The sequence below is a fragment of the Harpegnathos saltator genome, unplaced genomic scaffold, assembly GCF_003227715.2.
Source record: "Harpegnathos saltator strain DR-91 unplaced genomic scaffold, Hsal_v8.6 scaffold121, whole genome shotgun sequence".
NCBI lineage: Eukaryota > Metazoa > Arthropoda > Insecta > Hymenoptera > Formicidae > Harpegnathos > Harpegnathos saltator.
Window position 1 is genome coordinate 270,370 of NW_020229897.1, and position 139,871 is coordinate 410,240.

Here is a 139,871-nt window from a genome sequence, read left to right on the forward strand (position 1 = left end):
GGGGAAAATTGTCCTTCTTTCTAGCCAAAATTTTCACGTCCTGCCTGGGACGTTTTGTCTGTTCCTCCTTACCGTATTCCCAAAGGGGATTTTTTTTTGCTTGTCAGATGTGTCATTAAGCTTTTAAGTAAGTAAGTACTTTTGTCAATAGTATATATATATATATGTAAAATATATATGCGAAATGTATAATATAATATATGCAGTCAATTGAAAATTGACGTTCGGAAAGACGACAGATTTACAAATTTCGTTAAAAAAAAAAATAAAAATCGGTTGCCAATGTCGAGGAAAAATCATGGAATATCGATTAATTGAGTAAAAATGAAATCATCTGAAAACATCGATTAATTGAAAAAAAAAACTATCAGTTCTTTCGATTAATCGATGAAAATCGCTCGTCCCTAGCACAGACACGCTGTCGGTAATCTCTCATGGGCCCGACACGGGCGCGCGAGCGGTCCAGCGAAAGGCCCGCGAAAATGAACGTTTTGTACAGCGTAGCGCAGCACGGCGCGTAAGCACGCAAATGTTGCTCGGTTGACGTACGACGGTGGATAATGAAAACTCGACGGAGAAAATTGCTGACGGCGCGCGCGCGCGCGCGCGTTATCTCCCCGGGCAGTCCGCGCGGCGTGTAGAAATAAATGGTCTCGCTGCGCCGCGCGCAGTTAACTGCTTTACTTCGGACGAACTTCGATCGCGCGTAGCGGCCGGGGTAGGCGATGATGATGCCGGCCGGAGTCATTGCTATAAAGGACGCGTCTCGGCGTCGCATCGAATTGAATTGGTAGAATATAACCGGCCCGATACGCTCCGCCGGGCTTTTCGAGGGAATACGCTCGATGACGAGGGCGACGCGAGTTTACGAGCTGATGCTAGACAATGACCCGGAGGAGTTGCGAGAGACCGCAATGAAACTTTCCAGTTCCCAAGTGGAGCGCAAGAGATATAAATCTGACCGAGAGAAGCAGTCGGACGACGACGACGGCGGCGGCGGCGGTGGCGGCGGCGGCGGCGGCGGCGGCGGCGGCGGTTCGTATACGTGAACAATGCCAAACTGAATTAGGAGAGATCAGAAGAGAGCGCGTGGTGGACGCAAGAACGAGGACGAGGGCCGCGTAACAAGAAACTGGTCCGCGTGCGAAACCATTACGGTAACGACGGTCACGCTATATCCCGGAGTCGGAAACATTGACTTCGCCTCTCCCCTGGCCAAAATACCCTCGTAAGAACAATATTTGCTCCCGGGGGTGTATCACCATATCATTATTGTTTCACTTACCGCCGTCAAGTCGGCCGACTTGTCGCGGCGAATCGCGCTCGGGCAATCTCGTCGAGTGGGAGCAAAAGTTACAAAGGTGCTCGTTATCGCACTTATAAATTCACCCCCGCGCACCCTGCGCGGCGAGCACGAGCGCACGAATTTCCGCGCGAGATGTATCTCTCTCGGGACGGTAAATACGACAACGATTCAAGAGAAAAACATACGTAAAGTCAGCTTAAACGGCGAACCACGTCGCATAACCGCTAATCTTAATGATTCCAAGTACTATTATACCTTAGCGGTGACAATAGCGCGATGGTAATAACGCTAACGACCAATGAAACCGGTACATGGTTTTATCCGGCAGCGAGCTCCGAGAATATTATCACAATTAAGGCTTATCTATTCAATGCATTCGCCGGCTACGTTCGCGAGCGTGGACCAGTAGGGAGAAGGAAAAAGAGAGACAGAGAGACAGAGAGAGAGAGAGAGAGAGAGAGAGAGGGGAGGGGTGGACAAAGAGAGCAGAGAGAAAGAGAGAGAGAGAGAGAGAGAGAGAGAGAGAGCAGCTCGAGCGAGTTATTACGTCGCGAAAACACGAGCTTGTGACGTAATATTCGTAGCGATGTCCGCGCGACTTGCACAGCGAGTGGCCATTTGCGAGCGAAAGCGTCCACGTGCGGACAAAGCGCGGGCTGCACACGCGGGAAAAATGTGTATAATACGATATATCCTGATCGTGGATTATATACAGGCGGAGGTGAAAGAGAGATACACACACACACACACAGAGAGAGAAAGAGGGGCTTATTATGTTGGAGCAGGGTGTGGGGGTCTCTCCTCCGACGGATAAGAGCTTTTAATTGAAGCCACCCCGCCTCGAGAGCAACCTTTAAGGTCTTGTTATAACCAGGTATATAGACAATCGAGCTATTCTTGATGCCTAAATTGTTTACACTGCGGCCCGCCCCCTCCCCTGCTATCGAATGATTGCTCATAGGTGCTCAGCGTGTGTATGCGCGCGCGCGCGCGCGCGGTTTCTCTTAAGTACCGCTCACACGTGTAAGTGCTTTAATAAAAAGGACGATCTGTGAGCGCAGGGAACGCGCGGCGAGATCGGCTGCGCATTACCGGTCCCGTGCGGAGGTCTCGTCGACCTCCTCAGGGACGAAAGTTGACGAAAACCAACGAGAAAATGATGAACGGACACAAATATATGACAAGTCCTGTCAGTCGCGCGGCGGCACGTGCCATTTTCCCGTGGAGATTTCCTCGTGAATATTCGTTCGCGACGATTCGTTTGAATTGAAGCAGAAGAATCGTACGTCGTCTCGGAAACGTGCGAGTATGTGTCTCGGTATCCTTGAAAAGATCAACCGGCAACGGCCGAAGGACACACATTCGACGATGACGATCGGCGGCTTTACATGTACCGGCCATAAAGGCGCGTGTGGACGTATGAGAGATAATCTCGTAACTTCTCGGTGGTGCGTCGTGGCCTAAAGGTTACCTCGCCTGTAAAACGCCGTTATTTCTCGGCCGGAGCTCCACCTCGGCGAGAGCTCCACGTCCGCCAATCGCACGTATTATCGTTATTCGAGAGCTTATATACGCGTCGGCCCGCGTTACACGAAGATGAGAGGAGACGCAATAGTCGGCACGTTAAACGCGTTAACGATCCGCGCGCGTGATCGACGGAGTGGCACGCAGCGGCCGGGATAACTGTCGCTTCCGTTCCGCGGGTCGAGAAGCCGTAATCCGCTTGATTTATAGCGCTGCTCGCCGATGATGAATTGAACGATGACGGGCCATAAGTGACGATGACGATCATGTCTCGGGGTTGTCGTCGCTCGTCAGAGTCGTCGCGATGCCGCATGCCACGGACTTGCGATCGCGCGATCGGGGTCAATCGCTATTTTCGACTCGCGGGGAATACCGGTCGCGAGTGAGAGCAAACGTTGAAGCGGCTCGTTACCGTGAATTTGTGAATTTGCCCACCGCGAGCGAGCTCGAGCGTGCGAATTTCAGACGCAGCTCTGTTTACGGCGTTTAGACGATAGCCGCGAAATGACGATGGCAGCAATCGCAATGGCAGGCTCGTGTATAATGATGAAGAGCGAGGCATGCGCGAACGGTGAATCTTTAAACGGTCCTTACGTCCACCTTAAGCAACACCGAATAATTCTTCATTCGCTATCTCGAGGCATGACGTTGCCATGAGCGCGTTCGTCTCGTCACACCATGACGTGCTCAATGGCGGAGCGAAACGTCCGTTTCGCGACGTTTGACGCGACTCGATGTAGACTTTGCTCGGAGATCCCGCCGAGGTTCGTCCGCGGTCACTGATCGGCCATCGTCGTTTCCGCCAAATGCCGTCATTTCCGCCGCTCGGCACGCAGCTCGCTTGATTCGCCCGTCGTATTGTCATACGTTGGACGAGAGAAAACGAGGGAGAGAGAGAGAGAGAGAGAGAGAGAGAGAGAGAGAGAACGCGTGCATAAATGCCGTGGCGCTTCATGCATTATTCATGCGAGCCGATCGATGTTTCGCGGAGCCGTGAAATCGAAAAATTGTCGCGACGCCGATAGGCACGATAAATCGATAAGTACGTATACATCACGTCGGGCATCGCGCACGGTTATACGGAACTTGTCGCTTCCGCTGTACATTTTCGGCCCGTCACGTGTATTCTTCCACGCGTGAGTCTCAAGCGGACGATTATTTTTTTTCTCTTTGTATCTTCAACGCGGACCCGACGAGAGGCCGCATATTTGAAGACACGCATTCGTCGATCTCGGTGATCGAACGAACGGGAGATGCATATTTCTCTTTCTCTCTCTCTCTCTCTCTCTCTCTCTCTCTCTCTCTCTCTCTCTCTCTCTCTCTCTCTCTCTTCCACCCTCCACGTTCTCACCCTCTGCGACCTATTTTTCCGGCGCCCTAACGGAGTTATGACGAACTGACGATGACGTCACTGGCGCACTGACGTCACGACAGCACTTCCTTACGTGACCATTCAGTGTGACCCCATTTTCTCTCTCTCCCTTCGAATTTCGCCCTCGCTGATTCGCCTCCCTCCTGTGCTCCGTGTAAAGCTTAATGGCCGCTCGCTGCCCCATTCATGTGAATATTCTCTCGCCCTCCCCCGTCGCGAGACTCTGCTCTATTTCATAAAATGGTTTGTTATGCGGTCGTCTAAATGTGACGTGCTCGATAACGGCCTCGATATGCGCCGTGGTTTCTTCGGCAATAAAAACTCTACTGGTAATACGCTCGCGTTCTCTCTCTCTCTCTCTCTCTCTTTCGCACGCATACACACACACACACACACACACTCCATCCTCCCATCTCCTCTGCTGTATCGCTCGCGCTCATGTAAGAAGATTGTAACCATAAAAAGATTTCGCGTTTATCAGTATATCTGATCCGCGGAAACTGATCTCACCACAATGTTGCCCATTGTGGGAAAGAAGTAACGCGCGTTCACTTGGCGTTTATCGAAAATATGTGTCATGCTGTTTTATCCTTCATTTTTAGCACGGGTCCTTTGGACGATTCGATAAAGCGCGATTTATCGCGACGCGTGATGATTCCATGAAACGCAGAGCGGAGAACAATGAATCGCGATGATCCGACTTCAAAAAAATCCCGTGCGCGCCGCTCCAAACGTACGTGCGTGCGCAAATTACAGCCAGGCCGAATCGGATATCCCGAATTAAATGCCCGTAACACGCTCCTGGTTAAATCGCGATGCGAAGGTAGGAATTGCCCGGTTAGTTGGCTGGTTGTTTAGCTGCTTTGTCAGTTAGTTAGCAACACCGTAGGCCGGGAAGATGATTTTAGTTTGAGAATGCCGATAATTACACACGTTCGAACACGCTCGCTATAACTGCGAGAGATTGAAGGACAAAATAGGATTACGGCCAACAGACGCGCGCGCGCGCACGTGTTAACGGCTCAGTAGTAAATCCAGATATTCCGCCGACGTAGGAAAATTCCGCGCTCGATGGAGACCGAGCAAAAATTGGTTTCGCGTCTCTACCGCCCCGATAAAGAAATATTGCTTGGAATCCCGCAAAAGGAAGACAGCGGCCGCGCAAGAGAACAATTATCGAGCTGGTAATTGGAACTTTAAAATCGCCTTGATAACCCGAAATGATAATTCACGGATATTCACCGGGAGGGAAGATTCATACGTGCCAAAGATTATGGCACGATCACGATCAATTGTTATGCAAAATACTTGATTTATACGATTTTTTCTCGCGCCTTCCTGACGTAGGATCGATCGTCCGATAATCTTGTCTATTAATAATTTCGCTACGATGCGCGTGAGCGCGCGCGCGCGCGCGCGTATGCAGACCCGTTCGATAAGATTTATCGGATTAAGTGGGAAGCCATTCGGTTTAACGAGTTGTTGAGTAAAGAGATGGCTCAATAAGTAAGTAGATTCCAGCGCACGCGCGCGCGAGCACGTATCGTTGTAGTCGCGAGCACAGGGCTGTTTTACTTTGATTATTTGCCGCGCAGTGTAAATCGCGTTCAAATCGACCGCCAAGAGAGAAGATCCAAGTCCTCTCGAAGTTGCTTGACTCTACTTATAAAACTTGGCTCAAAGTAAGGTCAAAGAATTTCCATTCAATTTACCCCACAATACCGCGAGCGCTGAAATGATCGTGCAAATTAGAACGGAAGAGTGACTTGTCTCACGGGACGCAAGACGTTTTTAATAATAACTACAGCTTAATAATAACGTCAATCACAAAAGGACAAGGCGAGGAGAAGAGCAAAAATACGTTTTGCATTTAACGGATCGTAGGCCCGCCGCCCATCGTGTCGTCGTAACACGAACATGGGAATTACCATGGGACGCGGGACACGAGATCCGCGAATTTGACGATTAACTCGTCGTGATACTCGATCACGTACAAAATTCGTTTTTATCATCGGCGCAACACGAACCGCGCCCTTTGCAACCACCATTCTCCGCTCGCGACTTTATCGCTCATAGCGTAAGTTTAACGGAGCAAAAAAAAAAGGTAAAAGGCGACGCCCTGCGTCCTTGGCTAGGAGTATCGATAAATGTCACAGTAGCTCTCAAACCTACTCAAATAAAACTCGAAACTGGGTTAGCTTCTTGCAGCTTTCAACCTCGATGAGACTGCTCATTTAGTTTGACTCTAATTAAAAACTTGCGATAACATCGCGGAATAATATACACTTGGAAACGTAATGTGCGCTTATTAAGCCGATTGGTATCTTCAAGTTAGCGAGAGTTGTTGTTTCGCTCGACAATACAATTTCTTTTTATAGACATCAGATACGTAAATCATCTCATAATTATACAATTCCTCCTTATTAATGTTGCGCATTCTCACTCCCTCTGTTAATACTTTCTTTTTTAAAGTCGTTATTAAACGTCGCAGCGCTTCAACATCAATTTCCGAATGACGGAATGTCCGTCCGACACGTCTTCATTTATTTATCGACAAATTATCTTTTTTTTTCTTTTTGTTTTACGATAAACAAATGTTGACGCGCCGAGCTTCTCGCAGATCGTACATCCGACTCTTGTGTACTCAATTTCCCGCGGATCACCCCTCGAATCCCCAGGCCGAGTTTCGTCGAAATCCTCAAGTTTGACGCCGGCAATACCCAACTATTCGACTGTCGTTAGCATCGCTCGTTCCGGGCAACAGCAGCGTCAATTTGACTGTCAATTAATAACGGTCAACGACGCGAACAAATCGCGCGGTGATACGAAACGTCGTCGCACGTGACCATTAATCGCGCGGAAAACTGTTGATTAAATCGAACATGCTGCGGCATAAGCCACGAAGCCGCTCCTACCGCATCTCATCGAGCTCACTCGGCTATTCGCCATCCCGGACGGATCCTACAAGATGAAGCACAAATTCCGCCGCCAAATGAATTTTCCCGGCGAAGTGGGGGCGAGAGCGGACGCTTGTTCGCGGTTGATAGACCTAATATCTATGCAGATTCGGCCGAGCGAACGCGCATTGCATGTCTGAAAAGTTGAGCGACTTTTTGCCACTTTCAGGTTAGGTGAACTTTCCTATCGCATTGTGCGCCACACGAGCGTGTCGCGTCGCCGCGATGCCTCTCGTTGTCTCTAATTGTTCTCGTTTAGACACCGAACGTCGTCCGGCTTTTAATTGGTTCGTGCTTTAGAGAGTGAGAGAGAGAGAGAGAGAGAGAGAGAGAGAGAGAGAGACGAAATAAAATTAACCGCACGCAAACCATCACTTCTTTATCTCGATGCATTTTACGTTGCGATAATTTCACGCTTCTGTCTGTCTGTATTGTATATATTTATCTACAGTGTCGTTTTGACAGGCACTATGCTTCATGCATATTCCACCCAGCTGATCTTCTATGTCACGACGAATATATTTATAAAAACAAATGTTCCAAGCGCTCCTGTGTATGTACTTCCCGGGCGACGACGAACATGACGACTCGCGATTTTGCATACTTCACACAATTTTAATGATTTCGAGTTAGCGCGTGTCGAGCGCGTCGCGTCCGTCAGTTATGTCTATTTAATTACAATTGATTTTATAGACGGTGGCACACACTAGCTGCGCGAGGATAATTGAATTGCATTCCGTCCGATAAATATGGTCCACATATCGGGAAGCTCCTCCTCCTCCTCCTCCTCCTCCTCCCCCCCTTCCCTCACCCTCCCTCCCTCCCTCCCTCTCTCTCTCTCTCTCTCTCTCTCTCTCTCTCTCTCTCTCTCTATCTCTTCTTTAATGAAATTGGACGTTGTCTAAACTCAATTCTTTAATATTGTCTCCTTCGCGAGACGTACACACACACACACACACACATACATACTTATATAGATGTAGGTAGCGCATTCTCGAAAGGAGCACTCGATTACGTGAGATCCATTCTACATTGCGCGTAGTTTATTTAACGGTTTCATCTCGCCGTGGTAGCTTCGATCACAGTTGCTGGAAGCGAGTCTTTCGCTTCTCTCCTTGCGATCGCCCGTGTAGTTCTTGCGTCTCACCAGGAGCAAAAGAAACGGAGAAGAAAGAGGGGGGAAGAGAAAAAGAGAACGTGTCTTTATATGGCGCTAATGCTAATGTTAACCTGAGAGCTTCGGATAATTTTTTCAAAGAGATTTTGCTGGAGAGACACGGCCTAAGTACGCGCAATCTCAACGAAAGGAATTCCGTGAATAGCAATCAGCGGAGCACGGTTAATTGCATTAAAGACTATCGATTCGTCTGCGCCATCGACAGAGAGGCAGAAAGGGACGGAAGGAGAAAGAGAGACGGAGGAGAGGAGAGCAAGCACGATTCGATGTAGGCGTCGCGTCGCATGCGATCGTAATTAGTCAATTTGCGAAATGCGCGTCTTCTGCGGCGGACTCTTTATTCCTCTGCCGACGATACGACGACACTGACACGTTTCGCCGGGCTTTAATTTTCGTTTGAATGAGATTCATTCGCGATCGCGGAGCCGAAAGCGGCCGGGCTGGACAGCTCCGAACGTATATGCCCGATTAATTAACAGCGGCTTTCCTTTTGTGATGCCAGCGGCGAGATTATTTCCCATTATCACGACCGTTGACTGTGAAACGATGGGAAAGCGTGACAAGGGAACTCGGTCAGCGATCCGTTTAACGTTTTAATCTGCCAAATATTGCTAATAATCCTACATATCTCATGTTCGCGCGCTGAGCCTATAATAAAGATTTAATAAAGACGCGATCAAACGTACGTCGAATTTTGCACCCCGTCAATTGCAGATCTTCTCTACGACACACAGACAATATTTCAGAGAGGAAGTAACGAAGCATTAAACCCTTTGCGCTCGGAATGCCAGCACAGCTGACATGAACATTTATTCCGGCAACTCGGAACGCCAGCTGTGCTGGCATGAAAAACACTTAAAGATAAAGAGCAATAAAACAATAAAAAGCGGCGACAACGATAAACACACTTCAAAAACTATAAGATGTGACATTTTATCTATAAATTTATGTACAAATGATAAATTTTAATGTTTCCTCAGCCTAAGAAGTAATCGTGAATTTTTCACGACAAATTATATTTGTAATTATCGAATTGGTAGAAGGAAATGTGGAAATATTTCTCGAATGCAAAGGGTTAAGAAAGATTTCACGCCGCGTTTGCGTGCCGATATCAGCTGATTTCGTTGATAATATTCCGTTCAAACGATAACGCGTCTGATTCTGATCCGACGATTGTCCGAGGATCGCTTCTTCTCCTCGGAGCGACTCAATTAATCGCGTGTCTTTCTTACCGTTCGCCGTTTCAGGACATCGATTACGAGGGCTTCCGCAAGTTTCTCAACTCGTATCTGGAGATCGACACGCCCGATGACCTGTGCCGGCACCTCTTCCTCTCGTTCGTCAGGAAGTCCTCGCGCGGGGTGGACAGCAAGGCTTTCAAGGTGCGTATCGCCATTTCCAGCTGATACAAAAGTCTCGCGGGCCGCCTGTAGCGTCTATTAGCGCGGCGATAAGCAGTTGATAAAGCAGGCGATAAATTGAGGCCGCGGGGAGGCGGGCGGGCGGGTGTTATGATTCGCCGGCGCGAAGCGAGGCGCGCGCGGAGAAAAGAGGTGCGGTTTTTCGGGCGGCTTCAAAAGCCGACGAAGAATGAAAGATATACCCGAGCAGAACATCGTCCCACGGTATGAAACCCCGGCTTCCAAATTTCAAATAGAGCCCGGATAACTTTATCGGATCCGGCACGTAATAAGGAAATGAAACGCACTGCTGCATAACAGCACCTGATAAAATTGAGCCTGAAATCGAGAAACCTGATCAGAAATATCCATCAGGACCAAATCAGGCATCCAAATAATGACGTCATCGCTGGTCAGGGTACAATCCGGAAAATATTGCAAGACAATTGCCACATTCCGACCGGATAAGGACCACTCGTGATGCCTTCTTATGGTTTGCCTAGTCATGCCGTATCAGGCATAAAAAATTGCCGTATTTGATTTAGGATTGCTCGAGGATGAGGCAAACGAGCGCGCGCGGCCGGCGAGAGATTAACGGCCGCGCTATTATTCGCATTTGTTCGTTTCCCAGGAGATGGCCGCGCTCTCCTCGACAACCGCCTGCGCCGCAATTACATCGCACACGACTTCCAGCAGTAACGTTAATAGCACCGGCGGCGCCGCCGCCGCCGCCGCCGCCGAGAGCTACAGCGGTGGTGGGTCCTCGTTGGCCGACAAAATTCACGGGATTACGGAAAAATTGCAAGCGCTCAGCCACCACAGATCGGAGAGCGAAGCCTCCAGGACGCGAGCAGGTAAAAGGAAGGGGATGAGGGAGGGAAGGGGGAAAAAGAGAAACGTATGTCGCCGATGCGACCGCGCGAGATATAAATCGATCGACCAACGGTATTTCATTGATGCCCCTCATTAAAGCACGCTTCATTCAACTTCTCGCGTTCTCGCGCATCTCAGGCTGTGTTTTTCCGCGATGGGCGAATAAAGAGATCCTCCCGCGCGAGATCGATTAAAACGGGTCGGAGCAGGTGCGAAGGGAAAATGACAATTCCGATCGCTCGTCGCGCGTGTTTTTTTTTCTCGTCTTTCTCTCCACCCCCCCCTCTCTCTCTCTTTCACTCTCTTTCTCTCTTTCTTTCTTCTTTTTGCCCTGTATCACACATCGACGAATACCATTGTCTGCTGTGGAAATGGCGGACGGGTAACAATCGATCCAATCCGAAGGAACTGCAGCTTTGAATGAAGACGTAAGCGCCGACAGCGCGGGGGTTCGTTAAAAGTACGTTTGTCTCGACTGTAAATATCGACTGGGCGATGTTTCAGAGTGGCGATTCGCACGTTACGTAAATCACGCGCCACCCCGCACCCGCTCGGCCAGGTGGAAACCTCGGGAAATTTCGCACGAGCGATCGTGCGCACGCTGCTGCCTTCGTTGCGCGAACGAGGCTATCTCGCTGGGAGGAAAATTACTTTCGCGATTTAGTCCCGATCGGAAACATAGCAGCAACGTAGCGTAGGGGTGGCGGGGAGGGGGGGGGGAATCTAGGGCAAGCACCAACCCTCGTGCAAACGGTTATATCCCTCGGAAGACACCGCGTGGTCTTCTTGGGCGCATTAAATACGCACGAACCGCGAGGGTGATGAATATTTAACCGGGGTGTGAATCTTTCATCGCGTAAACACGCCGATGCATCTCGACGACGCGTGCACAGAGTGTTTGGTTTCGGCCGGCCAGCCGCTCGTGCGCGGCTGGAACTCGCTCAAGCGCAAGTAGGAAAATCCTCTGCGATCTTGCAAACTACCGCGGAGCAATTATCGGGGATATTAATCGAAAGGGCATTGTGGTCAATCACAGTGCGATGCGCGATGCGCGGGGCGAGCGCTCTTTAGGCGCAGTTTCATCGGGCATGTATCCGAATATATCGACAATCTATCGGCAACGGCGAGAATTATGCGTAATATTGGACAATGGAGGCATGCGCGCTGCAGCCTCGCAGCATTGTCAACAGATTCAGAGGAGCCTCGGACCTCGAGAACCTCTCGAGGCCTAAAGAGCTCGTCCCGTCGCACTCAGGCAGTTCGCCAATTTTCTCTCGTTAACAACTCTGTAATTACCGTTGTAGTTTTACAGAATGCTAGAGGATTTTCCTACTCGGTTTAACGAGTTTTACCTGCACACGACATGCTGGCCGGACACCTAAATCCAGACACCCTGTGTAGACGTAAGATCAACTCTTTCTCTCTCTCTCTCTCTCTCTTCCCCCCCTCTCTCCCCCTATCTATCAATCTTTATCTCTATCTCTCTTTCGCTCGCTCGCTCGCTCGCTCGCTCATTCTCTTTCTCGCGCGGACACGTATACACGATCGATCGATCATGCTGTTTGTTTTTCTTGTGTTTCACGCAACGTCACGTGGACGATTCAGGAAGCGTGCATCCGATGTTAACAGTCACCCACACGTCGTACAGCTACCACGACGTGATGGAGAAGAAGAGCACAGACACCAGCCCGAGCCACAGTCAAATGTCGCGAAATTCATCCAGGAAGTCGAACAATTCTCTCCTCGTCAATAACGGGAAATTGGAAGGTAGGTAGCCACGGGCGATTGTCGAGTCCTCCAATACAGACCGCGATACGATCGAACGACAGCGCGCTGGCGGGCAGTTACTCGCGATTGTTCGAATTCGCGCGCGGCAAGTTACTACGGCGCGCGTCTCTCCGCGCGGAAATCCTCCCGGCCATCTTTTACCACCGGCGGCGGTAACCAGCCGAGAATTCTTCCCCTTTCGCTGCGCGGCCTCATCTTCCACGTCCATTAACCCGGAAATTATTCCTTTGCTCGCAAGACCAAGACCAAGTTCTCTCTGCCTTCTTAACGAATTCTCGCTCGCCTCCTCGACAGAAAGTACCACGTCCGTCCGTACCGCTCGCGCGTTTTTCACCTCGCAGACGTTCGAGACTCTTCTTTTGCACGCGCACGAGTTCCTCAGATAGACGGGAGGAAGCGAGATCGAGAGGCGGATGAGATAGAGAGAGAGATAGAGATAGAGAGAGAGAGAGAGAGAGAGAGAGAGAGAGAGAGAGAGAGAGAGAGAGAGAGAGAGAGACCGCGCGTTAAAAATTTCTCAAGAGCGAGAGCTTCCCGTGTGAACATCGAGCCGGTTCGGCGGGATCTCGCTCGAGGGAGATTTTTCCTGCCGGTGTAGGTGGAGGCCACGTATCCGTGAAATTCGGTGCACGGTGCTGCGGAATTCATTTTTGCCAGGCGCGGGGGAGGGGGTGGGAGAAAGGAGAAGGGAGATCGCGCATTACGGCGGCATGACAAAAGGTCCATTTCAGTCACCATCGATCTTACGCGTTGTCGCGCGTTGCTCTCAAACAAAGCTTGAGGTCGTAAACGCCGGCCGTGAATTACGCGGCTCACAGGGACACGACGTCCTTTTCAGAAGCGCGCTCGCTCCGCCATATCGGCGACGGTGGCAGTGACAGTCTCTCGTCGTGATCGAGGAAAAATACGATCGCGCGATATACGTCGACGTGGAACATAAAGCGTTCCGCGCACCTTTGTGCAAGTCGCATTTCACGATGCAATCTTGTCTTTCTCCCCCCCCCCTCGCCCCTCTCTCTTTCTCTCTTTGCTTCATTACGCGTTTCCGCTAAATCCCCTCGTGACGTTTCGTCTAGGACGTTCTCCTTCTCCCGATGCTTACATCCTTAACTCAACGCTCCCTCCTTAACAGCGAATGACTTTATTCACGAGGAAGACGCGATAAGTGTTTTTACGAGCGTTTACGACATCGACGTAGAAGAGACAACGGAGTCGTGCGACACAATTCAGTCGGTGAAATCCCTGAAAAGCCAGTCTCTAGGCAGCCTCAGCGACGACGACGACGACGACGACGACGATGACGACAACGATTGCGCGTCCGTCAATTTTCCGCCGCGTGACGTGTAGGAGTCTCCGATCGATTCGAATTACTCGCGCGAGACATCAACACGCGGTGTTTATGTCTGCTCCAAATGAAGACGCGCGCCGGCAAGTGATAGAAATAATATGCTTACGCTATGGATTTAAAGGAAATGTTTATTCACGTCTGCGGCGGCGGCGGGCGATCGATCGCGCATATAAACCTCGCGGCTTGCCCGCGGCGACGCGCGTACAGGAAATAGATATCGCTATTTGAAATTTCGGTCCTGCATGACAGACGACGACTCCTTCCCCCGCGCTGTCGCCGCGCAGCAGGCAGACGGAGTTGATGATCGTGAAATGTCATGGCGCGCGACGTGGGGCGTACGCGCGCGTACACGACCGAGAAACAAGCCGAGATCCCGGCTATTTCCGGGTCTGTTTGAAGAACCGAGTCCGATCTTATCGTCTCGCCCCGCGCGTAGCACGTGCGCGCTTCCGCGTCGAACACGTCGCCGGAGGTGATGAAAAGGCCGGCGTCGAGTGCGCGCGTTCGCTTCTTGGTACATGTGAGCTACGCAAAAGGGGAAAAATGATAGGAAAACATCAAATATGATCCGAGAATAGCAAGTTCCGACGAATCAGAGACTTCCAATTGCGCTCGAGCATCCTCGAGACCTCCCTTCCCGCCTCCCCCGCGCGCCCCGCTCCGGCTTTTCAGGGAGAGACTCTTGCCTCTTATAAGTCGGCTAGCTACGGCAAACGGATAGTCACGTCTGAGCGTTCACTGCGCGAATCGGGAGGATTGTAGAGCAGTGTCAGAACTACGAGCAGCAAACGCGAGAGAAAATGTCCCTGGTGAAAAGTTGCTTCGCCGGTGGCGCAGGGGAATGTTCGATCCGCCTGAGTAACGGTCGAGCAGTCCGTATCGCCTGTGCTAGATCCCAAAATCGTAAGCTCGTCTCTGTTTTAATTGAGCGCTACTTTCCATCTGAACTCGTCGAACCACCTCTCTTCTCGTTTTGCCAGTTATGTTTCTGCGCTTTCGCACGATCGCTAAATGTGCCGTTCGTCGTGCTCGCCTCCGGTAGAAACAGCGCGCGAACGCTGAAGCTTAACCCTTCTTTCACTGTTAGTGGCAAGTATACTTCCCACCTTTCCTTGATTCAATTTTGCGCTGTTGATCACATAATTTTGAAGAACCATCGGATATAATCGGAGATTTGAGTTTTCCAGATAACTGAACTAGCTGTTCAACATACTCCAATAGGTTTTTATACCCAATTATTCATTTGTGATTATTTATAACAAATCAAAGTTGAAAGAAATGCTTTTTTTAGGGAAAAATCGATTCCTCGGAGAGGTATTGAATGTAGAGGTCTGAAATTTTCACCAAATATTTTTCTAATGTTGTACAAAAACATATTTTTTTCAATATCTTTTTGCAGATTAGATTTCTTTTTATAAACAAATATTTCTACAAAAACGACCGAAATTTCAGCTCTATTTTCCTAGTTTTATCATTCTGTATCTTCATCTTATCCGTACTACCAATATTATTTTACTCAAAAGATTCGTAATCAGCGATTCGAAAAATCCATCCGTCATATCATCAATAATAATCGGAATTTTTATCAATTTCTTACATTATGGTCGTCATATTGAATCCGCCGTTTTGAATTTTGCGAATCTCACTTCAGCATCGCAATCAGCGACCCGAAAAACGTAGGACCACCAAATATTTTAATAATTTTCTCAAGGGAAGTTAATTCAGCAGTGAAAGGGTTAACGTGATAGATCGAACGGACGTAACGTCATTTAGCGTTTCTTCAGTTAATGAACCATATATTTATCGATCGAGAATAGCGCGTAGAGACAGAGAAAGAGGGAAAGAGAGAAAGAGAGGAAGAATGGAGGGAGAGACCAAGTACAAGCTTCGAATTATTCGCGCGAGCGCATACACGCGCATCGTACGCGTAAACGGCCGCCACCGAAATAGCTGTATCTCCGGTATCATCTGGTAGAAATGACGTCACGAGCAAGCGAGGGAATGATAGCAGCTTCCCGACGGAGGTTCCACCACGGTGCTCTCAGTGCCTCTCGAGTCGCACGGGGAGCAACAAGTGCCTTTTACTAAGCTAAATCATTAATCGTACTTCGACGTCTGTCTGTCGCGATGACCGTCGTTGTATCACGTCGCGATTCCGCTTAAAGGAGGCATTCCGCGGAGGCACAAAGAGAGAGCATTAGGCCGCCCGATTCGGTGAAACGCGAACGCTCGCGACCTCCCGCTCTCCTGACATGATGTTTGTAGAGAACAAAGCGGCCCTTTTGTCGAACGTATCGGGAGTGATGCTGAAGGAAGGTGAGATAACCGTAAAATTTCACGAGCCTCGACAAGCTGCCGCGTAAGATCGTGCTGCAGCCGCGCCGTAATAACTCGGCCCGTTGAGTATACCGGTGGAAAGATTTTGAATAGAGTACACACACACACACACACACACACACACGCTTGCACGTACTGGTTTTTAGGTACACACACGGGGGACGCGTTAAGTGAATAGAACGTTAATGGAGAGAGAAGTAATTTTTCATCGTCGTGACTACTCGTCCACTACTCGTGATCGACTCGTGAAAAAGTCTGCGGGAAATGCGGGAAAAAGCAAGCAAAATTTTTCGCGAGTATAACGATTAGCCTGGATATCAGCCTTCGACGAATCATTCGAACAACCAGTTTTGGTGGCCTGATTGTGTGACGAGATAGGATCCATTGTGACTGAACTCGTAGCAGAAATTCACGCCCGCGATCCCTTTTTGAACCACATTATTACACGGTAAACACCTGCCGCACGAAATCAACTAAATCGCATAATCAACGTTACCACTCGTAAATGATAATTAGTTCAATTTACTGAACTCGCTCGTCCCTCGTAATTGTCGGGGACTTTCGTTAACAGGAAATAAAGCCAAATGGCAACTGTACATACACTGTACGAATTGTGTGATTATCCTCAATAAACGTCGATAAAATTATTTGTCCGTACTAATACTAAGAGGAAAGGAATATATGAGCGAATGCGAGAGCTTCGCGCTTGCAGCTTTTGCAAAATATCACGGGGACATAGGGATCAGACGGGAATATTTGTCCGAGAAATTATACATGGAAGAAGAGAGAGAGAGAGAGAGAGAGAGAGAGAGAGAGAGAGGGAGAGAGAGAAAGAGAGATAATAATCCGGTGGATTTACTCGCAGTTTCGACATATGTTGTACGTCACGAAGATTAATCACAATATTCACAGTCGATCAGCATGTCATGTTTCCTCGTCGCCGAATGATTTATATTTTTTTCGCGCGTTCGGGCGCCGTTACCGACGCTCTTTCGCGGCCCTCGTTCGGAACAAATTGGATTGGCCGAGCGTGAAAAAATGCACGGTCTCGCATGGACAAAGCGCGCGTGGCCGCGTTAGTTTAGCGGGACGCGAGTCGTCTCGTGCGGAATTTTATTTTTAACTTGTCGTGCAAAATCAGTTCTCTGATCGCGGAGACGCGCCGCACCGGCCAGAAATAAGAACGGGGAAGTCAAATCGTCGCGATTAAACGACGATTATTCCGATGGGATGTTCGAGCCGAGGTAAGTTCGAATCGAGCCGAAAACCCGCGGATACGATATTTTTGCACAAACAAGATTACGTTAAATCGGGAGTCCCCCCGGTCGTTAGTGAATTATATTCCCGCGGCAAAATTAAAACGGAGCCCGAAACTCGTAATTTCCGTAAATTCGAAATTACGTGCTGCGAACACGCAAGACGCGTGCACTTTGTGTATTAATTGGCATGTTTATCGTTACGAATAAGCGCGAGGATTGCTTTCCCCCTGTGTTTCCACCTGTTTTTCCGATAGAAAGCTCAAGCCATGCGAGATAAGTTCTCGTTTTCCGGACAATCGCAATTTCACCTGAAACGTCCACGCGACAGCGCGCATTCGGCCGCGAGAACAAATGTTACCGACGGCAATCCGATCGATGCAGTGTCGCGTTGATCCGCAAGTAAAAAAGTACGCGGTTTGAATATAAATAGGCGGTCCAAAAATATCAGCCAAGCGTCGTCGACCTGTCTGGAGCCCGCCGTCGTTGCTAACAATTTATATTGTCATAACTCGGATTCTCCGTCGACTATACACACACATACACACACATGTATATATATGTATATATTATATATATATATATATATATATATGTATGTATGTATATATATATGTCCTTAATCGCGCCGCTTCGGTAAAAAAAGCAACAGGTTCTTCAGGCTTTTCGGGCGCAATTACAGAAATCTGCGCGCGGACATTCATTAAGAAATGTGTCCCGATCGTCGCCGAAATCGCCGCGGATTTTCGTTCACTTTGTGGATATCGTCGAGTCTGGTGATTTTCATTTTGCCCGTGGCGCTTTCTCGTACGAAAATACCGCGAATTTCTCGAGAAATACAACGTCAAAGAGGTCCCGGCTGAAGTCGCATCTTCGTCCGAATCGAACGCGAGAAAGCGACACAACGCGCCACGATATACGATTCGCTACGAGCGACTCACGATAATACTCTTACACGAATGGAAAGCTTCGTATTCCCAAAGCTCGGCGAACATAGGTAGATCGGAATAAACGCACGTATCGGAGATACTTGAGTCTCCGAGTCCCCGAGTAGCGAATAATTGCGCTGATTTGCGCTGATTTGCGCGTCGCGTATACGAAAAAAAGATGTTCGTTTGTGTGACTGATAGAGCGGGTGAGAACCAGAGGAAAACTCGGGCGAGACGAGTAATAACATCTCCTGATCTCCTTCAAAAATGTCCATCACATAATCCGATGGTTATCGCGGCTGATAACACTCGTCCGAATATTCGGCTACGTTGAAACTCGAATGAGATTACTGAGAACGAGAATGATTGAGAATAGAAACCTTCTACTAGGAATCTGTCCGTCCCCACGACCGAACTTTCATCTGGTTCTCAGATAACGGGAAGATCAATTAGACGAGCCGAGCCGAGTTTCTTTGCCCACGCAGACACGGTAAGTGTAACTTGTCCACTGTGACATCTTATCTAATTGAAAATGGCTTTCTGTTTGCAGAGATGAGACACCTCGTCAGAAAGCAGAGCACGATAGATGTCCACTCCGTTAAAGTCAGCCTGAAAGATATCGTCTGTTACTTGTCCCTACTGGAGGCCGGCAGACCGGAAGACAAACTCGAATGTACGTATTTGCCGCGAGGCCGGCAACGAGCACCTTGAAATTTGCGAAGACAATTTTCGTCTTGAACCGTTCGTTCACTGACGAGCCGACGATTCGACGGAGATTCGCGCTGGTCCCGACAGACCGACCGACGATGTAACGGTTGCGCGATTCTGTTTCTTGCTGAACAATCAGGAGCACGTCCGTGTATAAATCACGGCGGCGAAATCCCGTGCCGCGTTTCACGAAGAACTTCGCTCGGGCGGTATTTCACGCGTACGTTAAATACGTAGCGAAAAATTATTTCGCGAAGTATGCGGTATCGTTGCGAAATCTCTACCCCTCTCCTTCTCTCTCTCTCTCTCTCTCTCTCTCCTCTCGAAACTTGCGGCGGCGCGTAACTTCCTCGCAAAAATTGCGCACCTGCTCTCTCACGCGGAATTTATCAAACTTTGAAAGTAATAAGCGTCGAAAGAGAGCAGCGCGAGAATTCTTTCGTAAAAATCAAGAGAGAAAAAGATATTTTCTCTTCACTTTTGGAAACATCCTTTTTTCTTCCCCTCTCCCTGACGTGTGGAACATTTCCGAGCGATGTACTTACCGCTCCTCCTTACTTACCGAACCCACTTCGCCCCTCGAAATCGGCCGTCGCGAGACGCGCGAGAAACGAAAGGAGGATGGCAGACGCGCGGAATTTATGAGCGAACTCGCGTGTCGGCCGGCAGTCATTCTCGATTTTCTGCCACAGTTGTTACAAGTTCATCGTGCCAGGACTTGCAACGCGACTGCAACTTGTTGCGCAAGCGGTTTCGACTCGCGTTGACTCGATAATCGTCTCTTTTTTCAGTCATGTTCCGGCTATACGACACGGATGGGAACGGCGTCCTTGATACAAACGTGAGTCAAACATGAGCGTTATCAGTCCGCGCGGATAATCGCGCGGTGCGTCGCGTGCATGCAGCACGATAACAATTCGAAACGTCTGTCTCCTATCGACTGGCAAAATTCTTGATTGCTTCATATCGCAAGCAACACGGGTTAGCTGGTGAGACCGCGTTAGAGAATTGACGTCTTCACGTGGTATTAAGATAATTGTGAATGACACACGCGCAAGTGAAGCGCGACGAAGGTATCGTCGTCCGCTAAAGCATGAAATGATACTGACTACTCTAATTTGGATCGACGACGGGCTACCTTTTCCTCGGTGGAAAAAAATAGTACAAAAATAGTAGCTTTGTCCCCCCTCCCCCCTAATGCCCCCGAACAGTGAGAATGATATAGAATAGCTTCATTCGATGGTGGACAAGACGAATACTTATTCTATGTTGTTGACCGCGCTCGGAATAACCACGTCAATTGACATGCACCCTCTGCGATTCGTTACAACGCGAATTACGCGGACCGAGTGCAATTTCCGCTTCTGTAATAGCGACGCGTATCATTGACCTCCCGGCGGATTGAGAGAAGCCAGAAAGCTGTGTGGACGAGTTGGCTAGGATATCGCCACATACACGTGTATGTACATATGTGTACGCGTTAATAATTCATTCTAAGTGCGAACGTTCCTTTACCGCATTGAAAGTACATTTTAATACGTTTTATACGATAAACTTTTCCAAAATATAACTCTCACGCGCAAACGGCTAATGTTGCAATGTAAAAGTTCTTTAGTTTCTTTGAACGATGCCCCGAGTAAAAGAAAATCATATTCCATGTTAACCTTAACAATTACCATCGAACTTGCAGGACGAATGAAGAATATCGAGACGTAATATTATTGTACAGGTTATCCTCTTACCTTGATGCTACAAAATATTACTAATCGTCGTTTTTCCCATGTTGAGAAATCTCGAAGAAATACTCCGGGATTTCTAAGAATTATTTAATATTCGATTATTTTCGTATTTTACCTGCACTTTGTTCTTAATTTCAGTCAGCAATATTATTATTTTTATATGACTCCGTTGCAAATATATAAATGAATTAATAAAGATTAATGGGTAAATAAGTAAAGAGAAAGAGCTCTTTTTCTTTGGGCGTTTCGATGAGATTTGAAGCTCTTGAGAGAGCTAATTAAAAAGTTGTAAAGAAAAGGATGACAAAGTTATGTGGCCAATAATGCCGTTTGACAGTTTTAAGAGATTTAAATTTTGATTTCGTACAATAACAAGTTTAAACAGAAATGAAAAGAAAGCAGATATGAAAAAGATCGAGCTCGCGGCCTGCAGCATTATAGACGTAAAAGTCAATACTTGTGAGATTTACATTCATTCTAAGGTCGGTGCTTAAGGTTATAAATTATTCACGATTTTTGATTGACAACCTTGACAAAATTAATTAAAAATTCATATCCATCTTCGATTCAATATAATTTTTGTCGTATGAAACAAATACAGGTTAACACATTAAATGCTACGCTGATTTTGGCCGACTTTTCGCTCAGGCGGCACGTGAACATACAAAGTATAAACAAGAGATAACGAGATGCAGGATGGGAAAATTCCGGCTCGCTGGGTCGACTAACGAACCGTCAGTTAGACAGTAGCCATAGTAAAGTTACGTTTTATAAAGCATATCTATCTATCGATTATTTTGAAAAGCCCGATTTGTTGCCCGTAAAACTAATTCGAAAGCATTTGGTCGAAAAGTGGCGAAAAATTTAATGAAGAAAGTTATAACTTTTTGTAATGCTTGCAAAAGAAAACCGTATCTTTGTTTAAACTATTTTAATAAAACCCATTAATGAATGATAAGATATTATTTTCTAAATTTGATGCCGTTATATAAACTGAGCAAGGCCCTTAAGATCAAACATTTCCTACCTCATAAATAATTTGACACATCTTGAAAATATGATGTACCTCCGCGCCTCGATGTCCCGTGTCTCGCGTGTCCTCTGTCCTGGCTTCCCGATCGAACATCCTGGCTCCCTGCTGATCCATCGTGGCACTCTGGACACTCACACATCCTGACACACTGACACTCGCGTAACTACGACGATTCGATCGAAGAAATGTATTAAGCAACACGATGCCGACATTCAATGATCCAGTCATAGGTAAACGCGCGCTGCGCGCGCGTACCAAAACAATGGACAAAAAAGGCTACGTCATCCCCGCCGATCACTTGCTGTGTATGCGAACGGTCGAGCGATCACAACAATCAACACTCTCCAAATATTTTAGACTTCAGAGATCTTTCGAAGTACCATATATCACGTACCCCAGTCAGCATATGTACACGTGTATGTGTATAGGTGATAAAATAGATTTCGTCGTCTCTTAAAAGATTTAATTAGGCCGGCATCGTGTTAATTAACACGCGTTTGTCCGATTGAATCCTCGTACCTACGCAAATGTCAATGTCACAAATCAGTATCCTAAATGTCACGACGGAGCAATGGGGAACAGGAAGCTGAATTGGGAAGCTGACGGAAGGGACGTAGGATGTCGAGAAGCGGACGACGATACATCATATATTTCCAGATGTGTCGAAACATTTATCATACAGAAACTTTCCGATTTGACATAGATTTGACAAACTTACCTGTAACAGAGAGAGAGAGAGAGAGACACCCAAGGAAAATTTTAGACCATTCGTATTAAAAAATAGCTTCATAAATCTTTATAAGAAATAAGCTTCATGTAAAAATAAAAAATAGCTTTATGTATAAATTAAAAAATAGCTTCACAAATCTGTGATTATTCGTCGCAGTTATATCTGCGATTATTTCGTACAAAGAATATTGGCCACGACAGTTGAACGGAAGTCCGTGAATACGAATTTGTAATTAATTTTGCTCTTCAAAGGAAATATTCCACGCCAATAAAAGAAAAAAAAATAATGGGAGAATTGCGAATAAAGGTTTATGATTTTACTCACCCATTAATCCTATCATTCAGTCCTATGAACTATTTAATATTTATAATTTTTATATATGTATTTGTAGTTAAATAATTTATATAATTAATATAAATTATTTCTTATTGAAATTAAGAACAGAAACGCACCTTGTTACTGATTCCTTCAATATTGAATGTTAAATATTATTCAATACTATGTAATAATTTTGATATAAGTATTTCTTTAAGACCCGACATGAAAGAAAAACAACGATAAGTAAATATTTGTAGCATCGAAGTAGAACAGTAGTTAGTACAATGTAATAACATTACATTTCGAAATCCTCTCTTCAGTGGTCTTTCAAGCTCGGTGAGATCCGCAGAGTTAATACAGAACCACCATTTCGGTTCATCATAACATATCAAAATAAATAAATAAATATACGGGATATATATTTTCAGTTATGAACCGATGGATTAATTTAGTGAATATAATTGAAATATGTTTTCGGTCAAATAACTGATGGTTATTACGGAGCCGTCTGGCTTTCAGTCAGGATCTCGTCCGAGATATTTACGAAATGTTCTCGAAATTTGTTCCACACGCGCGTGAATACCGTAATGCAATTTCGAGGACAAGCAAAGCGAGCGTGTGAAATCACTCGCAATATCGAGTGCTTAGGTGCCCGACACATCCGTTAATTCGCGTCACACGGGCGCAACGGTTTAGACATACACGTGCATATTCATGCTTATAAGGCGACGTTTCGCGCGTCGACGTGAAATCACGAGCGAGGAGGACGCCGGGAAAACACGCGGCATCGACACATAATGAGTTCCGCGTTGAATAAATCATTAATATCGTTACGTACGAATTCGCGCTGCTTGCCGATAAATATTCACGATCGCGCGGGAAAAAATTCAGGAAAAAGCGGACGCAAATAGAAGCGCGCGGATGGGCGGGCGAAACCGTGTCGCTGTTTTCATCCGACCCGCTCGGCGATGGTAAAACGTGGCGAATGAGGCCGAGAGGGATATGCGTTTTTAATGAAATATATATTAGAGCAGTATGTGCGGTCGGGTCTCGGGACAATATTTCAATATATCGCTCCCCATTCGACTCGGAGTTTAACGGGCGATGTATCACACACATTAACATAAGCGCGTCATCGAATGATACCGCGCTATCAATGTGCATAACGGCCCTCTATCTTTGTTACTAATGTCATTATCGCGTGTATCCAGGAGATGGACTGCATCGTGAATCAGATGATGAATGTCGCGGAGTATCTCGGCTGGGACGTTACGGAATTGAAGCCGGTAGGTGGGCACCGTTAAGCATCGCTTCCCGCGCACACACTCGCGAGAAGTCTTAATTAATCCCTCGCGTTGGGCTGTTTCATCAACGCTCACACCGCGGAACGGATTTATTTAAGCTGATGCTCGGAGAGAGTATCACCAAGGCGAGAGTATCACCTGGTCTCAATACGGCTTGATCGTCTTCTTCTGTCGATGCAGCTTGGCGAACGCGCAGCCGAGGGCCTGATGAAAATAACTTCTGGGAATTGATCAAACGCGAATCCTTTCATTGGACTGTCGGCTGCATCGCGCGCGAGCTGTATCAAGGAAGAACCTCCGAACTGCCGCAGTGGAACCAAGTGTACTTTACATTACGTTACGTGCCTGAAACGTTTTGGCTTCGGAAAACAGGACGTTTGGGAGACGCGATTCCGTCGCGAGGGATTACAGATTACGGACTCTTCCGGCTTTTCCGTCTGCGATACGACGCAGATAGATTTGCACGATTCGCCGCTACGAGATGCTGCGAGAGGAATTCACGGCTAATTCCTCGCGCGACCGCGCCAAGTGGTCGGCCATGATCCGGCAGGTGCGATTTGATTTCAGATCCTGCAGGACATGATGCTGGAGATCGATTACGACGCGGACGGTACGGTCTCGTTGGAGGAGTGGAAGAGAGGCGGCCTCACGACAATCCCCCTGTTGGTTCTTTTGGGTCTGGATTCCCACGTGAAGGAGGATGGCAACCATCTGTGGAGGTTGAAGCACTTCAGTAAACCCGCGTACTGCAACCTCTGTCTGAACATGTTGGTCGGCCTCGGCAAGAAAGGGCTTTGTTGCGTTTGTGAGTAAGAAATCCTCGATATTCCCATCTGCGTGTCGCGACCCTTAAAGCAGCCCTTAAAGTTAAATCGAGTCGCGGCCGCGCGTGTTATGCGATTACGAGAAAACGATCGAGTGAAATTGAAACGCGGAAACGAGCGTTCTCTCGTTCGGGCGTGTTTATCCGAGAAATCGAGCGAAAAGAGAGATGCGCGTGATTAGCGTCGGTGAAATCTATCCTTTCCTTTCTCTAATCAGTTTGCAAGTACACGGTGCACGAGAGGTGCGTGCAGAGAGCGCCGCCCTCCTGCATAGCGACTTACGTGAAGAGCAAGAAAACGTCCCAGACGATGGTTCATCACTGGGTCGAAGGTAATTGCCACGGGAAATGTTCCAAGTGCAGAAAGACGATCAAGAGTTACAACGGCATCACCGGCCTGCATTGCAGATGGTGCCAGATCACCGTGAGTAATCCACTTTGCTCCACGAAAGCGGAAGGCAGCGTGACTCTCGTTCTGTCTCGATCTCGCTCAGTTTGCTCGGTACACTCGTTAAAACGACGTCTATTTAATATAAAGCGCCGAGTGTATTTGTACAGAGGGACATACAATATGCAATTCGAGAGAGTGTACAATTGGAAAACTCGTCGATCAAACGACCGTCCCACGACGCGAGGCGCGTCCTTTAATCGTCGGACGTTTGTCCGACGGAGCGTGAATGCGAAATCAGCGATACATCTCGTCGACCGTCGTCGGCAAACAACGCAGACGGAAATATTGCAATTTGTGCTAATTGCGCGTGAAGTCGAAACACCGAGTTTACGTTTGGAAAAAAAGGAGGAACAGGAATCGCGCCGAGTTAAAACAGCGCGTGCGCACACAATCACGCGAACCTTCCTCACTCAGACGATAATTTGAGGCGCACTCGCAACAGTCGGTGAGCATTTTTCATGGGAATGTTGCAGCTACATAATAGATGCGTGTCGCAAGTACGAGCGGAATGTACACTCGGCGAGCATGCGCTTCATATCCTTCCACCTACGGCGATTTGCCCCGTTGTTCTGGACAGACAGAGATCGTTCTCAAAGGACAAACGAGGTAGCAAGTACGGCCAGGACTCCTCGTCCGTTAGTTCCGTACGTACGACGCGGTGATTTGCGTTAATCATTCCTCCCATCATGAAAAATGTCCCGTCTCACAGATAAACGCATGATAACTGTATATAGAAAAAAAGGCTTGTGCATCAGGTTTACGCATCTTTTACCCTTGAATTGTAAGCTCCGTTATAAAATTGCGAATTGACCTTTGACGCAATTCAACGGAGTTTACAATTCGTCGAATATGTATGTGTGAAGACCATTTCGAGAGAGAGAGAGAGAGAGAGAGAGAGAGAGAGAGAGAGAGAGAGAGAGAGAGAGAGAGAGAGAAAAAGAGAGACAGAGTAATTGTCCCGGAAATTGTCTTGTGGTTGTCTTGAGAGGGCAACGATGCCTGCATTCAGTGTCGGGACAGTAACGAATCATCGCGCGTGTGCGCAACGTAATGGATAAATGTCGAATTTAACAGAGTGGTTACCTGCCGTGTGGCAGCTCGTCAAGTCCGCAACCAGCGATGTCCTTCCAAATCACACCGCCGTCCGGCACGATGCCGCTCTTGGTATTCATAAATCCGAAGTCGGGCGGCCGACAAGGCGAGCGGATGTTGCGAAAATTTCAATATATCCTGAACCCCCGGCAGGTTCATAATCTAGCGATCGGCGGACCCATGCAGGGCCTGCAGATGTTCAAGGACGTGGAGAACTTCAAGGTGATTTGTTGCGGTGGCGACGGCACGGTCGGCTGGGTCTTGGAAACCATGGGTGTGTATCGCGTTGAAAGCTCGAGCGGAGCTCACGACAATCGCGATCAAGATCGTTTCATTGACTTTGTCGTGAGGCGAGCCGGGAAAAGTCAAACAGGGATCGTGATAACATGTGCAACGACGGCGCTCGACGGTGCTTTGCGATCGATTAGCGACATCATCGCGTGAAATTCGCGTCCATTAAATATACAGGGTGGCTAATTTAAATTTTACTTGTTGATCTTTGGAAATTTCAAAAACATCAAATTAACAAAAGTTAGGGCATTATATAAGAGACATGTAACAAGAGACCAAATAAAATAAAAATGTCTATAATATCATACTTTTTTTTTCGACGAATAATTAGCGAAATATCGTAAGCTGGATATTGAAAAAGTTATTAAGTTTTCTTTAAATATCTCAAAAAATATCAGACAAATAGAAATATATTTCAGAAAGAAGTTGTTCAAATTAATTGGTAGAAAAAGATGATGTAATAAAAAATTGGGGTTTCCATTTAAGAAAAGTGATGATCAGTGAACAAGAAAGTGATGCCATTTGTAAACAAAATGATATTGCTATCTTGTGTCCTCCTTCAAACTGAACAACTTTTGTCTGAAACGCTTTTCCGTACCTTCTATATTTCTCGAGATATTTAGATGGATAAATTAAAATGAGCCACCCTGTATATACGTGGGATATTAATCGGAAACTGAACTGCAAATCGTAAATTCTGCCTGAATTCTGATGGACCTGTGTCGATTAGTCGATCACATGTATTATGAACTCCTAGTTTTGAAATTGGCCCGCTGGGAATTAATGACGATTTCATATTTGATAACACGCTGCTAAAAATTGCGCAACTGTTTAATCTAGATCGTGTGCAATTCGAGCACCAACCTGCCGTAGGCGTTATTCCTCTCGGTACAGGCAACGACCTTGCCAGGTGCTTACGTTGGGGAGGTGGCTACGAAGGGGAAGCGGTGCACAAGGTTCTTAAGGTAAGGCAAACTATATGCTTAGCCTGATGATAAACAATTATTCTTGTTTCTGTATGTGTTTGTGAAATCTTGAACAGATGTTACGCTATTTACTGCGATTTATACATCGTTCATATTGATTACGTATAGAAACATAAATTTACACTACAAATATAAATCTTATTATACAGGATATTGTACCAGAAAGATGGATACCCCGGATTAACCTGAAGGGATGATAGGTTCTTGAAAAAGAAATGTTAAATACAAAAGTTTTATGGCTTGAAAATGAGCATCTAATAGTTGTGAAATAGTTTTCAATACTATACTCTTTGAGATCAAATAGAATAAAAAAGTCTAGTATCAGTCTTTTTCTCCCGACAAATAGACAAATATCGGGATATCGTAAGTTAAATATTGAAAAAGTTATCAGATTTTCCTTAAAAATCTTAAAAAAATATTAGGCAAATAAAAAAATGTTGTAGACAAAAGTTGTTCAAATTAATTGGTAGAAAAAGAAGATATAATAAAAATAGGGATTTCTATTTACGATTTTGAAATTGATTTTGTTTTGACCTCTAAATTTGATGCTTAGATCAAGTTCAAGTTCACCACTAGATGCCCATTTCTAACCCATAAACTTTTGTATTTAACACTTTTTTTCAAAAACGTCATCTTTTTAGATTAATCCGGGACATCTATCTTTCTGGTATACCCTGTATATATAGTATATTATATATATTATATATAATGATTTATATTATATACTTATATAAGAAAATATATGTTTTTTCTTCTATGCGTTTTCACGCATGTGTGCACCAACTGCTAGAAAAGTTCGCTATGTGAAGCCCAAATTATCAACTTATTTGTGTAACTTGCAGAAAATAGAGAAGGCAACGCCGGTAATGATGGATCGTTGGCAAATAGAGGTTCTAGATCAAAAGGACGAGAAGAAACCAAATCAAGACAGTATACCGTACAATATCATTAATAATTACTTCTCGGTGGGCGTGGACGCCGCCATTTGCGTGAAGTTTCACATGGAAAGGGAGAAGAATCCCGAGAAGTTCAACAGCAGAATGAAAAATAAGCTGTGGTATTTCGAGTACGCCACCACAGAGCAATTCGCCGCGAGTTGTAAAAATCTTCACGAGGATCTCGAGATAATCGTGAGTAGCCAGCGGCTTGAAGAGTTCTCTCTTTCACGTTAGCTGATAGTTTCAGTAATATTCAGATATCGGATATATAGACGATGTCGAGCGCGAGTCGAGAATCAATCAGCCAGATACGCTCGAGCCCCGGACCTGAATACGTGCATTTGGATCCGCGTTCAAACAATGGGATTCCTCACGTTACATACATTTGTCCAATTACAGTGCGACGGTACGCCTTTGGACCTGGCGCACGGGCCATCTCTGCAAGGGGTCGCATTATTAAACATTCCTTTCACTCATGGGGGCTCGAACCTCTGGGGTGAACATCACACACGTTATCGTCTCGGTAAACGAAAAAAGCGACCTGACAAGGAACTTAGTACGAGTAGCTTCAATTCCGTGGACCTCACAGCCGCTATTCAGGGTGAGTGATCGCAGGTATACATACACATTTCTACCCGAACTGCCGCGCTCCCTTCCTCTCTCTCTTTCTCTGACAATATTGTGGGGACTCACCCTACCGTAGACATCGGCGACAATCTCATAGAAGTAATCGGCTTGGAGAACTGCTTACACATGGGTCAAGTGAAGACCGGCCTTCGGCATTCCGGCAGGAGGCTCGCCCAATGCAGCAGCATCACCATAATCACGAGTAAACGATTCCCCATGCAGATCGACGGGGAACCTTGGATGCAAGGCCCTTGCACGGTGAGCTGGAAAATGAAACAGTAAACTCTGTTTTACTGAGTCGATGATACGTGCGGGACGTAATGTGATACAGAATTATCTTCGACAAGAATATTTCACACCCCGCACACTAAAGTACAGAGAAAACATAAAGAACATATCTCTCACGGTTGGTTTTAAAGTTCGTTTGAAAGACTACGCAAACACACACTGTGTTACTAATGTGTGATAATATTAAAATTCCAGCATTGTAAATTTATTAAAAAAAAAAAAAAATTAAAACTATTTCTCCGACGCAGATTCGCATCACACACAAGAATCAAGTACCAATGCTGATGGCACCACCGCCGGATAAGGGCAAGGGCTTCTTTCGGTTCTTAAAGAGGTAAACTGAAACGGCAGTTTTACGCTTTCACAAGAGGAGGATGGATACTATATTAGGGGTAAAAAAAAAAAAACAAATCAATTCCGCCTATCTCTCTATCCAGTCTTGTCATCGTCCACGTTTGTTCCTTATTATTACGGCGGGAGTGTAATCGGCTCTCCGTCGTACATAGTCGCAGCTTCGATACTCGTCTAAACGCGAAGAGCGAGTGTCAACGCGCGGCTTAGGTATTTTTGTGTACAGTATTTTTCAAAATAAACGGAACTTTGTGTCCTAGCGTTAGGTATACTCCAAAGCGGTAGGCTCTCGGCCGTTTTACGTTAGAGTTTCTCGATCATCTTCCATTTTCGTTTTTACCCTCAGCTGGTGAAGTGAGGACACCGAGCGAGAAGTATATCGGGATCCGTCGTATGATATCGCATGTCGCTTAACTCAACCTGTACGTTACTTTTTCAGCTGCGAGGCGAGATAGAACTCCGTTCGCGAATTCGCACTTGAGGTATCCTGTTTGCAAAGACGTCGTCTTTCCAGTTAAGGGTCAAATCACTTCGCGCAAGCACCGGTCGCACAGCGGGCGCTTCCGTGTGTTTCGACTTTTGAGTCTGCCGCTTCTTACGCGCACAGTGTCGACTAACACATGTATATCCTACACGCGACAAACAGTCACGCTGACACGGCGAATTGTGCGGCGTCGTGCAAACGAGAGAAAGAGAGTGGAGTTGTGACGGCCGACTTCGACTATATCGTTAGTGGATGTGTATGTGTGAATTCTCTTCGAGATCTATCGCCGAACTATTACACTCTTAGCGTAGAAAGGACGAGCGAAGACGGGTGGTGGTCCGGACTGGTCGATATATGTTTGTGTGATAACGTGATATATTCCTAATTCTGGTTCTCCTTTGCACGAGTCCGTCCGTCAATCACGAGTCACATATTTTCCTCTCTTAATTCTAGGTTTTTTGTACCAAAGAGAAAAAGGAAAAAGAGAGAAAAGAAACGGAAGCTTAGTTGTATAAAGCGCGCTTAGATCTATAACACAATCGCGACTTATTTATCTCTTATTTATTCGACGATGTGTATTTATTTATTTATTTATTCTTCTCGTATATTTTGTAAGTCAGAGCAATATATCAGAGGCATATCAGCGAGAGCGAGTGCGATTGCGTGGCGCGTTGTAACATTCAGTTGTTGATACTTGCGAGATCGTGAGTCGTGTAGTATCGCTGAAGAAGCGTCACGGCTTCGTCCCGCGCAATGTATAACCGTCGACATTGAATATGTAATTTGCGTCTTCACGCTGTGTTTATTACATTCGGTGATTGCGATTGTTACTTTCTTTTTTCCTATTTCTTTTTTTTTTTTTAACGTACATTCACACACTTTGAGTACCTGCATTTCGTGTTGACGAACAATCACAGCTAGCTAACTAACTACATATAATTGTGACTCTGTCTCTCCCTCTAACTTTCTTGTGAATCCATCGACATGTTCTTCTCTTGTATTAAACGTATATACAAATGGCTGTATTCTACACACTGCTGTGATGGCCCTACGCTGATTTACATAACGCATGCTTCGGAGGAAACGCTTCCTTTCTTTCTCGGCGATCGTTGGCATTCCCTGACTTAAACTTTATACGTGAACGAAACGTCGATCGTATCCGCATCGTTTCTCAGGATTTTCCGCGAACACTAACACACGATGAAGTAGCCCGCGTAGCCGTTAAGAGAAAACGTATACGTCGTCCATTGTATCGTATTGAATTCTATTTCCGAGCACTCGTTAGACTCACATTTCGTTGATACGCGGTCGATGAATGAACCGAGATATCAATTTCCAATCGAACTATAGTAGAGATGAAAAACTTTATGCTTTTGTATAATTAATATATACGCAGCCGAGGAAAAGTATAATATATTACGAATACAATTTAAAATCCCGCAGGGACCATCTCGAGATATAACGCATCTAACGATAAAGATGAAATCTTAAATTTTTCATATCTCCGTGACACAGACCGATAATCTTTTATCCTTTTGAATCGTCATTTTAGCGACACGTCGCGGCTGCACGTTTCATTGCCGCGCAAAATAGATGGATGAGCGCGACGCGACGCGATAGTTGATTGATTTTAGAGAGAGAAAGAAAAAGAATGAAAAATATTATAAGTGGGATTTAGCATAGTTTACGCGATATTTATGATAATTCAGGATACAACATTACCTCCACCGGATAGACGGTTTAGCTTGTCTTTCTCTCTCTCTCTCTCTCTCTCTCTCTCTCTCTCTCTCTCTCTCTCTCTCTCTCTCTCTCTCTCTCTCTCTCTCTCTCTCTCTCTCCTCTCTCTCTCTCTCTCGCCCTCTCTCTCTCTCTCTCTCTCTCTCTCTCTCTCTCTCTCTTCTCCCACGCACCACCGGTCGCTCATGATCGTCATTGTTTTTGTACTGCAATTGCGCATCAATTTCCGTAACGATTGACGCGGTCGATTAGCTGATAGAGGGATCGAAATACTACGCTTAAAAGATACAACTTGTAATCGATCAAGTCTTGACTCTTAAGTCACTACCTACTAGAGATCGAGTCTAGTTCCGGAAGAACGAGAAACGACGAGACGGTGAGAGATCGCCGCGAGGACACGAGCCCCAGACGGTGGTCTGTCCTCGCGGCACCTCGTCGTCCCTCACGATCTGTGAATATTAAAACGGCACAATAACGACGATATTGTTTTTCTATTGGATTGGCGCAGTGTCTCAGTGTGCTTTGTCATTGTGTAACATTACGATGTGAGAAAGACCCAAAAATTGCTCGTTATGCGGCAGTACGAAGAAACACACGACGCAATCGGTCGGATCGTGGCGAAGGCCTCTCTGGAAGATCGAACGCACGACGAATTATCTATCGCGGCCATTAACAACTACCACGCGTAAGCGCGATGTGCATAAGCGACATCGATTAGCGTCGGTCTCGAGAGAAAAGCTGTGAGCAAACGAGAAAAAAAAAGAGAGTGTCGTGCGCCGGCGATGTTCCAAAGAGGACCTCGTGAATATTTCACCTCAAGAAAACACATAGTTCTTCGTCGTAAGGGAAACACGCGCAATCGCGAAGCATGAATTGGATGTAACGTTGTCGAAGCAAAATTTCATTATAGGATTACTGTGTAACATTACGATGCGAGAAGGACCCGAAAATTACTCGTTATGCGGCGGCAGTACGACACGAAAGTCGATCGAGTGGCGAAGGCTCTCTGGAAGATCGAGTGCACGACGAATTCTCGCGGCTGTTAACAACCACCGCGCGTAAACCACGCGATGTCTCGCATGAGCGAGACGACATCGATTAGCGTCAGTTTCGGGGAGAAAAGCCGAGGAAATGAGAAGAGAGCGTCGTGCGCCGGCGATGTTCCAAAGAGAACCTCGTGAATGTTTCACCTCGAGAGAAAACATAGCTTCTTCGTCGTAATAAGGGAAACACGCGCAGTCGCGAAGCATGAATTGGATGTAACGTTGTCAAAGCAAAATTCTATTATAGGATCCTTATCGACCCCTGTGTACTGTCCTGGAGCGGAATGGAAATAAATGGACTGACCTTGCGCGAGCCGCGTGAATTCGCGGGGAACGAGGTACGCAACAGGTCGTGTATATACACAATGACACGATCGCGTGAATAAATCGCAGAGGGTACACTCAATGGGAATTATTTTACAAAGGAGAACGTTGCGTGCAGAATCGAGATATTGCGAAAATACACCGCTACAAGAGCAGTCTCTCGGGGCCGGTAACGAGTTTCAAAGTATGTTCGCTCTTATAATTTGAAAGAAAAACTTTTTTCAGTGTCTCAATTACCTACATGTTGCACACACTTCTATGCTCTTCTAACTGTTAACTGTTAACAAATGAGAATCGCTGTATGAAACGTACATTTGATTTCGTTGAATGAATTTCTGCCATTTTCTCTCGATCCATCTATTTTTTTTCCTCTCTCGCACAACCGGAAGGAAACAGTAACCGTTTTGCAAAGAAAAAAAATAACCTATCTTCGGTCTTCTTTACCGTTAACCAAAATTACGCGGCAGAGTTATACACAATTTATTACAGTCCGATTTATCTTTTCTCCTCGTTTTCGATGGGTATATGTGATCTGTAACGATGTTCGGCATACGAAACGTACGCGCGTTATAGTCGTTAAGCACTACTTACGAGTATCCGACTTTTAGCTGAATTTACTGCCACCTTTTTTGGGTCTACGTACGTTTGAGCACTACTGCCATTTTCCAAAGGACAGACACGTACGTGAATGAAAAGCCTGTCTATAGTGTAATATAATATAAGAAATAAAGTGTAAATTTATCGCGCACATGTCCTTTCCCCCTTATTAACGTATCTCTCCATGATACATCTTCTCATAAGCTTCAAGCTCGATCGAGCAAGTCTCGGTAGTCGATCGTGTCGCATGTACATACGTACATATCGCGCGAAACGAATGGTTTTCATTCAAGAATCGAGATGTGCAAATTTCAAATTCACGAAAACATTGTACAGTACAGTTTTGATATTTTCAAGATAATAAGGTGATAAAATTACAGCCGATTTCGTATGTATTGCAAGAAAAAAGTGAACAGATATTTCAAATTTCTGCCGCGCATCTTGCTAACCTTTTTAACACGAAACGATCAACCGAGTTGGCCCCACAGACATCTATATTAATAACACAGATGTCTGTGGATGGTCGCTCAATACTCGAAATCGACTGATTTTTCATGATTCTACATGTTACGAACCTAAGTGCAATCCTTCGGCGTGCAAATATAAGTCGAGAAGAAAATCAGCAGGAACTTCGGTAAGAGCAGCTTGCACTTCACGGCGCGACATACAAAACTGTGAACCGTACGCGTGAAAATTATCGACGTATGGTAAAAACGCGCGAGAAATATTTCGCGCGACGTTCCTCGTAACGGCACCGGTGTACTTCCGGTCCCCTTACTGACAAGTGGGTGATGGCCGCCTGACGTATCACCTTCGTTAGGATCCACCGAGCTGCTTTGCGTGTATATTAAACACTCTGACAGCGTGAAGATACCGGTGATGAGAACGCGATTATTCGCCAATTGATCCATTTGTCTTGACGAGTGACACAACGGAAAACGGCGGTCATTTATGCGCGTGAGGTGAGGAAAAAAATTGCAAAGAGCGATCTTGTAATACGCACTGATGCGAGAGCTCATGATCGCGCGTGCCACCGGCTGGGGTTAGGAATCGTCTGGGGCAACCCAGGCACGGTAACGTATGAGATTCCGTAATTTTATCGTGTTGCAGGGACGTTGATAGCAATATGATTAAGACCAGTGAGAATAATTTGAGACACCTCCACTATGAACAGACAGTGTAAGTTTTATCGCAAAATCAAACCGCACTAAAAAGTAACTTTAGGTTACACTAACTGCAATATATTTTTCTATTATAGTACGCTAATCTAAATTGATGCTTTCTTATGTTTTACAAAACTGATGGTATAAAAACTTATCGTCTGTAATAGAAATGTGATCTTTTTATATAAAAATAATAAATATAACATTTTCTTTATATAGGGACTTTGCAGGACAGGAAGATCATAATTCGGTAGAATTATGTAGTACGAATGTGGTCATTGTCCCATCACCAGGTGGTCATGACCATGGTAGTTCAAAAGTAAAGTTAAAAAATATTGTTGATTTTACATGGGAGCATCATCTTTATACCGGTCAGTTGCTGGCTGTTCATGTATCTGGAAAATATTTAGCCTATGGTATTAAAGGTAACCTTCATAACATTGCTTATTATTCGCTGTTTTCCATGTTGTAACTATAACAAAAACATCTCGCTTATATTTTTTTAGTTGGTACTGGTGGTGGACTAGTACGAGTTGTACACAAGGAATTAGAACATAGAGTCCTATTGCGTGGAATGCGTGGTGCTATCCAGGATCTTGCATTTGCTCATGTTTCAAATGTAGTTCTTGCATGTATTGATCATTCAGGATCTCTATTTATATACACGATTGAACCAACACAGTCAGAACTATTATGTAGTTTAGTAATACAAGTTGACGCAGAAGATGTTCCTTCGATTAGCCATCGAGTGATTTGGTGCCCATATATCCCAGAGGATGATGCCTCTGACGGAGACGAAGTATCAAAATTGTTAGTTTTAACTCGTGGTTCTAAAGTCGAGTTGTGGTCAATTGCAACAGTGGCATCAAAATTTAGATCGATAGATGTGAGTACCATGACACAATACATTGTAACCATATTCGCGGAGTTTATGCCCCACAGAATTGTCACAAATATGAAAATCATAAATAATATAGAAACGAGAAACATATGTAGTTCGATATGAACTACATATTTAAGTACCAATTTAAGTACCAATTCCTATATATATATATATATATATCTTTCTTAAATTAGGCAACGAATGCAGCTGCCAAAGACTGTGGAGGTATGATAGAAATTGAACAACACTCAGGTACGATCGTCGAAGCGACATTTAGCCCAGACGGCACTGCACTGGCCACAGCCAGTACAGATGGAGAAGTAAAGTTCTTCCAAGTTTTCCTACATAATAATTCTCACAATGGACAACCGCAACCACGTTGTTTGCATCAGTGGAGGCCTCATGCAGGACGACCTATTTCCTGCTTATTCTTCCTTGACGATCATAAGAACTACCATCCCGAGTGAGTATTCCTCAAGACATTTGTTGACACGCGCGAATTAAATAAATTTATAATTTATTTTCTATGTATATATATACACACATATGTATATGGGTATACACATATTTTTAATTATAAATATATTGAAACACGAAATATCTGCTTCTCAGTGTTCAGTTTTGGAGGTTTGCTGTGACGGGATGTGACAATAATTCGGAATTGAAAGTATGGTCGTGCGAAGTATGGAGTTGCTTGCAAACGATCAAATTTGCTCCAACTCCTACCACTGGAAAATTGCCGGTACTAAAAGCAGGCTTAGACCTTAGTGCTGGATATCTTTTGCTATCGGATATATACAATAAGGTTTTATATATACTAAGTCTTTCAAAAGACAGAGGTGAAGCTTTAGCATGCGTAAGCACAGTGTCGGAGTTTCTCTTGCCGTATCCGATTTTGAGCTTCGGAATTGTCGACGCCGGCCAGTGTAAAATACGGCCGAGCGGTGAGTCGTTGGAGGATCTCTGTCCGATAAGCGACGAAGAGATCGAGGATCAGCTGATCATCCGCATGTATCTAGTCCAACCGAAATCACTGCAAGAATGCCACATTGCGTTTAAACCTGCCGCACAAGTGAGTGGCAACTGCCTTCTCGACACGCTTATACACGATTCGATAGATTATTCCGAAGATCTGCCAGATATGGGGACTACCAATCACAATGGCATTCCCGGTAAGAACTGCGATGAAGAGCGCTCCTTATCCGCGACGATTGAAGCGGCTATCAATCATAACACCGGTGGCTTAAATCTCATGACACCTGACGCGTTCAGTTCACCTTCGAAGAAAGAGAATAATGAATTGGAGTCTAACACCGCGAGTCCAGAACTAGGGAAGGTTTTATCCAGCAGTCCGTCTCTTGCACAAGCAGTACAAGCATTAAACGCATCTGACCCACCGCTTGCGACAAGTGAGATGGAAGAACAAGCTCCTGCTAGTTCAGGTAGTAGTCCATCGAGAGAAGTTAGAGAAATTTTGTCTTGTACCAAACCCGATGAGGAAACCGAGACCGATTGCAAGCCAGAAGCGAAAACGAACGCTGACGAAGATTGGTCTAATATTCCAATGGTTTTACTCAAAGACGTCAGTGTTCACGCGATGCAAGAGGAAGATGCGGAGGAATTTCCTGAGGACGACGAGAATAATGTACAAAGAAAAAAGAAGGACGAGCCGAAGACTACGTCTCTTTCAACCGACAATACCGGCATGTCGTGGCCAGCTCACGACGACATCAATAATCTCGAATTGAAATTGGCACCAATCTTGGAGATAATCCAAAATCAGAATCAAGAATTAAAGGGACTGCGCGCGGAGGTGAGCAGATTACAACAAGAATCGCCGGTGTTCACGCGAGTAGAGTCCACATTGGCGAGGATGGCTCAGCAGCAGAATGCCACCCTAGAGCAGTCTCTGTACAGCCAAATGGCTCATCAACGCGAATTCCTGAATACATTCGAGACAACGATTAAGGATAAGATTGAAACTACCTTGCCATGTGTAGTCAAAGAGGCTGTGGAGCCTTTAAAGCATCAGATACAATTAGACGTGAATTTAATGAACAACCTCCTCAAGAAAGATGTAACTGAATTGATAAACGGTGCACATTTAAAAGATAGCTTAGCTTTGGCAGCTGCTAATGCAGCCAAACCAGCTTTGGATGCCGCTTTTAAAGAAGCATTCGCGACTGTCGTTCTACCTAGTATAGAAAAGACTTGTCAAGCCATGTTCAAACAAATCCAGGATACCTTTGTCATAGGTACTCGTGAATGTAAGTAATTTATGTTGGTTATCATCAGAATTACATTTCATTTTAAGTTAAAGTTAAAACGTACATTCGCTCAATCTGTTGCGCGACATCTTTATAGATCTACAGAGTATCGACAGCATCATCGATAAGCAGTGTCAACGACGCAACGAACAGCTGAGCGAAGCGTTGTCAATGTTAGTGCGCGAAGAATTGCAGACTGAATTGAATCGAAATTTTAGAACAATGCAAGACGGCACTATCCGAGTGATCCGTGAATCCATACGTGAGAATCTCAGTCAACAGCTCACGGATATCTCCAGCGCACGGTGAGCTCCGTAACACAATTTCGACGTTTGACGTATCAGCCGGACGTAAATAAATTTCATGGAATTGTTTTGCAAATTCTGCAGGTCAAGAGCTACAACACCTGCTATACCAGTGGCTGCTATAGCTGATACCCAAGCACGTATAATGGCTCATCTTCAGAAAGGCCAATATAATGCCGCATTTCAGCAGGCTCTAAGCGCAAGTGATTTAGGGTTGGTAGTATTAGTATGCGAGCGAACGGAACCTTCGACAGTGTTCTCGTGTGCAGGAGCTCAGGGTTCCAGGTGCATCTTACAACAACCCGTGATACTCTCGCTCGTTCAACAGTTGTCCGCTGATTTAGGACACCGTACAGAACTAAAGCACAGGTAATTGTTTTCGTTTGATTTGTATCACATGATAGTAGATTATGTATGTAAGAGAGATCCAGTTGTGTTCCATTCGTCACCGTCAACACACGTAATTTAAAGAAAATTTCTTTTTCATACACATATAGATGGCTGGAGGAAGCGATATTGAATTTAGATGTGAACGATCCTGTGACACGAGAGCACATTGGCACTGTGTTAATGACGTTGCAAAATCAATTGAGCACCTTCTTAGCGAGTAATCCAAATCATCGATCGGCACGCCGTATGAAAATGCTGGCTATGGCTGCACGTTCGCTACTAAGTCAACATCCTTGACCGCCACGCTTATGAGCTCGCTCAAATATACGACATAAGATTTTATACGTTCTGTTTAAAGACTACTTTTGTCAAAAAGCAATATTCGTAGAAGTCATGTTAATGAAGTTGACAGTGATTTATATAAAATATGGAACAACTCTGTACTGTAAGGATTCATTGGCACTCGCAGTTGTTTTATCATACATTCAGAGATTTCGTTTGATTTCGTTTATACTCTGTGTACACATATATCTCAATATACGTGATGCAGTAAATTGTCATTCATTGTTTACAGAAGCTTAGATAATTCGATAAAATTTTATTTTAATAACTCTTGTGTAAATCACTCGATTTGATATTCTAGACGCGTATTAAAAGAAAAATATTTTAGGATACATATAATTTTGTCCTCTTGACGATAAATTTGTACTAGCAAATATTCAATACTAACACATAAATTGAAGATATGTTTATTCTGTCATGCATTGTTAAACTCTACACAATAACAGAGTATTGAGCTTATGCATTCAGCGTGCAAATATTAATTTTCATTTTTAAGTTGACAATGAGTTTAACATGTTATGTTCCATTAATTTTTAATTTACATTAAATATTGACTGTGCTTCATGGTGTACTATCATATTTAATAGATCATATAGCAGATTGCTGTTGTAAAAATTTTTAGTTAAATCGTAACCTCAAAGGTCTTGCTTAATAGCCATTTAGGAATACAATTTTTTGACTGAAAAAGATTTTATATTTTTATGACTAACAATTTACGAACTAGAAAAAGTTTACATTGGAATTAATAATACCACATAATGATCATAATAGTTAACCAATAAAACCAAAAATTGTTTTACACGCATGATTTAGTTTGAATATTTGATGTTTGACAAAAAAGTCAACATTGTTTAACAATGATTATCCCATATATGTATACATACGATAATATAGTATTAAACATTATCTGAAAGTCCTTAAACAAAGGCTGTAAATAGTACTGTGCCACCTACATCGAAAAGATTATTTTCCAACGTTTCTATGCTTTCTACATGTGGATGTTCCTAATTCCAGATTTACGTGTTCAAATATATGTTTAGATATTACGCTAATAAGATAGCGTGTATACCCGAAGGATATTGTACATTTTTCTCCGAAAAGGAATTGATAATTTTATTTACTTATTTTTCTCATATATAGTATTATTGTACTTTCAGGATATTTGAACAATAATGATCTTGGATTACCTTAGAATAGAGCTCATTGCCATAACTTGATAAAATCAAACTATAAACTATCTTCATTAAATGAGTAAACATCTCGATCGTTCGTAACAAATGTTTCATCGATATCAGCATTTATAGCAAAATAAACCAATTCATAAACGCCACGGACTATAAATGCATTTCACATCCGACATGAGAAACATGACATTTCAAGAAATGTATGTATCCAGATCTTTAAGATTCATTGTAAAACTTCCGTACATATATGTAGCCAATTATGTTGAAATATTCATTAACATTTTCTGTATGAATAAATGAACAAATAATAGAATATATGTTCTAGTTTAGAGAAGAATAGGCAGATTTAAATAAATACTTTATTCTTCTTAAATCAACAAAAGGTATTGTAATCTATAAACACAAAACAGATTTCATCTTCATTTCCATATTACAACAATTCTGCACCTTATCTATACCTCTTCATTATTTCTTAGTTCTGCCATTAGAGCTTCTTTAATATGTGGTGCTATTTTAATCTTCTTTCTTTTTTTAACTTTATTAGATTTTGTACTGGTTTTATTCAGCACTGTTGGTTTTATCTTTTTCTTCTTCTTCAAACAACTAAGTGGATTCGGTCCTCCTTTTTTCTTCTTTCTTTTTCGTTTATTCTCTTCTTCCACTATTCCTGCTTGCTTTTTTAATGTCTTTATATTTTCCTTCTCCCACATACTCATACCTAAACCTTTCTGCATAGCTTCAGCATATTTATGGCTTGCTTCTGAAGGAGATTCCAGTGTAGGTGCTTTTCCATGTAAATAAATTATAGGAACTCCTGGAATTATTCTCAGTTTATCTTGGAGCTCACGATCTTGTGTGGCAACAATATATCTATGATAAACAAATGCAGTTTGTTACAAACAGCTTCTTAAAAATATTCTCAATATATATGTTTTACATATATAATTGCAACATTTTTAATTATGATCATACTATACCTAGAACCATTATCTTTTCCTATCATAGATTGTAAACATTTCGAGCCACTTGTGGGTTTTTTTTCGTGTTTACATTTATGTACAATATATTGTTTCACTATTTGCATGGCACCATTCACTGATGAAGAGAATGAACCAAGTTTCTCAGTTTCAGAAATAATACATGGTGTCGTTAATAACTTTACTTCAGACTGTAAGTACTTTGCAAGCTGATCCTGTATGTTAAATTTGTTCTGTAAAATAGTAAAACATGAATGTAAAAATATGTAAGAACAACTATAAATAAAGTATAAAAACGAGTAATAAATAATGCTTACTAACCTCTAATGCGGCGAGCGCAAATGTACCATCAATAAGAGCTTGAAAGGGTTGATGAAATTTAAAATTATTGACATAAAATCCAATATTCTTTCGAGCTTTTTTATGTCGCGAAGTTTTCATCTTAAATAAGTTAATTAAATTTGAATCTCTTTAAATATTCTCTTTCAAATTAGAGTCTAACCTCTTTAGAAAGAAAAGCTTCCATTCATTCATTCATTCAATATATGGCTCTGGGGCAGAGTTATTACACTCGTCCTCTTACGCCAATCGCAACGATTTTGGAAATAAAAGAGAAACAGGAACAACGCGTACATACGCAGTCCCCAAGATCAAAAATATGCATAGTTACGGGAACCACATCCAACCGCCGCGAAGGCGAACAAAAGACTTAGGCTGCGTTCCGATATTCACTGCCAGTACTGAAAATACATAGTTTGCGTCACGTATACTATAGATTTTTAGTGCTGACAGTGAATATCGGAACGCAGCCTTAGAAGAAAAGCTTCCATTGGATATCGTTCATCACGGTTCGCTTCGGTATATGGTTTTAGGTAGAAAGGTGTACCCATACGCCATTCTCCAACTGCGTTTAAGGGAGGATTATAAGGGAGGATTAAATGGATTGGTTAGTGGATATAAGGAAGTTAGCTATCTCTTTAAATACGTTTATGTTGTGATTGCTAAAGGCCGCTGCATAGAGATTCCCTGTAGCAGTTGCTCCATCCGTGTAAAACAGTCGGAGCAACAAAGAATCTGATTCTTTAGCGAAGATAGGACATCTGAATAAGATGTGCTCCAGGTCTCTATTGGACCAACCACATTCGCATGTAGCATCATCAATAATGTTTTATCCTTAAAGCCCGTATCAGACTACGGATTGGGATTGAGTATTGGATTGAAATTTAACCAATCAGGAGTAAGTTTACTATACTTGAGATTATTCTCTTTTTCAATTGGTCAAATTTCAATCTAATCTCAATCCCAATCCATAGTCTGATACGGGCTTAAGGTGTAGTCCGGTGGCGATATGATGAGATCTTAACCTGGCTATAAGTGTTAAGACGCTTCTGTTTACTCCTCTTAGATCATCAAACCAAGGACCTTGAAGGATTTCGTGGCAGAATCTTCTGTATCCGCTGCCTTTGTGTGTGAAAGATTCTTCTAGTTCTTCAATAGCTGAGTTAAAGCAGGCATTATGGTGTAGGTGAATAATATCTCCAAGCATAAGTTTACAGTTAGTCCAGGGAAGGAGGTTCGGTACTGAGGGCTCCTAATTTTGCTAAATGATCTGCCCTATCGCTCATCACGTCCGGTATGCAACGGAGATTAAATATAAAAGTGTTAAAAGTGCAAGCAACGCGAACAGATCTTAAGACCACATCCCACTATAGATTGCGATTGAGATTAGACCTGTTCGTTTTGTCTGCATTGCTGAACTGGTGCATTAAGTTAAAGTCAGACAAACGTAGGTTTTCTCACTTCAACTTGTTGCACCAGTTCAACAAAACGAACAGGCCTAATGGCAATAAGTTATACTTGTCTTACTTGAACTTACTGCACTTCAGAAAGTTTAAAAAAGAATCTATTATTTGAAAGAATGTCCTATTTTTTTCTTCATCATTTAGTAATACATAAATATACAGAATATGTAAATCAATCGTAAAAAATTATAGACCAAATAAAAATTGTTACATATCTTCATTGCAGATATCGAGATATATTGTTATTAAAATATTGAAATACGATCGGTAGAGTGATCGTAACAGAGAAAATAAATCGTATAATATAAATAAAAAATTACATTTAACCTGAATCCACTTATATATGTGTATATATATGTATATAAACGTAACACCATTTATTAGTATATATTATTAAAAATAGCATATTAAAATTAGTTTGTATGTATAGCAATTTAGTGTTTTTATATATAATATTTCGTATTATAACTTCAAACGATATTACCAATATTTTTATTCTATGTTTTTCTCATCCGAAATATTTGATGTATTTAAGATTTATGTATAAGAAATTTATTTTTCTTTGACTTGAGTACAATTAGTAAAGTCTTCAGTCTTGAAATGATACATACTGGACTTCAAACCCTGTAAGTAAAATACATATATAATATTCAATCAAAACAATATACATATGTGTGCATAATATACTTACAATTTCCCAAGCATAAAAATGCATTGATGTAAGTTTATCTGAAGGATCCTTCATGTGAACATTTAAACATTGCGATTGATCAATAAAAGGTCCACGAGCAGCCGCCATCTCAAAAATTCTTTTTTGCGGCATTTCCCAGGCAGTTTTATAAAGTAATTTTAAGTCGTCAGGTATGTCATCAATATCCTATGAATATAAGCGAAAATTTTATATAACAGCAACCTACCAATTTTTTAATATTTCTTATTGAGTCACATAACTTCAAAAAATATTTGAATAACAATTATATACTAACTTGTATGGAACCGCCGTTAGAAATTATTTTATTACACATGTCTTCACTCCAAAGACCCTTTTCAATAAGATCTCGTAATAAATGTTTTTTAACATATGGAAATAGTTTAGACGATGCATGCATTGTGCATATGTTACTCGTATATGGCCCAACTGATTCATTGTTTCCTAACATTTGCGCCATGAAAGTATCCGATGTTTGTGCTATTAATAAAGAATTCCGTACTCCGTATTTTGCAATTTTTGCCTTTAAAGTATCCCAATCCCATAAATCTGTCGGTTTTGCATTCCACATTTCATATTGCAAAATCTACAAACAGAAAAAAAAGACTGCACGAACCGCTCACCTAGTTTTAATTAATTAGTATTAGTTACATTTAACAGCCGATGAGAAAATACTTTTAACGACTGCATACTTACGCCTTTACTAACTGGACTTCCCTCATAGGTCGCGTATGGTCCGTCTTCAATAGCCATTTCGCAACTAGCTTCCAAGGCACCATAATAAAACGTTTCAAAAATCTGTACATTGAGTTTTTTAGCTTCTTTACTTTCAAATGGATATCTCATTAAGATAAATGCATCTGCCAAGCCCGATGCACTAATACCTAAAATATTTTAAAAAACGATCTTAAAAATGTTTTATTCGGTAGATAAATTACGTAGGAAATATAAACTTACCGATAGCTCTTTGTCTATAAGCAGAAAATGTTACTTCTTCAAGAGGATACAAATTGACATCTATCATCTTGTCTAAATTGTAAGTAACAATTTTTACTACTTTCTTGAGCTTAGAGAAGTCGTAAGTTTTTGTGGTAGAATTTACAAACATGTCGACGGCAATCGTAGCTAAGTGACACGCAGCAATCTCATCCGAAGCCGAATATTGAATAACTTCAGTGGAAAAACTACCGCAATTAATTGTACCCAGGTTTTGTTGATTTGACTTGAGATTACAATGATCTTTATATACTATGTATGGTGTGCCTGTTTGAATTTGTAATTGAGTTATAAAGACCCATAAATCTCTGGCTTTAACTTGTTTCCGGTAACGGTTTTCCTCCTCATACCTAAATGCCCATTTCTTTTGTAAAAAATCTTATAACTATATAATTTAATTGAAAATAAAAATATATAGGCTATATGCGATTAATTACCGGATATACAAAGCTTCAAATTCATCACCCCAGACATCAATTAATCCAGGACACTCATGTGGACACATCAAACTCCAATCAGCATCATCAAAAACACGTCGCATAAATATATCTGGTGTCCATAATGCATAAAACATATCTTTAGCTCTCAACTGTTCATCACCTGTAACATTTGTTATTGTGAAAGCATATATTTTTTTTCTAAAAATGTGTATAGAGATAACATAGCAAAAAAAAAACCAATGTCTCTCTTGAGCTCCAAAAATTGATATATATCAGAATGCCATGGTTCCAGATACACAGTAATTGGTCCTTCAATGTTTTTTCTGCAAACAGTTGGGATAGATGTGTTGTATGCTCTTAGCATAGGAACCAAACCGTTTGATACACCCCCTGTGCCACGTATAGGAGTGTTCTTTGCACGAATGCAATGTACATTAAAACCAATGTCACCATTATGATGACATAAAACAGCCACTCTTTCTAAGGAATCCAATATTCCATCTATGCTATCTTCAGACATTGTCAATAAAAATGAGCTACAAAAGATATTGCTTATTTAACATTGCATCATTATATTACTTATAACTCTTCTCGATAAAAATGGTTACCTAGCCATTTGCTGTTTAACAGTACATGCACTATTCAGCGTCTGTGCAGCATGTACAATATATTGTTTTGATAAAAGATTGTAAGTCTCAATAGCATTATCAACATCATCATTATGAATGCTGACAGCAACTCGCATCAGCATATGCTGTGGCCTTTCAACCACCTTTCCATTCAATCTTAATAAATGTTTGTTTTCAAGAATTTTAAATGCAGTATAGCTATAATTAAAATCCCTGTCGTATATTATAGCAGAATTTAATCTATCTGCATGTTCTTGAATAATTGTGTAATATTTTTCAGAAATTCTGGGCAAACGTCTATTCATGATGGATAGATTTCCATGGTATAATTGAGTTATTACTTCTGTAAAAAGTAACAAAATATCATAATGAATAAATTATATACTGATAAACAATGCACAATGTTAAGATATCTTACCACTGAACACTTTCTTCGTTTCCTTATGCAGATTGGATATGGCAATTCTACCTGCTAAAATTTCATAGTCCATGTGCTGATTGACCATACTTGCAGCAATATCAGCTGCCAAAGTATCTAATTCGACCGTTGTCATTCCAGAATAAAATTCAGATATGACTCGATGAGTAATGACAGACTGTAAATAATACCAGAATTATAGTAAATATCGCGATGTGTCTATCGTATTAACAAAAACACGAGGTGTCTCGAAGTAAACATAAGTATGATGTAACTTCAGTGTTACTTTGCTGCCTAAATACATATATGAACGCTTACAGGATCCACATAATTCATATCTAAACCGTAACATAATGTTACAATTCTTGATGTTATTTTATCAAAATGAACAGCCTGCACACGTCCATCTATTAACAAAAAACGATGTCGAGATTAAAGGCGGGAAAACAATGTGCGATCTCAGAGTACCCAAGATCCTTTATATCGTAGGATGAGAATGTCATTTTTTTTCAATTACCGCGTTTGATTACATGCATGTTTCTCCGTCGAGTATCTACCAAGTGCTAAATTCTCACAAATACTTCAACTTTTGATCCGTTCTCGCTCAATTCTGCAACAGTTAACCAATGACGAGAACCGGTGACAAGCGAACGATATGACTAAACTTGATTATTATTAGCATTCCAACCGCCAAACGGAAGTATGGAAGACGAATTTATCACGTGCAGCTCATGGCCAATCACGAAATCGTTTTGTACGACATATTTCCGCCACTGTACATTTTATCTTCGCGCGACATTTTAAAAATTCTACGTCAAGAAACGCAATGTAAAGTCTCTTTGGTAAACTTTCTGAAAAGTTACACAAAACTTATACAGTGGATCATCTAGAAAGATAATTTGGCAATAAAAATTGGGCAATTAAGATCAAGAATAGATTAAAAGTTAAGGGCTCAAATTAAATTTATTAAGGCTTGTATTCATGACAGAACTCGATTCAGGAAAAGTTAGATTGTGAGATCATCAAATAAAGACGAAAATATCGAGACAATTTTCCCACAAGCCAAATATCAAATCAAGTTCTAGAGTATTATTCTGGACGTAGAGCGAGTGCCCTATGTTCTTTTCTTTTCCAATTTTAAATTTAACTTCATCTATACAAATTTCATATAAATCTTTTCGTTTGACTTTAAAGTCGGAAAGGCATATTAGCGTTCGTGTGTCCGACATACAGTCCTTATTAGTCGTAGACGCAAACATTCACAATGAATTTGCGCCTTTTACGCACCTCAAGCCGGATTTATATCACGCGATTTCGCGCCGATACCTCTCATGCCCAGCTCACTCCGTGGACACTCGATATTCTCGCTCGGTTACATAGTTCAAGACCGATTCAACGAATCGCCGTCCGTCGCTTTTTCCAGATCATGATCACGCCTATGACATAGAGAAAGAGGGAAATGTTGATTGAGCAAAGTTAGACGGTCAAATCACGACACGGCCGTCGTGCGGCGATCGTGGGAGCTTGGAAAAAAGTCGGCCGGCCGTGTGGGGTATATATCGCGCGCGCGTTTATGTGCGAGCACGACTTGAAGCTGCTGCAGTCGACCGATAGTGGAATGCTCGCCGAGGGGGAGGGGGGTGACACACGTTCGCCGTCGCGGCGAGATCCAGCGAGAGAGCGAGATGCATTGCGCGCTATATATGTATGTCACCGAGGTGGTGTGCTCGCGGATCATCCGTATATGCGGGAGCTCTTAAATATTAATAACGCCGCGGATGCTATCGCGCGCCGAAATGATGCGCGAGTGACGGGCCGGGCAACGGGCTGATCACCGATCGCCGTTCCACCGATGCGTCGTGCATGCCCGGGCGCGGCTAGAATGCGTGCCCGTGCTCGCTACGGATTGTACGAATTGCAAATAAGCAGCGCGGATGGACGCGGCCATGTTTCCTGGTAGCAGAAATCTTATCCATTAATAATTCGCTGAACGTGCGAGCCACGAAGTGGAGCGCGGTGCAGAATGCCGAAATGCGATGTGAAGACAAGATATCTGCCAGCTACGTTCGCGTGGACGGTTCTACTCGGCACTACGACACTCTTCTTCTCCTTCCCGTAAGTCGTCGTCGCGTGTGTGAGCACGTCCGTTGTGTTATCTCTCCGTTGGCGAGCGCTCCTCGGCACCGTTTCCATGCCGTTTCTCCGCCACCGCTGCCGTCGGTTTACACATTTGTTATTCGTTTACGCAGGTGCCAATATTACGTCTCTCGATGGGGCCCGTGGGTACCGGTTTTGCAAGGAGTCATCACCTTCTTCGTGCTGGCGAACTTCACACTGGCTACGTTTATGGACCCGGGTGTTATACCGAGAGGTATGCTAACGGAAAGAATGATGATTAAGTTTTAATGTCGATAGTCGGTTATTCCGTCACAAGTGACAAGATGCAGAGCGGTTTGATTCTTGTTGAAGCACCTCCTGACGAAGATCGAGAAGATGATTTCCGAGCACCGCTATACAAAAATGTTGAGATTAATGGTATCACTGTGCGTATGAAGTGGTGTGTCACCTGCAAGTTCTACCGACCTCCACGTTGCTCACATTGCAGTGTTTGCGATCACTGTATCGAAGTATGTCTTTCCCTTGTCTCCTTGCTTGTTGATGCTAGCTGGAAATAATTGAAACACTGATTTAACGGTTTCATGTTCCTTTTTTCAGACATTCGATCATCACTGCCCATGGGTAAACAACTGTATTGGTAGAAGAAATTACAGATTCTTCTTTTTCTTCCTTCTGTCGCTCAGTACCCATATGATCAGTATATTTGGGCTCTGTCTGAATTTTGTACTGAACCGTAAGGAACACTTGAGTGAAGTAGACACTATTGTTGCGTATCCTTTACACACGATAGATAATTTTTAAGATATAGAGTATTATTGTTGCACAGCGTGATATGAGAATAAAATTTACATTTACTTTAGAAAATCCTTAACTTTAGTATAGATTCGTGCTCATGGGAGTGGTAGTGGTCTTATTCATTCCAATACTTGGACTGACTGGTTTTCATGTGGTCCTTGTTTCCAGAGGACGAACCACTAACGAACAGGTAACAGGCAAATTTAATGGAGGCTACAATCCTTTCTCTCGTGGCTGTCTACACAACTGTTGTTACACTCAATTTGGACCACAGTACCCAAGGTATCTTTTGCAAGAAGCCGTACGACATTAATCCTCTCATACAGAGATCACTTGGTTATAATTTGCTATGTGTGTTGCAGTCTAATTAAGCCTGAAAAATATTCAGGAAATCGACGTGGAGCTTATGCATCAGAGATATCTACTATAGGCAGTGAGAACCAGGTAAAGACCTACATGGATAGCAGCAATGGTGTTAGAAATGCCAGTTCAAATGCTTACAATAAGGTAAGAGCTAGTGCAATTTCGCTTGTCTTCTTTACTTCGTACAGGACAATTTTCATTCAGGGTCTAGCGCTTGAAGTTGAGCTTGTATTATTATTATTATGATTTGTACTGTCTCTCTTACTGTTCATCGGCACAATTAGAGAGGTGAATTTTAATCGCAGCTTACACACATGCTGAGCAATCTTTCCTCCGTCGACACGCAGTTTTTCAAGCATGTACAGCACAGCAAGTAGCATAATGTTATTACTATTGTTACACCAGTAAGTGTGTTTCTTGCAAGTAGTTGTATGCTGTTCTCTTAGCATTGGCTTTTTAATACGTTAACACGTTCTTGACGTTTTACTAGGAAAATTAATACAAACACTCACGTCTTTCTTACGATATCTGTAGAGTCTGAGTTACAGCGACGAGACCTCGTCTATAAGTACCATTCAATCCAGAATCCTAAGAAGTCTTTATTGATACCCAATGTGGTTCACGAACATATCCCACCCATTCCAAATTGATCCTATTTTGCATAGGAAGTATATACGTAATGTATCACAATTATATTACAATGTACATATATACGTATATATATATATTTTTTTTTTTTTTATTTAACGTCTTCATCTCCCCTTCTCCTCAACCGCATTTCGATTCGTCTTTACAGTTGTCTCCCGGACGAGACGGATCGGATACAGACATGGAACCGACGGCGTCTCAGTCCGCAGACTGCGAACCTACGCCACCGTTGCAAAGACACGGCTCCAAAAGCAATTTCTTCCTGCCACCTGTGGAGAACAACGAGTCTCCCAGGCATCCTCCGACGGCGCAGCACCGCCATCCAATACTTTATCCTAGAGGCAGTCCACATCCGAGGCCAAGGTACGTGTGTATCAGTGCCGGTAATTTTCGAGGCACTTGAACGAGGTGCTCTTCCACGATGCTCTCTCATCGCTCACGTCCTGTTTGCAGAGGGATGAATGGATCTCGAAGTCACACGCCGGATCCGTTATCACCGGAAACCAGCGGTTCGCCAGCCACAGCGCCTCAACGTGGCCAGGGCCAAGGTGGTGCCAGTCCGACGATGCAGCAACGCATCAAAGCTATCGGAGTGCCCACTCCGCTTGCCATATCCAGCCCTATACGAAGGTACATCACGCTTGTACATTGTCAAGAGAGAACAGAGTATAGCTCAGTATATCTGGAGAAGTGTCTCACTAATTGTGACTGTATAAACACACATCTACATGTGATACAAAGATATAACGGACACTGACCGAGTGTTTATATCCGGTCGGCTCTTGAAGTAATCGGATATACCGATCCAATTTTAGATGTACTACATACTTTCCACTATACGTATATTATACATATATACACTGAGTTTCCAAACGGTTTGAACGTTTTATTTGAGTGCAATTCGGAACGCGGGCGATGATGCAATGAGAGAGCTAGTTTTTAAAAGATTTGTAAAAATTAAGCTCCCTCATTGAACATTTCTTGCGTCTCGAGTCGCATCCAACGAAAAAGAAAAGGCTCAAACGGCTTCGAGATCGCTTTGAAGTGTATATATCGCGATTTTCACGTTGCACAAAATTATCTCAATGTAGAGAGCAAGAGGGAAGCGCCACACTATAGTAATAGTTACATTGCATCTTTTGAGCACGCTGCCAATACAAAGTGAACGATTACCTCTTACGATTATCCCTTCTTGCTACCCTTCGATATGATGTCAGCCTGTTTTGTCAAGATATATATACATATATATCTCCTGCCTTCCCTTCACTGTTGAACACCTTACTCTTGCTCTTCTGTTTCCTCCTCTTCTGTCATCACTACTATTCTCACCTTCCGAATGACGAAGGAACGTGTCAGGAAAGAAAGGAAAATTGCGCAACGTAGCTTACAATAATATCGTAGAGGATTTAGTCTCTCTGCATGTTACATACTACAAGATATATGGTATATAGATAAGTTTGTGTCCCACTGCAGGGGGTGGTAACTGCAAGGAGCTGCTTTCTACCATCATGTTGCAACCTACTGCAGGTAAACACGAACTTCATCCTACGAGGACATACCGTAGTTTTACGATTATGCTTTCTTGCATATATCTTTGTATATATATATTATAGAAAAAAAAAACATGTGGGTATAAAAAGTATATATTGTTCCGTATACATACAGACTACATACACGCACACACATACAACAGACAGACGCAAACAGCAAACAAGGTATACACAGACCCACACGCGCAGCCACACACGTGTATACACATTTCTTAGGTTCGCTGTTTTTTACGTTTCTTGAATAGATGCTAATTTCTTAACAGGAATGATGCGCTGCTCTCTCTCCTGTATGTCTCGCCAGAGCCGTATTTGTATGGCTACAATGCTCAGCACTCGCATAATTCATCTTGGTTCACTGTACTGTGCATTTGTCGATTATCGAAAGCGCTTTCGACGCTCAGCGCCGCGGCACTAAGACCCGCCGTCTCTGTTACAGATCGAACCCGGGCACACCGACGCAGGTACGTCGGCCGGATTTCATAGGCGTGAACGAGGCGCCGACTTACTACGATATGCAGCAGGCAAACACCGGCGGGATCAGCGTCACCGGCCCGGTAGTTACCGGCTACAGTCCGCAGCGACGTTTCCTGTCGGAGAGCGAGCTCGTGCGACAGGGCACCGACCACCCGTACTCGCGCACCAATAACACAGTCGACAACATACGTGAGCTCGCGGGCTCGCCGCAGCGCGGTGTCTATATGTGGAAGGACAATTCACCCAGCAGCTATCCAGGTCCACCCGCCGCCGGGGGCGGCGGCGGCGTCGTTGGAACAGGAGGAGGTAGTGGAGGAGGAGGAACAGGAGTGGCGGTGAGCAGTGCGCCGCATCAGTCACCCTCCCAACGGCCGCACCCACCCTACGACTATTACCGCTCGAATCCTACCAGCCCGACCCAGCAGCCATACGCGCAGCCGAACGCTCCTAGAGCAGCGTATCACCCTGCCATGAGAGGTGGAGTGCCAGTCTTCCCGCCGCATCAGCCGCACCAGTCACCGCAGGTGAAACGGAAAGCCACGATGGTGACGCCGACCACGCCGACCTCGGGAGACGCGCGACGCCGGCCGATGTCGTTCGTCCGGGCCTTGGAGATGACCGACTCCATGGAGATGGTCTCGGCGCCGAACGATCCGAGATCGCAGCGACCGACGACGCCGACGCCGGACCGGGCGAGTGTGTATGACATGAACTACGAGATATCCGTATAGCCCAGCTTTCCGGTCTCCGCACCATCCTGCGGCTGGACGGAGATTGTACAAGAGCCGCCGATTCTGCGCGTCTCTCGCTCCAACGAGGAAAGAATGTACGCCGTTTACGAGATATCCGTCTGAATTCTTCCGCGAGATCGAGGCAGTCACGGAACTTTGTTACAAGCGCGAGCGCACGAGCATGTTGAAGAAGTCGCACGCGAACGGCTCCGGGATTTCATCGGTCGGTCTCTGCTCGGTCTTTCTCTCTCTCACTCGAGTGCGTCGTGAAAACATCGTTGTTCTCGAGGAGCGTGAGCTCTCGGACTCGAACTCGCAGCGAATGAGACGTACGCACGGTCGCGTGCACCCATGCACGGGCTATCACTGGTGATGAACGTGCGTGCGTGCGTGGTGTGTGTCTGTTTATGTGTGAGCGCGCGCGCGCGCGCATGTATCACATCAATTGACATTATCTACGATGGGTCTGTCTCTCTCTCTCTCTCTCTCTCTTTCTCTCTCTCTCTCTCTCTCTCTCTCTCTCTCTCTCTCTCTGCTTTGTCAGCGAGATTATTCCATCGGTGTAACATCCACTGAACCAAACTGGGCAAGTTGTGAATAATCCGGACGGAAAGAGCGATATGTACGCGCGTTGAGTTGTTTTTTGTCCCTTAATTCTTCCTACGACATGCATTGGAATCGATTCTTCTGTGGTACAGCAGCGAGAGGGAGGAAAATTGTGTCCCGCGCACGCAAGACGCACCAAAATGGCACGCGAGTGCCCTGTCGTATCGGCAATATCATTAATTTAGTCATTGTTAGCGAGAAAGAGAAAAAGAGAAGAGAAAAGAAAACGTAATATATTCCATGTGTGTGCGTATGTGTATGTGTATGTGTGTGCGTGTGCGTGTGCGTGTGTGTGATATGTGCGTATGTATACGTGTGTGCGCGCCATCGTAGCAGCGAAATATGTCCGTTTACGTCGAAAGAATTGCAACGTTCGGTCCGACTGACGATCCGAATTAACGAGTCACGGAGGCGTCAACGAAAGTATATATATCTCCGAGCGCACAGAGGTTGACCCTTATTGGGACTTTCGACCGATAATCGGCCCCTCTCGCTTAACAGAACAATTATATTTTTTAGTACACATTAAGGTCAGTTTAGATTTTTATACAGCGACACCGTGACTCTCATCCTCAGCGTAGTAGAAATGCGACGACGAAATCCTATAGCTCTTCGTCTCTTCCGGTTTTTTTCTTCTTTTTTTTCCTCTTTTCTATTTCTAATCTCCGCTCGCGCGGAACGGGAGGAGCATTAGGAATCCACTTGATTAATCCTCGTTAGCTCTTCGGATATTAGAGGAGTCCGTGTCCATTAAAAGAAAAAAAAGAAGGTAAAAAAGAGGGAGTTACTTAACCAACTTAAGTCATTATCGGGATAGAATAACAAATTCTGTGTAAAATAATCGTGAAATGTGTAGCAAATTTTTAATATACATATTTAACAATATTTATACGTAAATGATAAAAAAAATACAAAACTTTATAATTTGACCTGTTTGTTATAAATGATGATTTTATCGATGTGCCCACTAACACATTTTATTTCCATATATAAAGGGTTCGCGAGGAGAGGGAGGGAGAGGGAGAGGGAGAGAGAGAGAGAGAGAGAGAGAGAGAGAGAGAGAGAGAGAATGAAAGAGAGAAAGTATGAGTGTATAGAAGACAGATAACGAGTGCGAACGAGAGGAATGAACTTTTAAGAGAATGAGAAGTACACAGTCCTAGATTTCAAAACGAAAAAATGTATACAGGGATGAATGTGTCCGTGTGTGCGAACGTAAAATAATAATAAAAAAACACTATTTTGATTTTGTTAAAAGAGAAAAAAATTGTAATATACGCATTGCATAAATCCATTGCTGCATCCATCGCTGCTGTTAAATTTGTAATATATCCCGCTTTTATGAGATTGCATGACGGTTTCTCTGTTGTGTATATGTGCGAGAAGCCGATATAATATCGAACTATATTACATTGACACGGGTTGCAAGCGCGATATCAATTGAATTTTTGCAATAAGCACTTGATGACTCATGCGACAAAGCTTGCCGAGCAATTCGACTTTCGAAAGAAGTGTTTTTACACAACAGCACATTTCACACATATCATTTCGACGTCAGACATCGAATATTTCCAGATTGAAGTTTTTGCAATTTGGCGCAATTGTTGCTAGACTACGAGATTTTATATGCATTTCTTCCGTTATCGATACTCTTTGATAAGCTACTTTTAAGATTCGTTTAACGGGTTCTCTCTGTCTCTCCTATTTTCTCTTTTTATGCGTTTCGTTGCATTTCTGTTTCTCTTATCAAAACGACGAACTGTGCCAAAATAATCGTACTTTTCGGTCGTGTAGCCTTGCTTAATAGCATTTAAACGAGACAACGGTACAACATTACGAATTGACTAAGGTAATAATGTGTAAGATGTGGCGAGTGTTAAGTGTTTATAGTTCAGTGTACTTGTACATAAATATTGCTCGTTACACTTCTCTTATTACTTAAATGTGTACATATATATACCATTCGGTACTTAACGTATCGCTGCAGCAATCTACAGAATAAAAATCATGAAACATAGCACGCTGTATTATGTTGTATCGTGGCAGCATTTTTTTTGTGATGTCTGCTTTTTCTTATGCGTATTCTTTGAGTTTGTTATTTTATTAAAAAAGAAGAGAAGAAAAAAGCGATTATTGAATTGGCCGTGTTCCCAAACTCAATCGTCTAATCATACAAGCATTTTTATTTAAGCATATATTTCCATTAAATAAGAATATTGCCAGACATTCATTTAGTATGAAAATACACGCATATTATCCGGTAATGTTTCGTATTAACAAAACAATCTGATTAATAAAAAATGGCAGATTAGTTGACACATCGAGTTATTAAATTATTAAATTCAAATCATTCAACCACGGATACTTGCTTATCCGTTTTGAGAAACATTATCGGGATACTTACTGTATCACAAAGAATTAAACGTTTATATTTACAAACAGAGATCTGTTTAAAAATCGCTGTTCACTCTATTGCTTTTTTCAAATATATTTTACAGGTCCCAGCATCGCTCCAATATCTTCGCTTGTTTCTTTTTTTGTACGACAATTAATACATATCTTCACTTTCCGGGTTCAGATCTTTAACATTTGGAAGTAACGTTAAGTTTTTTATACGAAACTGTAAATTATTTAATATGTACAAGATAAAGAAGTATATCTCACCGTAATTACGATACAAGACACGATTTTTCACACACTCGTTGAAATATATATTTGGATGTTTGAACGGGATATCGTTGAAACAACCATGTTTAATTTCATAGTATTTGTTACATGCTGCTGAATATTGGCCATTTTGCGATAAGTTCATTATTGCTGATCTTTCTGCTCAATCACGTTAATTAGCGGATAAAATGTCATATGTAAATTGCAATTTGCTTGATACTTACCCAATGCGTTGAAACCGCAATTGACGAGTTCGTCTTCGAGTACGTCGCGTGGCATGTGCTTAAAAGGACATCCGTGATAATCTCTAGGACCAACAGTCGATTCCATGATTTTCGAACACTTGTATGGTTGATAATCCCGCCGAGTACCTTCCCACCCGAAAATGAATCTTATCTGATAGGTGTGTTCTTTTTCAAATGCAGCTTCATCCATTATGTTTATGAATTCACTTTTCCAAAAGGTCATCGCGTCAGACAAAGAAATTCCGATGCCCTTTAGAAATAGACCATACTGTATTCTACCACCGTGAGTAAGATGATGATTTTTCCTCAATGCTTTATGAAGTACCCTCATACAACAAGGATACGAACTTCCTGAAAGCTGCAGCAAATAATCAATTTTTATTGAAGAAAACAATGTTTAATTATGTCACTATCAAAGTTAAAAATTTGAATAACATGCACTTACTTCATCCAATTGATCCAACGAAACATACTGTTGTACATCTTTGTCTTGTATCAATATAGTATTTTCTATATGAATACTATTTTCTAGATGATCAAAGATATTGGAAAACCTTTCATCGTTATATATATTAGCTCTAGCTTCACGTGCACTCTAAAAAATAACAACAGAGAAAATAGTAATAGTCACCAATAAGCTTATAGATATTCATACTAACTTCAAAAGCTGATATCAAAATTTTCCTGAAATATGTTGTAAATACAAATCCCATTTCTTCTTCAGGTACAAAAGCTATACCGTGCATAATGAAAACCTTACGCTTTTTAATTAAATTAATAGCTTGAGAGAAAGGTACTTTGTAAAACTGTACACTGTCTATATCACTAATATGCTGAGAAGACATTTGAAGATATTTTCTGATATTTTCTTTCTCACTTTGACAGATCTGGAAATAACAAGGAATATTTCTTATTCTAGATTCAGAAACTATCAAATTTAAAATACAATATTATGTATTATGTAACAAAACCAACAGGTGTAAAATCAAAATTATAAATTTGCATAAAACATCTGATTCCTTCATTATCTAGTGAGGAAAATCTCCACTTAAATAACCTCGCTTCTTGTTTAAAAAACCAGCGTTTTTTGACTGTATTAAAGGCAACCACAGATCTCAATATAACGTGAGACATATGATCTTTTCTCCTGATATGTATATCCATATCTGTATGTGATTTACATCCTGGACTATTGATCAATCTTGCAAATTCGTCTAGTCCTTGTTTGTATAATTCTTCGACTAAGGCAGCTCTGCGTTTTGACACAGACATTAATAGTTTTTGAAAATGTATACGTTCCACCAAGGTAAGAACTACAACATATAAAAACATTTTAATTATGCTATAACATATAATACAAATATATTATAGGTATTATAGAAAAAAATATATACATAAGTAACTTAATATGCTAAATTAACCTTTGAGCCGTGTTTCGCTTATTTCTTGTAACTCGTCCAACATTATTTCTCCAAACGGTGCATTTTGATACAATTGTAAATCATGAGGATACATATCACTAAGATTTTTTGGCAACTGATGGATAAAAATTTGTTGTTTCATCATAGATGTCATTTCCTTTGAGCAGCAAACTTTAACAAAAATAATAACAGTGGATAAAATATTAAACTAAAGAATTATTAACAATCAAAATGATTATTTTATTTGTCGTTTAAATTTTGATAAACACTGGAAACAATACTACATTCAAACATGGCTATGAAATTACGTTTCTATGTCCAATCACGTAACTGTTAACTAGTTAATCAAATCAATTCCTATTTTCTCTTTTATATCATTTATTAAAGTGAAGAAGTTCTAAAAATTATTATTATTTTATGAAAGTTCGAAGGGCTGTTTATAATGAAAAATTCCAGTTTACCACCAATGAGGTAATGGGACTGTTCTTTATAGCTGCACTGCTGAACTAGTGCAATAAGTTAAAATGAGACAACTATATTTTTTCTCATTCTAACTTATTACACTAGTTCAGCAGTGCAGCTATAAAGAGCAGACCCAATAATAAAGGCTATCAACCACAGATATTTATATTATAGATATCTGTAAACGCAACAACAATAAAAAACTTTCACTGTTGTCAATTTTATTTTCTTTACTGAGCCTCAAAATCCTCAAAAAATGTCGCATACAATATTTCATGTTCAATGTCACTAGATATTACGATTCTTAGCCAATTAAATAGCCCCATTAATGAAATATGGCATACAATATTTTGCACATATTTTTGAGAATTGAGCCCCTGATAATGAACATTGAAATACAGTAGTAGTTGATGGCAATAACATTGACAACCAATACGAATATAGCGAACCAAAATTAAAATTGTCTGATTTATTAATTTGCATCTTATTCAAAAGTATATACATATTTACATATACATAATATCAAATGTAACTTATATTTATATTTCTAACCAATATTTATTTCTTCTTATACACTTGTTAACTTAATATTAACATAACATTAATAACATTAATATCTAGTGTGTATTACATATATTTACTTATTTTCTTTATACAGGGTGTCCCATTTTAATCCGGCCCGCTGAATAAAATTCGAGGATATTTTCCAGAAAAAAATGTCAGACAAATGTTGTTCAATTCTAAGGGGGACCCCTTGATTGGATGCCATCAACAATTTTGACCTCGGGTGAAGGGTTCAAGGTCATTCAAGGTCAACTTTTTTTTCTTAAATGGGAACTCCTATTTTTTCACATCGGCAATCGATTCTACGTAAAAAAATGAAACTTTTGTCTGAAGCATTTTTTTTTATAACGCAAACTAATTTTACTTATTCAGCCTTCAAAATTTAAATTTTCAAACTTTCTGAATTTTTTACTCGAGAATGGTGGGGTTTGGGGGGAAATTGCAGAAGATAAAAAGTTCTTGGAATACTGCAAGGAATTCACTCGAATTTTCGCATAGTTGATCGTGCACTTTTTTCGAGGTACCTCCTGACAGGTAGAACATTGGCGGAAAAAAGTGCACGATCAATTATGCAAAAATTCGAGTGAATTCCTTGCAGCATTCCAAGAACTTTTTGTCCTCTGCAATTTCCTCCCTAACTCCACCATTCTCGAGTAAAAAATTCAGAAAGTTTGAAAATTTCAATTTTGGAGGCTGATTAAGTGAAATTAGTTTGCGTTATAAAAAAAAATGCTTCAGACAAAAGTTTCATTTTTTTTTACGTAGAATCGATTGCCGATGTGAAAAATAGGGGTTCCCATTTAAGAAAAAAAGTTGACCTTGAATGACCTTGAACCCTTCACCCGAGGTCAAAATTGTTGATGGTATCGAATGTCCCCCTTAGAACTGAGCAACGTTTGTCTGACATTTTTTTCTGGAAAATATCTTCGAATTTTATTCAGCCGGCCGGATTAAAATGGGCCTGTATATACATGCATATAGTATATGTATATACATATATATATATAAATTATTTAATTTTGAACTTCTTTAATTGCTTGTGAAAATATATACAACATTAACTTACATTGTTACAAATAATGTCGTAATTAATTTTAAATAAAATTTGTCATCGGATCCTCATAGCGTTTGCGTTTCATTTGATATGCTTCTATCTCTTCGTTCGTTGGTTCCTTCGCCTCGTACATGCTATTATACGGACGTTTCCTCTCGTCCATCTTTAATAATTTGTCCACTTCTTCCGTATTTTCCTCCTCTTTTCTCAACGCTTCCTTTAGTTTGTCTTTCTGTTTTTCATTTTTTTTCTTATTCTTACGACTTTCTTTTCTTCTTTGTTTCTTCAATTTTCGTTTAATCGCTTTGCTTTGTCTCTCTGTCTTATTCTTTGCATCTTCGTCATCAGATGAGGATTCGTTGCTTGAAGAATGTTCCTTGTTCGGAATATCCGATAATCGTCGGGATTCATTATCTTCCGTTTCTTCTGTGTCAGATTTCGCAAATATTTTACTTTGTATGTTACTAGCCGTAGCCTCGACTGATTTCTTCCCGCATTCTCCGGTACAATATGAATTTTTAATAAAGGAATAACAGCACTGATAACCCCATTTTCCATCTTGCCAGTAAGAACCCCATATTGATGTATGGTTATTTGGACAAACATCTTCCTCATATTTAGATCGTATCACCTGTCTATCTTGTCCCTTAACTATTTTACCGTATCTTGAATATTCCACATAATGCTCTGTCTGTGCTAACAATAGCATCTTTGGTAGTGCTTCAAGATGCTCTTCACCTCCATAACATTCAATTATATTGTCGCGTGCTTTGTCTTTCAATTCATCCCGCTTCTTATCATATTCCTGTTTTAATAATTCTAATTTCGTAGGTTCAGCAAGTAAGTGTACATCGACTCCTTTCTCATGTGCATCCCAAGCAAACAATTGTGCATTGGCATGTTGCTGTGTGTCACCAGAAAAGCGTACAAAGTTTTCACCTTTATAATTCACTTCGCGCTCAGTGCCAACATAGGGATTATCTCGCATAGATCTAGTTTTAGGATCGTAATATGCGGAGTTTGGATCCAGATTACGAAGATACTTAGCAGTGTCTTCCCGTATACGTAGGTTTCTCACAGTAATACGCTGCTTCGAGTCTACTTTTGTGCCTGGCATATCCACTTCGTCCACATATTTATCCTCATCCTTGTCTGAATCCTGCTCATCATTTTCTTCTGCATTGAACTTTTCAGCACGCATTTGTCTCTTAGCTTCCTCTACTTTCTGATATTCCTCTACTATAGCTCTATGTTCAGATGGATCATAACCAGCCCACCGATCCCTCTTACCATCATAATCCATTGATAACTCAGGTTGGGTAAATTCATCAGGAGCTATCTTAGAATTTGTGTACTTAGCACCAACTTTACGTGGCCTTTCCATGCATTCTTTCCTTTTATGTGTCATCGCACCACAGTTTTCACAAGCACCTTTACGATACTTGACTGCTGTTCTTGAATCATCTACTCCACGACTGTACCATGCATCAATAGCACTGTACTCTTTCTGTTTCTCAGGCTGTGGCCGCTGATGCTTTAAAGTAGGACCTTGGGCACCAAAATACCATGGTGTTGCACTGATATACTGAGGTATATGCGGATTGATGTCCTTTCCTTCTTCATCAACAGCAGCCGGAGCAGTACCAGCCTTTCTCGCCTCTTCGAGTTCCTTTGCCTTCCGCCAATCTTCTCGACTCTTCTTTCGTGGTTCATCTTCAAACGAGCTTTTGTTCTTCAAGATATTCGATACAGTTACGTTCGCTAATGAATTTGCCATTTCAGTAAGAATTCAAAGCTAGATTTCTTCTTTCTCTTATTCTAAATTGTTCTAAATATTTATTTTATTGAGATCTTTGACTATATAACCACAAATCGCTAGCAGTGATTTTAGCCGCGTGTCAATTGACCTTTTTGGTCTGTTCTTTTCAGCTGCACTACTGAACTGGTGCAATAAGTTAAAGTGAGAAAAAATATATATGTCTCATTCTAACTTATTACACTAGTTCCGCAGTGCAGCTGAAAAGAACAAACCAATTCTTTTCAGCTGCACTGCGGAACTAGTGCAATAAGTTAGAATGGGACAACTATATTTTTACAACTTTAACTTATTGCACCAGTTCAGTAGTGCAGCTAAAAAGAACAGACCAAATATCTTCAGCGCCCCCAGTACCAAACAATGGCGGTAAAGCCAGCGGCACACGGTGCTTGTTTTCGTGCTGGATTGCTTGCTGGATGAAAATACTGCGTTCTGATTGGTGTATTTCCATCCATCTCGGAAATGTATCAATCAGAACGCAGTATTTTCATCCAGCAAGCAACCCAGCACGAAAACAAGCACCGTGTGCCGCTAGCTTTAATTATATCTAGAATACGGACCTCCTCACCAATTTCATCGATGAGATAATAGACCTGTTCGTTTTGTCTGCACTGTTGAACTGGTGCAACAAGTTGAGGTGAATACTTCGAGCTATGTTTCATATTTCGGCCACAATATTCCTAAGAAGATGCTAGTCGACAACGGCTGCATTCAGCAGACTCAACAGTTGGACAACATTACTAGATTTTCCACTGAATCTCGCTCCTGATTGGTAAGTACTTCTAGGTCTATGAAGAATCTAAAAGAATGCTCCAATCACAGACAATAATCACTAAGCACTCTCTGATCACTTTGTTCTACTGAACGCGGCCAACGAAGTTTCTCTAGTACGCTAAGGGCCAGAGCACAGACTTCTGCATAACGTACAATACACAACGCATAAGAGAATCAACAAATCAGAGTTCTTCATTTCTGTCCTGAGGAGGGAAATGAAGAACTCTGATTGGTTAATTCTCTTATGCGTTGTGTACTATGTGTTATGCAGCAATCTGTGCTGCATAACACATAGTACGCTCTGGCCCTAACACTCATATTCATAGTCAGGCCTTATATTTAAGACTTCCTTAAATTTATTTTCAGATGATCTATAGCCAATAAAATAATCCGTACAGCATCTAAAGATGGATATAAGGAAGCCTCAAATATAAGGCCTGACTATGAATACGGGTATTAATCCCGTAAGGCAGAGTTGGAGACGATCTGCACATTCGGGCGAAATTCAAGAGGTGACACAAGAGGTGAACTGAAACGCACTCTCGCGTCATATTATCATTAAAATTTTTACCTCGTTTAATAATCATTTTAAAATATATATGTTTATACGTTATTTATATATATATAAAACATGTAAACATATATATTTTAAAGTGATTATTAAACAAGAAAAAAATTTTAATGATTATATGACGCGAGGGTGCGCTCCAGCTAATTTCGTATACAGCGACGGACCTGAATACATCGCGATTGTCGCCTTGGCCGCTGAGCGCGGAGCGTTGGCAAGGAGACGGTGGGTGTCACCTTTTGAATTTCGCTCGAAATGTGCAGATCGTCTCCAGCTCTGCCGTAAGGCCAACAGTCTTTATAGTATCATATAGTATCATATAGTATCTCGTCGGTGGTATTACCATTCTCAGGTTTCTCTCTGATTATCATTTTGTTTCCAAATCTACAAAATTGTAATTAATGCTTTTCATAGTTTCAGCGTATCTTTGATATTTAAATTTCTTCTGTATGTTAAACATTTATTTGAACATTTTCTCACAAAGTAGAACTTACAGCAATAAAAATGTCAAAGACTGACAGTTTGTACACGTCGCGAATGCGAACACGTCTACAATTCAATGTAACTAATAAGCCAGAAGAAAATGTCGAAATTGACATTTCCGAATTAAACGGTATAATATAATCATCTTTCCTTATTGTAAAACATTTCAAATGTTGCATATTTATTGTTTAAAAAATGTATAATGTATGTTTAAGATTGATTTACGGTATGCCCTGAGAGAAATATAGTTTGACATTGACATATATATAGATGAATGATTTACTTAATATACTTTGTTCCAATATTAATATTCACAATATTTGTTATTGGCTGAATGTTGGAGATTTTATAATATAAGCTTGGAACTTTATAAATAATTTGCGGATTACTTTACAGATCTGCTGAATCAAACATGGAACATTTATGCAGCATCTGCTCTATTTGGTTTCCAACATGATGATGTTTCTTTAAAATTATACTCAAAAAAGTTGCGAGAAGAAATAGCAAGACACCTACCTCATGAAGATTTAACTTATGATGCAAATTTTTTTATCATAGAAAATGGTTCTACATCCAATTATGAAAATTATTCAGCAATTAAGGTTAATTAAAAATAAATATATAAATAATATATGACATTTGAAAAACATTTTAAAAAATACTATTAAATAACTATGTTAGAGATGTAGTATTTTATCAAAGTAAATGATAAAATTTGAAATCATTAAATATATATTTATATGTTTTAGATAGAAGTAGTAGCCAAACAGAATAATCATGAAGAAAAATCCATTTACAAAGGAATATTATTATCTTGGACAACAACACAAATTGAACCTGATATAAATAATACTACAAAGTTGCCTCTTTTACTGTGCCGTGGCACACGTAATTGTATAGATGCTGTACATATTGTTATTAGTCATATGTTTGACTGTTTGGTAATGGCATTACCGATTAGTGAGGATGATCTAAATTGGCTTATTCCAATTATAATTGTATTAGTTGACAAGGATGAGCAACCTATAGTATCTGGTGAAGTTCATATGGAATATACAGTATCAGAATTACCAGTTACAGATACTATTAAAGTCAAATTTGATATTTCAGAGCTGAGGAAAATATTAAAAAAGTATGCATATAATATTGATGTTTAATTATACAAGATTACTTGGAATCTGCAATTTATATTTTATATTGTTTATTAATTTATAGCATTATAAACCAAAATAATATGGCCAATATAATACTTGACCATAAACACATAAAACAATTCTATGAAGTTCTATACGTGCAAATGTTAACAATAGGAGGATTACAATTAGGATCATGTACATTGCATAGAATTAACCTGCCTGGAGTAACAATAATGGAGAACAGAGTGAGTTTATATATATATTTTTTTTTCAAATTTATCAAAATTTCTCTCCTGATTTATATTAAAATTCAAACCATATTTCTTTTATAATACATTTATTATATTTGTCATTATTTATATATGTCAATTTATTTTATTTAAAAATAATTTTATATTTGTTGTTTGAAATATATAATTTTTTGTTTTAGATGAAAATAATGAATGTAGAAATTATGAATCATATATTATTATATCTGTGTGAAAAAGCCTTTGATACATTCCATGCAATACGTATAGACATATAAATATGTTTAATTATTTTGTTACTCCGTGATACACATATATTTATATTTGAAAATTCAACTAATGATGTCATATCAAATGTATTATTTTACAATCCTAACTGAAAATAGAAATATATATATTTTTTATTTTTAGTTAGATTTAGTTAGTTTAGTTACATATATATATAACTTATATATATATATATATAACTTAGTTACTAGTTATATATATATATATAGTTATTATATATACATATATAAGGAAATCAAAATCAATATTCAATGTATAATAGTGTAAAACTTACATAATTTTAACTTACATAAGTTTACATAACATAAAACTTATGTTCTATTATTCCTTGTGCTAGTACATATACATGTATATGTGCAAGCATGAAAAATATAAATCTAATTGCACAGTTTTTTCGTATTTTGGAAAAAATATGAATTGAAGAAAATATGATTGCACGCGTCTATTTCGATCATAATTCTTCACAAGTCTTATTTACCTCTCAAACTATATCAATATTATCATATCAATATAAATTACCTTCATTTAAATTTAATGATAATTTATCAACTAATTTATCGTGAATCGTGTATATATATATATATATATATATATATATATATATATAATATTAAAAAAAATATAAATTCAGAGTAAAAAATGCTAACTTTTTCCTCCATATAATGAATTTGACAAATTAATAATTAAGTCTGATATGGTTATTTTGTTAATTGTTAAAAATATTTTTTTATCTTAAGCCTATTTATCTTTCATAAAAATTTTTATTTAAAAAGTCCTTTCCTATCAGCAATAATTATCGAGATATTATAAAGGGGGTGAAAGTTTGTGGGGCACCCCTTAAACCTGAACCATTGCTGATGAAAAAAATATGGATCTCCTATTTTTGGCTACTCTATAAATATACCAAGTTTCGTCGAAATCGGAGACACATTTCGCGGATGTTCCTTGTTTGTCGGTAACCATGTTAACGATTACTCGCCCACAGCTGTAGCCGAAAATTTCTTATACCGTATATATCCGTATATATCTGTGAAATGAGCTTCGGGCACTTGGCAGCTCATTGCGTTGTTGTAAGTCCTTTGAGACGATAAAACAAAATTTATTGGATAAGTTAAATTTCAAAAATCGAGTTCCACTGGTTTTAAACGGATTGTAAAAGACAGTGGCATAAATATATTGCAAGCAATGAAAGTTATTTTGAAAGCAGTCAAATAGATAAATGAGTAAATGAATACTTTGTGTTTTAATTTGCTCTGAAACTTTCTTGAACAGGATAATATCAGGTGTAGTAAAAAGAAATCCATTATTTTTCCAATAGATGGCTTTAGTTATCTGTATCTCGCGTTGTATAAGTCCGATCGGGTTCCACTAGATGACGTTAGAAAGATGAGATTTCGTACTAAAAAAACTTTTCTGACAGTTTTGTGATTAGTTGACTCTAGGGATGGCCATTGCGAAAAAAAATAATCGTCCCTAGAATTATCGATTAGTACAAACATCGTTTTACATATATCGATGTTTTAAGAAAAATATCGATAATTAATCGATTATTTCACAGTTTCGTTCAAAATTAAGCTAAGACTCCATGCATGCGGTGAGCTGCGGCAAATGCTGCGGTGACCAATCAGGAGGGAGGCGCAAGTCCGGTTGCGGCAAGCTCCGGCATGCGTCTGTCTCCTGATTGGTCACCGCAGCCGTTTGCCGGAGCTCACCGCATGCATGGAGTCTTAGCTTTATGGCTCCTGCACACAGAGCGCGGCAACGCTTGTCGCGCGGTGGAAGTTGGAGCGATCACCAATCAACGTCCTGCTTTCCTCAAGAGCTGGAAGTTTATTACGGAATAGCGGCACGTTGATTGGCTATCGTGCGAATTTCCGCCGCGCGGCAAGCGTTGCCGCGTCCTGTATGCAGAAGCCATAAAGATTACGGCACACGATGTTTATTTCCAGTTACGGACTGTTCGAATGTCAACAGTAATTACGAAATATTTATAATAAACGTCATGCCAATTATAGACTATCAATATCGGCAGTGAGTACTGGAACGCAGCTCCAGTGAGGTTCAGTAATATACTAGAAATGTTACATTCTGATTGGGTTCTATTATGTCACTAGATTAAGAAAATAAGCACCGTGTCGCTGACCTAAAAGATAAAAATAATCAGTAATATTCAGTTTCATACTAGAAATGTACCAATCTGAATGAAATGTTTCTAGTATATCAGTAGATTTAACTGGTTTCATTACAAAATGTATAACTACCTATTTGGAGTGCAGTGAAATGTCATGAGGCTATATTCTGTACCCCGTAACAATAACTGTCGGTGTTGGGTACAGGTTAAAGCTTTGTTCTATGTAGCATGGATCGGAATGACGGATCGGATTTCTCACTAGAATGATCAATAGAATCATTTGTTCAAACTTGCACTTTTTATGGAACAGAACTGGAAATGGGTTACACGACTATTTCCATAAAAAAAGAGGGGATAGCGTTGGGTGCAATGAAAATTCTTAGAGTTAGAATTTGGATGAGCAAATTAAAATTCGCATTACCTAGAGGTTTTCGTTATAACCAATGCTATCCCCTCTCTTTTTAAGGAAATTGTAATTTTCGCAGACCAACGCGACGAGCGACGCAATTCGCGATATGCGACGGACGATATCCACTGAGTGTACAGCTCTTTCGGAATACTAGCACGCTCATTGGATATCGCGCGTCGCACTGGCTGCAAGAGTCATATCGCGAATTGCGTTGCTCGACGCGCATACGAAAATGTATAGTAGACGTGACATGAACTATAGGATTTTCGCATACGTATCCACTCATACACATAGAGAATCGTGCCCCTGGCGGTGAATTTCAGAACGCTGCCTTAATAACATCGAAGCAAAATAACTATCGATGCAGGAATAATCGGTTTTCAAAAACATCGAAAAAAACATCGATTATTTCAAGAAAAAGAATCGATTCTAAAAACATCGATCACATTTTGGCCATCCCTAAGTTGACTCAGTTTTGTTTGAGCGCGCGTCAAAGATGGACACTAGCAAAGAGAAAATACGCTATATTTTACAGTTTTTCTTCGATAAAGGCGAAAACGCAAGCCAGGCGGCTGAAAATGTGAATAATGTTTATGGTCTTGATACTGTAACAGCCAATCACGCGCAATTTTGGTTTCGTCGATTCCGTTCCGGTAATTTCGATGTCAAAGATGCACCACGCACTGGAAGGCCAATTGTCGAAAATATCGATAAAATCATGGACATTGTCGAGTCCGACCGTCATGTAAGCACTGTTTCAATTGCCCAAGAGCTAAAGATTGCACAAAAAACCGTTTGGAATCATTTGAATAAGGCTGGATACAAAAAGAAGCTCGATGTATGGGTGCCACACGAGTTAACGCAAAAAAACCTCATGGACCGAATTTCCATCTGCGAATCGTTGCTGAATCGCAACAAAATCGATCCATTTCTGAAGCGGTTGGTCACTGGTGATGAAAAGTGGATCACTTACGACAACGTCAAGCGAAAACGGTCGAATCACGGTGAGCCGGCGAAAACGGTGGCCAAGCCAGGATTGACAGCCAGGAAGGTTTTGCTGAGTGTTTGGTGGGATTGGCAGGGAATTATCTACTATGAGCTGCTCTCCTACGGCAAAACTCTTAACTCGGAACTGTACTGTCAACAATTGGACCGTCTGAAGGAAGCAATCGCCCAGAAGCGGCCAGCTTTGGCCAATAGGAGAGGAATTGTGTTCCATCAGGACAACGCCAGGCCATACACATCGATAGTGACTCGCCAGAAGCTCCGGGAGCTTGGTTGGGAGGTTCTTATGCATCCACCTTATAGTCCGGACCTGGCACCAAGTGATTACCATCTGTTCCTGTCCATGGTGAACAATTTTGCTGGTGAAAAATTTGCTTCAAGAGAGGCTTGTGAAAATCGACTGTCTCAATTTTTTGCCAATAGGGACGAGGGCTTCTATGAGAGAGGCATAATGAAATTACCTTCAAAATGGCAACAAGTTATCGAACAAAACGGCGCATATTTGACCTAAATCGGATCATTCTAACTATGGTAACTAAAGCCTTCAATTTCATGCAAAAATAATGGATTTCTTTTTACTACACCTGATATATGATCATATTAATTTGATATTTTTTTGCTACACAGATTGTGATGTGATTAAAAATAAAATGTTCTGCAGAATATTTTTAGATAATGTCAAAAGAATTATTATTAAGGACTATAATATACATATGTACAAATTTTATTGGAATATGTCTATTAAGGATATTACATATCATAATAAAGAATTTTGTAATGATGAAATATATTTATTTTTGAAACCATGGATTGATAGAGCAGAGAAATATAAAAAAAGTTTTTCCTATCAATGTAAATATTTAAAATATCTAAATAAAGTTGCAAAGAGATCACAGAGACACTAAAGACATTTTAGAAGTATTTTTCAACAAACAAAACATCAGCATTTAGTAATACATTTGTGTGCAAAAAAGAGCTTATGTTAATATTAAAAACATGCTTAAGTCCATAGCAATTTCTAATTTTATCTTCAAACTGCATATACTTGTATAATATTTCATTTGCTTTTTTTAGCCATTATGATAACATGTCTTCTTATTTTATGTAATTTTATGAGAATTGTATGAAATAATTTATAAAATATATGTACATGCGTAATTATGTTAATAACAATAATTTTCCAAAAAAATTTGATACAGTGGTTATTATTTCATATTTTATACAAAATTTTATACGATGAAACTTATATACAATAAGCTCGTACACTGTAACTTTTATTGTACCTTCAAATAGAATAAAAACTTGATCTTACACATATCAAACACTTCGACCTAATACTTGATTCATTGCATCCATCTCTTTATAAGACATAGGTGTTAACATCAAACCAGGTACCGGCGGAATTAATTCTAAGTCACGTAATTCATTTACTTTTATCTTTAAGTCACTTCTTATCTTATTAATTGTATTACTACATTCTCTCTGATCTGTAATACCAACCATTATTGTAGAACAAAAGATATCAAATATAAATTGTTTATTTATAACATTTATATTATACAAATTTAGAACAAATTACCTTTCTCGAGTAATTCTATAGCAGCCTTAGATGACATTTTCAATAGCAATGGACCCACTGTTATCCATGTCTTATCACACGACTGTTTTTCTAATGCTCTCATTCCAACACGATCATAGTTTCTTTGTTTGTCCAACGCGATTAATTCCTCGCGATCAGTGAGAATCTCACCAGCTTTGTGTTCAACTTGTTCTAAATGTTCCAATAATTTTTGTTGATCATTCGCCATCTGTAATATAATTAAACATTTATATATTATCTTTTATATATATTTTTTTCTCTTGCTATATTCACATACTGAAAGCTTCATAGACGACTACATGTATTTATACATAACAAGTTTTAGATTCTTAATATTTCAGTAAAATAAAAATCAAGTCTTTGTACTTTGATTTATATTTTTATTAACAATTATTTGACACAAGATAATATTAATTACAAAAATTACAAAAAAAAACATTAAAAAATGGATATCAACATAAATTATTTTCTACTGCAGAAAGACAATAATAAAAATAGTAAACTTACAAGCATGAATATATAAGAACAATAACAATTATTTTCATTCCATTGAATCTTTAAATAAACGCCACATTCATATTTATAAAATTATTTATATCTATTTTAAGATAATGCAATACGTAAAGCTCTTTCTTTCCTAGCTTCTCTATGAAGTAGTTTTTCTCTGTCTCTTTTTTTCAGTGGTTTCTGCTTGGATGTTTTAGTGCCGTTAATGGCAGTTGTATCACTTGGCTTAAAATGAGTAACTCTGTATTCACTCTCTGCTGATTGTCCTAGTCCTTTACGATCCATTTTCAAACATGTTTTAATTGGATATTTTATTCCTTTTCCAGAAGGTCCAAGACCAGCTTCTTCATCCCATCCAGTGTTTAAAAGCATTTTGTATCCTTTATTTTGCTTTGATATTCCATACATTGTGTGTTTCAATTTAGGCTTTGTGTTGAAGATATGCAAGGTAGAAGCTTCATGTTTCTGTGGAGTTGTCTCTTGAAAAATTGCTTTACAAATTTCACAATAAAACGCTATATTCTGTTGCGACTGTGCTTTTTTTTCAATGATATTGTGGACATCCCTATCATGATCCTTAGAAGATTCTATAGACATTGGTCTCATTGGTAAAGCATTCGTATTATTTGATCTAGATATATTTGCAGATGATTGATTATTATTGTTCACTGACTCAGACTTTTTCTTAAGTAATGCAACTATGCTTAAATAATTTTTTTTCAAAGCTAACTGGGCTGCAGTGAGACCAGACCTATCTCTAGTTCTTTTGTTAGCCCCAAGATTCAATAAAAATTGCACAATCTCCAAATGACCGCAGTAAGCAGCAGACATTAACGGAGTCCACCCAAAATCATCGCACACATTCACATTTTCTGATGTCATATATTTTTGTAGAAACTTCAAATCTTTCTGCTCTACTGCTTTTAGCAATGTATTGATAGTGACTTTTGCCAAAACATCTTCAGGAACTATCGTTTTCTTTGATTGCGCATTAATAGAAACTGGATTTACACCAGAATTATTTTGATTTCCACCAACCTTTGATTTAAAATACTTTAATCTTGTCGCTGTGGCACTGCTATTGCTATTATTTTGATGAATAATTTCTTCATAGGCAGTTTTAGCTTCATTTCCTTGAAAGGCCAACTGATGAATATGTTTTTCTGGGGATTTATCCTGTGCATTGGAAGACTCCCTGATGAAAGTCTTCCATGGTATATCAATATTATGACGTATATGTATCCACGGTTGTAGAGACATCATTTAAATGTTTCTTGTATGTCACGTTGCTCACGAGAAATTCGTACAGAATTGAAGATATAACTGACTGAATTTGTATAACACTCTGCTCTGCTAGCCTGTATTTGTTTTTTTGTAAGTCACGAATAATGCATATGCATTAATTGTCCCGAAACGCGATATTTAATATTAAAAACGACACACATTCACAAAACAATGTCTTGTACTTTATATTTTCACGATAACAAACTTTATCGCAGAAGGTAGAAACTGTTATCGCAGAAAGTAGAACGGAATTGCTATTTTGAGAGATACGTAGCGAACTTATATCTGATATATACCATCCGCAACGCAGTTTGAAGTCTTATTGTCAACATAATGTGTTGTTAACAAAATTTACCTTGATTATTCCGTCCTTGACGTACAATTATTACAAAACAAAGAATTATTTAATTGTACGTGTTATTATTAACTTCCAACTAGGTAGTTAGGTAGCTAGGTTATATAGGTTACATATGCTGTAGCGTATACCATAAGCTCTTTAATCAGACTTGGCAACTTCTGATCTTCAAATACAAAATTACCATTACTATTACTTGATATATTTCGGCCGTGTTCCAAAATTCACTGCCAGCGCTGGAAAGTTATAGTTTGCGTGACACAAACTATATATTTTCAGTACTGGTATTGTGAATTTTGGAACACGGCCCTCATTGGTTGTCGGATAGAAACTTTCTAGAATTCTATCAAAATTTCTAGCAAAGAGAAGCCTAAGAGTGGCCATTGGACTGAACTGCAAGGGATGCTTTTTCCGATGCGTCCCCTGAGAAAATACATGCAAATTACGTCCGTCCTGTACGTACGTTACTGTCCATCTTCGAAAATGTACCAATCACAACGCAATATTTTCATCCAGCAAGCAATCCAGCACGAAAACAAGCACCGTGTGCCGCTGGCTTAAGATCCATCTATGAATACCAGCCTAACGATGGATAAGAAGGTCTCAAATATAAGGCCTGATTATGAATACGGGTATTAATTTACTATTTTTGGCTGCATTCCGATATTCACTGCCAGCACTGAAATTCTATAGTATATGTGACACAAACTATGTATTTTCAGTACTGTTAGTGAATTTCGGAACGAAAAAAAAAGAGAGTAAAGTAGAAAAAAAGTAATAAAAAAAGTAAAAAGAACAAAGTAAAAAGTATTAAAAAAAGTAGAGTGAACAAGAGCCGCTTTGCCGTTATCATCAGGACAGACGTAATTTGCATGTATTTTCTCAGGGGGCGCGTCGGGAAAAGCGTCCCTTGCAATTCGACCCAATAGCTGCTTTCAGGGGCTTCGCTCTGTCTCTAGTAATAAATGATAAATATCTAACAAGTTTTTTTAGCTGGTAAAACACTCGCACGCAATGACTTATCATACGGTGTAGTGGCAATCATCTTGCTTGATGTCTCGTATATGTGATAAGAAATATTTTGCGTACAGGTTATGTATGGCTATTAGAGGGATGTTTTAAGGCGTAGTTAAACACTATAATCGACTGATCGTTCCTTGAATTCCTTTCATTTTGCCCACAACGAAACGAAAATCAACATTCACGGTATTTCGCTTAATCCCTTTAATTTCGATTCGCTTTTGGCGATGTCAAGTGTGATCCGGATAAACACGAGTCGTGAGATATAACTGATTGATAAGAATGGCTGACGAAGTGGTGGAGACAATACGTCTTAATAACGAGGATGCCGAATGTATAGACGCCGAGATCGACGGCGATGACGAAGAAGAGGGCTCCGATGGGGTCATAGTTCCGGAACTTCAGGGTACATTATCCAAATGGACAAATTACATACATGGCTGGCAAACTAGATTTATTGTACTCAAAGATGGTACTTTGTCTTATTACAAATCTGAGCAGGACAGTGGATTTGGATGCCGAGGCTCAATTAGTCTGTATAAAGCCAATATCAAAGTAAGAAGTCTTATATTTTATAATTTTATTTTACATACACAATGTACGATAGAAAAATACATCATGGTACAAATGTTATAATAATGAATTTATGCTAAATTCTATTTGTCTTATTAGGCGCATGAATTTGATGAGTGCAGATTTGATGTATCTGTAAATGACTGCTTGGTTTGGTATTTAAGAGCAAGAAGTCCAGAGGAAAAACAACGATGGGTAGATGTGTTGAAATCTTATAAGGTAATAATTTAAAAATGACTCATTAAACATTTATATATCAGATAATACAAATTTCTGGGTCTATATTTTCATAAAATCTAATTGCTGTATGTACTAATAGAGAAATACTACTAATAGAGTTAAATTATACATACAATGACAAATTAGTTTTTGTTTTGAATAGTCAGAATCTGGTTATGGAAGTGAGAATAGTCTCAAACGACATGGTAGTGCTATCTCGCTTGTGTCAAATACACAATCGACAGCAAGTGCTGGTAGCTTTACCAAACGTGGTATTAGAGGACTGAAAGAAAAACTAGCTGAGATCGAGACTTTTAGAGATATTCTAATCAAGCAAATTGATACATTGCAAAAGTATTTTGATAATTGTGCAGAGAATGCTAAAAATACTTCCAAGAAAGGTAATATGTTTTTGATTAAGTCTCAGATTTTAATTATGTACTATATAAGCTGTAAATTTACCACTTTCAAATATATAATTAATTATAATTTATTGCATAATTATGCAACTTTTATTATATAACAAATAAATAATATAAGATAGTGAAAGAGCCTTTGGATGTCTTATATTTAATTTTATCACAATAAATTTTAGAAAAGAAAATTGAGACAATGTTCAATCCAGCTGAACAGTCAGTGGATTTTAAAGGGGAAGCAATAACATTTAAAGCCACTAGTGAAGGAGTGTTAGCGACTTTACAGCATTGTGTTGAATTAATGATACAACGAGAGGATGCTTGGCGCCGTAGATGGGAAAAGGAAGTTGAGAAAAAACGAAAATTACAAGAACTTTATAAAACTTTGAAAGATCAAGTTGCTATGCATCATACTGGCTCACCAAGATCCAGGGTTCTTATCCATGGAGGCCCTGACTATGAGGTTAATTCTCTATTTTTACTATATTTTTGTTGTCATGTATGATTTCTATATAAAGTTGCTATTTTATTTTGAGGATTCTGAAATTATATAATGTAATTTCATCTGAACACATAATGCTTGCAATTATTTATAGATAACATGCTGCTAAAAATTAGTAAGAATAAATGTGATAATAAATAGATATAAGCAAAAAGAGAAAAGGAGATATTTAAGAATTTCATAGGAGAAATTTTTTATAATAAAATTGCGAAATTTTTTATACTGATTGATATTCAGATATCCACTTCAACTAAAATTGCCAAATCATTGTATTATATAATACTCTGAAGCACATACTTTATATAACTGTCAATAATTCCTTTTACATATAAATTGATAGTTCTTCGGCATACAGAAGAGAAAAGTAAAAAAAAAATTTATAACGTAATTCAAATGACTATATTTTAGATTGGATATTTATATTTAAATTGTTCTTTTTATAAGCAATTATTTTTTGATAAAATGTTCTCAAGATGTTTTCTGTATTTGTATATATATCACTCAACTAATTATCTATCTTTTATCTAATATAATTTTTAATTAATGATCTGTCATCTTATTATTACACATATTCTAATTTGAAGATTGTGATCATTTTGAATCATTTGTTTAAACTTATGTCATATAAAATATATACATTATGTTTTTTTATAAGTAATTATGCGTTTATATACTTAATAGAGAATTTTAAGTGTATTTCATAACTATAAATTGGGCACCACTTAAAGAATCTTATCTGCTTATGTCATATCTGCTAGTATCTTTAAAATTTTCAAAGATTACAGATCACGCATATATATTCTCTTATATATATATATATATATAATTATTTGTGTAGTCCATAATTTTAATGTCATATATAAAATGGAGTTGGAAATCAAATTTTATAATGTGAGTTATTGTTTATATGCTGATACAAGTAAAACCAGCAAAGTATTAGTCAATGATGTTTAATTTTACATGGAATTTATATACATTTGTATGAAATGATTTACTCATTATGAATATCAAAAGAGGAGCAAGTGTGTACTCTCATTACATATTTATCGACTTCTAATAACACTGAAACTTTATTTTCAAGGAAGGTCCACACAGCGCTCTTTGCGATGAAGAATTTTACGATGCTGTGGAAACGGGTTTGGACAAAATCGAAGAGGAGAATCAATTAAGAGACCGTTTAAAACAAAAATCTGTCTCGATTTTAACTTCACCTACTATAACAGCATCTACGCACAGGCTATGGCCAGAGGTTTATCATATTATTTACATTTTGTAGTTTCCTTATTTCGTAGAAAATTCATAATTAATTTATATTTTTATTTGTATCAAGAGAGAATGTTATTACTTTTTCTTTCTTTTGTGACATTTTTTAACTGGAGGATTAAATGAATACGTAATGTTTGTAATTTAATTCTTAATTATTGACGTTAATTCCATACTTGTATATGACAGTTTATTAATAATTCATATAAATATTTTATATATATGATGAAATTTTTTCTTTCGTCATATTCGCAATTCTTACTATGACGTATTAATTTATAGATAGAAAAGATCACGATGGAACAATTGCATTACGCTCGGCTGGGTGTTGGCGGAGCGGGCGGTTGGCAATTATTTGCCGAAGATGGTGACATGCGGATGTATCGACGAGAGGAAGAAGCTGATGGTTTGGTTGTGGATCCCCTGAAAGCATGCCACGTAGTTAAAGGAGTAACTGGTCACGAAGTATGCGAGATATTTTTTAGTCCTGAGTACAGAAGCGGTTGGGAGGCTACTCTCGAAGATATGACAGTGGTTGAGAACATTTCCAAAGACACACTACTATTTCTGCAAACGCACAAACGCATTTGGCCGGCGAGCCAGAGAGATGCATTGTTTTGGTCGCACATGCGCCGTGTATCGGACGATCAAGATCGCGACGCTCACGATCTGTGGATAGTCTGTAACCACAGTACCGAACATCCTGATTACCCGGTAAGACATGGTTGATACAGAAAGATTCTTGATCATTTCTTAATAATGTATTACGGATTATTAAGTGAATCATTTCAGCCGAACGCAGGTAAATGCGTAAGGGTTTACTTGACGGTTTGTCTGGTATGCCAAACGTGTATCGATCCTCCGAAAGATGAAGAGGAAATAAAAAGGGAGAACATTACGTGTAAAATAACATATTGTTCAGTTGGTGAGTATTGCTTGTGCTCGACATAAAATATTGCCTTGTGAACAAGTTAGATAAAAGACCTGAATTTATTCAAATTTCCCGCTATATATATATATATATAGTGAAAGTGGCACCATTTGTAAACAAAATGATATAATTATTTTATGTCCCCCTTGAAACCATACAACTTTTGTCTGAAACATTTTTTTATTTGTCTAATATTTTTTGAGATATTTAAGGAAAACTTAATTTTTTCAATATTTTACTTACGATATCTCGCGAACTATTTGTCAGAAAAAAATAATACTAATGGTACTTTTTTACTCTATTTGTTTTGAAGAATATATTGTTACAATAGCTCCTTACTTTTGTTAATTTAATGATTTTGAAATTTCCATACATATATATATATATATATATTTATTTATTTATTTACCGACCTTTGGAAATTTCAAATATATATATATATCAATAAATCCGAATAAATATTTGGACATATTTTATTTTGGATTTTAGTGAATCCAGGTGGTTGGGCTCCGGCGTCTGTTCTGCGTGCCGTTTACAAAAGAGAGTATCCAAAGTTCCTTAAGCGTTTCACTAATTTTTGTATTGATCAGTGTAAAAGCAAGCCAATCACATTCTAAATGTGATTAAAATGAAACTTCAATGTTTTCCATCCAGCTCCTTATTCGCTATTTCAAAGTGTCTTCACATGATTATTGTAAAAACAATTTGTATTGTTACATACTGTAGAAGTTATAGAAGGGCTATTACGATGTAAGTGAAACTGTTTTGTATATTACCTTTTTTTTATTTGCTTAAGATAATCGACTTATATAGCTTGCGAATGGGAAGACGAGCTATGTTATATTAAAGGCCATTTAAAGTATATAAATGAGTGTATAGCTATCTTGTACACTTAAAAAGAAAAACATGAACAACTTTTTTCATGACATAACGAGGCACGCGTGGCTACAGCACCGTTACGATTATCTTTTCCTCTTCAAATAACAGTCTGTTATTTGTACAGAATGCTATCGCAAATGAATTGTACAAATCTTTAATAAAAATTGGATACGTATACATTTATTTCTTGTTATATTACACCTAATTAACTGCTGACTTGTATGATACAAATTATGTTACTTTTATACAATATTTATGCAATATAAAGGTCATATGAAAAACATAATAAAGATTGTTGTAAATTTATTGTAAATTATTATTTCTAACTTATCATTTGTTAACCTTCATTTTAATCTTCGTACAATAAGATTTTTTCTTTAATTATACAGACAATTATGAAAGTGTAAAAAGACATTTTCCTTGTGAAATATTTATAATAATTAAATATCTTATTTTTCATATTCAATGGGAACTAAAAAAATTACTCTAAATCGTGTATGTACAGGATACTCTTCTTTCAAAATTACATTCTTAACCCTTTGCGGTCGATGCCGCCACAGTGGCGGCATTCGCAAGTCGTCGTAGAAGTCGGTGCCGCCAGGCTGGCGGCATGATGTCATTCATGATCGCCTGGCGCGCGGCACGGCGAACGAAGCTAGCGATAATGAAAGAAAACTATCCTCCCGATGCTAGATTCAAATGTTTAGATCAACTTACAGATATCAATGTTTATCGATCCCTTCGGAGAGGGGAGATTTCCAGGCAGTCAGTTTCGAATGATCTCTCGAGAAACATTGAGATCAGTAAAGAGCTAGCCACTCTGCACGTCGCACACGTTATTTTATGATCAAAAAGTATTGTATATATCATAAAATTTGTGTTCAACATTTAAGAAATAAACAGTGTAATTCCCAAAAATGGAAGAGTTTAGGAATGATTCTCAAGATAATGAGAGTAGTGATGATGGGTTGGAAGTTGAAGTATTTAATGAAAATATGAACAATTCAATGTATGATTCAGTACCTAACAATGAAAGTGAGAGTAGTGACGATTACATAGTTCCTCCTAAGAGACGGAATGTAATAAGAATTGACAGTGACACGGAGAATAGTGAAGATAATGACGAAGAACATTTAGAACAAATAGAAGACTCAAGTAATAGTGATGGATGGGAGGACGTAACAGAAAAAGACGATTTGCCTTTTAGTTTCACGTTCAAAACTTCTCCGCGAATCATAGGACCACAAATATCTCAGGATATAATAAGACCATTGGACTTTTTCAAATTATATTTCACTGATATATTGATAGATCAAACAGTAAAAACGACTAATGAATATGCACAAATGAAGATACGTGAGAAACAATTGGCCAACAAGCCTATTTGGCATTCGTGGGTGGACGTTACACGTGAAGAATTTATGGCTTTCATCGGTGTAATTCTAAATATGGGAACAATGCGACTTGCAAGCATATCGGAATATTGGACAATTAGGAGCAACAGCAGAATTCCTTTCTATTCGGAGATATTCAGAAGAGACCGATTCCGTCAAATTTTCTGAATGTTACATCTACAAGGCAATGCATCTTCTAATACATCTTTGAGAACCCCGATTGGAAAGGCAAACAATTTTTTGCAATATATCGACTCGAAGTTTGCGGAACATTTTATACCTGGTAAGGATATTTGTGTCGATGAATCAATCGTCAAGTTCAAGGGGAAAATTGCGTTTATAACGTATAATCCAAAAAAACCGACCAAATGGGACATAAGAATTTATGTATTAGCGGATGCGGAAACCGGATATGTATACTCGATTTTGCCCTATTATGGAAGTTTGACAACTGAGGATTTAGAGAAACCAGAACTTCCGGTTAGCTCTCGAATTCCATTGACCCTAGTTAAAAAATTTCTGGACAACATTCCAAATGCTGAGGGCTATCATTTGTATACTGATAGGTGCTTTACAAGTATCCCGCTTGCCAATGAACTTCTAAAAGCAAAAGTCCATCTAATTGGTACAGTAATGCCAAATCGTAAATACTTGCCAGCTGCAATTAAGAAACCGAAATTTTCAACAAAGTCGACTGTGGCTTATAAGAAGAAAAATACATTAGTCCTCGCATGGAAAAGCAAACGAATCGTAATTTTCCTGAGCACCAGCGATGTAGCATCCCTCGAATCGGTTACAACGAGAGCACGCGGTGGTGTCACAATAAATTTATTGAAACTAACTGTGGCTATACATTACACCAAGAAAATGAGAGCAGTTAATCGCGCGGACCAATATGCAGCAACGTATTGTTTCCTTCGAAAATCCTTCAAATGGTGGAGGAAATTATTTTTTTGGGGCATGGAGATGTGCGTCATCAATGCATATATAATGCATAAAATAACAAGACAACAGAACAATGAAAGGCCACTAACATACTTAAATTTTGTGAAATGTTTAGTCGATGAGTTAGTAGGAAATTTCCGGCACCAAACATCATCTAGAGCGCAACCTTCAACGTCATTCGTAGACATTAGATTAAATAATCAGCTTCATATAATTCGTTCAGGAACCAAGAAAGATTGTGCAGTATGTTCCGACAGGAAAACTCCAGGAAAAAGACGAGAAACACGCACCTACTGTGATACCTGTGGTACTCGGAAGCCAGGACTTCATATCGGTGATTGTTTTGCAAAATATCACACTTTGGAAAATTACAGAAATTAAAAATTTATGTTTTTATTTATTATAAGTACTATTAAACACAAGAAATCAGTTTCAACAAATTCTGTGTGTTTTAATATCCATATATTGACTTTAAATCCCGTACGGAAAAGTAACTGCGAAACGCTAAATTTGCTCCGACCTGCTGATACTCCTATCAGCAAAATCTGCCGATCGCAAAGGATTAATATCTACATATTAGCAGAAAAATGTTACATAATTCTTAAATGATGTGAAAATTTTTGTTGTATGAGATACATTTAATCTCAAATAATGCATGTGCGCAACTTAACTTAATCTTTATCGTTTCTCGAGAGAAAAACTATATGAAAACTAAAAAGAACAAAACTATATAATCCTTGATAATATCAAAATATAAATGCATTTTAAGATTTCTTACATATTATATAAAATAAAATTATATATAAGTATATAATATTAATGTATAACTAATAATAACGATAATAATATGAGATAATGATAATGGTTAAAATTAAAAAACCGCGGATCTGTGTGTTTGGGCGTGTAAATATATATATATAATCATCTATGTACATATTTATGAAATATAAAATACAGTTCAAGATGTTTTGCTATACTATATGTACTGTATATGTTGCGATAAACTGCAAAATTAAAAATTTTTCTTAAGATTTTATCTTAAGATTTTCATCTGAAATTTTCTTCTTAAGATTTCATATTGTTTATATTTGGAAAAGACAGTTATGTAAATATTATAACGATCGCACATACATATACGCACGCATGCATAGATACATTATAGATCCGATTACTTAATGTCAATCGTTTCAAATGACAATAAACTAATGACTATTTTTTTACAAGATATTAAGAATTTATATCTTATAACATATAACAAGTATGAAATAATGAATTTAAATAGAAAATTATGTCAATGTTTTTGCAATTCATTGTTGTATTACTATAATAAAAGGATGGTGTTCTATATTGAAGAAGATCGTTTTTACAATCTCAATTATATTTACACTTTTTTGAGAGTTGACTAATACAAATAATGAGGAATGAGTTTTTCTGGATATCGCGTAACAAAAAGTACAAGTTTATCAATATATTGAATATACCTAAGAATTATAAATATACATTAAAGATAATTTCGTATCTGATCAATGTAATATTTCAATCAATAATTTAAAATATACAAAATTTCTCAATTGTGTTAAATTAATATTTAATTATTTTAGAATTGATGTTTTAGTGGAATTACGGTACTCTACTATATAATCCTTGATTTTTAAACTATTTAAATTCTTTAAATTATTGAAATCCTTTACTTGTCAGAGTCAAATTCATATTGTAATTTACGTATAAGCGCAAAAAAAAAAGAAAAATATTACTCTACTATGTATTCTCGACTATATATATAATATTCTTTACCTGTCGTACCTGTCGTATCTGATTATATCATAATTTGTGCATAAACACAAAAAAGAGAAAAAAAAGAAAAATATTTGTTTTAGTATCAAACAGCCAGTAGGTATTTTGACATGTCTTGTTTTTACAATTATACAGTAAATTATCAAACTCTCAAAATCACTTTTATAGATATAAAAACACTTAATTGGTCGTTAAAAAATGTAACTTACGTTACAATGACTTTTTCTCTATGATTCGTAGGAACCTAATTTTTTTAGTACACTAAGACCTTTTTCTTCGTACTCTTCCCTCGTTATCCACACAGAATCTCGGTCCTTCGTTATTTCGGCTAACACGGCACCGCCCATAAAGACCATATCTTTACGTCGAGGTGAGTCTTCAATTTTTATCTTAAATTTCTGTAACATTTTATAAAAAAATATAAATATATATGATACGTTATATGTGTCTACTGAGATTTTTCTACTTATGCATAATATATTCAAATTTTCTTAAATATAATGTGCTTACATTCAATTTAGTGGTATCATTTTTCAATACTCTTTGAAGGTAAAGTTGCTTAATTTCTCGCTCTAGCCTCGATGGAAGTCCTGGATACATTGTACTACCGCCACTCAGAACGATATGCTTATATAGCTCGCTTCTTATATCGATATCAGCTGCTTGAATTGTGCTAAATACCAGTTCGGCTATTCCCTGCGCCTCGACGTTAATCAAATGTGGTTGGAAAAGCGCTTCCGGCGCCGCAAACCTCTCACCACCTACTTTTATTACACGCCCATCAGGAAGCTATTGAAAAAGTATTTACAGTAAATCGTGCATAAATCCTGGATAAGATGTCATAATCACATACGCATAAATATTCTACTTACAGTATAGGATTCCACCAATACAGTAGTCTCAAGTGCCAACTTTTCCTCTGTCTCTATGTTGTAACCGATATAACACAGTTTCTCTTTTAACATCCTAACAGTTTCAAAATCGGCTGAATGATTAAACGCGTAACCACGTAATAATAGCAATTTAATGAGATACATCGTGATATCACGTCCAGCTATATCTAATCGTCTAGTCAAATGCGGTAAAGCGTACTCCTCGAACACGGGACAGATGTGCGTGACACCATCACCAGAGTCCACAACAACGCCGCTGATTAGTCCTTGAGCATATAATGTTAATACTGCTTGAATCGCGATATATGTTCCAGCAAAACCGTACTTTTCAAACATCACCTGGAATTGTTTTGCAAAAACATTTGTACTTTGGTCATATGCAAGTTATTTTATTTTGATTAAATTATTGTTATCGATTGTTGTTAATTGGTATGCGTTACCTCGATCATTTTCTCTCTATTTGTAATAGGATTCATCGGTGGCTCGGTTAAAAGAATTTTACATTCTCTAGGATTAATATTCATCTTTTCCTTGCCGAATGTATAGTCCCACACATGGCACATGTCCTCCCAATTTCTGAATATTAATTATATAATAGTATTAATTATATAACAATTCATTTATCAAATGCATCTTGATACAAATATACATACCTGACAATTCCATTTTGCATGGGATAACTAATTTCTAACATAGAACGAAGTTTACTCGCTTCATCGCCAACCATTAAATCCTACGACAATAATATATGATTATCAAAAATCTGTGCTTATTATGAAAACACATTATGTTGACCATATGAAGGAATATTATTGTTTTACTTGATTATTATATTTGTATATTTCCTAGCACATAATACAGAAATGCTAGGTAATTGGAATAACAATGACTAGCTAAATATTAAAATTAAATATTTAATGAAGTTCTTTTATCACAAGTAATAAAAAATATAGATAATTCTTGGCATATCAAAATCTTTTATACCAAGAATTATGATTGGTAATGTAATTAAATTAATAATTATAATATATATACATATTACTTTTGTGAGTATCAGGTCACAAATATCATGTTTGGGAAATATATATATATATATATTAAATCATAGCTTCCAAGACTATATACCTAAGTATTTTGGAAAAGAGTTTGCTGAATTATATTATAGACACTACTCCCACACCTACAGTCCAAAAAAATGCTTCTTCATCAAATACTGATGTAACAGATGTCAGTATATAGCATCAAAAAATACAATAAACTTACAGGCATGTTAAGCACATCCTACGAGAGCAAATGTAAGCACATAAACACATTAGATAATTATAGGAAGAACATAGTAATGTATGTAAGTACCCATACAAGTACAAATTGCAAATGCATAACAGATATTACATATGTAAGTAGTGACAGTATACACTACTTCATTGAAGCTGATATCATATTGTATTAATAAAAAACTTTCAAAATCTCTCATAGGAGAAATATTACATATGTGACATATCAAGTAGATTTATATTATATAATATATAAAATCATCCACTTAATGATATAAACCTGAGAAATTGTTAATAAACTCGTATAATTAAATACTATAAAAATACTACAAATAATATTCATCTTACATTTTGAATATATATTCCTTTCCGAGATTTGTTAGTAAAAATCATTAATATCTCAAACTGCCTTATTTACATCAGTGGACAAGCGTATAGATTATTATCAATCAGACTTAAGCATCGAGGAAACAGGGGACACACAACATAATACTATATAATGGACTTACACGAACACAATATTCTTGCTGAAAATATAATTGTTCTTATTAATAATCTAAGTACACAATCCTTGCTAAATATATTCAACCAATTCAAGAGACTCAAAGGATTATGTGAACTTAGTTTGTTTTTTATTTTATATTAGAACTGATAATTTAATACTTTTAATAAATATTTATTTTATATGATGATTTAGATTGATATAGTTAAAATTAAAATTTATTTTGCAGTTATAGATATAATTATATCATAGATATTAATCACTATATAATCAATATTAAATTAAAGGAATTTAAACAATATCCAGCGACATTTCAGTAAAATCAAATACCATTGACAATAATATTTACATCGAAACAAAATTATGATTAGTGATCTCGTATCTGACTTTGTGTGAATAAATTCAATTTGAAAACAACAAACATACCTTCACATCGATGTCACCAATTTTATTGACAGCTCTGATTATAGGTCGTCCAACTATAGATGGAAATATATGAGCCGGAAAATTCGCACCAGCGTAACCGCACTTGACGAACTACAATTAAATAACGTGCAATGAACAATCAGATATATTGTTAGTTTAACATATTTGTATTATCGACATGAGAAACGACCTATGAAAACTCTGTATTATTCTTTCTTACCCCCGTGCCATTGTCACAGACGATAATTTTTCTCCCCTTGCTGTCCATCTCGATATTCCTTGAAAAGTTATAGATTTTCAGATTGCTCTCATATCATTAGCTTTATCCAAATGACTAATTCCTACGGATGATGGGGCGTTACCGGTGTGACTTCTAACGTCGGATGTGTCGGACATGTACAATTATCATTGAAGTTACCGTTCTCTATCACAGATAAGAATTCGTACTGAACACGTTGTGCAGTGATACTCGATGCGGATTGAGAAAAAAATCTTAATCGTCGAATGTGAAAACTTACTCGTATACGGCGGACAAGCAAGCGGATTCGAGTAAACTCAAACTGATAGTTGCCACCATTATACAAGAAAAAGTCCTCCCAGTACCTTTGGTCTTACCCACAATATGGGAATCGCGATTTGTTCAGTAACATTTACATTGACAATTCCACGCACTATGACATTAGTGACACCAAATACTACAGAATGATATGCACGAGAAGAAAATCAGGAAACTAATGTGACTGAGAATAGTTGTTTACTTCCGTTCGTTTATCCCTATGTTTATTCTCATAAACATATAACATATGGTTATTCCCTTTCAGTGCAGAAATTGTGACGGTGCAATCTTATTAATTCTCATTAAATCGAAATCTTGTTCACATCGTTGTCAACATCTCACAAACATGCCGATTGCGTATTTGACACGAAAAGAAACGATATCCTGTTCTCATCGTTTACACAAGTATGTAATTAGAAAAGATAAGTTAAATAATGATATAGTTATCTCATATTTTTGATAAATCATCTTTCACTCGTGACCATTTCGAAAAATACTTCTTAAAAAGGAGGAAGATCCAATAAAATAGTCACTTCCATCGAGAATTTAGTGATTGTTCTGTTTCGAAACTTAAAATTTCGCAAATTCTTCTTAAATTACTCGTTTCTTAGAAGTTATCAGTTTATAAACATCAATAACACAAAAAAGATCCTAAATTAATCAAAAGATAAATGAAAGATGGTAAGTTTGGAAATCCTTTATCGATCTAGGTGAGAATTATAATTTTGCGAATCAATTTTAGTGAACACTTGAGTGAGCAGGACAACAAATTAATATACGGAAAATGTAACAATTTTTGGGGACATGGTCATAATTATACGGGTAATTAAAAATATCATTTGGCTTTTGCTAAAAAATTTAATTAGATATTATTTAAGCAATGTGTTTTGATTAGATATTATTTAAGCAATATGTTTTGATAGTATTCTTAATATCAAAGTTCTTGAGAACTCTTAACATCAGATCTTTTGTATTCTTCTTTGGAATTTTTTGAAAACTTTTGTTGAGATATTATTGTATCAATGTTAATTCATTTTTAATTACAGTGGAAATAACTATTCGTGGACCTGTTGATTCAACAACAGGCATGGTTATGAACTTATCAGATTTAAAAGTGTACGTGCAAAAAGTATTGGGTCAAATGGATCATAAAAACTTAGATAAAGATGTGGATTATTTCAAAAGTGTAGTATCGACAACTGAAAATGTTGCTATTTACATATTTACAGAAATGAAAAAACTGATGCCAAAACCCGAATTATTATATGAAATTAAAGTCTGTGAAACTGACAAAAATATCGTATCTTATAGAGGAGAATAATTATCTCCTTTTGCTGAGAATTGAAAATTTAATTTTTTTTAACCGAATTACATAACTGTACAGGTCATTATATAATTGATACTCGTTTAGCATATTTATTATATTTATATGTTATACAATATGCGATTAAGTAATTATAAATATCTTGCGCAAAACCACATGTCAGTACATACAGATTTTAACATTCCAATTTTATTGGAATTTAACATTTTACTAATATAATAGGGAATAATTGTTTACTCAGTATATTGTTCCTTTTCTTTCTTCTATAATTATTATACATGTATTGAGTTGGCAAATAAGTTCGTTCGGTTTTTGTTTCAGTGTAAGTTTCATGCGGATTCGCTTTTCTTTTCTCAGCGCTATCGTGCAAATCGAATACACATTTGAAAGGTTATGTTTCACTGTTTATGTTGTGCTGTGTTTGGTTTGGTTAATGTAAGCGTGTCTCGACTACGAAGTATATTATATGTATAACTGACTTATCGAGTAGAACTATTGTCAGGAAGGAAACTAAATGTAATCGAATTCGTTAAAGAAGAAATAAATGATGGTATATTTAAGACAAAGATCTACAAATAACGACTCGGCGCACGCTATGCAAGAACTCTAAAGTTCGTCAATAACTCGAGAAAAGCTTCGACAGGCAATCGACTATGCTTCGATTGTGTCTCGATAACGACTCTCAGTGAACTCCGCTCGACAGTGAATCTTCTCTCTCTCGCTGCATAGTTGCTAGATGCAATATATTGTGACGCTACAGCGCATGCGTGAGATGTAGAGCTCTACAGCGTGGTCTACAATGGCCGTAAGCAGTAAGAAGAAAGCGTGAACAGTAAGAAATGGACCAACTACAGTTGATTATTTTTGTCATAATCGACTGTGATTGGTTTATTTCTTACCGCTTACGCTTACTTCTTAAGCCAGCGACACACGGTGCTTGTTTTCGTGCTGGATTGCTTGCTGGATGAAAATACTGCGTTCTGATTGGTACATTTCCGAAGATGGATGGAAATGTATCAATCAGAACGCAGTATTTTCATCCAGCACGAAAACAAGCACCGTGTGCCGCTGGTTTTACTGCTTACTGCCATTATAGACCACGCTTACGAAAGCTATGCCAATGATGGCAATAAAGCGCATCGCAGGATCTATGGAGGGGCCTGCGCTATCCGATCAGTTGTCTTCCCGCATAATTTTCCCGCATTTCTTGCGCGAGTGCCTTATCCCAGGTTATGTTGTTCAGTGGATACTAAGTACAATTACGTTACATTAACATTATAATTTCTCACTCGACTATGTAACTGTTACTTGTATTATGTAACTAATACTTGTATTATGTAACAATGACATTGTTAAGTGAAAAATTGTAATGTAGATTGAGAATTACTATCGGACCAATTAAAATAACCACGATTTAGATTATCTAATTTACTCGATTGCAATTCTCAATGCATAGTATAATACGGGCGCTATAATACCTTAAAAGAGATACGATACTGAGACTTTATTCAAACAGCGTGCTGTACGTCATTGTCTCACGCATGCGCTGTAGCGTCGCAATATATTGCATCTAGCAACTATGCGCCCGACCGAGATTAATTCAAGTGACATTGAGGCTGTAATCGATGTAAATCCAACCCAATCGATGCGAGAGATTGCTACGACATTAAATATATCCTACACAAGCGTAAGACAACATATGCGCCAGATGGCATACGTTTCTCGGCATGATGTTTGGATGCCCTATCAACTCAATGAGGCTACCTTGACCAAACGCATATCCATTTGCGAATCGCTACAGAAACGCCTAGAAAACGATCCATTTTTGGAACGAATGGTGACGGGTGACGAAAACTGGTTCGTCTACAATGATGTAACGCGTGAAATAATATGGGGGCACAGCAGCGATTTACCGCTAATACCCTGGAAGGTGGGATTGCATCCGAAGAAAATAATGCTCTTCGTATGGTGGGATTTCAAGGGTATCATCTATCACGAACTGTTACCGTCAGGCAAAACGATTGATTCAACTGTATACTGTTCGCAATTGACGAAATTGAACCAAGCAATCTGCACAAAACGTCCAGAATTGGCACGTCGCAAGGGTGTCGTCTTCCACCACGGCAACGCCAGATCTCATAAGTCATTGACCACTCAGAACAAATTGTTTCAGCTTGGCTGGGATATTTTGCCTCATCCTCCGTATTCACCGGATCTTTCCCCTACCAGTTATCATATATTCCGGCCACTGCGGGACTCTATGGAGGAGAAAACCTTCAATGATGAAGAGGCCATTAAAAACCACGTGGATTGGTTTTTCGCTAATAAGTGCCAGATATTTTACGAAAGCGGCATAACGATGTTGGAGACGAAATGGCAAATGGTCATCGATAAAAATGGCCATTGTATATCTTATTAAAATTTATCTTGTGTATAAAAAAATTGTGTTTCATTCTACTCTAAAAAACCGAACGAACTTATTTGCCAACCCAATATATAGAGATTAAGATGACTAATAAAAGTCTTGAATGTTATCGATTAAGTACATATATATTTTATATATTCCTGTACATAGTCAATACATAAAATATAAAACATGCATTAGTGCACATTACAATTTTCAATAACAATTTACATTACAGCACATTTATAAAAGTTTTTTATAAAAAAGTTAAGAGAGAAAATATGTATCACAATGATTCTATAAATAATTTACTAAGAGTTATTAATACATCTTTATAATCATAAACATTTCCAATTTCATAGTTTCACATTTCATAGTTTTTGTAAGTTTGTCGTTTTATTTGTATATGTTGCTTTTTCAATTTCCATGTACATGTGAATAGGATTAATTATATCGTTTATAATATAAAAAATTGAAATTTTAATTATATATACACATACACACACATCTCTTTTGTAAATTTTAGATTTTCATATTTTCTATTATACCTAGTATCATTAAAAGAAATATTAATTGCCTAGTAGACTATCAAGTGCAAATACTAATTAGATTGCCATAAAAAATAACTAAAATAACTTGGTTATTATAATTTTCATCAAATCTAATAAAAATTTAATAACACATATTTGTTCAGAATTAAAAATTTTTATATTAAACCTTCCATTTAAGTGCTTATTACCATTTAGAGTGTAATTTTCTAAACACGTATCTTTTTTTCAAATTTCTTATAACATGACGTCATATGCATATAATGCTAAAATTGCTCTAAAGTGAACGTAATATTAAAATAAAAATAGAAAGCCCTGAAAATACATTTAAACGAAATTAACATATAACATAATTTCAGCAATTTTTCATATAAAGACTTAATAACTAAATTTTAACTGCAATAAATGCATTATACTCTGATTACAGATTTTAACGATTAGGAGAATACTAACTATATATTTGAATTATTGTCTAATTTAATGTAACTTCGAATAGTCACATACGGTATGCCGAGTTCAAAGTCATCTCTAGGCCAATATCTAAGCATTGGAAACTGCTGCGGCTTTTCCTCCTTTACCGAGAAATAAGCAAACAATACCGCCGCGGTATAACTTGCTATGAAAATAAATAAATGCCACAATGCGTGGAGATATGGAAAATTCAGGTTCAGCCATGTATCACAGAATAAGCGATCATTTAACCAACAAATCACCGCTAGTATCCAAACAGCGCCGCATCGTAATCCCAGTCTGTAGACTCTCATTGAAGTGGTTCTTAAAAAGTTCAATATGCAATTAGTAAATTTAAATTTTTTAAATTAGTAAATTGAATTTTTAAGAAATATCTTTTTCTTCATACCACGTGTATGGTTTATACATAAATATTAGAGCAACTAGTGCATAATAACAAAAAAAGAAATACTAACTAAAAATTTATAGTTAAAAAAAATTATACTCTTTATTCCAAATAGAAATATTTTTGTTTGGACTAAAAATGAGATGTTTATTTATGACTTTAGCAGTTAATATATAAAAATATATTACCTCTTTAATTCTATGATCATAAATCCAAATGCTGGTATACCCAAAGTCATCAGTGCAAAAGCATTTACAGCCGGATGTATTAGTGCCAAGCCAGTGGCAACTAGAGTTGGTAAAGTTGCACATATAGAAAAAAGCTTCCTATTGTTATGAAAAATATTTGGGAAATATCTTCTTGGAAAGAACATGCAGAAACCTGCCATGTATACCCACAAAATAGCTAATTCATCCAATAGTTGACCTGTTGCATATAAAATCAATTATTATCATTCTTATGATAAAATTTCAATAACTAAACAAATTGAGCAAAGTTCTAAGGAACAATAGGTCTATTCTTTTTTGAAGAACTTTAAACTAGTGCACACTAGTGTAATAAATTAGAATGAGAGAAAGTATATCTATTTTACTCCAATTTATTGCACTAGTTCAGGAGTCTTTTGAAAAAAAAAAAACAGACTTAATATATATAATAAAAACCACTATTTCTCGATTATTAATTAATATATTGATAATCATAAATCTTACCTATTAATGATAAAGTAGCATGAAAGTATGCACTGCTAAGTCCTACTATCATCAATAAAAACCAGATTATATGAATTCCTGGATTTACAAAGCGTCCATAATCTCTGAATAGATGCATGAGTACAGGTGGGAGTAACAGGAAAACTATATTACTGAACTGCAATATTTATTAACCATAATTAGTATCAAAAAAATAAAAGATCTGATATCTATAAAACACAATAAAATTTTATATCTTTCATTTATATTTTATATTTCTTTATTTTAAATTTAATTTTAAAAAACATTAAAATTTCAGAATTTCAAAGATATTTGATCTGTTCTTTGTAGCTGCACTGTTGAACTGGTGCAATAAGTTAAAGTGAGACAAATATAGGTTTTCTCATTCTAGCTTATTGCACCAGTTCAGCAGTGCAGTTACAAAGAACAGACCAATTGTTATCTTTCTGTCATTGTTCTGACGATAAAAAAAATCGTACTTAAAAATATATGCAATCTTGTTCAAATTAGATAAGAATAATTTTCAGGAATATGGATAATTTTATGTCAATATCAGCATAAAAATACTCACCTATATTTCAAGTTATATTATTATATACATTATTATATATATAATGTACAAACCGTATTCATAAATTCAGCTATGCTTGGTGAGATGCTGTAATTGCCCTCACACCAATCTACTGGTGAACTGCCAGCCTCAAACGGCTTCCACATGATGTTAAGATGGATTTCTTTTGGATTTCTGTTTTGATATATTTAAGCAGTGATCATCATTCACTTTAAATTTGGTGGAGTCAATGAACACTGCTACTAAAGATAGGAATGCATGCGAATATTAATTATTGAAGAAATATAAATGCCACTTCGTTCTTTTAAATTTAACAATAAATACTGTGTGCAACCAGCGAAATTTTTCAAAAATCGTCGATAAAACAATGACACTTTGTGTTGTCATTCAAATTGAGGAATCTCTATGTTTGATACTTCATTATATACTCCACGATAATCTCGCGATTATAAAAACAAAGAAAGACAATGATACCTGACGAAATGATTATACGATGTTCACGTGGCACACCACCACTGATCTCTGAGCACACATTTAACTCCAACAGCTACTTAAATGACATCGCGACAAATCATGACGTTCCGCTTGTATTATGTATTCGACAGCATACGTCAAAACAAAGCACGACGCATGTGCCATTAACGTCACTGCCATTCTGCGCACGATACAGCGCGTCATTCATATACAGGGTGGGCCGTAATAAAGTGTTACAGCTCAACAGCTCTAAAACGGCCAGATTTTAATGGATTTTGGATTTAATGGATTTTAATGGGTTTTGGATTTGGTCTTCTTGGCGGCTCGAATGTGCCCTTTCACGTGGACTTATTTTCATTTTTCGTAATTATCCCCTTGCGGCGTGGGAGGCACCAACTTCGTTTTTTGAATAGCATATCTCCAAAAAATTTTAACATTAGTGGATTCTAAATTGAAAAAGAAGTCATTTTTGTTCGAAAACATTTTATTCTAAAATCATTAATTTCCGTGTTAGAACCAATTTAAAATATTTCGGGGTACGGAACTCCAAGCGCTCTAAAACGCTTCTAAATTCACTCATCGATTTTCATTAGCCGTTTACTATTTAATGATCGAGTTCGTCTATTACAGATCAAGATAGAGAGTGTAAAGAGTGTTTCGTATAAATTCGGTGGGAATGGCTGGGAATAAAGTATTAAAAAAATCAATTTGTGACTTATTTTAATAAACATCTAAAGCCAGCGGCACACGGTGCTTGTTTTCGTGCTGGATTGCTTGCTGAATGAAAATACTGCGTTCTGATTAGTGCATTTCCATCCATCTTCGGAAATGTACCAATCAGAACGCAGTATTTTCATCCAGCAAGCAATCCAGCACGAAACAAGCACCGCGTGCCGCTGGCTTTAGATGCATATCATGGATTTCAATCATAGATTCGCTGTCCGTCTAGACTCTATCTTATATCACTTGTAGCACGGAACAGAACCTATTCGTATTTACCATGCGGTGAATACGCTAGAGGAGGTTCTCATTTCTGCCGTTGATATTGTGGCTCCGCAATTAATGCGGAGTTCTCGGCAAAAAAAAAAAAATGCGGAGCAAATTCATTGAAAAGATTATGAGGAATTTATAATGGATTTATTTAAGGCAAACAATAACGCATCGAAATACATATAAAATTGTGTAAATATATATAAGTTGTATTTGCAGAAAACGTTTTGTGGAGAACATTCCTTATAAATATGATCTTACAAAGATATTTTTACAAAGATCAAGGAAGATTCATTCGTATGATAAAGTCGAAAGTTTTCAAATTAAAATACAAAAGAATGCTTTATTTTTTGTATCTAACAAAAATTTGTATGTATAATATTCGTTGCCGGTACATCGTATAGGGTAAATATTTGCACGCTAGCATCTGATTAACTAGTACGATCATTTTGCTGGTGATCCTTCGCAAAATATCGTCGATTCGTTTCTCCCGTCTGTTGACTGTGGATATCTGCAAAAATGATTATTATCTGAATATTCTTTTCATCTTTAATCCAACTGTTCATTACAAAGCTGAAAATCTCAGAACGGAAAGTAACGATCAAATCATGATGAGGTTTGTATCATATAATAAATGTGTTAATTACATAATATGGTTTATTCAAAATAGTATGAATTCTTTTATATGTTAACATAGGCAACAGTTAATGTCGAAATTCTTTAGAAAATATCGACGATCATCAATTTACAATATGACAATATCTCGTATTGTAACAATCTAACACAGAATATTCATTTGTCATGTATATCACTTGCTTTCCTCTTCTCTCTCTCTCTCTCTCTCTCTCTCTCTCTCTCTCTCTCTCTCTCTCTCTCTCTCTCTCTCTCTCTCTCTCTCTCTCTCTCTCTTTACATGTAATGTACGTGTATATACACGCAAATACATACGCAAAAAGTAAATTTATCTCAATCTTTTTCAACGGTAATATCAGACATATCTGGAAACGAACATAGACTCAATGTTTTCTCATTCGTTAAATGTAAAAGAGAAATAAAGAAGAGCGGCACGCTCAACGCTTCGACGTTATTCTTTGTCAATAATTTCGGCACCATCTTGTAAACATCGTTGAATAACTTGGGCTCCTTCATGGTGTCCGATTCCGTCTGCTCTACCGCTTCTGCGATATGCGTTTTATCTTCACTATCCGTGGACTTGAGACATTTCCAGATGGACTTTTTTAGTTGCCGCATGTCGATTCTCTTCGCCTTTAAGCAATATGCGATGGATATCTTATTGGCCAATTTCGGTGCCGCGATTAGATTATCACCAGTGAAGCCTTGGGTGGCCAACGCATTATTATCGTCCTCGAATTCGAAGTTACACTCATTCTCATCATTATTATCCCTACCCTCGTCATAATCGCCGTTGTGCACATCGGGACAGTAGTCCGCAGTGTCGTTTGGATTGTTGTAATCATACCTGCCATTGTCAGACACGTCTATGGCATCATCCTTATCGCTGTCTTTCGATTTAATACCCAGATTTTGTAGATACAGTTTACTTGCCAAAGTAATATCGTAGTGAATATCCTCGGGCAATGTCAGTTTCTCGGCATTCCATTCCGTTTTAGCGGTTTTTGCTTGTAGCTTATTGGATTGGCTGAGCGTGAACTTTGATTCTGTCACATCCTTGTTCTCTTCGTATGATAGACTAATTTCTTTTTTTTTCCTCAGCGGTGCTTGCATGCACGCTCCGACAACTTTATCGTCTATGACCGTGTTTACGGGAGGTTTTGAGAAATTGTGAAACTTCCAATGAGCCGGTCCAGCCCAATGCAAGCTTGTACTTGGTAGAACGAATGAATATTCTGATGTGATGATAAACTTGGACGATTCAGCTGTAGTCGCAGCTGGTGTATCCACAAGATTTTCCGTTTGATTTGTTGTAACTTGTCGTTGATGGCATTCATATACAAGCTTGTCGTCTTGCGTTTCAATGTCAAAATAATTGATGAGATCAGGTGGTGAATTCTCATCCTCGTGTTCTACGGTAGCGTCAAGATCGAATTGGAAGCGATTGTCTGTCTGGTCGTCGTTGTGTTCCGTCATTGATGTGTCCGATATTTTTCCGGGCTCATCCTCAACAGACCAGCCAAGAAACTTGAAATTCGAGTACGACGCGCAAATTTCCAGGTTTTGAAAATCTTCGATTGTCGATATGTCGTATTCTGTCGAATTAACTGGACTCTCTGGCTCTACGTCGTCAACGAGCACGTCATTATATAAATGCTGATAAAAGCCAGAGTTCGCATGATTCGGCAGTATCGCTTGGTAAAGCATATCGCTAGTTTGTAGATCGCCCTCACCTATCATCATGGACAATGGTTTTATGATTTCAATGTTACCTCTTAATGCCTCTATGGTGCTGCAGACATTCTGTCTGGATTTTTTCTTTTTCTTTTTCTTTAATACTTCTGGATACGTGTCTGCATTTTCTTGCAGTACTTCCTCTTCTTTTTCCTCATCTTGCACATTTTCAGTTACTTGCTTATCCAATCCGCCAATTATCTTAAGTATTTCTGTGTATACACTGTCCACTCGAAACCCATAAATCTTACTGCTCACGTCTAAAGATGTACTAGCTACTTGCAGATTAGACATATTGTTGTCTTGTTTCTTTATCATATATGTCATAAAGTCAATCATCTCTAAACTAAATGCATTCTTTATACTGATCTTGTTTTCAGCACTCAATTTTATACATTGATTTATGCTTTCGGCCATTTGAGGTACTGGAACATTTGCTAGAAATCCCAGACCCAAGGAATGTCTTCTATTAGATCCAGGTGGTGCAGTTGTAGGTGTGTAAATTTCACGTCGACGTGCAATACGTTCTGCTTCATCATCATTTTCTGAGAGAATATTGGATGGTTGCTTTTGGATACCAGATTTCTTTCGTAACGGTGACGAAGAAACTGGAGATTTGTGCAATGAAGATTCCAGTCTCTTTTGTATATGTATTGATTTATGAGATTCCATTTTATACAACTTAAGATTTTACAATATATGCATATATATGTATATAAATATGTTGTAAATTACACTATAATCTATATTTCTGATCTGAGAACCAATTCTGTTACTTTCCTGAAAGAAATAAAGATATATTGTTTTGACCACTATATGTTAAATAAAATACATACTACTAATATTATCATATATCTACTTACACTACAAATTATTAAGAATATACTATACATTAAATAAACTTTTAAAGGATCTCTTAAAGGATTTTAAATCAATATAATTATTTCTATGCAAATATATGTTTTAAATAAACTATTTAATATTATTTTTAAAGTTATTTAAAACTACTTATTGATTGATTATGATTTCAAAAAGCTACTAGTTTTGTTCTTAGACTGATACTAAAATTTCTCAGTAATTTTTATTAATTTAGCAATAGAAAATCTTATTTTAGTTTTGGAGGCCAACAGAAAGTAAATTATTTAAAATTACTAAAAATATTTTATTTTATAATGTAACATTTGTTTTAAAAGTGGAATATTGATCATTAATAGGTTAGGTTTCATGTATGTATGTGTTATATGCATTCTTAAATAATATTACATTGTACTCACCACACAAAGCAGTGAAATTATTTGCTATTTTCTCCAGATCTGTTCTCATCAAACGAAGTAGTGTATAATATCGTTGCAATTCATTGTAAGTTTTCTGTAGAACTTCTAGGTTTCGTTCGCTATCTTGCGGAGGAAACATTAGGTGTCACGTATCCCACGACAAATATGTATGACAATGTTTGGATAATATTCGGGTGAGAATATGAAGGATTTTTGTTTATACGCTTTATCTAATGTGTACTATTACGTATTAACCTTGTGAATAACAAGGAAACTGATAATAGAAACTTGACACTGGACGCCGTACGTTACACTGTATTTAAATCTTTCGCAACGTTGTGTAACATCTTGTGCGTTTCTAAAGACAGTAAAACGGAATTTACAATAAAAGACGTAAAAGCTGCGTTCCGAAATGCGCCGATAGTAACAGTACTAAAGATGTGTTCCGAAATCGCTTTTAGAAACTTTAGTTTTAGTTATAAGATTGGTATGCCTTAAACCAGAGAGGAACGTGAGAGCGGCCAACACGGTGTTTTTTTGGGCTTTTTTTATTTCGAAAATAAAAAAATATATACCAGGGTGAGATTTCATCCATGACAACATCAACGTGATTTTCTTTGATGTTTTTTTTAAAAGTTCAAATATTTCGTCGACTCGCGGGATATTTATAATCGGAGTCTCGTCGCGTTAATTAACACGTGTTCCTTCGAGCGGATCGAATGCTCACCGACGGCCACTATCAGTGCCACGAGCGAATGTCCGGAGCGGACGGGATGCTGAATTGAGAAGCAGGACGAAGGGAACGAGACGCGGGCAATGATAACATCATGCGTCTCTAGACATATCAAATCGTTTATTATAGAGGAGACTTTGATACAGCAACATGTATTCGAAGATTTAATATTTAATACATACTTTTATTTTTTCTGCTCCTCCCCCCACCCCGCCGCTCTTTTTAGACGTAGGGCCAGAGCATAGCTTCTGCACAACGCATAAGAGAATCAACCAATCAGAGTTCTTCATTTCTATCCTGAGGAGGGAAATGAAGAAAACTAATTGGTTTATTCTCTTATACGTTATGTATTATGCGTTATGCAACAGCCTGTGCTCTTGCCCATAGGGCATAGTCTGGTACAGAAATGGCAACTGTGATTGCAACACGGATATAAACCGCCTGAAAATGGATGTAGCACGGACTTCCACCACATGCAGATTTTACCACCGAGACCTGGGGCTCGATTCCTGACGGCGTGCGAGTAAGATGCATATGCGAAAATGTACAGTTTACGTTACATATAATATAGATTTTCGTATGCGCATCTCATTTGCATGCCGTCAGGAATCGAGCCCCTGAAAGTGGATGTACCGTCGTAGTTCTCAAAATGGATGCAGATGGCGTCCTGTCCCAGTGCGGAAAATCGGTGTCGCAGAAAATGTCGTGTTGGCTGCTCTCAGGTGTCTCTCTGCTTAAACTAATTTAAAAAGGAACTGCATGAGATATAAATCATCGAATTTGGCTGATTTTTTGTAAGTAGATCCAAAATTGAAAAATATTTGATCTTTGTTTTATTATTTGCTCAGACATTCGATAGTTTTGAAGTTATTTAATAATAAAGTTTAGGCAATTAAAGATATGGCGTATTCGAATAGCATTTTAATCCACCCGGGGTCGATTAATGAGGTCCGTTTACGTTACCTGCACTTTTCTAACATTTCTATTCTAACACACTTTTATACCTCACACCTGTTGTACACTGGCTTCTCTTTAGAAAAAATAACTCTCACTGGATATTATTCATCGCAGCCAGTATGCAACGGGCATAGATACAAAAGTGTCAAAAGTGCAAACAACGTAAACAAATTTATGATGTCAAAACTCTACTAGCCACTCTACTATCACAAAGCTTAGGCCGATTGTACACTGGAAAACAAAACAACAGTTTTGTTTCCACGGTTTCCAAGGTTTCAATAGTTTTTTTCTACTGACATTATCTTCTTTTCGGCGAACCCCCGCGTCGCCAGGTCGCCTTTCTAATATCACTATTATACGTATGCATACGAATAAATAACAATTGGCATTATATTACATTGCGTAATTTGTTTTAATTTCGTTCTATAAAATAAATATGTTATATATGATATGTACATAATTTTATTGTTATTTTATTTAATATTTTATATGTGTATGTATGTGTATATATATATATATATATATGATAAAATGTATAAAATAAAAATTATATATATATAATTATATATTATTTTTAAACTTTGAAGCAAAAAGAAAGGAGGAAGAGAGGAAGAGATAGCCTCTTGAGGTTTATAGTTAACATGTATATAGGCTTGAATTGTTCGAACTTATTAATTCCGGTTTTATTTTTCAATTAATTTTGCTTTGAAGACAGTTTCCTCCGAGATAGAAAATATAAAATTTTCCGGAATAAGTCTAATGCTGGATTTTTAGATAAAAATCTATACACACATACATCTACACGTACGCACGCGCGTGCACACACACGTGCACATGTGTGTATTAGCCGTTTATATTTTTATTAATATCTAAAATTATAAAAGATTATCGTATATGTATTTGTCGAATTCGTTTAACGCCTTCCGCATTTCAGAATATTTCGCCAGATCACACGCTTCTTGCAGTGGTAACCATTTAAATGCTTGGTGCTCGTTCGATAATTTCACAGATTTATCAGGATTGAGTAACTCTGCCAGCCAGTAAATTACAATCTTCGGCACTCCATTTACCTGATATGTCATCTCTTGTTTCGCATTATCGAAGATTTTTAGGTCGCTCGGCACAAAACCAGCTTCTTCCGTTGTCTCCCGCATAGCTGTCTCCATGTCGGATTCACCTGAATCGACATGACCTGAACATTGATCGTGCATGATTCAAATGAAAAAAACATTACAAGAAATGGGAAAATGAATAAAAATCTAGCTTTTTCTTTGCTACAATTGTAATTCATGCGTTGACATTCAATAATTAGAAATCTCTTCGTAATATATAACAGGTGTGCCATCTTAGAGTGACGTCCCATGGCACATCATATAGGCTGTGTTCCAAAATTCACTGCTAGCACTGAAACTCTATAGTATATGTAACATAAACTATGTATCTTCCGTACTGGCAGTGAATATCGGAACGGTCTTTCATTTAAAAAACGAAGCATTCACTGAGCGATTAGTGGCTATTGGTCTTATAATCACATAAATATTTAATATTGAATGTGTCATTGAATGTGACATTGCAAGAGGAAATATTAAATATTGGATAAATATTAATATTTTTTGGAATGAAAATGCCTGTACAGTGCAGTACGGTGCAGTTACATTTCTTTCAGGACCTTGTAACGCGCATGCGCGAAATCTGTCTATTAGAAGTCTATGTATTATACTACATCCTCTATCTTCGAAACTACATACTCTATCCTCGAAACTTGGTCTTGCGAGCGGGATCGGATAGGAGCGAAAGCGCGGTTTCCACGCCTCTAATTCATATCCATATATTTCTCTTTACAAATTTGATTTTAGTTATTAATTTTGTAATATCAGGTAAAGAAATTGATAGATTGTTTATTATTTATTATCTTGATAATTGATCTGTTGATCAATTACGGAACGTATCTAAATTAGTTTTTAAGGTTTACCAACCTTGTGAGTAAAAGCAAAGTTACCGAAATCGATCTCGGAGCAAGCCTAATATAGGTGTCTAATTAAACAAACTGTCCAAAAATGTCCAGCTGTCTAACATCATTATTTGGCGCATATGAAATGAAAAATAAAATTTAGTAAAGTACCATTGTTGTCGGAGGTTAGAATTCATTACAAACATACTGACCGTCGATGTGCTCGATCATGGGTTTTGATTTTTACGAACCTTTAGGAGGCGTCCAGTGATGTTCTCCATATGACGTCTGCATCAACAAATATTGTATAGTATTTTGAAATCGACGAAAAATGACAAAACCACAAGCGCGTTTTTGCACCATGGTTGCTTGACAATCGGAATATTGCTTATATCTAACACAATTATAGAACACGTGACAGTTTGTATGCGACCGTCATGAAAGAGGGAGCCAACAACTGCAATATATCGCGCTAATTGCTGGTAATATCGATCCGATGCCAAGGCGCTATTCGCACGTCCATGAAATATAACTATCTAGGGAATTCAAAATTATATTTCAACCATCTACAACGAAAGAGGACTTGTGAATACGGAAAGCTAACGTTAGCGTGACTCCAGAAACATTGTTAGATAAGATATTATCTAACTAACTTAAGTCAGAGTTCGATAAGATTTTATAGAAAGAATTAATAAGTGATAAGAATTGATAAATTTTATAGAAAGAATTAACAAGTGTTTAAATGTGAATGGTTAACAGTTCGAATATTTAATAAAGTAAAGAAAAAAAGAAAAACAAGAAAACTATGAAATCCTTTATTGAATTTATAGTTTTATCACAATAGTTTGAATGTACTCCAAAGTTTAAATGTTTATAACTTTTGATGTAGAAGCATCTTTCAAACATATGTTCCAAATAAAATTTATTTCTTTTTCTCGTAGAGTCCAAATATGTAACATTATAAGAAGTCCCCTTTGAAATTATTATTGAAGTTATTCCCGCTCCCTTCAATGGGACGAAGTTTTGTTTACATAGTTAGAAAGACTTCTCGAATACATGAAACTTTCTCGTAAACAACTTTTTGATACGACAAATATTTTTCGAGTTTTTGGGTTGTCATACTTCGCGTGGGCCACCCTGTATGTTGCACATTAGTGTTTACGATGGCTAGGTATTTGCTAGCCAACTGCTAAGTCACTTGTTATCTTTGTTTGGGTCTTCGTATTCTTATTTGCTACATAATATTTAGATTCTTTTCTTCCTTGTTTTACGCTACATATAACAGCCACTGGACCAACATGTACGAATTTTGAATTTTTCTTATGAATCTTTAATGCTATTGGCTGAAAAATATCTTTTCTATCTTTTGAATGTGCATATATATTATCGATAAAGTCATATTAACGACTTGTCATTTGCAACGACGTTCAGAATAATTTATATTTATTTTTGTCGCTCGTGTAAACGATAAATATCATTAATGTACCAAATTGATAATTATCGATAGGTATATACAGATTAGCATAGAACTCCTGGTTCAAAATGTTTTCAAAATGCGTCGGTACATCGTTTTCGTTATCTAAAATGGCTCACGTTTAACTTTGATACACTTTGATAACACGTTTAACGTTGAACAATGATCATCGCTCATGAACGACAAATATCGTTATAAATTTGTATATCTGTATGGAATAGCTTTTCTCGTTATTTAGTCAACCAACACCGTTAAAGACATTAGGAATTGTCGGTACGCGTGAACAGAATAGAAAAAAAATTTACGAATGTATCTCATGAATTTACGTAATACTATATTCATGTTTCACGAATTCAACTGGCACCTCATATACGCAATTTTTTATCTGTCGATATCGAATATGAGCCATCGCCTTTCCTCGGTCAAACCAGATATAGAACAGAGACAATGTACGACGTGAAGTTAGTTACGTAACAGTACGCGGGTTAACATATATTTTTAAATAAAGAAATTGTCGTTGAGATATGAGTAAACGTAGCGAGAGAGAAATATAACACAAATATAAATGTAAAGCACATACCTATATACTCGCCCGTTCAAGCGATTCTTCCGAAGCTTTCAACGCAATGATCTTCAAGTTCAAGGGAATGTAAGTTTTATTTCGCAACATTGATATCGTACCAGCAATATTTGTAGGATTCAACACAATATTTCGTTTTGTCTCCATCAAATTATTCAGCCGTTTTTGTACTCTTGTAAATTTATAGTTTTACGTTAAACGTGGAAGTGAAACTTACATATTAGAGAGACTACGACTAGATATCTGTCATAACAAATTTGCCTGCTTTATAATTCTAAGAAGCGTATGTGTGATCAAACGCGACGCCGATGGTGGGTTCTTTGTCTTTTGAAAGTGAAATTTCTTCCATACTTATATATTATACGTATATACATATACATATACGATGTATACATGTATATATATATATATATATATATACATGTATATAAACACACATATGTATGTATGTATATACACACACACACACACACACACACACATATATATATGTGTGTGTGTATTTTTATTGGAAACGAAAAATTGTGAAAATTAATCAAATCAAATTGAAAATAAAAGTCGTGTATTTTGCACAAATCGCAATAGTTGTTAAATTATTAATTAAAACATTTGGGCCAATGAGCAGACAGGAAACGGTAGACGGGACTGGACAGAAGTATGATGACAATAGACAAGACAAATGACTTACTTCTGGATACTCGTAGGAAAGATAATCAGCTAATTGCATGAGGCTGGTCAATACACAAAATTCTTTCTTCATCTTCAATGGTAGGATGCATTAACACACCAGCTGTACTCTATAGTTATGCACTAAACACCCTGTCTCACGTAACGTTTGCACTGCACGTAAAATCACTTTTCTCTATTTTGCACACCCGGAAAATCGTTCCGCATAAGTTATTTCTTTTGTTCATTGTCATCGTATTTCTGTCTAGTACGCCTCCCGTGTGCTCATTGGCCCAGACGTTTTAATAACTTAATAACTATTGCAATTTGTGCAAAATGGTACGTGACTTTTCTTTCCAGTTTGGTCTGATTAATCTACACAAGTTTTCGGTTCCAAAAGATTTCTGGACACCTTGTATATAGAGTGTATAAAAAGTACCGGGACTGCGAAATATTTCAAAAACTAAGTATTTTAGGGAAAAATGTTTCAGATAAAAGTTGTTCATATTAATTGGCAGAAAAAGATGATATAATAAAAAATTGAGATTTCCATTTAAGAAAAGTAATGATCAGTGAATATCTCAAAAGTGGCGCCATCTGTGGACGAAATAATATAGTTGTTTTATATTTCCCTTGAAACCATACAACTTTTGTCTGAAATATTTTTTTTCTAAAATGCTTAGTTTCCAAGATATTTCGCTGTCCCGGTACTTTTTATATGTTCTGTGTGTATGCATATATATATATATATACATACATACACATATACACACACACATATATATATATATATATATATATACTGTTAATACACACGCTAATTGACAGTATTGTAGAAAAGAAGAATACATCTATCCGCGTTTTCGTGATCGTAAGAATTTCGTATATATGTATGTGTATGTATGTGTGTGTGTGTGTGTGTGTGTGTGTGTGTGTGTATGTAAATGTGTGCGTATGTGTGTAATGATGTTTGCGATGGACAGAACATGATATATATTATAATAATAATCTCCGCTTTGCTAAAAATCAGTAAAAGAAAGAAGGAAAGAAAGAAAATGAGATCGACAACTCGACGTGTCGACAGACGCGTATGACGTTTGACAGGAATCTGAATCGGGAAACAATGCGTGTTACCATTTTATTATAAACGTTTTGCTACATTTTGGCTAGATACCGATCACCAGAGAACACTTAGCAAAGCTGTATGTATGTATCTATCTACAGAGACTGACATGTATGCGTGTGTATATTTTCTTGTTCACTGTTGTTAAGTATTTTTGTATCTCGTATGTGATGTGTATGTATGTATATGTGTATGTGAGTACATGTATGTGCGTGTTGAGTAGTGCACAGCTGTACGGGCGACACACGCGAGAGAAATGTGTGTTTCACAGCATTTACATACAAAAAAATCACAAAAGCTCCACGACCGACGTCCACGTCGAGCTGGATCTACAATGTCGCCCGTGCGGCTGCGGCTTTCTCTTTTTCTCTTTCTCTCTTCTGTAATTGTCTTGATAAGTCCTCCTCCGACATTAAAATCACGAATATCTCTTTAAAATTTTTATGTCTCCTCCCGTTTAAGCATCTCTCGCGATCATTAATTTATACATTTATTTCATAAAGCAAGCGAGCGTAGGGGTGGGTTTATGTATAGATTACGGTATATAATTATTTCGCCTATACGCCGGGGATATACCATTATTTAACGCTATTTCGGGGGCCTTACGTTAACATTAATAATAGTCGCTATTATGGTGTATAACTCTAGCGTCATTTTGTTACAACGATCATTTCCAAATTACAATCTGCTGCTTCTTTTTACCTTTTTGCTCTTCCGTCTCTTCCTTCTTATTCCGTCTCTTTTTTTCTTTACACGATAGCGATATATCGACGTTCGATATTGTACTCGGTACACTAACTCTGATCTGATGCAGGAACAAATGGAAAAAAGAAACTCTCGATCGTAATATTCTCTCCGGTCTAATTTTCTACAGTGATGATTGGGTTTCTCGTATTCGAGGGGTGTGAATAATGTTGCATTTTAACTCTCGACACTTATCTTGTAAATCAATAACATTATTACTCTATCATTATATTACATTATCTTGCTTATTGGTTCATGGAGTAATCCGACGACACGAAACTGCATGGTGATATACGTAAAGAAGATAAGTCCCGATGCCAGTGCTCTGCGCGTTAGTCATTAGCACTTAGAATCATTTTTTTTTTTTTTCGTCAAGATGTTCGGTACAGACAATTGGCGCTGATACTTAGTTGCTATCAGTCGTTTCACGATTTGCAACACGATGTACGCGGCTCGTACATGGTGTCGTGCGCTGAAGTTACTCTGTAGTTCAGTGTAGCAAGTGTTAGAAATGTGAAAAATCATTGAGTTTATAGTATGTAAATAAATTAGTCATTGCCTATTTAGTAACATACTTCATTAATCTTAGGCAAATATAAAAAGTTTGTTGATACTTGAGTTCCGAAGTGTATTTATGATCTCGGTGTGTGAGGCTTTCTCTTCTGCTCTCCCCTATCTCTCGCTTTATTAATTTAGTACCTTCGTAATATATATTTATATACACACCAAGTCTCTCTAGTTCGCCTCTACGTGTTTACAGCAAAATCCCTAATTTTACGTCATTCGAAACTGCGAATACCTCTGCGAATGAAAGGATTAAGTAGTACAGTATAGCCAATTACAATACTTAAATTTAACGTTATCGTTCATCCTTTGTATAGAAACAACAGATCTCGTTATTACTGAATGTAATTTAGATTAGAATTCCAACTCTCTGCATGAATGAAGTACTTGTGTATATTATTCACATGAAACGCGAGTAATAGTTCGATGGTATCCCTAAATTATATTAATAACTCCTGTTTCTACCTTCATATAGCATCGCGCGTACTATATTACTTGTCTCTCGTCTATGATAGAAATAAAAATATTATATTAACAATAATTATTATGTTTTAGTTAATTAGCTAATGTCTATAGTGCATGTGTATTTTCAAACTTATACTACAGATAAAAAAGAAAAGTAAAGTATTGTAAAAATGTTCGAAAAAAGTAAGCGGCTGCACGTTCGTGCAACATTAAAATAATTCAATTCATTACTTTTAGCTAATATGTCGATGAATGAAGGTAGATGCTTAATCGACCGAACGCTACGTATCCCCCTTTCTCTCTCACTCTCACTTTTATTCGCTCACTCTATCTCTCCTTTTCTCTCTCTCTCTCTCTCTCTCTCTCTCTGTCTTTTTTTCTCGACGGATTTTACGAAATACGTCTGTTTCAGAGACCAAACCTGCCTGTGTTGTAAAGTTGTACATATAAAACGTAAGACCAGAAGAAACGGGTAGTTACAGAGTAAACTCTTGACGTTGTAGATGTACTGTCACATTCCTCTACCTCCCGCAAGATGGTAAAATAGTCGCTTTAGTTTATTATATAAGGAACACTTTTCTCGTGAGAAAGGTGAACGACGTAAGTGATGCTTCATTAGGCACATTTGACACTTCCAATTTGAATTTCATTCCTCCGTGAGCAGCATTTTATGACAGAGCAGCACAACGTGCGCGTGCGTTAAGAACGTGTACGAATGCCTCCCGAAGACATACTGATTCGAATGCAGACAGCTTCAACGTCAAGAATACATAAGACAGATAATACTGTTCGGAGAACGAAGCGGATAGTAGTAATAGTAATAATGGTGTTAGTACAGTAATAATAGTAGTGTAGTAGTAGTAGCAACGGTAGTAATAATAATAGTAGTAATAGTAATAGTAGTAGTAGTAGTAGTAGCAGTAGCAGTAGTGGTAGCGATGGTGATGGTAATGATGATGGTGATGGTAGTGGTGGTGGTGGTGGAAGTAATAGTAGTAGTAATGATAGTGATAATGGCGGCGGTGGTGGTGGTGGTACGGTGATGACGGTGGTGATGGTGATGGTGATGGTGATGATGGTAATGGTGATGATGGTGTTAGTAGTAGTATGTTGTAGTAGTAACAGTAATAGTTGGCGATTGGAGATTTAGACTGTTCGAATATCGGGAGGGCGGGTCAACGATTTAGTGATTTTACTTTCGCTCAGGGATGTACGTTTCTCGACTTATCAACAATGAAAACTTGAAACTAATAAACGTAAATTATTATGTCCAAACCCAACTTCTTCGTACGGTCAATGGGTCAGCTGGTCCGTCTCTCTCTTTCTCTCGTTCTCTCGCTCACACACACGCACACACACTTCAATATTCTTTTGCACTCTTGCGTTCTCTCTCCCTCTCTCTCTCTCTCCTCCCTCCTCCCTCTCTCTTTCTCTCTCTCTCTGGAGGCGTTACGAGGACCCGATCTAGTTCTCCATTTTGGCACTCGGGAGTATTTGAATACGTATTTAGCCATCACGGATCACAGTTTCGGACTTTTCTTAAAGAGTCGTTACAGTAGTACCTCCAACGCAGAGGAGATAATGAAGACGCGTTCTCCCTCTCCCTCTCTCTCTCTCTCTCTCTCTCTCTCCCTCTCTCTCTCTCTCTCTATCCCCCTACTTCCCTCTCTCATTCTCACCTGACGACGACGCTCGTCGACTGGGACGGAGGAATCGTTAAACGAATATCTCTTGGGTGTCAGATTCGGAGTCCGAATCCCAGAAGAAACAAGAGTAAAATTCCTCGGTGACTGCCACTTGGTGGCTGCGCTCACGAGGTCGTTATGGATTGGCGCGGGCGGCTAAGGCGCCTGTGGCCGACAGTCACAGCTTGAGCTCGTTCGCGATCTTGCTGGCGATATTTTTGAAACCAATCGACGTGCCGGAAATACGCTTGAACCGCACTCCGTTCAAGGAAAGCCGCGGCAGCTTGCATACCTCGATCTCCCATTGTACTTGGCTGTCTGTCGCCGCTTCGCCGTGCGCACATAGCAAGAGGAATCGCTCGCGTTGTTCATACTGGCATTTATTGGCATCCAGGACCTGGAAGAGCAACGATACGGTCAAGTGAGCCTCCTGCTCTCCGTATTTGGAGCGTGCGAGTTTCTTAGATCGTCATACACGACATGTTGATTCCGCTCGCATGCATTATTAATAACACTTAACGAAACAATGTTGTATGAGCTTTGCCTTTTTTGTAAACACTTATAAATTTAGCACCGCTCGCGACAGATCGCATTCTTCACGAAGAGCTTCACGAACTGCACTTTTACCGAGAAATCATATTGTATTTTAATGGCATGTACAATTCGGTCTCGATGAGATCGAACAATTGAAATTTACTTTACAAGAAAGCCCCATCGTGTCGGCGATAGTCGGAATCGAACATGTCGTATGCCACAGATCCAATATTCAGATTCTTACACGAGAGTCAATCTTGTGCCTCTAATCCTTACAATTTTGCAAACGTATCACCTTTTTTCGTGTTACGTATATCTGCTAATATAAGTACGCTTTTCTCGATACCTTTCGGATCTCTGACATAATTTCGTTAGGGTCTCGACTACTGGTAGTCTTCATACTCCATGTGAAGCGTAGACTGCGTGGTTTAACCTGTTCGTCGTTAGTGGTAGCTCCGCTGTAACAAAAAGATATCTTAAACCCGTCCAATCACCCCTAAGCGATACCACAGCGGTATAGATTTCTTTTTAACGAAATTATTACAATTACACGCACGTACGCGCGCACGCACGCACGCACAAAACCTCGTATAATATCCTGAATATATTTCTACTTGGCAAATATTATTTGTCTAGCACGAAATAACAAAAATTTGCAAATCTGCGTAACTTTCAATAATGAGTTTCATCCTCGATTGGCACTAAACATGACAAAATAATTAAACTTAAATTTAAATTTACATATGTCTTTATCTCTTTTTATATTTGTCTTTTCTATGCTAAAAGTTGAGACACACACGTGTCCGACACGTTAGCGTGTATCAAGCCAAAAATCCTAAATATATCTCGAATTGTGTGAAATGTAAATTTCGGGAGAAAATATGTGGTATATCGAAAAAGCTTGAAGCTTGCGGTTACACAAAAATGTATCCTCAACTCATTCGAGTGGGGGAGGGGTCTCTGTATGATGTAATGCGCTGTGCTATATTTCTTGCAGGCTGCCTGATAGATAAGTTGGAAAATATAAAATGTAAAAATGAAACTTTCTCAAAACCAAGTCCCATAATCGTAACATACATGCGTGACATGCAGTTCAGTTCACTTGCCATCATAACTTTAATTACAACCTCAATGCTGCATACATATATTTACATTTAGATGTAATAGAGAACACTTAAAGTGAGTTACACGAAATTGTTAAAGTTATGTGTGAACGATGTATCGCAACCCTGGATATCTATATACTGCAGAAGATTCTGAAGAAGATACTGAAAAAGTATGATGATAATAATAATAATAATAATAAAATAATCTATGAGAGAAATGCAGGAAACTTGCAGTCTACATGTAATTCATAAAATATGTAAATAGTACTATATAGTAAATAGTAATATGTAAATAGACTATTCTTTCACAAAACAAATTATAATAACAATGATCAGATCAGTAACATTCTTCTTACGTCAAGATGAATAGCGCAGTATTTCACATTGTTCGTTACGTACGATTATGTGGAACAATTTGTCTCTTTCTAAGAACGATTTTTCCTTCTAAATTGCGATGGCAACTAATGTAATTCTGTAACGGAAGTAATTCTCTGCTTCGTTCATGTAGCTGTTTAGAATGTCAAATACTTTCCAGAGTAATTATCGAGCCACTTTACGGAATGTGCATGCTATGTCACAGGGATTGTTTTAACCATTATAGCAGACGTGCACCAAATAATATTGTACCAAATAATGTTGAGTGTGAGTATGCCTCTTCCCCTCCCCCTGCCACACGTTTTCGTTAAAACAAGAAAAAAAAAACAAGAAAGAGAACAAGAATGATTAAGATTGATCGACGAACAGAAGTTGGATGTACGAGAAAATTAAGGAGATGAGAGCGTGAAATTAGAACACGGATCGTGGTATTATGGTATGCAGCAACGTACCTCACTACTGGGTGCTTGGGGGGTACGGATGGGTCCATGGGGCTGAAATAACAAAACAAAGGCAGTTGCTAACAAACACTAAACATGATAAATTAATTAAATTTTTATATGTATAACAACCATCACCGTTCTGTCACCATTGCACACTGGATTATGGCACAGAGAGAATTACGATGTGACATGAATCTATAAAAAAACTCTTTCAATTTTCGGGATGGGGGAGAGATACAGAGTATTCCCTTGATTTCCCTCGATTGTGTACCAATTTTCGTATGTAAAGTAGAAAAAAAAAAGTAAAAGATATGGAAAACAGAGCATATTGCTGATGAAACTTTATCGTGGACAAACGGAAACGTTTATATGCACGATGGGATCGTAAACCTTATTTCACACAGGAAATTAAGTTTAACGCAAACGGCGATCGCAGTGTGTCTCTCTTCTTATTAAGGATAGAGTGGAGTTTTGGATGCGGCGTGTTAAGAGACAAATAATTTCCATATTACCGTGGTTACGTGAAATAATTCAATTTACACATACACTCCTAACGAGTTACATGCATCATAAACGCAGTGCAACGTGTTGTTCTTGCGTAGGCAAAATATTCCTTTTGTACGAGGATTCAGAAATAAATTGATACAACATATACAAGACAGTTTTGACATATTTATTAATGTGAAATTATTACTATTATTGCTCCTTAAAATTATTAAATAATATTTTTATCCTGTTTACACACACACACACACACACACACACACGCACACACACACACACGCACACACAACACACACACACACAATGTGTGTATGTGTGTGTGTTTGGGTGTGTGTATGTGTTGTGTGTGTGTGTGTGTATGTATCAGCTATTTGCCGCCCTCCAGAACGTAACGTTTAAATTAGAATTTCTAAATTAAATTCTTTAAATAATAGATTGACTATATAATTAACTGAATATCCTAAGGATCCTCTGGATACTTGGACGGGCACGTAGCTGGAGTGCAGCAAAGAGCGCAATCACTTAAAGGCATGTTACATTTATATAATTTGCATACAAATATTATTTTCTTTCATATATCTCATACTCTGATGTATTTAAGATGACGTGGTCTAATCGTTCGATAACTCTTTCTCTTCTCGCGTTTCTCAGTTTCATACACATTAGTTCATTGGGTGGCCTTAGGTGTAACATTGTTAGCTTTACAACTTTCTAATATCACTTATATGCATCGAATATCGATAAATACGATGAATATAAAAGAAAAAGAAAGATAAGTCTTACTAATGATGATTTTAAACAACACATTCGTTGGGAATATATTATATGAAGATGCTAAATATTTATATATCAGAATACATTAATTGTGCTATCTCCTGATGTAAATAAAAAGAGGAAAGTTAATTAGAAACATTGGCAAATATGCAGATTACTGGTGTTGCTCTCGATGATGCCTGTGATCTCTATATGTTATCAAGACCCTGAGACATGAACCTGAGTAATCTTTAAAAGATTTTAAGTGGCGTCACCAGCTTATGAAACAGTTGTTAACGAAACAAGTTTAAATACATATTGACCTAGAATATTATTCGTATAAAAGCCAAAATCACAATGACATAGGATAGGGTATTTAAGTTTTTTCGAGGATGGAGGTGCAAATTGCTGAAGGGAAGGTTCCTTTTAAAGGAGTAAGATAATGTTTCCTTACGTGTACCGCATTGATGATAGAATATATGTACAGACAGTACACTTAGGGAGGGACTCTAAAATCTCTTGAAAATTACTCAAAGCCATGATCTTAACAATATCAAGATCAATATATATCAAGATCAACATCGTTGGATAGTGATGTTATTAATATTTATATATTATATCTTAACAGGTATATTCTCCAAATTTCTTCCGTTAATAACTTTTTAGTGAAAATGAGTGCCGACTAAAATCTTTTACTCACGGAGATTACTCAAGGATATGTATCCTTGATGACACATATGCGGGTTAGAGATATCATAGATGATACCAGTAATCTACATATTTATCAAAACATTTCCTATACATCGTACAACAAAAGTAAATATGCAATTTTTTAATAGCCTTTATACACAAGAGAACGTATAAAAAGATCAGCGATGTTTTATAAAATCAGAGATGAATATATAAAGCCTCTCTGATTCTCTCGCTAAGAGTAAAAAATAACATTTTCAAGGTAGCCCAAGGCCACTTTGTAGGATACGCCATGATTTGTTATATAATAAACGTATAATAATGATAATAATAATGATAATAATAGTAATGATGATGATGACGATGATAATGATGATGATAATGACGATGATGATAATAATAATAATAATAATAATAATAATAACTTGCCGTATATAACATGTAGATGCTACTATGTTGACCAGATATTAATAAATGCTATTGGCAATGACTGTGGAAGGATTAGTGTATCGATTTGTCGTGTAACCAAATATTTGAAATATACAATATCAAACAGGAGAAGGCACGTATTTTCGATATCGAGATAACACACACGATCACAATTCTTAAATTCAGTATATATCCAAAGTCAATATCTGTACTTAGTATTAAAACAAGTTTAGACTTAAAGATATTATTCTTTTCTCTATAGTTGCATGCATGTATGAAAAATTGCACATAATATTTCGTTTCTCTAAGTTGAAACATTAAATACGGTGAAAAAGTACATTTTTCTCTAACGCGAGGAGAAACATACATTTCTGTAATAGATAATTCAAGTTGAAAATTTAAGAAAGAGCTAACGTTAAAGATAACACAGTGTATTATTTCATAGAAATAGAATGATTACTGTAGTTCGAACTCTTTTACATATTATATTGTACTAAGCACAGTATTGCTCTTTACGGGAGAAATTTAAAATCATCTTTATCTTTATTTTTATACAATGACAAGTAGAAATATACGTGCTTGAATATTGTATATTTCTAATAATTAAACAATAGTACAATGTAAATTGGGATACATTAATTAATATACAAATAAATCAAGTACCAATTAATTATGGCCTGCCTTGTTCGAATAATGTTCTATTGTATGTCGGTTCTCAATAAATTATACAATACAAATGAATATTTATTAATAGAATAAATTAAAGCAAGGTGGGTAAAATCGAATTGCCGTTCATTGCAATCAAATAGCACTCTAAATCTTAATTTATTAGTCAGTTTTGAGATCAACAGTGGAACAGCGCGTTTATAACTGCAGAAATAAGGAATCTTTCAGTATGTTAAACGTGAAAACATTTCTACGCAATCTGTTGCTATTTGTTTACAGAACACCTCGACAGTGTGAAATCTTTGATAAAAAATAAACTATACTTTAATTCCGTAATCGCATTAAAAGGCGCGTACATTAAACGTAAAGGAAAGATAAAGTGGAATGCCTAATTCTCTACATATCTGTTTTTGCTTCCCATTTGTTTGAAATATGTTTGTATCTTTTCAAATTTGTGTCAACTGAGCATTATATATTCAACGTATATAAATGGTATCGTTATGTTGATACTATTGGGTAGAGAATATAAAGTAAGCATACAGAAGAAATTAATTTAGAAAACAATATAAAAAAGTATGAAGTATGTTGAATCGTAAGACTATCGTGCACTCTTAATATTGTGTAATAAATTGAGTTGATTTTTCTTTGTTTGCTCAAATTCTTTCATTATTTTTCTTTCTTTCTTTCTTTTTTTTTTTTTGCGGAAATGAGACGTTATCTACTCTTGCTTCAAAATTATCCATAAATAACTAAGACGGTAATAAAGCTGTACAAAATATTTTACGATAGAAAATATTGTAGCTATGTCAATATCTATACATTGTATGTATATAATAATATACATATCCATTCGTTCTAAAGGACATATTTCCTCGAATTTCGTTTATATTAAAGAATCGATACAAGGAGCCAATATACATAATAACCAATGATACTATGAGAAAAAACCAGATTAAATTCCACGCTATCTTTGAGAGGAGGAATCTATGCTGGATACCAAAATGTTTCCAAAGAGAAACGAAGAAAAAAATACAAGAAATACATATATATATATATATAATATATCAAACTTAATCGACCGCTTTGTTATTTTTAATGAGTGGCATAGCCAGAATATTGCAAACAATGTTGCATCAAATCAAGCATGAAGATGCAATATAAAAATTTCGATCATTTACAATAATCGAAGTCTCGTCACACATGACTGGTATATATTATACGACTCTAATTTTTGCACCACTTTGTTATCCAACATATTTTCCTAGAAAATGAAAGGAAGAAGAAAAGAAAACGAAATTCGCGCGTTACAATGTTACAAAATATACAAAATTATTCCTAGTCCTCAATATAATCCAGGAGAAACAAGGTGAGAGAGATAAATTGAAACGAAATAAAATAACACATTGAAAGAATTCCGCTTCGCCATTCAATAAAATTTGAAACATTTTGCCATAAGTGTTTGCAATTTCTGCTGCCGTAGCGCGACATATCTGCATGTGGCTCGCTCTCATTTCGGCTCGGAGGAAACAAGGCGAGACCTCAGCCTTCACTTAAAAAAATCTGTCAAAGCACGAACAATCATATATACTCTATTATCGCACTGAAAGTCCGTCTGTTCGTTCGATATTGTGTGTTAGTAGTGTAATTACAGCATCTTCCTCATACTCCTACCACTCACAACGGGATCGGTCGTTACGATCGAACATTCTCTCACGTTAACAAAGCGTCTGTCGACTTTATCGTTTCTGAGGACATTATAGAGAAATGGACACTATAGAGTAGTATTAATATAAAAAAGGAAAAAAAAAAGGAAATGAAGAAAACAAGGAACATGTAAACGTGGTCTCACTGATACGCTATCGCACAGAGACAAAGAGTCGAAAAGTGTATATTGTGTCTGTTCTAGACGAAGTACATAGGGAAGTCTGCGAGAGACTTCCGCGTGCTATTTTTGTATGCATCCACGCGGGATGTACGAATAAAAACTTATTTCATCACATTTGCGGAAGCTTGTCGCTAAACTTCGTTACGAGAGGAAAAAAAAGAGCGATCTATGCCTGTCACACATTCGCCGTTGCACGAAAGTATGTGCTCGGTGCTTAAATGTAATAATAAGTGCCTGGACATATTTATTCTTAGATACTTTAGTCAGCTAGATACACTTTACGTCGGAAGGCATCTAAACTATCACCACGCGATTCACGAGAAATGCTTTTTCGCACTTTTCACTTTTTCGTTCTGTACGAAAGCAAGGAAGAAAAAGAAAGTAGGTTACAGATTCTCCCGCAGTTATGAAAAATGTAGAAAAATAGAAAGAAGAATATCAGGTTTTTTCTTCTCGGATGGACGACGTAAAGTATACATACATTCATTAGAGGCAGGCTGAATTAGGAAAGGCACAGATTCCGAGTGCTATATCTAAGTGCGTAAGGCGATTTCCTGCTTATGTGATTTCAGGAAGACGTCAATTTCTTTTTTCCTTTTTAATAATTATATAACCATGTATATATGTGTATGTATGATATATATATATATATATATATGTGTATATATATATATATATATATAATCTATGTATACATGTACACGCGTATGTATGTTGTGTATGTATGTGTTTAAATTCGATGCGGCGAGATATATCACGCAATTTATACATATACACATACATCATGCGTATGCCTGAAGATAACGAGAGATACTCGTTTATCGACATATAAAAGTCCCTAAAAAAGTAATTACTCGCAATCTTGAGAACCACAGAATAACGGAGCCAAGAGCTTTCTTTTTCTTTGTTTGTATCTCTTTTATATGCATCACAATATCCATTGAGCGGTCGACTGACAACATGGACTCTTTGCCCTACCCGATTTAACATGTTAGATGCACGCCGGGTATACTGCATTTTACTCGACACCGTGGGCACATTCGGCTGTTAAAACTCTCGTGTCTCTATGGCCTTTTTGCTTGTCGGAACTCGAGAGATGAAGCGAAGCTTATACGGTTCACGGCCTGCAGCATATAATAGATATAACCGATATGAATTAATTATTAAAAAAAAGAAGTAAAAAAAAATTCAGGGAATTGTTTTGATGCACCAATGGCTATGGACGCCGTCAATTCGTAATGCCTCACAATTTATTCCGTATTATGTTACTGATGAGTACAGTGACCATATCATGAAAGTGAGAATAACAAAGCGGTTCTCCTCCACCCTCCCCTTCTCTCTTCTTTCTCTATTCAGATTCTACAATACTCTCGTTATTCTGCAGTCTTCCATCCTCAGTTTCAAGTACTTTTATGTACGTGTATACAGTATGGCGCTGTCGTTTTGCATTTGAATGTACGACATAATAATTAGGTCCCATATACGTGTGTGTATGTGTGTGTGTGTATGTGTATATATATATATATATATACATATATATACGTATACATATATATATATGTGTATATATATGTATATGTAAGTAATAAATCAAAGATATGCCTCGCTACAATCAAGTGAGAAAAAAGGGATGCACAATGAGTATGCGAGGTGGCTTGAGAATTTCAGCCGAGCAGTGTTTCATGCTACTTTTGTTACCATCACTTTGAATTGACTCGAGTGAATTTTCATTTTGAGCGCCAGTCTCTTACGACTGTCACTTGAGTGGATATTCTGCATCTCCGTGTTTATTTTTCTTTTCTTGTGATGAACGAATAGTCGATCGAGAAATTGTTCAGGAGGCGATTCTCGTTATATGAATATAGAATACGACTAACTCTCTGTGTAAGAACATTGACGAAGATAATTTCTAATATAGAATTCAGCTAAAGGGTACAATCTCTGTCAAGCAAATATTTATGGGACAAACAAACAATACAGACAGACGAACGCGATACGCTTTGAGGATGAAAAATATGGTATGTAAGTAAATAAAGCTACGGAACAAAATGCAGAAGCTACGTATCCTGTGTCTTTCACTGATAATGGTCGCTGCTGGCTCATCGGATTCGTAATTAATGTTATTACGCATATTACGTCCTTATCAATATGTATCTATGTATCAATATATAGAATTTCCAGAATTACATAGTCATTGTGCATCCTTAAAAAACAGAAACATCATTTTGCATGCAAACAATCGGTATAATTTACCAAACTAAGTCAGTATAATATATATATATATATATATGTATATATTTAAGTATATATAAAATTTTAACATACTTAAATTATTAAGATGCTAAAGCATGCACTGAGGGCCCACTGCAAAGCTACGATGTTTATATGCTAGCACTCTCAGTCTGTACTTGTAGGATCGGATAATGAGAGAGATAGCATGAAATTGTTAAAATATGCTTTCTACTGTTCGATATAATGAGAATAAGTCGATAAATGGATGTGCAGTTAAATAAAAAAAATAAAAAAAAAAATAAAAAAAAAGAATACGAAAAAATAAATTAAACGAGAAAACCGAAGAAAGAAAAGAATTTAACGATACATATGTGGTGCAAAACTCATGACTTTTATAGGCCTTTACGAATATGTGATTATTTCGTGGAGGTGCGATTAACTCAGGTAAGACGCATGCAATTATATATATTTTAAAAGAAAAAACTAGAAAAAAAAAGAAAAAAAATATTTTAATAACTCTCTCCGACGATCTCTAATGCACATACATTTCTCCTCCGAATTAATATCTCTCTGCTATTTATTGAAACAATTGTGCTCAACACACTGAAATTTTATGGGTTACATAGTTTGTTAATGCCAAATGGGAAATTATTCAACCACATGATACATTCCGGTTATATATCATTGCACAACAAGATAATTGGTTCGAATCACAAAAATATGTGACGGTATAGATACACGTTATGGCATGAAAAGGAAAAAAAAAAAGAAGGAAAATATTACTTGTGAACAGACGGTGATTCATATTACAAGTTCGTACATGTGTTAAATGATTAACATGCTGTCAAATATATATATATATATATATATATATATACATATATATATATACATATATATATATATATATATATATACATATATATACTGACGTATCACTAAAAATAAGTCTGATTTGTCATGGAACTTACCGTTTGGAGAACTTCGAAGATAATTTCGAGAAGAAGGACGGCCTCGCTAGAGGGCTAATTGCATTCGTGTCCTGCGTTTGCGTATGACCCTGGAAACAGGATGTTCATTTGAATTGGTCGCGAAGCGACGTAGCGAAGCATAGATGCGTGTCTTTCTTAGATTTCTTAGAGTGCCTCTTGCCACTTTTGTGCCTCTTCAGGTTACTCGGTAAGGTTAGACGGACTCACCTGAGTGTGATTTCGCTGTGCTCGGTTTTGGCCAGAATGGAACGTACTGCGACTCGGAACATTCCGTGGAAATGCTGGTGTAGTGGCTGTAGGCAGTCTATTGCTTGCGGATACACCCAAGCTAACAACAGATAACAATTTCTGCTTTGGTAAAGACTACACTCTGATGAGATTGTCTGTTTGTGTGTATATGTATGGATAATGTGAGATAAAATATGTATATAGATGTGTAATATAATACGTTATAGCGTTGTTTTGTACTGACAGCTTTACTTTCAAGTACTATGCGGCGAATCGTGAGGAACTGTTTGTCGAATGCGCTGGAGCGCATATACACTACGATGTTAACCGTTCGATTTGAGTGAAGCTGGCGTCAAGATGCAGAGAAAACGAATAGGTAGGTAGATAAGTTGTTTCAGTGCTATATGCACATTCCTGGAGGTATCGTTGCAAGTGTTTACTAACACGCAAACAATGTTTTGACAAAACGAAGCTTAGCGGTTAGAGCTAACGAAGCGAAATTGAGAAAGAGAAATAGAGAGACACAGATAGAGGTAAGGAGAATTAGTCTGTACTAATGAAAAGTACGTAACAGGGGTCACGATATGGACGAGTAATCTCTAACACTTGATGTAAAATGCGCATGCATTATTAACAGATTATTTTAAGAGTACAATTGTGTTTCTTTGTAATGTACGTTTTATTAATGCTATTACTATATGATAATATCAGGAGGGAGAGTTTTGTATGACCATGAATGTCGATATGAAAGTAACTCTGATATCAGAACTGCACGATACAACAAAGCTGATGAATAATCGAACTATGTATAAATTAAATTCGAAAGAATGAAGTCAGAGTGATGATATGATCCATTAAATAGATTCTACTAGTAAATTATTATTGATCTCTTACATTCTACTTACAAGATACGGTAACTTTTTAAAGATACCGGAAAATGTTAAGTGGAAGATGTGTGTTACATATATAGAAAGGATATACCAGACATCTATTCCCATGTGGAATCATTGATCAAGTTGGTATAAATGTATTGACATATTTCCCTTCAACAAAAGCACCGACATTACGACGATAGTACGATCCGGGTCGATGCGTCGCCATAATGTTCTATATGTTAAATCGGTGGAAAGTCAACTTGTTTTGCGTTTAATGGAAAATCCCTCAAAATTAGCAAAATGGAGCGTGAGTACGTCGGGACTCTATAATGAGTCGCAATGGAGCATATCATTTTGCAGTGCTGTAATTGAATCTGGATAATTTATTATACAAATAAAAAGGAATACCTGAAGCTGGTGCAATTTAGTAGAAATCTAGCAGAATTTGAATCATGCAAACAAGGGAAGAGAGAGAGAGAGAGAGAGAGAGAGAGAGAGAAATATAGAGAAAAAAAGAGAGAAAAGAAATAATGAAGAGAATGACCAGAAACTATCCTAGAGAAATTTGTGTCGACAATTCACAATATTTCCCACAGAGTAGCCGAAGAGAGACAATTGCACTGTCAAGAACTCGACAGATGACAGACAAGCTTCCTCTCGTCGCTCTGTTCAGACAGGCGCATGTTCGTGAAAGAGTATAGTCAATAACACCTAGTTACCCTAAGAGAGTTAGTGGCCTGAGAAAGAGATAACCAAAATGTAAAGAGAGAACAAATGTATCCGAAATATTTAAAATAGATAAAGGATGCAGGTTTCTTTCTTTTCTTTTTTTTTTCGGTTCTGTATAGGCATTGGGGGCCTGTACCTCTGCCTAAGGGGGTCAGCAGTGGCGAGTAAGGAGTTGTTGCGTGGTTGTGGGTCCAGTAGTGAATGGTCGCTGGGGGGTACGCCACTTGAGGAACGGTGACCTGCGCTGATGCTCGCAGACTTCGTGTGACCCCGTGTTGGTCTAGTGCCCTCGCCCAGGCTGTGCACAAAACTAATCAGCAAATTGCCGGGCCCTATCTTCCGCAAGTTTAATCCTACTTTTTTGGCATTTCTTTTTTTTTCTTTTAAGTAAACGAAGCGGAAATTTCTCGAGGCCGTAAAATAAAAGCTCTAACGGGATGTAAGATTCGCAGGGTTTTAAACGAACGTGATATCAATGATAGGCTTAATTCGTAGATGCCGAGATAAAGAATTTTATCGAAAATTTCCTTCCGTAGTTCACATATTGAGGGATCGTATTGCTATTTACTTTCACCCTGCATATTAAAAAAAGAAAATTTGAAGTTTGTATGTGAAAACGTGTACGTTATATGTGACTTCAGAGATACACATTTTGTAACAGAAACTCTCGTTTAAAGAGGGAGGTGTCATAAAAGGATATCACGAGGATGGAAAGAGAAGAATGAAAATGCTAACTGCAGCTAATATGACTTCGCGAAACACTTGAATGGTAAGATAAAAACAAAATATGATAATACTACAACGTATGGATGAAAAAAAAAAAAAAAAAATTAAATGTATGATAATGTTAATGAATGTGTCTAAAATACCTTCTCGACTAGATCTATAACTTCGAGGTAACAGAGTAATATATATGTGAATGTGACTGTTGTCTGATATCGTTTCAGCAAGCGTCTGTACACGTATAAAACGTTAAAATCAGACTGTCCGTTCGATACATCTGTCAAGCCATAAAGAAAGTGATTCGCAATGAACGATTGGCAGGCAGCAGCCAAAACATGCTAGAGCAATGCAACAAACAAATAAACTCCCCGGAGCTTTTAATGACAGACTTTGTTATTATTCACTCGATTACGAAACTATTTCTCGAGTCGGTTTAGTGTACTTAACACACACAAGTAATCAGTTGTCTACAGTTAGTGAAAGTAAAAGGTGTTAAGTTGACAGAAATCGAAGAAATGTCGTCAAACGAGATGCACTAATCTTATATTACGTATCGTTAACAACTGCGAATAATGAGATACTGGACCATTAATCAGAATCACGATTGCGAATTGAATAACAAGATAGAATAATTTCTTTGATACAATGATAAGGAACAATGAAACTGAACGCATACGTCCAATATCCCACGTGTCTCAAGTGTCTACTATCGAGAAGTGAAAATACACGGAATATATGTCTCAGAGAGGAATATAGACGAGATGGAATCTCGAATTATAACGCGTTGCGAACGTTTTCTGTTTCTTCCTCTACGTAACCTGCATTCCGTGGATTTGTATATTCACATTTGTATATTCGATCTTCATATTTCTCTCGTGAATAAAGATCGCGTATTTCGAGTAAGTAATAATTGGATACCACTATACCTGGGTACTTCGTTGGTTCTTTCAGTGGATGAAGATGACGTTTTCGCTTGATCATAGGAGATGGTACTACGTCGACCAACAGAACCAGGAGCAGGTGAGGTGAGAGGCCGACCACCACCTACCCCTGCGTTCATAGTGTTGCTCTTGCCTACCCTTGCTTTACCACCAGGACTTGTACCCACGCCTAGAATGAACATCGTCACTGCAAGCCTCATTAGATGTGGTTCAACACAAAACAAAGCAACATACTTTAAACTATAACAAATATTGGAAACGATTATTGAAAGGATTCTGAGTTGCCACGCATGCTATATTATACACGTTGAACACGTGTATAATATAACGTCTGACCTGTTTCTATACATTAAAAAAAAAAAAAAAAAAAAAAAAAAATAATCGAGAGCAAAACATAACATCAAATTGACTATCGTTGGTACATATAAACATATCACACAGATAAATAAACGACGCACGCCGTATTTTATACGGATACATAATATGCGGTAAAATTTCGGCAATACGACTGTGTTTTCATTCTTGCAGACATACATGAGAAACAGGCACGACGATTCGAGATTAAAACGTGTAAGATCAGAACTTCTGATAACAATCATGACTGTATCCACAGAAATGACTACAGACAAAAGAATGTGACGTAGGATAAGATAATGTAACATGGGATCCATGTCATTGTAAACACATTGAATAATAACGCAAAGTAAAGTAATAAATTATAACTTTAATCAATTCAGAGCTATTGGAATATAGACTGCTGCGCAACCTTATCCAAAGCAACTTCATCCAAAGTAGTGTCTTTGCTGAAGCGCCACGAAAACACATAGCACAACGAATATATAATCGATAAAATCCGTTGACAAAGAGATCCCTCAATTAGAAAAAATAGATTTGACTCAATAATAAAGTCAACTCACTAGTATCTAATTGCCCGGGACTGTTTTTCGGTGCGGAAGGTCGGCTGGCTGAGACACGAGCGCTATTCTCCTTAATTGTGGCCGCATCCACGGTGTTTTGCCGTTTAAAATTGCTACCGCCGCTTCCAGTTACAGCGCCGCCAGTTACCGCGGTCGCGTGATTGTGATTTGTTGCATTACCCGGACTGGGTGCGCCCCCTAATCAGGAAAGAAAATTATGTAACAAAACCCTTTTGTCTTTGCGACGTAGCGCATTCGGTCATGTCTACATACAATCCTGTAATAGACCCACATCAATATACACAATTCTGTTTTTTTTCTTGTTATCTTTATCACGTCGCTTCTATCAAGATACAAATACGTGACAAACGCAATGGGCACTACTATACACGTCACTAACTATTCACATAGTTATTCATATAGTTACACGGTCTCTCTCCCTTCGTTAAGTAATAATTAATACAGAAATTGTCGCGCACAAGCATTTCATGAATTCTCGACCATGCGGTGAGAGGAACACAAGTGCATGTTTGTCTGTCTTACCCGGATTTGGCAAATGTCCTCTTATCCATGCTTGTCGTTTGACAGTTTAAAGATTTAAAGTGCCGTACTGCATTAAGAGTTACGGTTTGGAACACGATATATGAACACTTACGAAGAGTCTCACCACCAGACGATGCCCGTCTACTGGGTTTTGGATTGCTAGCAGAAATACTTCTGTGAACACCTCTATGCGATGGACTTTGTACCGCACCGCCTGTCCCTCCACTGCTACCTCCTCCACCACCCGAGCCGACTTGAGGCGGAATGTTACGCAGCGACAGCGAGCTACCCGACCGTGACCCATCGCTTTCGGGCTGTCAAGTAAATCAAAAGATGTAAAAGAGACGAACGATTTGCGATTGTGCGATGATCTGAACGTGGTGCAATAGCGCACACTTACGTCTGTCGTTTTCCTGCCTAGGAGTAAATACGTGGCGAATACATCGTCATACTTGGCTTGTCCTAGGGAGTCTTCTATTTCGCTCCGAGTGTATCCTAGACTGGCTAGGGCCTCTGAAACGGAAATACGTGACGGCATAGTCGCATCTACTGGGCTGATCTTTTCGTTTCACACTTATAAGCGTTGAAATTAATTAGGAATAATGCGGAACCAAAGTCAAACAGCTTCGCTACGTATCGCCATAACAGATACTTTGCACGGTACTTTGCAACACACACTGATCATTCTTAAGAGCTATTCGAACTTATCGTCTTTATGACGTACGTCCGCGCGTTCGGCACTTGTTAGATGTAAGTCGGTTTTAATATGGTTTAAAATATTAGCACTGGTTAATGGCTTCATTCTTCCATCCGAGATATCCTCATGCAATAATTCAAAGCGGATCACAGATACGTAGGTGTAAATATATCAGACCAAATTAAGAATTTGGCAATCGAGAAACAAGCTATTCGGTGCTTTCACGCTGTGCGTAAAATGTGCACATTACAAGTCTCTTACTTGAATACAATTTAGTAAAACATCGTCTCTTCGATCGTCATCGTATCGCAAAGACTCTGTGTACTCGCTTCCTGATAGAAAGCTATCGCGTACAATTATTACTAAATAATATTAAGTAAGATCGTCTGATATATTTCGATAGTATTAATAGTGATTAAATACGTTGCACACATTTCCTTCAACTATCAAAGACATCCCGTCATGAATATCCTTTATAGAGAAGATTAGTATCGAGATCTTTGTTATTAAAATGTAATTGTGAAATTATATGTACGTATGTACTGTGAAGCCAGATTGAAATAGACTTTTGTCATTGTGGTTACGTACATTGTGGTACAGAACGTTCATGACAGATGTCATATTATTAAACGTAAAAACGGTAAGTAGTAAGTGTTATGTACATACTGGCAGACTCACCTATCCTCTTGTGATCTCTATAATCAGGTTCAGGTTCTAAGTACGGCTTTAATTCGTCATCCTCATATCCCATATTCATCCATTTGTCTTTCATTATGTTCTGCGGCAATAAATTTCGTTAAGCTGCTGTTTGAACACAGCTGTAGGACGCGATTAACAGGTATCGCTTGTTCCATGTATATAAATAAAGAGGCCGATCGGCAAGTTTTATCGTACAAGATGATAAAATTCAACACAATTCAAAAGAGCTCGGAAGAGTGAACCATAAATATCAAAACGCGACCGCCACGTACCTCTAGTGAGGCTCTCTTTGTCGGGTTGAGCACCAAGAATTTCTTGAGAAGATTTTCACAGTCGGTGGACATATAAAACGGGATCCTATATTTTCCTCTTAATACTCTTTCCCTCAATTCCCTCAACGTCGAACCATCGAAAGGCAGTGAGCCGGATACCAAGGTGTAGAGGATTACACCCAACGACCATACATCCACTTCAGGACCGTCATACTTCTTTCCTGCGCGCATGAAAGTCAATCGTGATCGCAGAGATTCAAGATTCGTTCGCGGGAGGTTCGTGATTATCTCGCGAGTAACACACCTTGAAAGAGTTCCGGCGCCGCGTAAGGTGGCGAGCCGCAGAAGGTGTCTAACTTGTTGCCAGGCGTGAATTCATTGCTAAAACCAAAATCTGCAATCTTGATATTCATTTCGCTGTCGAGCAACAAGTTCTCCGCTTTTAAGTCCCTGTGGATGATCTTCTTTTGATGGCAGTATTGCACAGCAGAAACGATCTGCCTGAACTTCGCCCTCGCCTCCTTCTCCTTCATTCGTCCATGCAAGACCAGGTAGTCGAAGACCTCCCCACCGCTGGCGTACTCCATTACCAGGTACAGTGTCTTTTCAGTCTCGATTACTTGGAACAATTTGACTATGTTCGGATGGTCGAGCATCTTCATTATCCTGACTTCACGGAACAGCTGTAATCAATCGGACGCGTCAGTACATGTGCATCATGTGTGTAAAACATACGCGAGCATCTAATTGACGAAGTTCTACCGTTCAATCATTACTGTGCAATACTTGTGAGTCAAGCGCGATGACCAATCCTTTCTTATGAACAAACTAGCGCGTGAGGTATGAGTCAAATTTTGTCCTTGTAATTAAGACTTGTAATACGGTGCGCGCACCAGGTGTGTTAATATCTTGATAAATTCCGGACGCGATGAGCAATAATTAAATTACATCTTTCACTTTGGTTATCTCGTCAGAAAAGTTCCCCGCTAAGAGGAGAAGAATAACGAAGATACATATATGTGCGGACATTACCTTTTGAAGGCTACCAGGATTCAGTTGAGTCTTATCGATGATCTTGATGGCTACCTCCTTTCCCGTGGGCACATGTTTAGCAAGCTTCACCTTGGCAAAGTTCCCTTTGCCGATGGTCTTCAGTAATTTGTACTTGCCGATGTGAGGCTCCTCGGAGGTCCGGCTCCTCGACGAGAGCCGACTCCCGCTACTCGACACCCCTACGCCATCCCCCGTCTGCAAACAAGCAAGATGTCACGTTAGCTCTCTCTTCCCTTGAAGTACTAGGCAAATATATTCCGCGAGAGATGTCACTCGCTACGACACATCGCAGGACGCGCAGCGACTTCTATCCTTGATGACTTTTTTATCTTCTTATCGCAACGCGCAGGCCGCGACTACGCACGTGAACAATTAAAACTGAGAGAATCAATATTTATCATCATCAAGTGTACAATTCTGGAACGTAGAGGGAAGAATAGGGCGGAGGATGGAATATTTCTTCGAGATTTGAATCGAGATTTCTCTCCGTGGACGTTACAAGCCGAAAATTCGCACGCGTGATGTCACGCGTTGCGTAATCCGCAGCCGATAATCCTCGCGATTCGGCCGCCGTAACTTTCGCGCGGATGATTCTCAAAACGCATCTCTCACGCATCACGCATGCCGACTTATTTCGAGAAACGGGAGAGCGCGCCGTAAATAGCCAACTATTTCAGAAACTTAGGTCGCGTCTCTCCCGCGAGCACGGCATTTAAAGTTGCGGAATGGGGCGAGAGAGAAATACGGGGCAAATGCTCGTTAAAGCGGCGTGCATTCCTCGGGAATGCGCATACGACGGAATCGCGGATCTCTCCTCTCTTTCGTCCCTCTCCACCGCCCCTCTCGCGTACCCAGTACATCGCGTTTATTTACGCGTTTACGCGTATACATACCGAACGTGGCCGCACTTGACACTCCCATGGACGGCCATTGTCAATGGAATTAATTAAAGCTCGTTAAAGCGTACCAGATACAGATTGTTCTCAACGGAACGCGCCGGACTCTCTCGCATTAGTCACAAGGACAACAGCTGCGGCATCGAGCGAGCGATATTCTCCTCATTGCCGTTTCTAATGAAGATGGAAAAATCGATGCGACGGGCCGTCTATCCGTCAAGTAGAGATGTGCGAACTATTCGAATTCGATTCGATTCGAATCCGAATAATCCGAACAGGAATCAAGTACATTATCGTTTGCGTGCATCAGCTAGAAAACGGGCCATCTAGGCCTGTATGCTTGAACCCTTAACTTGTAATTAACTTAACTTATAATTAATAACTTAATTATAAATTTAATTATTTTAATTATTTAAATATATATTTTACTTTAAGATGATATTACAATATCGATATTCCCTATTAAAATCTTCCATCATTATTTGCATGTTTAATAGTCATGTTAAGATTTTTTGTTAAACGATTCGATTCGAATTCGAATTTAAGAAATGAGATTCGATTCGACATAAAAATTTTTGACTCGCACATCTCTACCATCAAGCTTGGGCTACTTGGCCTCACGATAAAACGCGGAAACGCGCACAGGTGGTGCTCCGATTGTCTAAAGAAGTGCTGGGACTCTTGTCATTATTTAAATTATTATCTAAATATTTCGTCTCATGCTTGAGATAGTTAGAATTTGTCGTCATCGTGTTTCCTCAAAGAGGATTCTCGTCCGAAGATCTTCGAAAACCAAGATCGAGATTACACGCGGACTTTTTCGTCGGTGGGTTTACAACGCAACGTCGATTTCTCGGCTCGTCTTTATCTCGATTGTATCAGTAACAATGAAAAAGCGATCGAGCTAAGGAGAGTTTCCCAGGGATTAAGCTCGCTGGGTCGTGCATTACCCGCAGAAGGCCACGCGCGACCATCTTGCGCGAGTTAGCGGCCGCAACCTTGGAGGCCGCCAGTTTGATGGTTCTCTCTTCGTCTGTCGGCCACAGCAAAACGATCGATGACGAATGACCGACGACGATGACGGGATTCCAGCGGCAGATCGCCTCTCCTCGTGCTGTCCAAATCTGACTGTACAGCGGATCGATCAATCGATTCGATCGCTGATAACGGGGGAAGCACGAGGTCGCGTGGGTGAGCTCGCAACACGGCGAGGTGTAGATCTTGCTGATCGCTCGATCGCCACCTGGTCGTCTCGAACCACGATCTCGTCGTTCGATCTTCGTGTCGCACCGTTGCTCGACTCTCCGCTTTCGGCAATGACCGCGACAATGCTCGTCCCTATCCGACGTTTCCGCGAACGAAGGACTTCACTTTCGGCTCGTCGGTGATACCGACGGCCGGGCATGTTTCCTCCCGAGCAGCTGTCGAGTAATTCTTCGTGGTCGATTATTTTGAAGGGTAGACCGATGAATCAACGTGCGGGGCGTCTCGCCGCGCTGGGTCATTTTACAGGGACATGTACGCGATGTCTGCTGCTGAAGACCGCGATTATCCACGCTTCGACGACGAGCCGAACGTCAAGAAGAACACTTGGACTCCTGTCGGAAGAACGAACGAACGAACGAACGAACGAACGTAAACTCCGTATAGATCTATCGCGTCGAGGTTATCTCGTGCCGGAGTTCGTGTTCAAGCGATCCTCTTCGGCTGGGCACTCATCTCGCTCGACGATACGAATCTTCCTTCAGTTTAACTACTAATTGTGGATTCCGTAGAAAATATGGGGTGTAATTTTGCAAACACGCACCGTTGGCCCGATATATCTCATTAGGCAATCTTTGTACTAGCATTGACGATCGAACCGCGGGTCGATCTCTCTGAGACGACGTTGATAGCCGAACTCCTCTTCGTCCTTGGGATTCGTCATGTTCAAGCACCTGGTCCGCCCCTGTCGAGTTCGCCCGAGCAAGTGCAATCGGAAGAACACGTCACTCTGGGAAGCCGTCTAAGCATCTGGCGTGAGTCCTGACGACGTGCAGGTGCGCACAGATCGTCCGTGACATTCGTCGGCGGATTTCCGACTTCTTCTCGGCGATGGGCAAGGACGACACTCCGTTGACACTCGGTCGAAGGCGTGCCACACATGTACGTGATGATCCTCCGAGTGGCCGCGATTACCGATCGCCGGCTCTGGGACAATGGTAGCTGAGGAGGACCATCTCACCGTCCAGCCAACATCGATCCACCGATAGTTCCGTTGACAACTCATCGAGGCACGTCAATTAACGACCACGCGTTACCGAGAGCCACACTCGCCATAGACGCTTTATCAAGGGTGGATCGAATCACACAGGTCACTCTGCAAGTGGAAATCACTCGGATAGCCCGGAGTATATATATCACAACAGCGGGTAGCCCGCGACGACGATGTCCTCCTCGAGGTTTACTTCTGTCTAGAGTCCTCGGAGGCGTTTCTACCAAGGGTAGGAGCAATGTCGCCATTCGCGACGGACCTTTCTCGTTCGCGTGTCATACCGCGTCGTCGTCGAACAACGCCTCTTCCTCGTCGTCCTCCGCCAGGACTGACAGCAATAAGGATCGAGGGCAACGGACGATGACGGCGATGAGGTCGATCGGTCGGTCGGGGCGGTTGCTCTGGTCGTCGTCGACGTCGACGACGACCGTGCGCGACTGCCTTCCCCCTTTCCGCCTGGGGACGAGTCGCCTGAGACGAGGAGAGAGAGAGAGAGAGAGAGAGAGAGCCACAGTCGTGGGATGCGAGGGCAGAATCAATACACGGCGCCGCCGCCACCGTACCCCCCCCCGGTGGAAACGTGGAAGCGAACCACCCTTGAATGCCTGGCCTCGTCGTCCACCCCGCGCCGCCATCCTCTTTTCTCGTCGTCGTCGATCCGCGGCACGCATGCGTCACGGAAAGTGGGAACACACGGGCACACACGCGGCGGAAACACCCACGCACACACACATATACACACAGCTCGCTTCAACCCTTCCTCCCCCGGCGAGAGGCCGACTGTGTGTGTGTGTGTGTGTGTGTGTGTGTGTGTGGTGTATGTGTGTCGCGAGCGACCGAGATAACAGAGAGAACGCGGGCTGGTCAGCTGATCGGACAGGATGTTGCGGAACGGCACGATCGATGAACGCGCTTCCGAGGGAAATGATGTTTTTTTTTTTTACTATTTTACCGGCTATGCAGAAGAGGAAGTTTGTCGCTGATCGATATTTGCCCACGGGTCTCACGTGGGCGCGCTTTATCGATGGCCGACCCCGAGCGATCGCGATGTGCCATTTCGGACAGGTACGTGTTTTCCCTACGATCGACGGCGGCGACGAGAGAGAGCTCTTGCTTCGTCAGCTGATTGAATCATCAATTGCCGACGGACGCGAAAATCATTGTCACGTTATACTGCGGCAAAACTGACGAGCACGTTGGATATTATCACTTCCCGTTTTCCAACATGATAGAACGACGTCGGGGTCGGTTTGGGGAAGGATAATTTGTCGCGCGAGCGTGTTCCTCCACTTCCCGTTCTTCTCTCCATGGAAGAAGTTGTTAGCTCCGCGCTGTCGATGTCGATGCGACACGTTCTTGCGCGCGTCATCCGCGGGACATGAAGAGAGTCGAGCGCATGCTCGATTCGTCTTTTGTAGCGTTTCGGACAGGTAGGCGTTTTTCCTACGATCGACGGCGGTGACGAGAGAGAGAGCTCTTGCTTCGTCAGCTGATCGAATCAATTGCCGACGAGCGCGAAAATCATTGTCACACGTTATACTGACAAGCACGTTGGGGGCATCACCGAGAGCGCGATCAATCGCGAGCTTCGCGAGTGAGAATCGCACTTTCGTTTAGCTGTGTGAAAATAATCAAGATGTAAAAAACTATGTAAGAGCGCTAACGGTGATCTCCAGCTATAAATATACACCTGTGTATACCGTCAGGTGGGAATAATTAGAAAACAGGTCCGTGGAGTATCTCAGCCGCGACATTATGTTCTAATAATATCTTTGTGCAAGATATTAAGAGTGCGATTTGTCTCGTGCGACGAGAAAAAAAGGAAGAAAAAAATCGGCAGATCAGCATCGACTCTGATCGTGACGTTTGCGACGTAGGGGGGGGGGGTTGGAGGGACTGCTCATAAGATACCGCGGTGCCGAGGCTCGCTGTCCTTTTCTTCGTTCGAGAGAGCGCTGATTTCTTTTCCTGTCGGTCACTTAAGACGGGATTCTCAAGAGCGCTGGAGAACTTTTCTGATGTGGGCTACAGAAGAGCACGCCCGATCAGCTGATCAATCAGCCGAGAAAGCGACGACAAGAACAAGAAGAGAAGAAAGAGCAAGAGAGGGAGGAGAAGAAGGGGGAGAAGGAGTTGCGTGGACGTACACTCTACGTGAAAAGGAGATAAGAATAGATCCAATTTGACGCACAACTTCTCCGCGGAAAAAGAGATTGCGTGCACGTGAGCGAGGAAATAAATTGCGGAGAGGCATTCGGATGCAGCGCTGAATAAAAGGCGCTGCCTCCCCTCCGCCCTCCGATTATCCACCCACGTTGGTCTTATTCTTATACATAACTTCGTTTGATTATGTATATTTATTCATTATACCGGGTGCTCCGTCCCGATCAACAACTTCCACAAGTTATTTATGCATCTGCTTCTTACAAGTCGAACGGATGAATGTGCTTTACGTTCGCAAATAGAATCCGCCATCAGCAGTTTCTCGCTTCGTCGTCACGAATAGGAACTGTTAGCGCGATTGTCAACATTGTCGCGACGGCGGCGACACTTTAATTTTGACAAAAAAAAAAATAAATAAATAAAAGGCAAAACCTGTTCGTTTTCCATGTCATTTTGAGTCTCGATATTTTTGGCGTGCATTAATTTGTTATCGTCCGGTATCGGGAGTATAATTGCTCTTTAATCGATTTCACGATCTGCGCGTTATAATTGGGGAATATCCGCTTTAAAGCGATTCCAGATGATGATCGCCCCGCGAGATGTTTTTACAGACGAAACTGCTGATGCCGGATACGCCGCGGGGATTATGATTTATGCATCTCCATAAAACAGCGGCGGGAGCGAGAGAATGGAAAGTAGCGGAACACACGAGCCGAAACAAAGCTGGCTCTTCCGCCTCCTCGCGGGGTGCATGTGAAATTTGTTTCACGGCGCGACGGCTGTCGTCGTGCTTCTTCGCAAGGCTTCACACGGGCGTAATATAAAGTCATGGATACATCGCTGGCTTATCGGTTCTGTATAGTGCGCGATATTAAAAGATTGCATCTGCCGATGCCTTTTCTATCGTCGCGTATAAAAGAACGTCATCGCGGAGAAGTGAAGTCTCTCTCTCTCTCTCTCTCTCGTGGTATTTCATTCAATCTTCAATCTTTCGCATCAATCACGACGAACAAAAATATGCATCCGCCTCGTGCGTTCGACACATCAATACAAAAAAAAAAAAAAAAAACCTGATCGAAAATAATCCCTTGAAAAGTGGGAGGAACAATTCGCACCTTTTGGGCGACGAGTGCAAGCACTTGCTCGCGACTTGCTCGCGAGGCTTTTATGCCTGATAACCTACGGAAGATCGATATGTCGTGATCGTTAATAAATAATCGAGTAAATTATTCATACGTATAGCGTCGAGGCGGAGGGTCGCGACGAACTTCCCGGGACACCTGAAGTTCCGCGACGGGGATTAATCGGCTCCGACGCGAATGTTTGGCGATACGTGCGAGAGCGGCGCGCGGTCGACGGCGGGAAGCCATCCGGATTATTTCAGGCCGAACGGATGAGCCGCAGACTGCACCGACGAGTCATACATGACGTAAGCGTGGAGGTGCATTTATGCCTTGCCATTCGTTGCACTCGGCTCGTTAGGCTCGAGGGTGCCGCCGGGGCGCGATCGTAAAACGAACCGCGCACGATCGTTTCAGACGCACTCGCGCATTATCTCCGTGTGGGTCTTCGTCTTTGTCATCCACACATGTCATATATTCGAATATCGTAATGACGCCGTAACGATGTCGCGACGATCGTCGCGCTAATGACCGAAACGTTCAACGTTTTACGTTAACGTCGATGAGGCGCCTCCCCGGAGCCGTTCATCAGCGAATATTAAGTATGCCTTTCGAATTGTCAAGCTGAAAGAATCAAGCTGAGAGATCGTACGTAACACGCTCTCGCGCACACTGCAAATGCCGAGTGCATTGTTTTGACCAGAGGTGTAATTTCTCTTCGAAGTCTTCGTATTCGAAGCTTCGATACAAAATATTCGACGATCGAAGTTTCGAAGCTGCGAATCTTCGAAGTTTCAGTCCTCGAGCTTCGAAATTTCGGGAATTCGAAGGTGTTCGGGAATCGGAACCGTGAGCTGACATTTCGTTATCCATGGAATGTAAAATATATACAGGGTACCTGTAAAGTCCGACACTATCTCTGGATCTCGGAAACAGTTTTAAATATGGAAAAATATTTCAGACAAAAGTTGTAGGATATTGAGGGGGACACATGATAAAAATGTGGACTTGACCTTGAGTGACTTTATCAAGGCCAGGTCAATGTGATCGATGTTTTCTTAAATGGAACTTCCTATTTTTTATTGCATATTCTTGTACCCCTTGTCGAGACGTTTTCAAAGCACTACCTATTTTTGTTTTTTGCGCAAGCCGTTCCCAAGATATGAAGCTTCAAAGTTGACAACATACCGCCGGCATTACCCAAGGTGTACCGCGTGGAGGTTTTACCGCATGGTCGGATTTACGCCTCTTGGGTGTGTGTGTGTATGTGTGTGTGTGTGTGTGTCTGTGTGCGTGTGTGTGTCATAGTAGAGATAAGGACTCCACGGTTCGTCACTCCCGTAGTATTTTTTGATTCATTTTGAGCATCTTCTGCAATAACGGCAAGAAAATAACTAATGTAAGGGGAAGGAGAAGAAGAATGGTGGAGAGAGACAGTAAGAGAGAGAGAGAGAGAGAGAGAGAGAGAGAGAGAGAGAGAGAGAGAGAGAGAGGGGGGGGAGGAGAATTTTGACTGAAGAAACACATATACACAAAATTGGTCCTTAAGACCACACGCACACACGCACATAGTGGAGAGGGTTTGAAGTAAAAAAATACTACGGGAGTGACGAATCGTGGGATCCTTATCTCTACTATGACACACACACACACACACAAAAGGCATTAATCCGACCGTGCAATTTTCACGCGGTACACTTTGGATAATGCAAATGCCGGCGGTATGTCAACTTTGAAGCTTCATATTTTGGGAATGGCTTGCGCAAAAAACAAAAATAGATAGTGTTTTGAAAGCGTCTCGACAAGGGCTACAAGAATATACAATAAAAAATAGGAGGTTCCGTTTAAGAAAACATCGATCACATTGACCCGGCCTTGATAAAGTCACTCAAGGTCAAGTCCATATTTTTATCATGTTATCCCCCTCGATATCCTACAACTTTTGTCTGAAACATTTTCCCATATTTAAAGCCGTCTCCAAGACACAGGGGTGGGGTTGGACTTTACAGATACTCTGTATGACTGAAATGGCCTAGCATGCAGCGCGTGCATGCAAAAACAAAGAGCGCAGGCTCGAAAACAACCGCCCCGCATCCTTCGAAGCTTCGAGGAGTGATATCTTCGAAGACTAGTCTCCGAAGCTTCGGCATAAAATACTTCCAAGTTTCAAGGTTGACTTCGAAGCTTCGGAACTTCGAAGCTGCCGAAGAGTAACAGCCTTAGACTTTTGACACGCGTAAGCGCGTAATTGGCTCGAGTTTTCTTCGCACTCGTTTTCTCGACTCGTTTGAACATCAATTAATGTGTTCAAACCGCGTGTTAAATGACGCGGTTTGAGACAATCGGGAACGTGCAGGGAAAGCTTCAGCCAATTGCGCGCCAAAGTGCCACGTGTTAAAACAACACGACGCTCGGAGATGCGATGTGGTGTGGGGCAAAGCGAAATTTCAGGTCGGAAAGGCATACTCGACGTTCGCTCGTGTCTTCAGGAACAGAGCTGCGTGTGTGTAATTTGAATGATCGTATATCCTGATCGCTATGCAGTCGAGGTGACGACGGCCTCTCTCTCTCTCTCTCTCTCTCTCTCTCTCTCTCTCTCTCTCTCTCTCTCTCTCTCTCTCTCTCTCTCTCTCTCCGGCTCTCCTCAATTCGTACGGTAAGGAGAAAAGCGTATCGACGACGATCAGCCCGATAACGGTCTCTGATTATCGCTTCCCTGATAACGTTGCAACGATTGTACGATCTGTTATGATATATCTCTGTACGTGTGTGTTTGTTATATGCGTATGTACCTCCTTATCACTCGGAATACCCTTCTGCATGATGTCCGACAACGGCCTGAACGGAATGGTCGCCGAGTTGTTCTGCTGTTGCTGCAGCTGCAGCTGTTGCTGTTGCTGTTGCTGCTGCAACTGATGGTGACGCTGGTGATCCTTCTTGGCGACGATCGGCCGGACGAACGTGCGAGCCTGTTGCATCCTGGATTGACCCTTGAGGGGCATCTCCGCCTCTTGTCCTCGGCGCGTGTCCGAGGCGGTCCTGGACAACTTCACGGTGGGCTTCTTCGGCGTGATGCCGGCGTTCCCGGTGGAATTCCGCGTCGCGTCCCCACGGTGCAGCAGCGAGGCCCTTCGTTTCATTACGACATTCGTCATGACAATTCTTTGTCGCGTCGCGCTCGGTGTTCGCGGGCTTTCGGATGGAGGGGGAGGGGGGGGGGGAGGGGGGAGAGGTGTCGTGTGTTGTGTATTATCAATGAGCGGATGAGTGTACGTGTATCCGTTTGGCGATTCGAGTGTTTTGTCGGGCGATATCGTGTCGGGCGATAACGTGCGTCGCTCTCATTCGAGTGGATCGCGACTTTCGTGTCGACGAGGAGAGAACGTCCGGGGAAGCGCGATCGAGCGCCAACGGGGGGCTCGGCGGCGAAAATGTGACCGCGCTCGTCGATCCGTGCTTTTCCCTCAGTGTTGCATATGCATCCCGGTGTGTTTGCTGAAGACTGACACTGAGATTCCGCGACATTTCGCGACGGCTATGAGATCTCGTTGTTATAATTCACGTCCGTGGATGTAATCGGTGCGAAGCCGCTTGTAATACTCGCTCGCTCGTAACCCCTCGGAGGCTCTATTGATATCCGGATATTTCTCCTCGCGGATGATTGTTCGCGAAAGAAAGAGACACTCGCCGACGTGTTGTTCGGCGGTACACCCGGTGCACCTATTCCAATGGAACATCTGTCGCGCGACACGCTCCGTTCCCCCCCCCGATCTTTGCCGGTTGGGTGTGTAATGAATGGCGGCGACGAGCCGACGGGAAATCACGGGGAATGAAGCGGCCGTTGCGACATTGCGTAAACTAAATGCCAATTGTATCGAAGAAAGGGACACGCGTGGGCGTAACGAACAGTCAATTGTGTGAATCGAGTGTCGCTGACCGGCGGCGGTACGACAAGGTGGTAGATTAGGTGGAAGCTTAGACGGTTATTTCCTCAATTGTCACTATCGTTGCTCTGGAAATGTCATGAAGAATCAAGTCCTGTGTGTGTGTATGTATGTGTGTGTGTGTGTGCGCGCGCGCGCACGCGTATATGGACATGACACGTTCTCACGCGCATCGACGGATTGAAACGCCGCGCGATTGCGACCGCCCTCGATCGACGATTAAGGAGACTGGAGGGTCAGATTACTGAAAAATCGTGCTTGTTTTTGATAATATTTCGTGACAAACTGAATAAATGTGCAAGAATGAAAATTTTACATATATTTATATAACATGTGAAGAGTAGGAAAATTTTGTTTATTGACAAATACTCATATAAATATACGTCCGCTTAAATTTTAAAAGCGTTTTTCTCGAAATTTTATTGTTCAATCATTTTTACAATGATTTCTCCGGAACTGAGCTTCGTATCGATTTGAAATTTTAAAGCAATAATATTTGTTAATCTGCCTCTCGGATGAACCATGGACAATTACGTCCAAATATTTCATTTCGAGATATTAATTTTTTTATTGTAAAAGAACTGAAAAATTTGGATCTTTTCCTAATAATAGCTGCCATTTTGTTCGATTCTTTTTGTAGTGACTCATCGGATAATGATAAGCCTCCTAAGATTTCTAGCTAAAATTCGCTTTGATCGGACCAGCCGAGATATTACTGCAAAAACTTGGAAAAAGAAAAGGAAAGTATATTTCAGCTATCTATCTATATATATATATATATATTATATATATATATATATATATATATATCGTATATTTATACGAGTATTTGTTAATAAACAAAATTTGTCTACTCTTCATATGTTGTATAACTATACCTAAAATTTTCATTCTTGCAATTCAAAATATTATAAAAAACACGCACGATTTTTCAGCAATCTGACTCTCCCAGTCCCCTTAACGAAGATTGAAGACGTTCGCGTGGGCGACCGCCGATCATGTGTATTAAATTCCGAGGCGCAGTCAATCTCACGGAGAGAGAATCTCCATGGAGAGGCGAGTGAAATCACCGGCGAGACTGCAGGACTCGTTTGCAGGACTTTCGTCTCTGCCACCGTAGCTCCGTCCTCGCAGAATTTGCCAGCTGACCGGAGCGATAGTCTCGAATGTGATCACGGCTCGAAGAATGGTGCTCCCGAAACGCGTGATTTCGCGACACTCGCGATCCCGAAGAGACGGTTCCGAAGTAGACACACAAGTAGACATAGGCTGACGTGTCCTACGCGAAAGGAGGTGTCAACGAGCGCGCGCGCGCGTGTGTTTGTATATGCGCGCGTCTCGAGTGCGTGTGGATGATTGACTGATGGAGGAGACAGAATGCGTTTTTACCCGTCGGCCTCGTCGTCCGTCACGTTCCGCAGCAGGTCTTCGTGTTCCCTGTATCTCAGCTGTACTTCCGGCCCGAAATCGGAGCTGTTCTCCAACTGACGCGTCCTACCGGCGATCGTGCCCAGCTCGATGGCCATGACTTGCTGTTCCAGCCGCTGCAGCATGTCGGTGCTCTCGACGATTGAGCTCGACGTCCGCTGCTTCAGGATTAAATCAAGACTGAGCGGCGCGTTCAAGTCCGCCGTGGCGGGCGGTTCTTCCTGCGGCTGCTGACCGAGCGGAAGTCCGACCGGTTGGACGATCTTCGAGTGGTTGAAGGCCCTCAGCTTCTTCTCCAGGCCGGCGTCCGCGGCGCTCTTCTCGTGGAATCGCCGCCCGGAAACGGGACTATTATTGTACAACGAGCCCGCGATCATCTCCTTCGGCCTGATGGGACTCAGGGAAGCGCCCGGTCGTTTCTCGACCACCTGCAGACCCTTATCGTCCTCCACCAGCTCCCACTGCTTCAGGCTCTCCAAGGGCGTGTGCGGCGCCGACAATCTCTTCGGAGTACCCGGGCTCTTCCTCTCCACCGCCGTGTCGTGGAGATTCACCGCGATCTGGCACGCTCTCTCGGCGGTGGTCGACGACAGCAGGAGCTTTCGTCCACCAGGTTGCGGCCGAATCATGCTCCTGCTGGCCTGCGATCGCACAAACGGACTCTCTTGATCGTCCATGATCGCGGTGTCCTCGTGGAATAGTGAAAGCCACTCTCTGTCTCACTCTCTCTCTCTCTCTCTCTCTCTCTCTCTCTCTCTCTCCCTCTCTCTCTCTTTCTCTCTCTCCCTTTCTGT

At 39.4% G+C, this 139,871-nt stretch overlaps 17 protein-coding genes and 1 long non-coding RNA gene across 47 annotated transcripts in view; 7 read left to right on the forward strand and 11 right to left on the reverse strand.

Annotated features, from left to right (window-relative positions):
- The window catches only part of Dgk (diacyl glycerol kinase 1), a 136,259-nt gene extending 104,049 nt beyond the window's left edge, over nt 1-32,210 (forward strand). Inside the window, exons 4-19 of one of the 3 annotated variants that reach the window (XR_003113971.1) lie at nt 9,584-9,718; nt 10,368-10,590; nt 12,215-12,376; nt 18,818-18,940; nt 19,767-19,816; nt 24,007-24,081; nt 24,667-24,904; nt 25,141-25,346; nt 25,847-26,017; nt 26,448-26,739; nt 27,597-27,721; nt 28,585-28,872; nt 29,080-29,281; nt 29,384-29,565; nt 29,844-29,987; nt 30,386-32,210. Coding sequence is in view for 2 of the 3 variants with exons in the window: in XM_025305622.1 (XP_025161407.1) it covers nt 9,584-9,718; nt 10,368-10,590; nt 12,215-12,376; nt 18,818-18,940; nt 19,767-19,816; nt 24,007-24,081; nt 24,667-24,904; nt 25,141-25,346; nt 25,847-26,017; nt 26,448-26,739; nt 27,597-27,721; nt 28,585-28,872; nt 29,080-29,281; nt 29,384-29,565; nt 29,844-29,929; nt 30,386-30,401 (2,574 nt within the window). In the remaining variant the exon portion in view is untranslated. The remainder of the gene's footprint in view (nt 1-9,583; nt 9,719-10,367; nt 10,591-12,214; nt 12,377-18,817; nt 18,941-19,766; nt 19,817-24,006; nt 24,082-24,666; nt 24,905-25,140; nt 25,347-25,846; nt 26,018-26,447; nt 26,740-27,596; nt 27,722-28,584; nt 28,873-29,079; nt 29,282-29,383; nt 29,566-29,843; nt 29,988-30,385) is intronic. The other 2 variants (XM_025305622.1, XM_025305628.1) reach the window with 2 other exon arrangements.
- Nucleotides 32,211-34,861: 2,651 nt separating this feature from the next.
- Nucleotides 34,862-40,265, forward strand: Ge-1 (Enhancer of mRNA-decapping protein 4 homolog Ge-1). The gene is made up of 9 exons (XM_011142467.3): nt 34,862-35,093; nt 35,242-35,310; nt 35,514-35,719; nt 35,801-36,180; nt 36,372-36,640; nt 36,790-38,444; nt 38,542-38,749; nt 38,834-39,118; nt 39,247-40,265. Exons 1-9 carry the CDS (start codon nt 35,083-35,085, stop codon nt 39,434-39,436), a joined length of 3,273 nt encoding a protein of 1,090 aa, XP_011140769.1. The 5' UTR covers nt 34,862-35,082; the 3' UTR covers nt 39,437-40,265.
- A 50-nt stretch (nt 40,266-40,315) lies between these two features.
- LOC105183977 (rRNA-processing protein UTP23 homolog) lies at nt 40,316-42,354 on the reverse strand. The gene is made up of 3 exons (XM_011142466.3): nt 41,964-42,354; nt 41,643-41,875; nt 40,316-41,535 (listed from the first exon to the last, which is right to left on the reverse strand). The coding sequence occupies exons 1-3, from the start codon at nt 42,081-42,083 to the stop codon at nt 41,118-41,120; spliced, it is 771 nt and encodes a 256-aa protein (XP_011140768.1). The 5' UTR covers nt 42,084-42,354; the 3' UTR covers nt 40,316-41,117.
- Nucleotides 42,355-43,973: 1,619 nt separating this feature from the next.
- LOC105183976 (ribonucleoside-diphosphate reductase large subunit) lies at nt 43,974-47,322 on the reverse strand. The gene is made up of 11 exons (XM_011142465.2): nt 47,154-47,322; nt 46,955-47,043; nt 46,637-46,814; nt 46,198-46,561; nt 45,827-46,125; nt 45,587-45,749; nt 45,111-45,499; nt 44,850-45,037; nt 44,431-44,739; nt 44,136-44,321; nt 43,974-44,068 (listed from the first exon to the last, which is right to left on the reverse strand). Exons 1-11 carry the CDS (start codon nt 47,170-47,172, stop codon nt 43,997-43,999), a joined length of 2,256 nt encoding a protein of 751 aa, XP_011140767.1. The 5' UTR covers nt 47,173-47,322; the 3' UTR covers nt 43,974-43,996.
- A 715-nt stretch (nt 47,323-48,037) lies between these two features.
- On the forward strand, nt 48,038-55,142 carry Zdhhc8 (zinc finger DHHC-type containing 8). The gene is made up of 9 exons (XM_011142463.3): nt 48,038-48,751; nt 48,886-49,007; nt 49,106-49,263; nt 49,352-49,524; nt 49,637-49,831; nt 49,912-50,056; nt 50,709-50,923; nt 51,014-51,190; nt 52,547-55,142. The coding sequence occupies exons 1-9, from the start codon at nt 48,660-48,662 to the stop codon at nt 53,313-53,315; spliced, it is 2,046 nt and encodes a 681-aa protein (XP_011140765.1). The 5' UTR covers nt 48,038-48,659; the 3' UTR covers nt 53,316-55,142.
- Nucleotides 55,143-56,086: 944 nt separating this feature from the next.
- Nucleotides 56,087-58,026, reverse strand: LOC105183974 (DNA primase large subunit). Its single transcript, XM_019841826.2, has 6 exons — nt 57,891-58,026; nt 57,493-57,720; nt 57,279-57,428; nt 56,813-57,191; nt 56,586-56,747; nt 56,087-56,501 (listed from the first exon to the last, which is right to left on the reverse strand). Exons 2-6 carry the CDS (start codon nt 57,676-57,678, stop codon nt 56,470-56,472), a joined length of 909 nt encoding a protein of 302 aa, XP_019697385.1. The 5' UTR covers nt 57,679-57,720; nt 57,891-58,026; the 3' UTR covers nt 56,087-56,469.
- Nucleotides 58,027-58,260: 234 nt separating this feature from the next.
- On the reverse strand, nt 58,261-62,298 carry LOC105183973 (pre-mRNA-splicing factor Slu7). Its single transcript, XM_011142460.3, has 2 exons — nt 60,347-62,298; nt 58,261-58,425 (listed from the first exon to the last, which is right to left on the reverse strand). Exon 1 carries the CDS (start codon nt 62,109-62,111, stop codon nt 60,375-60,377), a length of 1,737 nt encoding a protein of 578 aa, XP_011140762.2. The 5' UTR covers nt 62,112-62,298; the 3' UTR covers nt 58,261-58,425; nt 60,347-60,374.
- A 1,296-nt stretch (nt 62,299-63,594) lies between these two features.
- LOC105183971 (uncharacterized) lies at nt 63,595-65,729 on the forward strand. Of its 4 annotated transcripts, none has more exons than XM_025305661.1 (6): nt 63,595-63,773; nt 63,980-64,105; nt 64,372-64,577; nt 64,725-65,107; nt 65,191-65,356; nt 65,542-65,729. In XM_025305661.1, the coding sequence occupies exons 1-6, from the start codon at nt 63,614-63,616 to the stop codon at nt 65,635-65,637; spliced, it is 1,137 nt and encodes a 378-aa protein (XP_025161446.1). In that variant the 5' UTR covers nt 63,595-63,613; the 3' UTR covers nt 65,638-65,729. The 4 variants fall into 4 exon arrangements, with proteins under 4 accessions (XP_025161446.1, XP_025161452.1, XP_025161456.1 ...); XM_025305671.1 differs by having other exon boundaries at nt 63,633-63,844; nt 63,907-64,105; nt 65,542-65,653; XM_025305673.1 differs by having other exon boundaries at nt 63,714-63,773; nt 63,907-64,105; nt 65,542-65,653.
- Nucleotides 65,730-70,395: 4,666 nt separating this feature from the next.
- On the reverse strand, nt 70,396-73,098 carry LOC105183969 (Pdrg1 prefoldin-like subunit). 4 transcript variants are annotated; one of them, XM_011142453.2, is made up of 3 exons: nt 72,939-73,098; nt 70,772-71,000; nt 70,396-70,679 (listed from the first exon to the last, which is right to left on the reverse strand). In XM_011142453.2, exons 2-3 carry the CDS (start codon nt 70,998-71,000, stop codon nt 70,510-70,512), a joined length of 399 nt encoding a protein of 132 aa, XP_011140755.1. In that variant the 5' UTR covers nt 72,939-73,098; the 3' UTR covers nt 70,396-70,509. The 4 variants fall into 4 exon arrangements, 2 of the variants coding, with proteins under 2 accessions (XP_011140755.1, XP_011140754.1); XM_011142452.3 differs by lacking the exon at nt 72,939-73,098 and adding an exon at nt 71,300-71,481; XR_003113983.1 differs by lacking the exons at nt 70,396-70,679; nt 72,939-73,098 and adding exons at nt 71,300-71,764; nt 72,338-72,932 and having other exon boundaries at nt 70,849-71,000.
- Nucleotides 73,099-73,762: 664 nt separating this feature from the next.
- Nucleotides 73,763-78,918, forward strand: cert (ceramide transfer protein). 2 transcript variants are annotated; one of them, XM_025305700.1, is made up of 9 exons: nt 73,763-73,896; nt 74,030-74,513; nt 74,631-74,750; nt 74,914-75,151; nt 75,346-75,629; nt 76,750-76,917; nt 77,214-77,645; nt 77,724-77,856; nt 78,352-78,918. In XM_025305700.1, the coding sequence occupies exons 2-9, from the start codon at nt 74,241-74,243 to the stop codon at nt 78,477-78,479; spliced, it is 1,776 nt and encodes a 591-aa protein (XP_025161485.1). In that variant the 5' UTR covers nt 73,763-73,896; nt 74,030-74,240; the 3' UTR covers nt 78,480-78,918. The 2 variants fall into 2 exon arrangements, with proteins under 2 accessions (XP_025161485.1, XP_025161486.1); XM_025305701.1 differs by lacking the exon at nt 73,763-73,896 and having other exon boundaries at nt 74,351-74,364; nt 74,460-74,513.
- A 3,763-nt stretch (nt 78,919-82,681) lies between these two features.
- Nucleotides 82,682-86,562, reverse strand: Arp2 (Actin-related protein 2). Of its 5 annotated transcripts, none has more exons than XM_011142445.3 (10): nt 86,488-86,562; nt 86,190-86,247; nt 85,970-86,080; nt 85,551-85,568; nt 85,031-85,048; nt 84,421-84,500; nt 84,208-84,343; nt 83,747-84,106; nt 83,385-83,663; nt 82,682-83,272 (listed from the first exon to the last, which is right to left on the reverse strand). In XM_011142445.3, the coding sequence occupies exons 1-10, from the start codon at nt 86,544-86,546 to the stop codon at nt 83,102-83,104; spliced, it is 1,290 nt and encodes a 429-aa protein (XP_011140747.1). In that variant the 5' UTR covers nt 86,547-86,562; the 3' UTR covers nt 82,682-83,101. The 5 variants fall into 5 exon arrangements, with proteins under 5 accessions (XP_011140747.1, XP_025161495.1, XP_011140748.1 ...); XM_025305720.1 differs by lacking the exon at nt 86,488-86,562 and adding an exon at nt 86,332-86,391 and having other exon boundaries at nt 83,102-83,272; XM_025305710.1 differs by lacking the exon at nt 85,551-85,568.
- An 11-nt stretch (nt 86,563-86,573) lies between these two features.
- purple (6-pyruvoyl tetrahydrobiopterin synthase purple) lies at nt 86,574-88,122 on the forward strand. 2 transcript variants are annotated; one of them, XM_011142450.3, is made up of 4 exons: nt 86,574-86,705; nt 86,791-86,930; nt 87,268-87,347; nt 87,572-88,122. In XM_011142450.3, the coding sequence occupies exons 2-4, from the start codon at nt 86,872-86,874 to the stop codon at nt 87,844-87,846; spliced, it is 414 nt and encodes a 137-aa protein (XP_011140752.1). In that variant the 5' UTR covers nt 86,574-86,705; nt 86,791-86,871; the 3' UTR covers nt 87,847-88,122. The 2 variants fall into 2 exon arrangements, with proteins under 2 accessions (XP_011140752.1, XP_011140751.1); XM_011142449.3 differs by lacking the exon at nt 86,574-86,705 and having other exon boundaries at nt 86,754-86,930.
- A 1,435-nt stretch (nt 88,123-89,557) lies between these two features.
- On the forward strand, nt 89,558-90,268 carry LOC112590044 (histone-lysine N-methyltransferase SETMAR-like). The gene is made up of 2 exons (XM_025305572.1): nt 89,558-89,861; nt 89,937-90,268. Exons 1-2 carry the CDS (start codon nt 89,558-89,560, stop codon nt 90,266-90,268), a joined length of 636 nt encoding a protein of 211 aa, XP_025161357.1.
- A 675-nt stretch (nt 90,269-90,943) lies between these two features.
- Nucleotides 90,944-93,582, reverse strand: bwa (alkaline ceramidase). 2 transcript variants are annotated; one of them, XM_011142442.3, is made up of 5 exons: nt 93,413-93,582; nt 92,992-93,180; nt 92,368-92,524; nt 91,846-92,083; nt 90,944-91,575 (listed from the first exon to the last, which is right to left on the reverse strand). In XM_011142442.3, exons 2-5 carry the CDS (start codon nt 93,082-93,084, stop codon nt 91,254-91,256), a joined length of 810 nt encoding a protein of 269 aa, XP_011140744.1. In that variant the 5' UTR covers nt 93,085-93,180; nt 93,413-93,582; the 3' UTR covers nt 90,944-91,253. The 2 variants fall into 2 exon arrangements, with proteins under 2 accessions (XP_011140744.1, XP_011140745.1); XM_011142443.3 differs by having other exon boundaries at nt 92,992-93,177; nt 93,413-93,580.
- A 1,059-nt stretch (nt 93,583-94,641) lies between these two features.
- On the reverse strand, nt 94,642-98,392 carry LOC105183963 (condensin complex subunit 2). 2 transcript variants are annotated; one of them, XM_011142441.3, is made up of 3 exons: nt 98,044-98,392; nt 95,351-97,549; nt 94,642-94,913 (listed from the first exon to the last, which is right to left on the reverse strand). In XM_011142441.3, the coding sequence occupies exon 2, from the start codon at nt 97,439-97,441 to the stop codon at nt 95,369-95,371; it is 2,073 nt and encodes a 690-aa protein (XP_011140743.2). In that variant the 5' UTR covers nt 97,442-97,549; nt 98,044-98,392; the 3' UTR covers nt 94,642-94,913; nt 95,351-95,368. The 2 variants fall into 2 exon arrangements, with proteins under 2 accessions (XP_011140743.2, XP_011140742.2); XM_011142440.2 differs by lacking the exon at nt 94,642-94,913 and having other exon boundaries at nt 94,940-97,549.
- Nucleotides 98,393-100,326: 1,934 nt separating this feature from the next.
- Apf (purine phosphoribosyltransferase family protein Apf) lies at nt 100,327-102,155 on the reverse strand. Of its 2 annotated transcripts, none has more exons than XM_011142439.3 (2): nt 101,936-102,155; nt 100,327-100,910 (listed from the first exon to the last, which is right to left on the reverse strand). In XM_011142439.3, the coding sequence occupies exons 1-2, from the start codon at nt 102,045-102,047 to the stop codon at nt 100,609-100,611; spliced, it is 414 nt and encodes a 137-aa protein (XP_011140741.1). In that variant the 5' UTR covers nt 102,048-102,155; the 3' UTR covers nt 100,327-100,608. The 2 variants fall into 2 exon arrangements, with proteins under 2 accessions (XP_011140741.1, XP_011140740.1); XM_011142438.3 differs by having other exon boundaries at nt 100,327-100,925; nt 101,936-102,145.
- Nucleotides 102,156-102,900: 745 nt separating this feature from the next.
- On the reverse strand, nt 102,901-104,159 carry LOC112590089 (uncharacterized). Its single transcript, XR_003113990.1, has 2 exons — nt 103,739-104,159; nt 102,901-103,570 (listed from the first exon to the last, which is right to left on the reverse strand). It is a non-coding gene; the product is annotated as an uncharacterized LOC112590089 (long non-coding RNA).
- Nucleotides 104,160-105,528: 1,369 nt separating this feature from the next.
- The window catches only part of LOC105183960 (serine/threonine-protein kinase MARK2), a 119,072-nt gene continuing 84,729 nt past the window's right edge, over nt 105,529-139,871 (reverse strand). For 3 of the 13 annotated variants that reach the window (XM_025305785.1, XM_025305780.1, XM_025305771.1), the window contains exons 3-16: nt 127,251-127,466; nt 126,523-126,901; nt 126,219-126,439; nt 125,914-126,025; nt 124,951-125,063; nt 124,663-124,864; nt 124,008-124,205; nt 123,076-123,277; nt 121,563-121,724; nt 119,802-119,922; nt 119,574-119,662; nt 111,453-111,494; nt 109,866-109,977; nt 105,529-109,382 (exon numbers count right to left, since the gene is read on the reverse strand). In XM_025305785.1, the coding sequence (XP_025161570.1) occupies nt 109,164-109,382; nt 109,866-109,977; nt 111,453-111,494; nt 119,574-119,662; nt 119,802-119,922; nt 121,563-121,724; nt 123,076-123,277; nt 124,008-124,205; nt 124,663-124,864; nt 124,951-125,063; nt 125,914-126,025; nt 126,219-126,439; nt 126,523-126,901; nt 127,251-127,466 (2,388 nt within the window). In that variant the 3' untranslated portion in view covers nt 105,529-109,163. The other 10 variants (XM_011142425.3, XM_025305744.1, XM_011142429.3 and 7 more) reach the window with 9 other exon arrangements.

Coding starts and splice junctions, on each gene's coding strand:
- LOC112590044 (XM_025305572.1), top strand. CDS start 89,558: ATGGCATACGTTTCTCGGCATGATGTTTGGATGCCCTATCAACTCAAT. Junction 89,862..89,936: donor TCACGAACTGTTACCGTCAG/GCAAAACGATTG, acceptor CAAAACGTCCAG/AATTGGCACGTCGCAAGGGT.
- Apf (XM_011142438.3), bottom strand. CDS start 102,047: ATGGTGCAAAAACGCGCTTGTGGTTTTGTCATTTTTCGTCGATTTCAA. Junction 100,926..101,935: donor TCACTGGACGCCTCCTAAAG/GTTCGTAAAAAT, acceptor ATCAATGTTCAG/GTCATGTCGATTCAGGTGAA.
- LOC105183969 (XM_011142452.3), bottom strand. Junction 70,680..70,771: donor TATAGAATTACTCGAGAAAG/GTAATTTGTTCT, acceptor TTGGTATTACAG/ATCAGAGAGAATGTAGTAAT.
- LOC105183971 (XM_025305661.1), top strand. CDS start 63,614: ATGACGCGAGGGTGCGCTCCAGCTAATTTCGTATACAGCGACGGACCT. Junction 64,578..64,724: donor AAAATTATTCAGCAATTAAG/GTTAATTAAAAA, acceptor TATATGTTTTAG/ATAGAAGTAGTAGCCAAACA. Junction 65,108..65,190: donor CTGAGGAAAATATTAAAAAA/GTATGCATATAA, acceptor ATTAATTTATAG/CATTATAAACCAAAATAATA.
- LOC105183974 (XM_019841826.2), bottom strand. CDS start 57,678: ATGTCTTCTCAGCATATTAGTGATATAGACAGTGTACAGTTTTACAAA. Junction 57,192..57,278: donor CGTTGGATCAATTGGATGAA/GTAAGTGCATGT, acceptor TATTTGCTGCAG/CTTTCAGGAAGTTCGTATCC. Junction 56,748..56,812: donor TTGCGGTTTCAACGCATTGG/GTAAGTATCAAG, acceptor GTGATTGAGCAG/AAAGATCAGCAATAATGAAC.
- cert (XM_025305700.1), top strand. CDS start 74,241: ATGGCTGACGAAGTGGTGGAGACAATACGTCTTAATAACGAGGATGCC. Junction 75,152..75,345: donor TAAAAATACTTCCAAGAAAG/GTAATATGTTTT, acceptor AATAAATTTTAG/AAAAGAAAATTGAGACAATG. Junction 76,918..77,213: donor CGCACAGGCTATGGCCAGAG/GTTTATCATATT, acceptor ATTAATTTATAG/ATAGAAAAGATCACGATGGA.
- Arp2 (XM_011142445.3), bottom strand. CDS start 86,546: ATGGTGGCAACTATCAGTTTGAGTTTACTCGAATCCGCTTGCTTGTCC. Junction 86,248..86,487: donor TGCTTGTCCGCCGTATACGA/GTAAGTTTTCAC, acceptor TAACTTTTCAAG/GAATATCGAGATGGACAGCA. Junction 83,664..83,746: donor TATTGGTGGAATCCTATACT/GTAAGTAGAATA, acceptor CTTTTTCAATAG/CTTCCTGATGGGCGTGTAAT.
- bwa (XM_011142442.3), bottom strand. CDS start 93,084: ATGTGGAAGCCGTTTGAGGCTGGCAGTTCACCAGTAGATTGGTGTGAG. Junction 92,525..92,991: donor TAGCTGAATTTATGAATACG/GTTTGTACATTA, acceptor TAAATATTGCAG/TTCAGTAATATAGTTTTCCT. Junction 91,576..91,845: donor ATGATCATAGAATTAAAGAG/GTAATATATTTT, acceptor GAACTTTTTAAG/AACCACTTCAATGAGAGTCT.
- LOC105183977 (XM_011142466.3), bottom strand. CDS start 42,083: ATGAAAACTTCGCGACATAAAAAAGCTCGAAAGAATATTGGATTTTAT. Junction 41,876..41,963: donor TTGCGCTCGCCGCATTAGAG/GTTAGTAAGCAT, acceptor ACTATTTTACAG/AACAAATTTAACATACAGGA. Junction 41,536..41,642: donor GGAAAAGATAATGGTTCTAG/GTATAGTATGAT, acceptor TGTTTATCATAG/ATATATTGTTGCCACACAAG.
- LOC105183973 (XM_011142460.3), bottom strand. CDS start 62,111: ATGGCAAATTCATTAGCGAACGTAACTGTATCGAATATCTTGAAGAAC.
- purple (XM_011142449.3), top strand. CDS start 86,773: ATGGTTATTCCCTTTCAGTGCAGAAATTGTGACGGTGCAATCTTATTA. Junction 86,931..87,267: donor TGTTCTCATCGTTTACACAA/GTATGTAATTAG, acceptor AATCAATTTTAG/TGAACACTTGAGTGAGCAGG. Junction 87,348..87,571: donor ACATGGTCATAATTATACGG/GTAATTAAAAAT, acceptor TTTTAATTACAG/TGGAAATAACTATTCGTGGA.
- Ge-1 (XM_011142467.3), top strand. Junction 35,720..35,800: donor TTTAGCCTATGGTATTAAAG/GTAACCTTCATA, acceptor ATATTTTTTTAG/TTGGTACTGGTGGTGGACTA. Junction 38,750..38,833: donor ACGGATATCTCCAGCGCACG/GTGAGCTCCGTA, acceptor CAAATTCTGCAG/GTCAAGAGCTACAACACCTG.
- Zdhhc8 (XM_011142463.3), top strand. CDS start 48,660: ATGCCGAAATGCGATGTGAAGACAAGATATCTGCCAGCTACGTTCGCG. Junction 49,264..49,351: donor TTTGCGATCACTGTATCGAA/GTATGTCTTTCC, acceptor TCCTTTTTTCAG/ACATTCGATCATCACTGCCC. Junction 51,191..52,546: donor ATATCCAGCCCTATACGAAG/GTACATCACGCT, acceptor TCTCTGTTACAG/ATCGAACCCGGGCACACCGA.
- LOC105183963 (XM_011142441.3), bottom strand. CDS start 97,441: ATGGAATCTCATAAATCAATACATATACAAAAGAGACTGGAATCTTCA.
- LOC105183976 (XM_011142465.2), bottom strand. Junction 46,815..46,954: donor ATATGAATTATGTGGATCCT/GTAAGCGTTCAT, acceptor TATTATTTACAG/TCTGTCATTACTCATCGAGT. Junction 45,750..45,826: donor GGAGCTCAAGAGAGACATTG/GTTTTTTTTTTG, acceptor CAAATGTTACAG/GTGATGAACAGTTGAGAGCT.